The sequence below is a fragment of the Somniosus microcephalus genome, chromosome 23 (genome assembly GCF_052327205.1).
Source record: "Somniosus microcephalus isolate GS21.2 chromosome 23, FLI_Smic_1.0, whole genome shotgun sequence".
In the NCBI taxonomy this organism is placed as follows: domain Eukaryota; kingdom Metazoa; phylum Chordata; class Chondrichthyes; order Squaliformes; family Somniosidae; genus Somniosus; species Somniosus microcephalus.
Genome location: NC_141009.1, coordinates 887636 through 1031814, shown reverse-complemented (window position 1 = coordinate 1031814; position 144179 = coordinate 887636). Strand labels below are relative to the sequence as shown.

At 51.5% G+C, this 144179-nt stretch overlaps 1 protein-coding gene and 1 pseudogene across 4 annotated transcripts; both read right to left on the bottom strand.

Annotated features, from left to right (window-relative positions):
• Positions 1-11719: 11719 nt before the first annotated feature.
• LOC147101528 (protein spinster-like) lies at positions 11720-44593 on the bottom strand (annotated as a pseudogene). Its single transcript, XR_015073320.1, has 12 exons — positions 44283-44593; positions 39976-39990; positions 38541-38622; positions 36850-36856; positions 30415-30533; positions 27426-27573; positions 25952-26114; positions 24930-25155; positions 18851-19044; positions 15232-15316; positions 14135-14332; positions 11720-11883 (listed from the first exon to the last, which is right to left on the bottom strand). The product of XR_015073320.1 is annotated as a protein spinster-like (transcript).
• Positions 44594-51263: 6670 nt separating this feature from the next.
• wdr5 (WD repeat domain 5) lies at positions 51264-110339 on the bottom strand. 3 transcript variants are annotated; one of them, XM_085965190.1, is made up of 15 exons: positions 110015-110339; positions 101761-101969; positions 94330-94438; positions 93346-93419; positions 89187-89276; positions 82438-82527; positions 67952-68035; positions 66169-66224; positions 65135-65181; positions 64251-64326; positions 63315-63348; positions 57889-57963; positions 56849-56936; positions 52628-52740; positions 51264-52589 (listed from the first exon to the last, which is right to left on the bottom strand). In XM_085965190.1, exons 2-14 carry the CDS (start codon positions 101836-101838, stop codon positions 52676-52678), a joined length of 966 nt encoding a protein of 321 aa, XP_085821316.1. In that variant the 5' UTR covers positions 101839-101969; positions 110015-110339; the 3' UTR covers positions 51264-52589; positions 52628-52675. The 3 variants fall into 3 exon arrangements, with proteins under 3 accessions (XP_085821316.1, XP_085821314.1, XP_085821313.1); XM_085965188.1 differs by lacking the exon at positions 51264-52589 and adding an exon at positions 108975-109057 and having other exon boundaries at positions 52628-53384; positions 110015-110336; XM_085965187.1 differs by lacking the exon at positions 51264-52589 and having other exon boundaries at positions 52628-53384; positions 110015-110336.
• Between the last annotated feature and the right edge of the window lie 33840 nt (positions 110340-144179).

The window sequence follows — 144179 nt, the reverse complement described above, 5'->3', positions numbered from 1 at the left end:
CACGAGAGTGGGCTCTGTTATTTAGTCAATAAAAACCTTTAGTCACCTTCGTAACTCTTCGCCTTTTATTGGAGGAATTGATAGGTATATCAGTGTGTGTGTGTGTGAGTGTGTGGGGGTGTGAGTGTGTGGGGGTGTGAGTGTGTCTGTGTGTGTGTGTGTGAGTGTGTGTGTGAGTGTGTGTGTGTGTGAGTGTGTGGGGGGTGTGAGTGTGTGTGTGTGTGTGTGTGTGTGTGTGTGTGTGAGTGTGTGTGTGTGGGTGTGTGTGTGTGTGTGAGTGTGTGTGTGTGAGTGTATGTGAGTGTGTGTGCGTGTGAGTGTGTGTGTGTGTGTGTGTGTGAGTGTGTGTGTGTGTGAGTGTGTAGGGGTGTGTGAGTGTGTGAGTGTGTGTGTGTGTGTGAGTGTGTGTGTGTGTGAGTGTGTGTGTGTGGGTGTGTGTGAGTGTGTGTGTGTGTGAGTGTATGTGAGTGTGTGTGTGTGAGTGTGTGTGAGTGTGTGTGTGAGTGTGTGTGTGTGAGTGTGTGTGTGTGTGAGTGTGTGTGTGTGTGAATGTGTGTGAGTGTGTGTGTGTGTGAGTGTGAGTGTGTGTGAGTGTGTGTGTGTGTGTGAGTGTGTGTGTGTGTGTGTGTGTGAGAGTGTGTGTGTGAGTGTGAGTGTGTGTGAGAGTGTGTGTGTGAGTGTGAGTGTGTGTGAGTGTGTGAGTGTGTGTGTGAGCGTGTGTGTGTGTGAGCGTGTGTGCGTGTGAGTGTGTGTGTGTGTGTGTGTGTGTGTGTGTGTGAGTGTGAGTGTGTGTGTGTGTGTGTGTGAGTGTGAGTGTGAGTGTGTGGGTGTGTGCAGGAGTCTGCACCTTTCTAATTCACCCCTTCCTGCCCGACCACTTGCTCTTTGCCCCTGGCTCCGGCGCTCTGAAGAATGAATCCTCTTCCTACACAAGTACCAGATTTTGTGAATCGGCAGGAGAAAGAAGAGCGAGAGCGAGACCATTTCTTCATTTATTGACTGAATCTTACATTGTGGGATTCTGTACATTTTGAGAAATAGCATCAGAAACAGTCAGGAATAACCCTGAGCCGATAGCCAATCAGTGAGGCCCTCACTCCCTCCCTGCGGCTGTCCAATGGGTGCTGCCGACACGTATTCTAACCGTGGCCCTTTCACAGCTGTGGGCTCCAGAGTTTGAAGGTAGATCACAAAACACACCATGCAGTTACAACTCACACCTGGCACTCACTAACGGGTAAAATAATGGACGCAACTTCACCAACCGGCAGCACGGGTAACATACGGGGCAAATGGGCTGCTCGATCTATTTCATCAACAATCAACAGTTTTCTGTCAGCAACTGCATGAAAACCATATCTGACACAACTCTGCAGCTCCCTCTACACTGTCCCATCAAACACTCCCAGGGCAGGTACAGCACGGGTTAGATACAGAGTAAAGCTCCCTCTACACTGTCCCATCAAACACTCCCAGGGCAGGTACAGCACGGGTTAGATACAGAGTAAAGCACACTCTACGCTGTCCCATCAAACACTCCCAGGGCAGGTACAGCACGGGTTAGATACAGAGTAAAGCTCCCTCTACACTGTCCCATCAAACACTCCCAGGGCAGGTACAGCACGGGTTAGGTACAGAGTAAAGCTCCCTCTACACTGTCCCATCAAACACTCCCAGGGCAGGTACAGCACAGGTTAGATACAGAGTAAAGCTCCCTCTACACTGTCCCATCAAACACTCCCAGGGCAGGTACAGCACAGGTTAGATACAGAGTAAAGCTCCCTCTACACTGTCCCATCAAACACTCCCAGGGCAGGTACAGCACGGGTTAGATACAGAGTAAAGCTCCCTCTACACTGTCCCATCAAACACTCCCAGGGCAGGTACAGCACGGGGTTAGATACAGAGTAAAGCTCCCTCTACACTGTCCCATCAAACATTCCCAGGGCAGGTACAGCACAGGTTAGATACAGAGTAAAGCTCCCTCTGCACTGTCCCATCAAACACTCCCAGGGCAGGTACAGCACGGGTTAGATACAGAGTAAAGCTCCCTCTACACTGTCCCATCAAACACTCCCAGGACAGGTACAGCACGGGTTAGATACAGAGTAAAGTTCCCTCTACACTGTCCCATCAAACACTCCCAGGGCAGGTACAGCACGGATTATATACAGTGTAAAACTCTCTCTACACTGTCCCATCAAACACTCCCGGGGCAGGTACAGCATGGGTTAGATACAGAGTAAAGCTCCCTCTACACTGTCCCATCAAACACTCCCAGGGCAGGTACAGAACGGGTTAGATACAGAGTAAAGCTCCCTCTACACTGTCCCATCAAACACTCCCAGGACAGATACAGCACGGGTTAGATACAGAGTAAAGCTCCCTCTACACTGTCCCATCAAACACTCCCAGGGCAGGTGCAGCACAGGTTAGATACAGAGTAAAGCTCCCTCTACACTGTCCCATCAAACACTCCCAGGGCAGGTACAACACGGGTTAGATACAGAGTAAAGCTCCCTCTACACTGTCCCATCAAACACTCCCAGGACAGGTACAGCACGGGTTAGATACAGAGTAAAGCTCCCTCTACACTGTCCCATCAAACACTCCCAGGGCAGGTACAGCACGGGTTAGATACAGAGTAAAGCTCCCTCTACACTGTCCCATCAAACACTCCCAGGGCAGGTACAGCACAGGTTAGATACAGAGTAAAGCTCCCTCTACACTGTCCCATCAAACACTCCCAGGGCAGGTACAGCACGGGTTAGATACAGAGTAAAGCTCCCTCTACACTGTCCCATCAAACACTCCCAGGGCAGGTACAGCACGGGTTAGATACAGAGTAAAGCTCTCTCTACACTGTCCCATCGAACACTCCCAGGACAGGTACAGCACGGGTTAGATACAGAGTAAAGCTCCTTCTACACTGTCCCATCAAACACTCCCAGGGCAGGTACAACACGGGTTAGAAACAGAGTAAAGCTCCCTCTACACTGTCCCATCAAACACTCCCAGGGCAGGTACAGCACGGGTTAGATACAGAGTAAAGCTCCCTCTACACTGTCCCATCAAACACTCCCAGGGCAGGTACAGCACGGGTTAGATACAGAGTAAAGCTCCCTCTACACTGTCCCATCAAACACTCCCAGGGCAGGTACATGGGTTAGATACAGAGCAAATCTCCCATCAAACACTCCCAGGGCAGGTACAACACGGGTTAGAAACAGAGTAAAGCTCCCTCTACACTGTCCGATCAAACACTCCCAGGGCAGATACAGCACGGGTTAGATACAGAGTAAAGCTCCCTCTACACTGTCCCATCAAACACTCCCAGGGCAGGTACAGCACGGGTTAGATACAGAGTAAAGCACCCTCTACACTGTCCCATCAAACACTCCCAGGGCAGGTACAGCACGGGTTAGATACAGAGTAAAGCTCCATGGGGGGTCAGTACTGGTCAGTGTTGGTCAGTGGGTGGTCAGTGGGGGTCAGTGTTGGTCAGTGGGGGTCAGTGTTGGTCAGTGCGTGGTCAGTGGGGGTCAGTGTGGGGTCAGTGGGGGTCAGTGGGTGGTCAGTGGGGGTCAGTGTTGGTCATTGGGGTCAGTGGGGGTCAGTGTTGGTCAGTGGGGGTCAGTGGGGTCAGTGTTGGTCAGTGGGGTCACTGGGGGTCAGTGTTGGTCAGTGGGTGGTCAGTGGGGGTCAGTGGGTGGTCAGTGGGGGTCAGTGTTGGTCAGTGGGTGGTCAGTGGGGGTCAGTGTTGGTCAGTGTTGGTCAGTGGGGGTCAGTGGGGGTCAGTGTTGGTCAGTGGGGGTCAGTGGGGGTCAGTGCGGGGTCAGTGTTGGTCAGTGAGGGTCAGTGTTGGTCAGTGGGTGGTCAGTGTTGGTCAGTGGGTGGTCAGTGGGGGTCAGTGTTGGTCAGTGGGTGGTCAGTGGGGGTCAGTGTTGGTCAGTGGGGGTCAGTGGGGGTCAGTGTTGGTCAGTGGGTGGTCAGTGGGGGTCAGTGGGTGGTCAGTGGGTGGTCAGTGTTGGTCAGTGGGTGGTCAGTGGGGGTCAGTGTTGGTCAGTGGGGGTCAGTGTTGGTCAGTGAGGGTCAGTGGGTGGTCAGTGGAGGTCAGTGTTGGTCAGTGGGGGTCAGTGTTGGTCAGTGAGGGTCAGTGGGTGGTCAGTGGAGGTCAGTGAGGGTCACTGGTAGTCAGTGGGAGTCAGTGTTGGTCAGTGGGTGGTCAGTGGGTGGTCAGTGGGGGTCAGTGGGGGTCAGTGAGGGTCAGTGGGGGTCAGTGTTGGTCAGTGTTGGTCAGTGGGGGTCAGTGGGGGTCAGTGTTGGTCAGTGAGGGTCAGTGTTGGTCAGTGGGTGGTCAGTGGGGGTCAGTGTTGGTCAGTGAGGGTCAGTGGGTGGTCAGTGTTGGTCAGTGTTGGTCAGTGAGGGTCAGTGGGTGGTCAGTGGAGGTCAGTGTTGTCTATCTCGGGGATTCCCACCTGGCTTAGCCACTGAAAGGCTGCCATTGTCCCGCGGTGACCCTCACAATCCCGGCCCCCCGCCCAGCCTCTGGCTCACACTGCTGGGCCGCCAATCTTCATCCGGGGGGTCATCGCGCCCTAAACCGGCCGCCCGTGTGACAGAAATCGGCCCCTGACCCATGACCACCCCCCCGTCACCCCGGCCCTTGACCCCCTGACCCCTGACACCCCTCCCCCCGGCCCCTGACCCCACCCCGCTGGCTGTGGTCAGTCGGTGAGGCCATACGTCCAGCGGCTGAAGCTGATGTCGAGCGGCCGCGGGCTCTCTGAACTCTGAACTCTGTCTCTCCGCGATCCTGTGAGCCACACAAGGTCGATCAGCTGCTGAGTCTGTCCCTGGATTGGTCCAACACACGCCGAGCAGCCACTCGCGACAGAAGCACCGAAACACGGTTAATATTTTAGACCGAGGCAGAAATGAAACTCAGAATCTGGGCAAGGTGACGAGGAACAATGAGCTTTTACTGAGAGGCTGGCTGTGTCACCCAGGAAATGCCAGAGACACAAAGACAGACAAGTGGGGGAAACCCCGGGGCTCAGACACTGCAGACTGAGACCCCCGGGGCACAGACACTGCAGACTGAGACCCCCGGGGCACAGACACTGCAGACAGAGACCCCCGGGGCACAGACACCGCAGACAGAGACCCCCGGGGCACAGACACCGCAGACAGAGACCCCCGGGGCTCAGACACTGCAGACAGAGACCCCCGGGGCACAGACACCGCAGACAGAGACCCCCGGGGCTCAGAGACTGCAGACAGAGACCCCCGGGGCACAGACACTGCAGACTGAGACCCCCGGGGCACAGACACTGCAGACAGAGACCCCCGGGGCTCAGACACTGCAGACAGAGACCCCCGGGGCTCAGACACTGCAGACAGAGACCCCCGGGGCTCAGACACCGCAGACAGAGACCCCCGGGGCTCAGACACCGCAGACAGAGACCCCCGGGGCTCAGACACTGCAGACTGAGACCCCCGGGGCACAGACACCGCAGACTGAGACCCCCGGGGCACAGACACTGCAGACAGAGATCCCCGGGGCACAGACACCGCAGACTGAGACCCTCGGGGCTCAGACACTGCAGACAGAGACCCCCGGGGCACAGACACCGCAGACTGAGACCCCCGGGGCACAGACACCGCAGACTGAGATCCCCGGGGCACAGACACCGCAGACTGAGACCCCCGGGGCTCAGACACCGCAGACTGAGATCCCCGGGGCACAGACACCGCAGACTGAGACCCCCGGGGCACAGACACTGCAGACAGAGACCCCCGGGGCTCAGACACTGCAGACTGAGACCCCCAGGGCACAGACACCGCAGACTGAGACCCCCGGGGCACAGACACTGCAGACAGAGACCCCCGGGACTCAGACACCGCAGACTGAGACCCCCGGGGCTCAGACACTGCAGACAGAGACCCCCGGGGCACAGACACTGCAGACAGAGACCCCCGGGGCACAAACACTGCAGACAGAGACCCCCGGGGCACAGACACCGCAGACAGAGACCCCCGGGGCACAGACACCGCAGACTGAGACCGCCGGGGCACAGACACTGCAGACAGAGACCCCCGGGGCACAGACACCGCAGACAGAGACCCCCGGGGCACAGACACTGCAGACAGAGACCCCCGGGGCTCAGACACTGCAGAGACCCCCGGGGCACAGACACTGCAGACAGAGACCCCCGGGGCTCAGACACCGCAGACTGAGACCCCCGGGGCTCAGACACTGCAGACAGAGACCCCCGGGGCACAGACACTGCAGACAGAGACCCCCGGGGCACAGACACTGCAGACAGAGACCCCCGGGACTCAGACACCGCAGACTGAGACCCCCGGGGCACAGACACTGCAGACAGAGACCCCCGGGGCTCAGACACCGCAGACTGAGACCCCCGGGGCTCAGACACTGCAGACAGAGACCCCCAGGGCACAGACACTGCAGACAGAGACCCCCGGGGCACAGACACTGCAGACAGAGACTCCCGGGACTCAGACACCGCAGACAGAGATCCCCGGGGCTCAGACACTGCAGACAGAGACCCCCGGGGCACAGACACTGCAGACAGAGACCCCCGGGACTCAGACACCACAGACTGAGACCCCCGGGGCTCAGACACTGCAGACAGAGACCCCCGGGGCACAGACACCGCAGACTGAGACCCCCGGGGCACAGACACCGCAGACTGAGACCCCCGGGGCTCAGACACCGCAGACAGAGACCCCCGGGGCTCAGACACTGCAGACAGAGACCCCCGGGGCACAGACACCGCAGACTGAGACCCCCGGGGCACAGACACCGCAGACAGAGACCCCCAGGGCACAGACACCGCAGACTGAGACCCCCGGGGCTCAGACACTGCAGACAGAGACCCCCGGGGCTCAGACACTGCAGACAGAGACCCCCGGGGCACAGACATTGCAGACTGAGATCCCCGGGGCACAGACACCGCAGACAGAGACCCCCGGGGCACAGACACTGCAGACTGAGACCCCCGGGGCTCAGACACCGCAGACAGAGACCCCCGGGGCACAGACACTGCAGACTGAGACCCCCGGGGCTCAGACACCGCAGACTGAGACCCCCGGGGCACAGACACCGCAGACAGAGACCCCCGGGGCACAGACACCGCAGACAGAGACCCCCGGGGCACAGACACTGCAGACAGAGACCCCCGGGACTCAGACACTGCAGACAGGAGACCCCCGGGGGCTCAGACACTGCAGACAGGAGACCCCCGGGGCTCAGACACTGCAGACAGAGACCCCCGGGGCACAGACACCGCAGACAGAGACCCCCGGGGCTCAGACACTGCAGACAGAGACCCCCGGGGCACAGACACTGCAGACACAGACCCCCGGGGCTCAGACACCGCAGACTGAGACCCCCGGGGCTCAGAGACTGCAGACAGAGACCCCCGGGGCACAGACACTGCAGACAGAGACCCCCGGGGCTCAGACACCGCAGACTGAGACCCCCGGGGCTCAGACACTGCAGACAGAGACCCCCGGGGCTCAGACACCGCAGACAGAGACCCCCGGGGCACAGACACTGCAGACTGCGACCCCCGGGGCACAGACACCGCAGACTGAGACCCCCGGGGCACAGACACTGCAGACAGAGACCTCCGGGGCACAGACACTGCAGACAGGAGACCCCCGGGGCTCAGACACTGCAGACAGAGACCCCCGGGACTCAGACACTGCAGACAGAGACCCCCGGGGCTCAGACACTGCAGACAGAGACCCCCGGGACTCAGACACCGCAGACTGAGACCCCCGGGGCTCAGACACTGCAGACAGAGACCCCCGGGGCACAGACACTGCAGACTGAGACCCCCGGGGCTCAGACACCGCAGACAGAGACCCCCGGGGCTCAGACACCGCAGACTGAGACCCCCGGGGCACAGACACTGCAGACAGGAGACCCCCGGGGCACAGACACTGCAGACAGAGACCCCCGGGGCACAGACACCGCAGACTGAGACCCCCGGGGCACAGACACTGCAGACTGAGATCCCCGGGGCACAGACACTGCAGACAGAGACCCCCGGGGCACAGACGCTGCAGACAGAGACCCCCGGGGCTCAGACACTGCAGACTGAGACCCCCGGGGCACAGACACTGCAGACAGAGACCCCCGGGGCTCAGACACTGCAGACTGAGACCCCCGGGGCACAGACACTGCAGACTGAGACCCCCGGGGCTCAGACACCGCAGACAGAGACCCCCGGGGCTCAGACACCGCAGACAGAGACCCCCGGGGCTCAGACACTGCAGACTGAGACCCCCGGGGCACAGACACCGCAGACAGGAGACCCCCGGGGCTCAGACACCGCAGACAGAGACCCCCGGGGCTCAGACACTGCAGACTGAGACCCCCGGGACACAGACACTGCAGACAGAGACCCCCGGGGCACAGACACTGCAGACAGTGACCCTCGGGGCTCAGACACTGCAGACAGAGACCCCCGGGGCACAGACACTGCAGACAGAGACCCCCGGGGCACAGACACTGCAGACAGGAGACCCCCGGGGCACAGACACTGCAGACTGAGACCCCCGGGGCACAGACACCACAGACAGAGACCTCGGGGCTCAGACACTGCAGACAGAGACCCCCGGGGCACAGACACTGCAGACAGGAGACCCCCGGGGCTCAGACACTGCAGACAGGAGACCCCCGGGGCTCAGACACTGCAGACAGGAGATCCCCGGGGCACAGACACTGCAGACAGGAGACCCCCGGGGCTCAGACACTGCAGACAGAGACCTCGGGGCTCAAACACCGCAGACAGAGACCCCCGGGGCTCAGACACCGCAGACAGGAGACCCCCGGGGCTCAGACACTGCAGACTGAGACCCCCGGGGCACAGACACCGCAGACAGAGACCTCGGGGCTCAGACACTGCAGACAGAGACCCCCGGGGCTCAGACACTGTAGACAGGAGACCCCCGGGGCACAGACACTGCAGACAGGAGACCCCCGGGGCTCAGACACCGCAGACAGAGACCTCGGGGCTCAGACACTGCAGACAGAGACCCCCGGGGCTCAGACACTGCAGACAGAGACCCCCGGGGCACAGACACTGCAGACAGAGACCTCGGGGCTCAGACACTGCAGACAGGAGACCCCCGGGGCTCAGACACTGCAGACAGGAGATCCCCGGGGCTCAGACACTGCAGACAGAGACCCCCGGGGCACAGACACTGCAGACAGGAGACCCCCGGGGCTCAGACACTGCAGACAGGAGACCCCCGGGGCTCAGACACTGCAGACAGGAGATCCCCGGGGCACAGACACTGCAGACAGGAGACCCCCAGGGCTCAGACACTGCAGACAGAGACCTCGGGGCTCAAACACCGCAGACAGAGACCCCCGGGGCTCAGACACCGCAGACAGGAGACCCCCGGGGCTCAGACACTGCAGACTGAGACCCCCGGGGCACAGACACTGCAGGCAGGAGACCCCCGGGGCACAGACACTGCAGACAGGAGACCCCCGGGGCTCAGACACTGCAGACAGAGACCTCGGGGCTCAAACACCGCAGACAGAGACCCCCGGGGCTCAGACACCGCAGACAGGAGACCCCCGGGGCTCAGACACTGCAGACAGAGACCCCCGGGGCACAGACACTGCAGACAGAGACCTCGGGGCTCAGACACTGCAGACAGAGACCCCCGGGGCACAGACACTGCAGACAGGAGACCTCGGGGCTCAGACACTGCAGACAGGAGACCCCCGGGGCTCAGACACCGCAGACAGAGACCTCGGGGCTCAAACACCGCAGACAGAGACCCCCGGGGCACAGACACTGCAGACAGAGACCCCCGGGGCACAGACACTGCAGACAGAGTCCCTCGGGGCTCAGACACTGCAGACAGAGACCCTCGGGGCTCAAACACCAGTAGTGGGGAAAATGCTAGAGTCCATTATAAAAGATGTAATAGCAGAGCACTTGGAAAACAGTGACAGGATCAGACAAAGTCAACATGGATTTACAAAAGGTAAATCGTGCTTGACTAATCTACTGGAATTTTTTGAGGGCTGGTAGAACAGATAAGGGAGAACCAGTGGATGTGGTGTATTTGGACTTTCAAAAGGCTTTCGATAAGGTCCCGCATAAGAGATTAGCGTGTAAAGTTAAGGCACATGGGATTGGGGGCAAGGTACTGACTTGGATAGAGAACTGGTTGGCAGACAGGAAGCAAAGAGTTGGAATAAACAGGTCTTTTTCTGAGTGGCAGGCAGTGACTAGTGGGGTACCGCAGGGATCGGTGCTAGGACCCCAGTTATTCACAATATATATTAATGATCTAGACGAGGGAACTAGATGTAATATCTCCAAGTTTGCAAAGGACACAAAGCTGGGTGGGCGTGTGTGCTGTGAGGAGGATGCAGAGAAACTCCAGTATGATTTGGACAGGTTGGGTGATTGGGCAGATGCATGGCAGATGCAGTATAATGTGGATAAATGTGAGGTTATCCACTTTGGTGGCAAAAACAGGAAGGCAGATTATTACCTGAACGGCAATAGATTGGGACAAGGGGAAGTGCAACGAGACCTGGGTGTCCTTGTGCACCAGTCACTGAAGGTAAGCATGCAGGTGCAGCAGGCGGTTAAGAAAGCAAATGGTACAAGGCGAGAGGATTCGACTACAGGAGCAAGGATGTCTTGCTGCAGTTGTACAGGGCCTTGGTGAGACCACACCTTGAGTATTGTGTGCAGTTTTGGTCGCCTTATCTGAGGTAGGATGTTCTTGCCATGGAGGGAGTGCAGCGAAGATTCACCAGGCTGATACCTGGGATGGCAGGAATGACGTATGAGGAGAGATTGGGTCGATTGGGCTTATACTCGCTGGAGTTTAGAAGAATGAGAGGGGATCTCATTGAAACTTATAAAATTCTAACAGGACTAGACAGACTAGATGCAGGAAGGATGTTCCCGATGGCCGGGGAGTCCAGAACCAGGGGTCACAGTCAAAGGATAAGGGGTAAGCCATTTAGGACAGAAATGAGGAGGAATTTCTTCACCCACAGAGTGGTGAACCTGTGGAATTCTCTACCACAGAAGGCAGTTGAGGCCAATTCATTAAATATATTCAAGAAGGAGTTGGATATATTTCTTAAGGGTAAAGGGATCAAGGGATATGGGGAGAAGGCAGGGACAGGGTACTGAATTTGGATGATCAGCCATGATCTCATTGAATGGCGGAGCAGGCTCGAGGGGCCGAATGGCCTACTCCTGCTCCTATCTTCTATGTTTCTGGACACTGCAGGCAGGAGACCCACCGCTGTTCCAGGAATGAGAGCCGTGTCTGAAACTCGCGAAGTTGGGACCAGAGGGGAGCCGAGAGATTCAGGGGTCCGAGTACAGAAATCACTAAAAGCTGGTGGACAGGAACAAAAAATAATCAAAAAGGCTGATGGAATGTTGGGCTTTTTCTGTCCATCATGTTCCTGTTTTGTACCGCACTCTCTGTTCGTCATGTCTGCTCCAAGTTTCAACCTTACTTTCATGTACAAATAATAAAACCATTTCCAAATCTTGCGTTAATGAATTTACATCTCCCTCAGTAACACTGCACTCTCGCTCTGCAGCACCTCAGTCCAAGCTGGCCGTGCGACAGGCTCCTTCCGCAGACCCCCACAGACAGGGTCTATCGGAGAGCGGACCCTCCCCAGGGGTCACTCCCGCTGAAGGTCTCAGCTGTCTTTCCAAGGCTCCCGCTCACTCGTTGATCCGTGGTCGGACAGACTCTCCGACCCCAGCAGTGGACGCGATTCCTCGTCGGAGACCAGCATCTGATCCCTGCGCAGCACACTGAGGGTCAGCAGGAAGAGCAGGGACGCTGAAACAAGAGACAGCCACTCAAAACCAACACAAGCAGCAACGCAGGGAGATGTGGAGAGTATTTGACAAAAAAGAACAGTGAAAGGGAGCATAACAACATCTTGCATCTGTATAGCACCTTTAACATAGTAAAACATCCCAAGGTGCTTCACAGGAGTGTTATCAGACAAAATTTGACTCTGAGCCACATAAGAGATATTAGGGCAGGCGGCCAAAAGCTCGGTCAAAGAGGTCGGTTTTAAGGAGTGTCTTAAAGGAGGAGAGAGAGGCGGAGAGGTTTAGGGAGGGAATTCCAGAGCTCGGGTCCCAGGCAGCTGAAGGCACGGCCGCCAATGGTGGCGCGATGGAAATCGGGGATGTGGAAGAGGCCAGAATTGGAGAAACGCAGAGATCTCGGGGAGTTGTGGGGCTGGAGGAGGTCACAGAGATAGGGAAGAATTACATCGGATATACGGCACAGAAACAGGCCATTCGGCCCAACCAGTCCATGCCGGTGTTTATGCTCCACTCGAGCCTCCTCCCGTCTTTCCTCATCTAACTCTATCAGCGTAACCCTCTATTCCCATCTCCCTCGTGTGCTTGTCCCGCCTCCCCTTAAATGTATCGATACTATTCGCTTCAACCACTCCCTGTGGTAGCGAGTTCCACATTCTCACCACTCTCTGGGTGAAGAAGTTTCTTCTGAATTCCCTATTGGATTTCTTGGTGACTATCTTATATTGACGGCCTCTAGTTTTGCTCTTCCCCACAAGTGGAAACATTCTCTCTGTATCCACTTTCATAATTTTAAAGACCTCGATTAGATGTAGGGCTGGAGGAGGTTTTGGAGATAGGTTGGGGCAGGCCCATGGGTGTAAATGATGGCCGAGAGGGGGATGGAGAGACCTGGGGCTTCAAACACATGGTGGCTGAAATTCCAAGAATCCTGTTCCGCTGGTGGAATGGAACCCCCATCAGTGCAGGAATAGCCGACAGACCCCGTCCCAAATACCGGCAATGTGGTCATTTAACCGATTGGCCCGGTCTGCTGCAGCCTGTAGGGGCACTGAGGAACACAGGAACAGGAGGAGGCCATTCAGCCCCTCGAGCCTGTTCTGCCATTCAATTCGATCATCCCTGATCTGTACCTTAACTCCATTTACCCGCCTTGGTTCCATAAGAGTCAACCACGATGGTGTGGGACTGGAGTCACCTATAGGCCCGGACCGGGTCAGGACGGCAGGTTTTCTTCCCTAAAGGACATCAGTGAACTCGACAATCCGACAGTTTCATGGTCACTTTTACTGATCCCAGCTTTTTATTTCCAAACAAATTAAAATTCTCAAACTGCCCACGGTGGGATTTAAACTCATGTTCTCTGGATTATTGGGCCAGCAACAGAACCACTGCACTCCCGAGCCCAGAAACTCCCCGGACACACATTCTCACCCTCCCTACTGCACTTTAAGGCGGGTCTCTAGATGGGGCAGGATCCAAGTAGAGTCAGTGGAGAGGAGGAGAGACGGAGAGGGGGAGGAGGGAGGGAGGGAGGAGGGGGAGGAGGGAGGGAGGAGGTGGGGAGAGGAGGAGGGAGTGGGAAGGGAGTGGGGTGGGAGCGAGTAGAGGAGGGAGGGAGAGGGGGAGGAGGAGGAGAAAGAAGGTGGGGAGCGGAGGAGGGAGTGGAGGAGGGAGTAGGGTGGGAGGGGGTAGAGGAGAGATGGAGAGGGGGAGGAGGGAGGGAGGGAGGAGGAGAGAGGATGGGGAGGGGGGAGTGGGGAGGGAGGAGGAGGGGGTGGAGGAGGTGGGGAGCGGAGTAGGGAGTGGGGGGGAGTGGGGGAGAGGGGGAGGAGGAGGTGGGGAGCGGAGGAGGGAGTGGGGAGGGAGTAGGAGGGGGAGGAGGAGGTGGGGAGTGGAGGAGGGAGTGCGGAGGGAGTAGGAGGGGTAGAGGAGGGAGGGAGAGGAGGAGTGGGGTAGAGGGAGGAGGAGAGGGGGAGGGGAGGAGGGAGTGGGGCGGGAGTAGGAGGGGATAGAGGAGGGAGGAAGAGGAGGAATGGGGTAGAGGGAGGAGGGGAGGGGGAGGGGAGGGGGGACTGGGTGGAGGAGGAGAGCAATTCTCAGAGGACGGAGATGTTTGTGGATTTCTACAATCAGTAGCCCCGTGGCCTGGGATCACGGGAGCTCCAAGATGGGCCATTGGTAATAACGGAACCTGACTGTAAATAAATGGATCTCGGAGCACGTTCCTGGAGCATTGTGAGGAGGTGACATACCAGCAATGTACAAGCCTGGGCACAGCACCAGCAGAGCGACCCGCAGACTCCACAGTTTGGTTAGCGGAGTAACCAGCAACGGTGCATTGCCCCCAACGTTGGAAATGATGAAGATGTAGACGGCCACGGCAGGAGTGCGAATCACCGGGGAGACAAGCTCAACAATGATGGTTAACGTGACGCCAATCCCCATTTCACCTGAGGGGCAAAGAGAGAGAGAAGGTCAATCACAGAAAAAACTAACCTCACCGGGCAAAGGCTCACATCAAGAATCTCACCACGAACAGAATCTCACCATAAACAGAGAATCTCACCACACACAGAATCTCACCATGAACAGAGAATCTCACCACACACAGAATCTCACCACACACAGAATCTCACCACGAACAGAGAATCTCACCACGGACAGAATCTCACCACGAACAGAATCTCACCACACACAGAATCTCACCACGAACAGAGAATCTCACCATGAACAGAATCTCACCACGAACAGAATCTCACCACACACAGAATCTCACCACGAACAGAATCTCACCATACACAGAATCTCACCACGAACAGAGAATCTCACCACAGACCGAATCTCACCACGAACAGAGCATCTCACCACGAACAGAATCTCACCACGAACAGAGAATCTCACCACAAACCGAATCTCACCACGAACAGAATCTCACCATGAACAGAATCTCACCACACACAGAATCTCACCACGAACAGAATCTCACCACACACAGAATCTCACCACGAACAGAGAATCTCACCACAGACCGAATCTCACCACGAACAGAGCATCTCACCACGAACAGAATCTCACCACGAACAGAGAATCTCACCACAAACCGAATCTCACCACGAACAGAATCTCACCATGAACAGAGAATCTCACCACAGACCAAATCTCACCACGAACAGAATCTCACCATGAACAGAGAATCTCACCACGCGCACGTGGCTCCCTGACCTTCACCCCGGACACACCGCCCCCTGATCCCCGCACCACATGTCTGACACGTTCATCCTATGTCTCTGTGGAAAGTTAATCTTGGTTGCAAACACGGGCAGCGAGTTAATACGGAGGGGGCACTCACCGAATATATTGGCGGGGATTAAGGAGAGGAAACAGTAGGGAGGATTCAGCCAGAGAGCCCCGGCCACGAATGGAGCAGCTGCCACCTGTGGGAAAGAGGCACCATGAGACACAGACACCCAGACCCAGACACCCTGACACCCAGACACAGACACCCAGACACAGACACCCAGACACAGACACCCAGACCCAGACACCCTGACACCCAGACACAGACACCCAGACACAGACACCCAGACACAGACACCCAGACACAGACACCCTGACACCCAGACACAGACACCCAGACACAGACACCCAGACACAGACACCCAGACACAGACACCCAGACACCCTGACACCCAGACACAGACACCCAGACACAGACACCCTGACACCCAGACACAGACACCCAGACACCCAGACACAGACACCCAGACACAGACACCCTGACACCCAGACACAGACACCCAGACACAGACACCCAGACACAGACACCCAGACACCCAGACCCAGACACCCAGACACAGACACCCAGACACAGACACCCAGGCACAGACACCCAGACACCCTGACACCCAGACACAGACACCCAGACAGACACCCTGACACACAGACACCCAGACACAGACACCCAGACACAGACACCCAGACACCCAGACACAGACACCCAGACACAGACACCCTGACACCCAGACACAGACACACAGACACCCAGACACAGACACCCAGACCCAGACACCCAGACCCAGACACCCAGACACAGACACCCAGACACAGACACCCAGACACCGACACCCAGACACAGACACCCAGACACAGACACCCAGACACAGACACCCTGAGACACAGACACCCAGACACAGACACCCAGACACAGACACCCTGACACAGACACAGACACCATGAGACACAGACACCCAGACATAGGCACTGACACCATGAGACATAGACACCCAGACACAGACACCCAGACACAGACACAGACACCCAGAGACACAGACACCCAGACACAGACACCCAGACACAGACACAGACACCATGAGACAGACACCCAGACACAGACACCTAGACACAGACACAGACACCCTGAGACACAGACACCCAGACACAGACACCCTGACACAGACACCCTGACACAGACACCCTGACACAGACACCCAGACACAGACACCCAGACACAGACACCGAGACACAGACACCCAGACACAGACACCCAGACACAGACACCATGAGACACAGACACCCAGACACAGACACCCTGAGACACAGACACCCTGACACAGACACCCAGACACAGACACCATGGGACAGACAGCAGCAGCGGGACCAGCGCTGAACCTTCTTCGCCCTGAACCACAGCCTCAAACTCACCAAGTAAACATAGACAAATCGCCGCTTGCTTTTAATCATTTCCCCATAAGCTCGCTCCTCTCCTGACAATACAGAGTCACATGGGGGAGGAGGATGGGGACAGGTTCCATTAAGCACCTCTCGCCTCCACCCCCTCACCCACCAGACGCCTACACAAGTTGGCCATTTATCATGTATTGGCTATTCAACCGTGGGAGGGCGAGGTCGGAGCCAAGCCCAATCCGTTCATCACCTGAGACCCCAACCCGGGCTATGGGGGTTTCTGGATCACTCCATCCCGCTAACAGTACTGCCCCTCCGACAGTGCGGCGCTCCCTCAGTACTGCCCCTCTGACAGTGTGGCGCTCCCTCAGTACTGCCCCTCCGAAGGTGCGGCGCTCCCCCAGTGCTGCCCCTTCGAGAGTGCGGCGCTCCCTCAGTACTGCCCCTCCGACAGTGCAGCACTCCCTCAGTACTGCCCCTCCGACAGTGCGGCGCTCCCTCAGTACTGCCCCTCCGACAGTGCAGTGCTCCCTCAGTACTGCCCCTCCGACAGCGCAGCACCCCCTCAGTACTGCCCCTCCGACAGTGCGGCACACCCTCAATACTGCCCCTCCGGCAGTGCGGCGCTCCATCAGTACTGTCCCTCCGACAGTGCGGGGCTCCCTCAGTACTGCCCCTCCAACAGTGCGGCACTCCCTCAGTACTGCCCCTCCGACAGTGCAGCGCTCCCTCAGTACTGCCCCTCCGACAGTGCGGCACTCCCTCAATACTGCCCCTCCGACAGTGCAGCGCTCCCCCAGTACTGCCCCTCTGACAGTGCAGCACTCCCTCCGTACTGCCCTTCCGACAGTGCGGCGCTCCCTCAGTACTGCCCCTCCAACAGTGTGGCACTCCCTCAGTACTGCCCCTCCGACAGTGCGGCACTCCCTCAGTACTGCCCCTCCGACAGTGCAGCGCTCCCTCAGTACTGCCCCTCCGACAGTGCAGTGCTCCCTCAGTACAGCCCCTCCGACAGTGCAGCACTCCCTCAGTACTGCCCTTCCGACAGTGCAGCGCTCCCTCAGTACTGCCCCTCCAACAGTGCAGCGCTCCCTCAGTACTGCCCCTCTGACAGTGCAACACTCCCTCAGTACTGCCCCTCCGACAGTGCAGCACTCCCTCAGTACTGCCCCTCTGACAGTGCAGCGCTCCCTCAGTACTGCCCCTCCGACAGTGCAGCACTCCCTCAGTACTGCCCCTCCGACAGTGCAGCGCTCCCTTACTACTGCCCCTCCGACAGTGCAGCACTCCCTCAGTACTGCCCCTCCAACAGTGCAGCACTGCCTCAGTACTGCCCTTCTGACATTGCGGCGCTCCCTCAGTACTGCCCCTCTGACAGTGTGGCACTCCCTCAGTACTGCCCCTCCGACAGTGCGGCACTCCCTCAGTACTGTCCCTCCGACAGGGCAGCGCTCCCTCAGTACTGTCCCTCCGACAGGGCAGCGCTCCCTCAGTACTGTCCCTCCGACAGTGCAGCACTCCCTCTGTACTGTCCCTCCAACAGGGCAGCGCTCCCTCAGTACTGTCCCTCCGACAGGGCAGCGCTCCCTCAGTACTGTCCCTCCGACAGAGCAGCGCTCCCTCAGTACTGTCCCTCCGACAGGGCAGCGCTCCCTCAGTACTGTCCCTCCGACAGGGCAGCGCTCCCTCAGTACTGTCCCTCCGACAGGGCAGCGCTCTCTCAGTACTGTCCCTCCGACAGGGCAGCGCTCCCTTAGTACTGTCCCTCCAACAGGGCAGCGCTCCCTCAGCACTGTCCCTCCGACAGGGCAGCGCTCCCTCAGTACTGTTCCTCCGACAGGGCAGCGCTCCCTCAGTACTGTCCCTCCGACAGGGCAGCACTCCCTCAGTACTGTCCCTCCGACAGTGCAGCACTCCCTCTGTACTGTCCCTCCGACAGGGCAGCGCTCCCTCAGTACTGCCCCTCCGACAGTGCGGCACTCCCTCAGTACTGCCCCTCCGACAGTGCGGCACTCCCTCAGTACTGCCCCTCCGACAGGGCAGTGTTCTGTCAGTACCGCACTGGGGAGTGTCGCCCTAGATTTTGTGTTCAAGTCTCTGGAGTGGGGCTGGAGTCCACCACCTTGTGACTCGGAGCCGAGAGTGCTGCTCATCGAGCCACAGCTGACAATGATATAACACACGGGCTGGCATTTAGTCAACTGAACTCTGTGCCGGAACTTTCTGTGGGTTGACAGCTGTAAGACTCGGGAAGCGAGTGAGATCGTGGTCACAGAACCACTCACCTGGCTGAAGACCAAGACCCAGACCCGTGCGTACAATCCGCACCTTTTCACCAAATGGTCCGAAATATACCCTCCAGAGACAGCTCCGAGACAGCCCCCGACCAGCGGTATCCACGACAACCAGCGGCCCACGTCCACACCGCTATAGTACAGATTGAAATACACCTGGGTGTTGTAGGCCCAAACATAGCCTCCTGAAATCAGCAAAACGCAGTCCGTCACTTCAATACCAAGTGTTGCTGAAACCAACACTGCCGCAGCTGTGAATGGCTGTTAGCAGCGCTCAGACTGACCCTCACATTTCCCTCAATTCATTCTCGGGATGTTCCCGGGATCTATTGCCCTGAACGGCTTCAGAGGGCAGTTAAGATTCAACCAGGTTGGTGTGGGACTGGAGTCACGTATAGGCCCGGACCGGGTAAGGACGGCAGGTTTCCTTCCCTGAAGGACATGAGTGAACTCGACAATCCGACAGTTTCATGGTCACTTTTACTCACACCAGCTTTTTATTTCCAGATTTTTAATTCAAACTCTCAAACGGGCCTCGGTGGGATTGGAACTCCCAATCTCTGGATTATTAGTCCAGTAACAGAACTCTACAATCCCGAGCCGAATGCAATGGGCTCAACTGCAACCCACGTGGACCAGTGGACAGTCTCCGCGTGGAATGTTTTGGGGAGCGCTCCACGTTCCTGGACCCCATCTCATCACCTCCCTCGATGCCACTGTGCACCCAGGCACCACAGACTGTCAGACTCTTCCTGCAAAAGGTTTTGTGTGGGGACATTGGATCACCAGCAGATGGAGACACCGCCCTGTGGGAAAGGCTGTGCGAGACAGTCCCAGCAAGCACCAAACAGCAAAAATAACAACACGTCAGAGTAAATAAAAAGTAATCTATCAAAGGTGCAAATGCTCAGTCAGGAAATGATCCAGGTGGGAGCACTTCCTCACATGGGAGTGTTTGATGGGACAGTGTAGAGGGAGCTTTACTCTGTATCTAACCCGTGCTGTACCTGCCCTGGGAGTGTTTGATGGGACAGTGTAGAGGGAGCTTTACTCTGCATCTAACCCGTGCTGTACCTGCCCTGGGAGTGTTTGATGGGATAGTGTAGAGGGAGCTTTACTCTGCATCTAACCCGTGCTGTACCTGCCCTGGGAGTGTTTGATGGGACAGTGTAGAGGGAGCTTTACTCTGTATCTAACCCGTGCTGTACCTGCCCTGGGAGTGTTTGATGGGACAGTGTAGAGGGAGCTTTACTCTGTATCTAACCCGTGCTGCACCTGCCCTGGGAGTGTTTGATGGGACAGTGTAGAGGGAGCTTTACTCTGTATCTAACCCGTGCTGTACCTGCCCTGGGAGTGTTTGATGGGACAGTGTAGAGGGAGCTTTACTCTGTATCTAACCTGTGCTGTACCTGCCCTGGGAGTGTTTGATGGGACAGTGTAGAGGGAGCTTTACTCTGTATCTAACCCGTGCTGTACCTGCCCTGGGAGTGTTTGATGGGACAGTGTAGAGGGGGCTTTACTCTGTATCTAACCCGTGCTGTACCTGCCCTGGGAGTGTTTGATGGGACAGTGTAGAGGGAGCTTTACTCTGTATCTAACCCGTGCTGCACCTGTCCTGGGAGTGTTTGATGGGACAGTGTAGAGGGAGCTTTACTCTGTATCTAACCTGTGCTGTACCTGCCCTGGGAGTGTTTGATGGGACAGTGTAGAGGGAGCTTTACTCTGTATCTAACCTGTGCTGTACCTGCCCTGGGAGTGTTTGATGGGACAGTGTAGAGGGAGCTTTACTCTGTATCTAACCGGTGCTGTACCTGCCCTGGGAGTGTTTGATGGGACAGTGTAGAGGGAGCTTTACTCTGTATCTAACCGGTGCTGTACCTGCCCTGGGAGTGTTTGATGGGACAGTGTAGAGGGAGCTTTGCTCTGTATCTAACCCGTGCTGTACCTGCCCTGGGAGTGTTTGATGGGACAGTGTAGAGGGAGCTTTACTCTGTATCTAACCCGTGCTGTACCTGCCCTCGGAGTGTTTGATGGGACAGTGTAGAGGGAGCTTTACTCTGTATCTAACCCGTGCTGTACCTGCCCTGGGAGTGTTTGATGGGACAGTGTAGAGGGAGCTTTACTCTGTATCTAACCCGTGCTGTACCTGCCCTCGGAGTGTTTGATGGGACAGTGTAGAGGGAGCTTTACTCTGTATCTAACCCGTGCTGTACCTGCCCTGGGAGTGTTTGTTGGGACAGTGTAGAGGGAGCTTTACTCTGTATCTAACCCCCTGTACCTGCCCTGGGAGTGTTTGATGGGACAGTGTAGAGGGAGCTTTACTCTGTATCTAACCCGTGCTGCACCTGCCCTGGGAGTGTTTGATGGGACAGTGTAGAGGGAGCTTTACTCTGTATCTAACCCGTGCTGTACCTGCCCTGGGAGTGTTTGATGGGACAGTGTAGAGGGAGCTTTACTCTGTATCTAACCTGTGCTGTACCTGCCCTGGGAGTGTTTGATGGGACAGTGTAGAGGGAGCTTTACTCTGTATCTAACCCGTGCTGTACCTGCCCTGGGAGTGTTTGATGGGACAGTGTAGAGGGGGCTTTACTCTGTATCTAACCCGTGCTGCACCTGCCCTGGGAGTGTTTGATGGGACAGTGTAGAGGGAGCTTTACTCTGTATCTAACCCGTGCTGTACCTGCCCTGGGAGTGTTTGATGGGACAGTGTAGAGGGAGCTTTACTCTGTATCTAACCTGTGCTGTACCTGCCCTGGGAGTGTTTGATGGGACAGTGTAGAGGGAGCTTTACTCTGTATCTAACCCGTGCTGTACCTGCCCTGGGAGTGTTTGATGGGACAGTGTAGAGGGGGCTTTACTCTGTATCTAACCCGTGCTGTACCTGCCCTGGGAGTGTTTGATGGGACAGTGTAGAGGGAGCTTTACTCTGTATCTAACCCGTGCTGCACCTGTCCTGGGAGTGTTTGATGGGACAGTGTAGAGGGAGCTTTACTCTGTATCTAACCTGTGCTGTACCTGCCCTGGGAGTGTTTGATGGGACAGTGTAGAGGGAGCTTTACTCTGTATCTAACCTGTGCTGTACCTGCCCTGGGAGTGTTTGATGGGACAGTGTAGAGGGAGCTTTACTCTGTATCTAACCGGTGCTGTACCTGCCCTGGGAGTGTTTGATGGGACAGTGTAGAGGGAGCTTTACTCTGTATCTAACCGGTGCTGTACCTGCCCTGGGAGTGTTTGATGGGACAGTGTAGAGGGAGCTTTGCTCTGTATCTAACCCGTGCTGTACCTGCCCTTGGAGTGTTTGATGGGACAGTGTAGAGGGAGCTTTACTCTGTATCTAACCCGTTCTGTACCTGCCCTGGGAGTGTTTGATGGGACAGTGTAGAGGGAGCTTTACTCTGTATCTAACCCCGTGCTGTACCTGCCCTGGGACTGTGATGGGACAGTGTAGAGGGAGCTTTACTCTGTATCTAACCCGTGCTGTACCTGCCCTGGGAGTGTTTGATGGGACAGTGTAGAGGGAGCTTTACTCTGTATCTAACCCGTGCTGTACCTGCCCTGGGAGTGTTTGATGGGGACAGTGTAGAGAGAGCTTTACTCTGTATCTAACCCGTGCTGTACCTGCCCTGGGAGTGTTTGATGGGCCAGTGTAGAGGGAGCTTTACTCTGTATCTAACCCGTACTGTACCTGCCCTGGGAGTGTTTGATGGGATAGTGTAGAGGGAGCTTTACTCTGTATCTAACCCGTGCTGTACCTGCCCTGGGAGTGTTTGATGGGACAGTGTAGAGGGAGCTTTACTCTGTATCTAACCTGTGCTGTACTTGCCCTGGGAGTGTTTGATGGGACAGTGTAGAGGGAGCTTTACTCTGTATCTAACCCGTGCTGTACCTGCCCTGGGAGTGTTTGATGGGACAGTGTAGAGGGAGCTTTACTCTGTATCTAACCTGTGCTGTACTTGCCCTGGGAGTGTTTGATGGGACAGTGTAGAGGGAGCTTTACTCTGTATCTAACCGGTGCTGTACTTGCCCTGGGAGTGTTTGATGGGACAGTGTAGAGGGAGCTTTACTCTGTATCTAACCCGTGCTGTACCTGCCCTGGGAGTGTTTGATGGGACAGTGTAGAGGGAGCTTTACTCTGTATCTAACCCGTGCTGTACCTGCCCTGGGAGTGTTTGTTGGGACAGTGTAGAGGAAGCTTTACTCTGTATCTAACCTGTGCTGTACCTGCCCTGGGAGTGTTTGATGGGACAGTGTAGAGGGAGCTTTACTCTGTATCTAACCTGTGCTGTACCTGCCCTGGGAGTGTTTGATGGGACAGTGTAGAGGGAGCTTTACTCTGTATCTAACCGGTGCTGTACCTGCCCTGGGAGTGTTTGATGGGACAGTGTAGAGGGAGCTTTGCTCTGTATCTAACCCGTGCTGTACCTGCCCTAGGAGTGTTTGATGGGACAGTGTAGAGGGAGCTTTACTCTGTATCTAACCCGTTCTGTACCTGCCCTGGGAGTGTTTGATGGGACAGTGTAGAGGGAGCTTTACTCTGTATCTAACCCCGTGCTGTACCTGCCCTGGGACTGTGATGGGACAGTGTAGAGGGAGCTTTACTCTGTATCTAACCCGTGCTGTACCTGCCCTGGGAGTGTTTGATGGGACAGTGTAGAGGGAGCTTTACTCTGTATCTAACCCGTGCTGTACCTGCCCTGGGAGTGTTTGATGGGGACAGTGTAGAGAGAGCTTTACTCTGTATCTAACCCGTGCTGTACCTGCCCTGGGAGTGTTTGATGGGACAGTGTAGAGGGAGCTTTACTCTGTATCTAACCTGTGCTGTACTTGCCCTGGGAGTGTTTGATGGGACAGTGCAGAGGGAGCTGTACTCTGTATCTAACCCGTGCTGTACCTGCCCTGGGAGTGTTTGATGGGACAGTGTAGAGGGAGCTTTACTCTGTATCTAACCCCGTGCTGTACCTGCCCTGGGAGTGTTTGATGGGGCAGTGTAGATGGAGCTTTTCTCTGTATCTAACCCGTGCTGTACCTGCCCTGGGAGTGTTTGATGGGACAGTGTAGAGGGAGCTTTACTCTGTATCTGACCCGTGCTGTACCTGCCCTGGGAGTGTTTGATGGGACAGTGTAGAGGGAGCTTTACTCTGTATCTAACCCGTGCTGTACCTGCCCTGGGAGTGTTTGATGGGGACAGTGTAGAGGGAGCTTTACTCTGTATCTAACCCGTGCTGTACCTGCCCTGGGAGTGTTTGATGGGACAGTGTACAGGGAGCTTTACTCTGTATCTAACCCGTGCTGTACCTGCCCTGGGAGTGTTTGATGGGACAGTGTAGAGGGAGCTTTACTCTGTATCTAACCCATGCTGTACCTGCCCTGGGAGTGTTTGATGGGACAGTGTAGAGGGAGCTTTACTCTGTATCTAACCCGTGCTGTACTTGCCCTGGGAGTGAGGGGGCAGTGTAGAGGGAGCTTTACTCTGTATCTAACCCGTGCTATACCTGGCCTGGGCGTGTTTGATGGGACAGTGAGGGGGAGTGTGGGATTAGACTGGGTGGGATATTAAAGGGTACGGGGAGTGAGCAGGAGAGTGGGATTAGGCTGGCTGGGATATTAAAGGGTATGGGGAGCGAGGGGGGAGAGTGGGATTAGACTGGCTGTGAGATTAAAGGGTGCGGGGAGTGAGTGGGAGAGTGGTATTAGACTGGGTGGGATATTAAAGGGTACGGGGAGAGAGGGTGAGAGTGGGATTAGACTGGGTGGGATATTAAAGGGTACGGGGAGAGAGGGTGAGAGTGGGATTAGACTGGGTGGGATATTAAAGGGTACGGGGAGTGATGGGGAGAGTGGGATTAGACTGGGTGGGATATTGAAGGGTGTGGGGAGTGAGGGGGAGAGTGGGATTAGACTGGGTGGGATACTGAAGGGTGTGGGGAGTGAGGGGGAGAGTGGGATTAGACTGGGGGTGTGCTGAAGAATTCTATGGCTCCAGTTTACCTCAAGGTGTTTGGGATGTTTCTGGGATGTGATAAGTCGTTGTACAATTGCAGGTCTGTGTCTTTCTTTCCCATTTACTTACCGGCGTTCCTGATGGACCCAGCGATACAGAGGAGCAGGAGTGAGGGTCTGATGAATGGTCGCAGGCCCCGCAACACTTTCTGTCCAAGGCTGAGCCTGTGGGTTACGGCGCTTTTCGGATCTTCATCGCTTTGCTTCCCCCGCGGAGTTTCGCGAACGGTCAGCAGCAGGACGGCGCTCACGATGAACCCTGGGATAGCGCTGAGGAAGAAGGCCCATCTCCAGCCCTGAGGCAAGCACAGAGTCAGAAAATCACAGGCTTTCGCCCCCCTTAATCTGCCTGCTCACATACAATCAGAAAATGCCACAGTCACCTGGACTATTCGCCCGTCCTCCCCTCACTGTTGCTGCTTCTTGTTCCTATTTTATTTTTTCCCTTCCTCTCAGTAGTGACCTTTGCACCTCACACCATCCCTCGCTTGGACAAGTGATGACCCCACTGGTGCAGCAATGACCACTTTGGCCTCGGACATTGTCTCTCTGAATCCAGGCTCTGGACTACCTCAGTGTCCCCCCTGCTCAATGGGGTATCCAACCTCAGGACGTTCCAAAGCACTTTACAGCCAATGAAGTACGTTAGAAGTGTGGTCACTGGTGTAATGTAGGAAACGCGGCAGCCAATTTGCGCACAGAAAGCTCCCACAAACAGCAATGAGATAATGACCAGATAATCGTTTTTTAGTGATGTTGGTTGAGGGATAAATATTGTCCTGGACACCGGGAAGAACGCCCCTGCTCTTCTTCCAATAGTGCCCGTGGGATCTTTACATCCACTTGAGAGCAGACGGGGCCTCGGTTTAATGTCTAGGGAGACAATCCCAGGAGCTTGTTTTATCCATTTGCTGGTCATTTCGGATATTCGTGCCTTAATCTTTCTGCGCTTGACTCACAAGGAGACGCCATTTGAGGGAGGGGCACCTGAGACGACGGAATAGTTCAGCAGGAGGGGCTGGTGGGGTTTGCAGTGGGGTTTGCGGTCGGGAGGGGGGGCGGGGGTCCTACAGGACTTGAGCTGAAGCTTACCTGCCCCAGGATGTTGGCCCTGGTAATGTAGTTCCCGACAGCGTAGGAGAGGCTGTAGCCAGCGTAGATCCCCCAGTTATAGAAGCCCATGGCTGAGCCACGGACAACCTTGGGGAAATAGTCCATGATCAGACTGACTGCGAACGGTGTGCACCCGGCCTCGCTGTGAAACAGGACACAAGACGTGTAAACCAACAGCAAAACTCTTACCGGCCACAATTTCAGAGAATCTTACAGAACAGAAGGAGGCCATTCGGCCCATCGTACCTGTGCTGGCTCTTTGGTCGAGCTCTCCCATTAGTCCCACTCCCCCTGCTCTCTCCCCAGAGCCCTGTGAATTTAACTCCTTCAAATATTTATCCAATTCCCTTTTGAAAGTTACTATTGAATCTGCTTCCACCGCCCTTTCAGGCAGCGTGTTCCAGATCACAACAACTCGCTGCGGAAAAAAATTCTCCTCATCTCCCCTCTGGTTCTTTTGCCGATTATCTTCAATCTGTGTCCTCTGGTTACCGACCCTCCTGCCACTGGGAACAGTTTCTCCTTATTTATTCGATCAAAACCCATCAAATCTCCTCTTAACCTTCCCTGTTCTAAGGAGAAAAATCCCAGCTTCTCCAGTCTCTGCACATCACTGAAGTCTGTCATCCCTGGCACCATTCTAGTAAATCTCCTCTGCACCCTCTCCAAGGCCCTGGGGTCAGAACCAAACCCAATGCTGTTCCCATCTGACATCCACACGCGTACTGTCCCGCACGACATCGGGCGAGAGTCCAGGCTGAGCTTTCTTCTCCCTAACTCGGGGACATGTAACACTCCAACTGCTGAGGCCAGCTAATCCAGCACAGGCCAGGTCCCATTCCCTGCTCCGCACGCAACTCATCCCGCTTTCCAAACCCAATGACCCATTCACCACACCCAACACTTGTTACACCCAACTCAATGTAGTCTGCAGCCCCCCACCCAACTCCCCCGTACCCTCACACCCAACTCCCCCGCACCCACCCACCCAACTCCCCCCACCCACTTCCCCCCACACCCCCACTCAACTACCCCCCCCAACTCCCCCCTCACCCTCCACCCAACTCCCCCCGCCCAACTCCCCCACCCCCCGATTTTCTTTCGTCCTTACACAAGGTACAAACACTGAACACGGTTAAATTCCAGTCCCCTGTTTCTACATGTGGTGCAGGAGAGGTTCGGATAAACTCCTGGCCTCGGCTCCTAGCTGTATTCCCCTGGGACACGGAGCTGAGCTGGTACCTTGAGCGGGACTCACCCAATGTGTGGGGAATCATTGTCCCTTTGCACCTCATTCCAAACACCACATCTCAACAAAGTAACGAGGGTTGTGTGGTGGGGAAACGGCAGAAGGTTGGTGATCATTGACCGGGGCCCAGGAACCGCAATCACCGGGACAGGGACTGGCAAACAGTCGGTGAGGGTAAAGCAAGACGGAGGGTGCGGACATCACCTGATCCCTTGCCCAAAGCGCAGTAACACCAGGTGCCAGTAACGCTTGGTGAATCCCATCAGCAGCGTCATGAGGCTCCAGAGAAAGAGGCTGGCAGACAGGAAATTCTTCCGATTGACAGAATCAGCCACGAATCCAATAAAAACCCCTGAGGCAAAATAAAACACAGAAAGCTGGCATTAACACGCTGCACCAGGACCTGGCGGGGGCGAAGGTCTGACTCCAACACCACAACTCCTACAGACACACTGAGCTTAACTCGGGCTGTGTGGCACCAGGCGAGACAGACGAGCGAGCGGGGCCCAGGCCCAATCCCTGCTCCGTGCTGACTGAGCCACATCATTGGTCGGGCCCAAAGTTGCCCTCAGTGCCTGTAGGATCGAGAGGGCCAATTCAGTCAGGGTTCCGGTTCCTGTTCCTGATCGCTCAGTGACAACTAGAAACTCTGTGTTGGGTGAGGACAGGATAGGCTGGAATGCACCCTTGATTCTTAGAGTCAGAGAATCTCACAGCACAGGAGGCCATTCGGCCCATCGTGCCTGTGCCGGCTCTTTGGTCGAGCTCTCCAATTAGTCCCACTCCCCCTGCTCTTTCCCCATAGCCCAGCATAGTTCTCTTTTTCAAGTATTTATCCAATTCCCTTTTGAAAGTTACTATTGAATCTGCTTCCACCGCCCTTTCAGGCAGCGCGTTCCAGATCACAACAACTCGCTGTAAAAACATGTTTCCTCATCTCCCCTCTGGTTCTTTTGCTGATTATCTTCAATCTGTGTCCTCTGGTTACCGACCCTCCTGCCACTGGAAACAGTTTTTCCTTATTTAATCTATTAAAACCCCTCGTGATTTTGAACACCTCAATCAAATCTCCCCTTAACCTTCTCTGCTCTAAGGAGAACAACCCCAGCTTCTCCAGTCTATCCACGTCACTGAAGTCTCTCATCCCTGGGACCATTCTAGTAAATCTCTTCTGCACCCTCTCCAAGGCCTGGACATCCTTCCTAAAGTGTGGTGACCAGAACTGGACACAATACTCTAGTTGTGGCCTAACCAGTGCTTTATAAAGGTTCAGCATAACTTCGCTACTTTTGTACTCAATACCTCTATTTATGAAGCCCAAGATCCCATATGCTTTGTTAACCACTCTCTCAATATGTCCTGCCACCTTCAGGGACCTATGCACATTAACTCCCAGGTCCCTCTGTCCCTGCACACTCTTTAAAACTGTGCCATTAAGTGTATATTGCCTTTCCCTGTTCCTTCTGCCAAAATGCATCACCTCACACTTCTCTGTATTAAATTCCATCTGCCACTTGTCTGCCCATTCTGCTGGCCTTTCTATGTCCTGTTGCAGTCGATTGGTATCATCCTCACTGTTTGCCACACCCCCAAGTTTGGTGTCATTGGCAAATTTAGAAATTCTACTCTGTATTCCAATATCCAGGTCATTTATATACTGTATATCAAAAAAAGCAGTGGCCCCAGCACTGACCCTTGGGGAACACCACTGTCTACCATCCTCCAGTCTGAAAAACAGCCATTTACCACAACTCGCTGTTTTCTGTCCTTAAGCCAATTCCTTATCCAAGCTGCCACTGACCCACCTATTCCATGAGCCTCAATTTTGTTAACCAGCCTTCTATGTGGTACTTTGTCAAACGCCTTCCGAAAATCCATGTAGACAACATCCATTGCATTCCCTTCATCAATCCTCTCTGTTACTTCATCAAAAAATTCAATTAGATTAGTCAAACACGATCTGCCTTTTAAAAATCCGTGTTGGCTCGCCTTAATTAGCTTAAACCTCTCCAAGTGCCCATTAATTTTTTCCTTGATTATTGTTTCTAAAACTTTTCCCACCATTGATGTTAAACTGACCGGCCTGTAGTTACAGGAAACCTTTTGGTATCCGGCACTGACGGGACCGGCGTGTTGCCGGTTGATCAAAAATTCCAGATGACGGACAGGGTTATCTACTGAGGCTATTTTTAACAAAAAAAAATAAAAAATCAAGAAATGTGCAGTATACAGTAATTGGGTACTCACCTACAGAATGTTGTGTTAAATGGATGGTGGGAGATGCTTGATTAAGTACAGTACTGCCAGTTGAGGGTAATGCAATGCAATGACGACCAGCAGCGTGGGAGACACACAGTACCCCTGTAAAATGGCGGATCAGGAGAGACTACCGGCAGTGTGGGAGACACACAGTACCCCTGTAAAATGGCGGATCAGGAGAGACTACCGGCAGCGCGGGAGAGTCAGACTCCTGTTATTGAAGTGTTCCGATTTCCGACAGCGCCAAGAAGCCGAGTAGTGGCAGTTTGGGGAACTACCCCCACTGACTAACTCGGTCACCGCGGGAGACTCGCCCTCGGACTCGGCAACATTGCCGGTTATTGAGGTGTTGTTTTCGGAGTGAGAATTTTGCCGGTTAATAGAGAATTTCGGATATTTAGGTGCCGTTTAAATGAGAGTTTCCTTACTAGGATTGTCCTGACACCCTTTCTTGAACAATGGTGTCACATTTGTTATCTTCTATGTTCTTAATCCCCCCACAGTGGGAATCCCCCTCAGCGTGAGAACCTACTTTACGTCATACAATGCTGCTGAATCACAAAGATTTAAAAAATGAGAAAACACTTAAAGTAATAAAAGAACATCACAGCCAAGTCCAAGTCTGCCCTCGATGTGCACACACACTTCCCCACAGGAGCAGGAGCCCTGGCTGGATTCCCCCTGCCTAACCTGGGGTAGTGAGGACACCTGTAGCACCTCACCTACTGCCCAGGACTGGGAGCTACTGGCTGTGTGTGGCTCAGTACCGCCACCAGGTGGTGCATTTACTTCCTGAGCCAGAAGGTGAGCTGCTGTTTTTAGGATTAACACAGTCATGGTACAGCAGCAAAGGCCTGTTCAAACGGCACCTGTTGGAGCAATGCAGTGTTTCGGTGAGATAGGTTAGACAACATTGCTCAATTGAGCCACTGACCTGTGAAGGTGTAAATGAGGATGAAGACAGGACCGGCCATGATCTGATACTCCCATCCGGTTCCATCATAGTCCCACTGACAATATCCAGTCTCGTTCTCATTCAGGAGGGACAGGCAGCTGGGAATCAACACCAGGTTTCATTATAAAAAGAGTAAAACTCACAGAATTCGCAGCCTCTCCGACGACTCTCTGTTTCATTCGCTTCAATTTAACTTTCTTCCTCTCCACGACGCTCCCTGCATCCGAACAACATTCCGTGAGTGGCAGCTGAGTTTATAAACTTCACCCTTCGTCGGTCCAGCCCCATTCACACTCTGCGGTCATTAACTGAATTTCATCTGCCACTGTCCTGCCCTTTTTATTTTACTCTTTTCCCTGAGCTTCCTCTCAGGAAATAGCTGCCAAAAAAACCTGCAAGTAATATAAGAGCTAATAGTAAAAGGTTTTATACATATATTAAGAGTAAGAGAGTGACTAAGGGAGATGTGGGCCGTTAAAGACAGGCGCAGGTGATACTGTAATGGACAACATGGTAGTGGCAGATTTATTAAACAAGTACTTTGTATCTTTTCAGTCGAGGAAGAGGATAAAATACCAAGTGATATAAACAGGTGATATAAAGGAAATTAAAAATAAATCAAGGGGAGCAACTTACTGGATTCAATATTAGTTTCAAAATGATAATGGAGAAAATAATGGGACTTAGGATACATAAATCTCCGGGACCTGATGGTTTCCACCCCAGGGTATTAAAAGAAGTAGGTGAGGAAATTATAGAAGTATTCGTTATTGGCAGGGGTAGTCTGGCATAGGCCAGCATTTTGAGTTGTGAAAACATGGAGTCAAAAGATAGGGACACACACTCGCACACTCTCACACAGGCACACTCACACAGACAGACACACTGACACTCACACACTCGCACAGGCACACTCACACAGACAGACACACTGACACACACTCAGAAACACACACTCGCACAGGCACACTCACACAGACAGACACACTGACACACACTCACACACTCGCACAGGCACACTCACACAGACAGACACACTGACACACACTCGCACAGGCACACTCACACAGACAGACACACTGACACACACTCACACACTCGCACAGGCACACTCACACAGACTGACACACACTCAGAAACACACACTTGCACAGGCACACTCACACAGACAGACACACTGACACACACTCACACACTCACACAGGCACACTCACACAGACAGACACACTGACACACACTCACACACTCGCACAGGCACACTCACACAGACAGACACACTGACACACACTCACACACTCGCACAGGCACACTCACACAGACAGACACACTGACACACACTCAGAAACACACACTCACACAGGCACACTCACAGAGACAGACACACTGACACACACTCAGAAACACACACTTGCACTGGCACACTCACAGAGACAGACACACTGACACACACTCAGAAACACACACTCGCACTGGCACACTCACACAGACAGACACACTGACACACACTCAGAAACACACACTCGCACTGGCACACTCACACAGACAGACACACTGACACACACTCAGAAACACACACTCACACACTCGCACAGGCACACACACACTGACACACACTCAGAAACACACACTCAGAAACACACACTCACACAGGCACACACGCACACTGTCAGGTCTAGAAAGCAGCGAGGCGAAGTTTTGACCAGGCTCTGAAGGAGATTGCAGGAGGATAGTTAGGAATTATTTTGTTTCAGTCAAGCACCCTGACCTGCTGATGTGGGAAACTGTGACGTGTTCATTATTTTGTACTATTACAGAAAAACAAATTGTATTGATCAAACTAAGTGAGTCCGATCATAACTGCATGTCCACTGGCTATGAATAAAGCAGTTTAATGATTCGTATCTGGACTTACCTTATCGAGCGTTTCACAGTCAATCTTTGAAAGGGCTGAAGAAGCAAACGTGCAAAAGACACAAATATCCAGTTGAGATCACAGGGAGGTCCTGTTGCTACACCCTGGGTTATGTTCACACATAGTTAGATATGGGGCAGCGTGGCTGCAACCCTCAGACCACTTATCAGAGTGAGCAGCACTGTGCTACCCGAGGGAAGGTGTACGGCTAGAATCAGAGAATGGTTACAGCACAGAAGGAGGCCATTCGGTCCGTAAAGCCCGTGCCGGCTCTCTGCAAGAACACTTCAGTTAGTCCCACTCCCCCGCCCTTTCCCCGTAGCCCTGCAAAAAAAATTTCTTCAGGTACTTATCCAATTCCCTTTTGAAAGCCACGATTGAATCTGCCTCCGCCACCCTCTCAGGCAGCGCATTCCAGATCCTAACCACTCGCTGCGTAAAAAAGGTTTCCCTCATGTCGCCTTTGGTTCTTCTGCCAATCACCTTAAATCTGTGTCCTCTGGTTCTCGACCCTTCTGCCAATGGTAACAGTTTCTATCTACTCTGTCTAGACCCCTCATGATTTTGAACACCTCTATCAAATCTCCTCTCAACCTTCTCTGCTCTAAGGAGAACAACCCCAGCTTCTCCAGTCTATCCACGTAACTGAAGTCCCTCATCCCTGGAACCATTCTCGTAAATCTTTTCTGCCCCCTCTCTAAGGCCTTCACATCCTTCCTAAAGTGCGGTGCCCAGAATTGGACACAATACTCCAGGTGAGGCCGAACCAGTGTTTTATAAAGGTTCATCATAACTTCCTTGCTTTGTACTCTATGCCTCTATTTATGAAGCCCAGGATCCCGTATGCTTTAGTAACCTCTTTCTCAACCTGCCCTGCCACCTTCAATGATTTGTTAACATATACCCCCAGGTCTCTCTGTTCATGCACCCCCTTTAGGATTGTACCCTTTAGTTTATATTGTCTCTCCTCATTCTTCCACCAAAATGTATCACTTCACACTTTTCTGCGTTAAATTTCATCTGCCACGTGTCCACCCATTCCACCAGCCTGTCTATATCCTCTTGAAGTCTATCACTATCCTCCCCACTGTTCACTATACTTCCAAGTTTTGTGGCATCTGCAAATTTTGAAATTGTGCCCTGTATACCCAAGTCTAAGTCATTAGCTGCGCGGGGCGAGCGGTGAGCTCCTGCCTGGAACCAGCGCTCGTTGGCTCAGGAGAAGGAGGAGGAGGAGGCGGCGGCGGCGCAGGCCCGCAGGCCCGCAAGGATGATGGCGGCCATGACGGTCCGATGCTGAGATCGCTCTCCCTGTTTCGGGCGGCCAGCTCTCGCCGCTCGCTCCCGCAACCGGAGCGAGGTGCTCGGCGAGTCGGGCAGAGGCAGCGCAGCGCGATGAGCAGCAGCAGCAGCCAAGCCGACCCGCTGGAGCACATCGGCCGGCAGCTCCTCGGCGGGAAGGAATTCCGACTGGGAGGAGGGGAGCCGAGCATGGCGGCCAGAGGCCGACCCGCGAAGAGAGAGAAGTAGGCCCCGGGCCGTGGAGTGTGGAGCCGGCGACGGTGAAGAGGAGGCTGAATTGGAGCATTCACATCCCGACGATGTGTTCGGCGAGTCGGGCAGAGGAGCGCAGCGCAACGAGCAGCAGCAGCAGACTCACGACACGCTGCAGCACGTCGGCTGGCAGCTCCATTTTGGGTAACTCGCAGTCCGGATGGGAGGAGGGGAGCCGGGCATGGTGGCCAGAGCGGGAGAAGCAGGCCACCACACGTGGAGCCGGCAACAGTGAGGAGGAGGCCGCGGTGACGAGGAGGACGGAGCGGCTGAGGGACATCGTGCTCCCACTGCCACGGGAAGCCATTGTATTGACTCTGAACGCGGCGCTGTATGTATAGCTGACGCGTCCCCACGGGGAACAAGCATTCCATTGTACTTGTTACATATGGCAAATAAATCTAATCTGAATCTGATCTGAATCTTAATATATATCCAGAAAAGCAGTGGTCCTAGTACCGACCCCTGGGGAACACCACTGTATACCTTCCTCCAGTCTGATAAACAACCGTTCCCCACTACTCTCTGTTTCCTGTCACTTAACCAGTTCCATATCCATGCAGCCACTGTTCCATGAACAACAAGCCTATTATGTGGCATTTTATCAAACGCTTTTTGGAAGTCCATGTACACCACATCAACCGCACTGCCCTCATCAACCCGCTCTGTTACCTCATCAAAAAATTCAATCAAGTTGGTGTAGTAATTAAGATTAACCATTTTTATATAACTATAGTATGTGAAACTGTGTGCTAAAATCCTAAAAAGTCTGTATAAAATGGCGACTGGCTGAGACCAAAGCAGGACGGGAAATTATGCCAACCTGACTAAAAACCTCTGTTTTAAATGACTGAAGTAATGTTATGGAAAAGAGAGAAGAGCTCGAGAGAGATTGGAATTGGAGCCTTCATTTTAGAAACTGCAGAATAGACAAACTGTTTAGAAAACACCTCAAGGATGTGCTGTAAAGTGAAATTCTTAGATAAGGGTATTTTGTTATGCACAGATAAAGGCCTAGTGGAACTAATGAGGTCATAAGATGATTGGCAAGGAGAGGAGGGACATTTACCAGGTGTTAGAAAAGCTAATTACTGCCACGTAGGCAAAATGGGAGAAAAAGGGTATAAAAATACAGATATTGAACACCGAAAGCAGCATGAAGCTCGAGAATAAGAAGCTTCAGTCAACAGAACACAGCAAGAGAATAAAGAGACCACACCACAGTCACTCGGAAGGAACGCCGGGGTTCGATGAACAGACTGCAACTAAAACCTGTTTTACTGATACACAATATACCTGTACCCAGAGTGGTTTGTATAGTCACGGACAAATTATTCTAAAGAGCTTTTAAAAGCTACAGGCTACATTTGTTACCTTGCAATCTGCAATCTGCGGGAACCGTTCTAGAATCTATGGAATTTTGGAAAATGACAACCAATGCATCCACTATCTCTATAGCCAACTCTTTCAAAACCCTAGGATGTAGGCCATCAGGTCCAGGGGATTTATTGGCTTTCAGTCCCATTAATTTCTCCAGTACTACTTTTTTACTAATACTGATATCTTTCAATTCCTCATTCTCGCTAGACGCTTGGTTCTCCACTATATCCGGGAAGTTTTTTGCGTCTTCTTCCATGAAGGCAGACACATTTACCTTAATTTTATTGAGTCCCTGTCCCCGATTCAATATTAGTTTCCTTGGGATTTCTGGCATGCTATCCTCTTCCTCCACTGTAAATACTGACACAAAGTAATTATTCAACATGTCCGCCATTTCCTCATCATTGACAATATCACCACTTTCAGTTTTTAAGGGGCCAACATTGCTCCTGACCACCCTCTTTTTCCAAATGTAACTAAAAATTCTTTGTATTGATTTTGATATCCCTTACAAATTTCTTTCATACTCCCTTTTTGTAGATCTTACTATCTGTTTTGTCACCCTTTGCTGTTTTTTTTATTCGTTCATGGATGTGGGTGTCGCTGGCAAGGCCGGCATTTATTGCCCATCCCTAGTTGCCCTCGAGAAGGTGGTGGTGAGCCGCCTTCTTGAACCGCTGCAGTCCGTGTGGTGAAGGTACTCCCACAGTGCTGTTTGGGAGGGAGTTCCAGGATTTTGACCCAGCGACAATGAACCCTAACCCTAATCCTAAATGCAATGTTCTTTGTATCTTTCCCATTCGCCAGGATCTGTGCTATTTTTTGTATTTTTGTATGCTTTTTCTTTTAGTTTTGTGCTGTCCCTTACCTCTTTAGTCGTCCATGGCTGGGGGGGTTTGGTAAGTAGGGCTCTTGCCCCTCAGAGGTATAAACTGGTTCTGTATCACATTAAATTATTTTTTGAACATCTCCCACTGATCGTCTGTTGTTTTACCCATTACACAGTACTCTAGGAGTGGTCTCACCAAAGCCCTGTACAATTGTAGCAAGACTTCCTCACTCTTATACTCCAACCCCCTTGCAATAAAGGCTAACATACCATTTGCCTTCATAATTGCTTGCTGTACCAGTTTGTTAACTTTCCGTGTTTCATGTTCAAGGACATCCAAATTCGCTGAATACCAACATTTACTAGTCTTTCATCTTTTAAAAAATATTCTGCTTTTCTATTCTTCCTACCAAAGTGGATAATTTCAAACTTCCCATAATTATACTCTATCTGCCACCTTCTTGCCTAATCACTTAACCTGCCTTTATCCCTTTGCAGCCTCTTTAAGTCCTCCTCACAGCTTACTTTCCCACCTAACTTTGTATCATCAGCAAACTTAGATACATTACATTCGGTCCCCTCATCTAAGTCACTGATATAGATTGTGAATAGCTGAGGCCCAAGCACTGACCCTTGCGGTATCCCACTAGTTACAGCCTGCCAACCCGAAAATGACCGTTTATTCTTACTCTCTGTTTTCTGTCCGTTAACCAATCCTCAATCCATGCTAATATATTACCCCCAATCTTATGATCCCTAATCTTGTGTAACAGCCTCTTGTGTGGCACCTTATCGAATGCCTTCTGAAAATCCAAATATACTACATCCACTGGTTCCCCCTTATCTACCCTACTACTTACATACTGAAAAAACTCTATCAGATTTGTCAAACACGATTTCCCTTTCATAAAACTATGTTGACTCTGCCTAATCATATTATGGTTTTCCAAGTGCCCTGTTTCCACTTCTTTAACAATGGATTCCAGGATTTTCCCGACGACTGATGTCATGCTAACTGGCCTGCAGTTCCCTATTTTCTCTCTCCCTCCTTTCTTGAATAGCAGGGTTACATTTGCAACCTTCCAATCCGTGGGGACCGTTCCAGAATCTATGGAATTTTGGAAGATCAAAACCAATGCATCCACTATCTCTGTAGCCAGCTCTTTAAGAACCCTAGGATGTAGGCCGTCAGGTCCAGGGCATTTGTCACTTTTTAGTCCCATTAATTTCTCCAGTACGATTTCTTTACTAATAATAATTACTTTAAGTCCCTGGCTCTCATTAGACCCTTGGTTCCCCATTATTTCTTGTATGTATTCAAATCCGACTCCAGAGACTTGAGCACAAAATCCAAGCTGACACTGCAGTGCCGTACTGAGGGAGCGCCGCACTGTCGGAGGGGCGGTACTGAGGGAGCGCCGCACTGTCGGAGGGACGTACTGAGGGAGCGCTGCACTGTCGGAGGGACAGTACTGAGGGAGCGCTGCACTGTCGGAGGGGCAGTACTGAGGGAGCGCCGCACTGTCGGAGGGGCAGTACTGAGGGAGTGCCGCACTGTCGGAGGGGCAGTACTGAGGGAGCGCCGCACTGTCGGAGGGGCAGTACTGAGGGAGCGCCGCACTGTCGGAGGGGCAGTACTGAGGGAGCGCCGCACTGTCGGAGGGGCAGTACTGAGGGAGCGCTGCACTGTCGGAGGGGCAGTACTGAGGGAGCGCCGCACTGTCGGAGGGGCAGTACTGAGGGAGCGCCGCACTGTCGGAGGGACAGTACTGAGGGAGCGCTGCACTGTCGGAGGGGCAGTACTGAGGGAGTGCTGCACTGTCGGAGGAGCAGTACTGAGGGAGTGCTGCACTGTCGGAGGGGCAGTACTGAGGGAGCGCTGCACTGTCGGAGGGGCAGTACTGAGGGAGCGCTGCACTGTCAGAGGGGCAGTACTGAGGGAGCGCCGCACTGTCGGAGGGGCAGTACTGAGGGAGCGCTGCACTGTCGGAGGGGCAGTACTGAGGGAGCGCTGCACTGTCGGAGGGGCAGTACTGAGGGACTGCTGCACTGTCGGAGGGACAGTACTGAGGGAGCGCCGCACTGTCGGAGGGGCAGTACTGAGGGAGCGCTGCACTGTTGGAGGAGCAGTACTGAGGGAGCGCCGCACTGTCGGAGGGGCAGTACTGAGGGAGTGCTGCACTGTCGGAGGGACAGTACTGAGGGAGTGCCGCACTGTCAGAGGGGCAGTACTGAGGGAGCGCCGCACTGTCGGAGGGAGAGTACTAATGCCGCCATTAGCGCCCTGCTAAATTTCGCGGGAGGCGTGGCCAGTGGCGCTAAACCCACTAAATGCCCTCTTTGGGCATTAACTGGTGGCGCAGCCCACCGAATTTCTAGGCCCAAGTCTTTATTTCTTTTTCCTTCTGGCTGGTACTGAATCCCAGACACTCATTCCATGGTCACTGGCGTTTCAGGCTCCAGACACACGGAATCAAACAGCACCCGCCACATTCACTGGCTCAGACTCAGGCTCAAACCACCTGGGGATTTCCACTTTCTATTTAAGTCGGTTGAAAATCCCCATTAAAATAATCTTTCTATTATTACAAATCGTGCCTCTTGCTGGAGTAAACTGCTTCCTTTTTTCTCCAGCCTATTCATTCTGCACCTGCCGTGAACTTTGCTATTCTCGTGCAGCGACTGTGTCTGGACCCACCCCCGGGCCCCGCTTTATATCTGACCCCAGGTCGGTCACCGCCACTGACCATCACCATGAATGACCATCACCGCCACTGACCGTCACCGCGAATGACCGTCACTACCACTGACCGTCACCACCACTGACCATCACCGCGAATGACCATCACTGCCACTGACCATCACCGTGAATGACCATCACCGCCACTGATAGTCACCGCGAATGACCGTCACTACCACTGATCGTCACCGCCACTGACCGTCACTGACCATCACCACCACTGACCGTCACTGCGAATGACCGTCACTACCACTGACTGTCACCGCCACTGACCGTCACCGAGACTGACCGTCACCGCGAATGACCGTCACCGCCACTGACCGTCACCGCCACTGTCCGTCACCGAGACTGGCCCTCACCGCGACTGACCATCACCGAGACTGACCGCCACTGACCGTCACCGCGACTGACCGTCACCACGACTGGCCGTCACCGAGACTGACCATCACCACCACTGACCATCACCGCGAATGACTGTCACTGCCACTGACCGTCACCGCCACTGACCGTCACCGCCACTGACCATCACCGCAAATGACCGTCACTGCCACTGACCGTCACCACAAATGACTGTCACCGCCACTGACCGTCACCGCAAATGACCGTCACTGCCACTGACCGTCACCACAAATGACTGTCACCGCCACTGACCGTCACCGCCACTGACTGTCACCACCACTGACCATCACTGCCACTGACCGTCACCACCACTGACTGTCACCAAGACTGACCGTCACTGCCACTGACCATTACCATCACTGACCATCACCATCACTGACCATCACCGCCCCTGACCATCACCGCCACTGACCATCACCGAGACTGACCATCACCGAGACTGACCATCACCGTGACTGACCATCACAGTGACTGACCATCACCGCCACTGACCATCACCGCCACTAACCATCACTGAGACTGACCATCACCGTGACTGACCATCACAGTGACTGATCATCACCGCCACTGACCATCACCGCCACTAACCATCACTGAGACTGACTATCACCGTGACTGACCATCACCGTGAGACCATCACCACCACTGACCATCACCGCCACTGACCATCACCAACACCGACCATCACCGTGACTGACCATCACACTGACTGACCATCACCGCCACTGACCATAACTGCCACTGACCATCACCGCCACTGACCATCACTGCCACTGACCATCACCACCACTGACCATCACCGTGACTGACCATCACCGTGACTGACCATCACCGTGACTGACCATCACCATCACTGACCATCTCCGTGACTGACCATCACCACTCTGGATTACCAACTCTCGCCGACTCACTCCAGCGCTGCTCAAACCTCATTCACCTCCAGGCTTGACCTTTCCCTCCCAGGCCTCACCAAACTCCAATATGTCCAGAATTACCCCCACCCCAGATGTTGCTGACAGCTGGATCTCCTCCAGCTCATTTCCATCAGTCCCGGAGTTGCCAACTCTGGTTGGAGACTTCCTGGAGGCTTGATCATGTGACATCCATTCACATCCCTCACCCCGGCCCCATTCCCCCTCAACTCGACCCCCATTCCCCCTCACCCTGACCCCCATTCCCCCTCACCCTGACCCCCATTCCCCATCACCCCGACCCCCATTTCCCATCTCCCTGACATCCATACCCCATCACCTGACCCCCATTCCCCCTCACCCTGACCCCCATTCCCCCTCACCCTGACCCCCATTCCCCATCACCCCGACCCCATTCCCCATCACCCCGACCCCCATTCCCCATCACCCCGACCCCCATTCCCCCTCACCCCGACCCCCATTCCCCCTCACCCCCATCCCTCAGTTGCCCCATTCCCGGGGTTATTGCCCCATTCCCGGGGTTATTGCCCCATTCCCGGTGTTAATACCCCATTCCCGGGGCTATTGCCCCATTCCCGGGGTTATTGCCCCATTCCCGGTGTTAATGCCCCATTCCCAGTGGTTATTACCCCATTCCCGGGGTTATTGCCCCATTCCTGGGGTTAATGCCCCATTCCCGGTGTTTATGCCCCATTCCCGGGGTTATTGCCCCATTCCCGGTGGTTATTACCCCATTCCCGGGGTTATTGCCCCATTCCCGGGGGTTATTGCCCCATTCCCTGATTAATGTCCCATTCCCGGGGGTTAATGCCCCATTCCCGGGGTTACTGCCCCATTCCCGGGGGTTAATGCCCCATTCCCGGGGTTAATTCCCCATTCCCGGGGTTATTGCCCCATTCCCGGGGTTATTGCCCCATTCCCGGTGTTAATACCCCATTCCCGGGGCTATTGCCCCATTCCCGGGGTTATTGCCCCATTCCCGGTGTTAATGCCCCATTCCCGGTGGTTATTACCCCATTCCCGGGGTTATTGCCCCATTCCTGGGGTTAATGCCCCATTCCCGGTGTTTATGCCCCATTCCCGGGGTTATTGCCCCATTCCCGGTGGTTATTGCCCCATTCCCGGGGTTATTGCCCCATTCCCAGGGGTTATTGCCCCATTCCCTGATTAATGTCCCATTCCCGGGGGTTAATGCCCCATTCCCGGGATAACTGCCCCATTCCCGGGGGTTATTGCCCCATTCCCGGGGTTAATGCCCCATTCCCGGGTTTAATGCCCCATTCCCAGGGTTAATGCCCCATACCTGGGGTTATTGCCCCATTCCCGGGGTTAATGCCACATTCCCGGGGGTTATTGCCCCATTCCCGGGGGTTATTGCCCCATTCCCGGGGTTAATGCCCCATTCCCGGGGGTTATTGCCCCATTCCCAGGGATATTGCCCCATTCCCGGGGTTAATGCACCATTCCCGGGGTTATTGCCCCATTCCCAGTGGTTAGTGCCCCATCCCCGGGGTTATTGCCCCATTCCCGGGGTTATTGCCCCATTCCCAGGGTTAATGCACCATTCCCGGTGTTATTGCCCCATTCCTGGGGTTATTGCCCCATTCCTGGAGTTATTGCCCCATTCCCAGTGTTATTGCCGCATTCCCGGGGTTAATGCCCCATTCCTAGTGTCATTGCCCCATTCCCAGGGTTATTGCCCAATTCCCGGGGTTAATTCCCCATTCCCGGGGTTATTGCCCCATTCCTGGGGTTATTGCCCCATTCCCGGGGTTAATGCCCCATTCCTGGGGTTATTGCCCCATTCCCGGGGTTATTGCCCCATTCCTGGGGGTTATTGCCCCATTCCCGAGTTATTGGCCCATTCCCGGGGTTATTGCCCCATTCCCAGGGTTATTGCCCCATTCCCGGGGGTTATTGCCCCATTCCCGGGGTTATTGCCCCATTCCCGGGGTTGTTGCCCCATTCCTGGGGTTAATGCCCCATTCCCGGGGTTATTGCCCCATTCCCGGGGGTTATTGCCCCATTCCCGAGTTATTGGCCCATTCCCGGGGTTATTGCCCCATACCCAGGGTTATTGCCCCATTCCCGGGGGTTATTGCCCCATTCCCGGGGTTATTGCCCCATTCCCGGGGTTAGTGCCCCATTCCCGGGGTTGTTGCCCCATTCCTGGGGTTAATGCCCCATTCCCGGGGTTGTTGCCCCATTCCTGGGGTTAATGCCCCATTCCCGGGGTTATTACCCCATTCCCGGGGTTATTGCCCCATTCCCGGGACCCCATTCCCGGGGTTAATGCCCCATTCCCGGGGGGTTAATGCCCCATTCCCGGGGTTAATGCCCCATTCCCGGGGTTATTGCCCCATTCCCAGGGTTAATGCCCCATTCCTGGGGCCCCATTCCCGGGGCCCCATTCCCGGGGTCCCATTCCCGGGGTCCCATTCCTGGGGTTATTGCCCCATTCCCAGGGTTAATGCCCCATTCCCGGGGCCCCATTCCCGGGGTTAATGCCCCATTCCCGGGGTTAATGCCCCATTCCCGGGGTTATTGCCCCATTCCTGGGGTTATTGCCCCATTCCTGGGGTTAATGCCCTATTCCTGGGGTTATTGCCCCATTCCCGGGGTTAATGCCCCATTCCCAGGGTTAATGCTCCATTCCCGGGGTTAATGCCCCATTCCCAGGGTTATTGCCCCATTCCCGGTGTTAAAGCCCCATTCCCAGTGGTTATTGCCCCATTCCCGGGGTTATTGCCCCATTCCCGGTGTTAATGCCCCACTCCTGGGGTTATTGCCCCATTTCCGGTGGTTATTGCCCCATTCCCAGGGTTATTGCCCCATTCCCGGGGGTTATTTCCCCATTCCCGGTGTTAATGCCCCATTCCCGGTGGTTATTGCCCCATTCCCGGGGTTATTGCCCCATTCCCGGTGTTAATGCTCAATTCCCGGGGTTACTGCCCCATTCCCGGGGGTTATTGCCCCATTCCCGGGGTTAATGCCCCATTCCCGGGGTTAATGCCCCATTCCCAGGGTTAATGCCCCATACCTGGGGTTATTGCCCCATTCCCGGGGTTAATGCCCCATTCCCGGGGGTTATTGCCCCATTCCCGGGGTTATTGCCCCATTCCCGGGGTTAATGCCCCATTCCCGGGGTTATTGCCCCATTCCCAGTGGTTAATGCCCCATCCCCGGGGTTATTGCCCCATTCCCGGGGTTATTGCCCCATTCCCGGGGTTAATGCACCATTCCTGGTGTTATTGCCCCATTCCCGGGGTTATTACCCCATTCCTGTGGGTTATTGCCCCATTCCCAGGGTTATTGCCCCATTCCCGGGGTTAATGCCCCATTCCCGGGGTTACCCTCCCATTCCCAGGGTTAATGCCCCATTCCCGGGGTTAATGCCCTTTTCCCGGGGATATTGCCCCATCCCCGGGGTTATTGCCCCATTCCCGGGGTTATTGCCCCATTCCCGGGGTTAATGCACCATTCCTGGTGTTATTGCCCCATTCCCGGGGTTATTGCCCCATTCCCGGGGTTATTGCCCCATTCCCGGGGTTAGTGCCCCATTCCCGGTGTTAGTGCCCCATTCCCGGGGTTATTGCCCCATTCCCGGGGTTAATGCCACATTCCCGGGGTTATTGCCCCATTCCCGGGGTTATTGCCCCATTCCCGGGGTTATTGCCCCATTCCCGGGGTTAATGCCCCATTCCTGTGGGTTATTGCCCCATTCCCAGGGTTATTGCCCCATTCCCGGGGTTATTGCCCCATTCCCGGGGTTGTTGCCCCATTCCCGGGGTTATTGCCCCATTCCCGGGGTTAATGCCCCATTCCCGGGACCCCATTCCCAGGGTTATTGCCCCATTCCCAGGGTTATTGCCCCATTCCCGGGGTTATTGCCCCATTCCCGGGGTTATTGCCCCATTCCCGGGGTTGTTGCCCCATTCCCGGTGTTAGTGCCCCATTCCCGGGGTTAATGCCACATTCCCGGGGTTATTGCCCCATTCCCGGGACCCCATTCCCAGGGTTATTGCCGTATTCCCGGGGCCCCATTCCCGGGGTTAAAGCCCCATTCCCGGGGGGTTAATGCCCCATTCCCCCCCCGTGAGCTGACCTGTGCCGGGAGCTGGTATTTCGACACTCCGCCCCACTCCGGCCCGCACTCGCCGTCGGGAGGCAGCTCCTTTCCCCGATCTGGAGGTCCCGGGCCAGGGGCTGGATGACGATGGCCAGGAGGTAGCGGTGCAGCTGGTTGAGGAGGTAAGTGAGCAAGAGGCAGCACAGCACGTAGACCGGGTAGGCACCGGCCCGGCACAAGCCCGGAGCCCGCATCGCCTCGCCTGGAGCCGGAGACCGCCTCGCCTCGCCTCGGCTCCCCAACACCGGCACAACAAGACTCGCAACTCTCGGTGTCGTTTCCCCAAAGTGATAACAGCTGCCAGTGCCGTCAAACGGTGATCCAAACACCGAGGCTTCAGAGCAGTTTCACTTCCTTTATTTTTAGAACCAAATACAGAAACTCCAGAAATAAGAGTCACAGAGAGAGAGACCCCCAGAGAGAGAGTCACAGAGAGAGAGAGAGAGAGAGAGAGAGAGACCCCCAGAGAGAGAGAGAGTCACAGAGAGAGAGAGAGAGAGACCCCCAGAGAGAGAGTCACAGAGACCCCCAGAGAGACAGACAGAGAGACAGTCACAGAGACCCCCAGAGAGAGAGACAGAGAGAGAGACCCCCAGAGAGAGAGAGTCACAGAGACCCCCAGAGAGACAGACAGAGAGACAGTCACAGAGACCCCCAGAGAGAGAGACAGAGAGAGAGAGTCACAGAGACCCCCAGAGAGACAGACAGAGAGAGAGAGTCACAGAGACCCCCAGAGAGAGAGACAGAGAGAGAGAGTCACAGAGACCCCCAGAGAGAGAGACAGAGAGAGAGAGTCACAGAGACCCCCAGAGAGAGTCACAGAGACCTGGCTGTGAATGAACTGAAAGAGAAAGCAAGAAGGGCTTTCTATGCCATCAAAAAATCAATCCAAATAGAAATCCCAATTAGCATTTGGCTCAAAATTTTCAAATCAGTAATTGAACCAATTGCACTCTATGGCAGTGAGGTCTGGGGACCACTAACTCAACAAGAATTTGCAAAATGGGACAAACACCCAATTGAGATCCTACATGCAGAATTCTGTAAAAGTATCCTCCGGACTCAAAGGAAAACAGTAAACAACGCATGCAGGGCGGAACTAGGCCAATACCCATTAATAATCACTATCCAAAAAAGAGCCACCAAATTTTGGAATCACCTACAAATGAGCAATCCCCAATGCTATCACTACGACGCCCTGAAATGCCAAGAGCTGACCATAAAGAAGAATACCCTCAGTCAACTAGTCCTGGGACTCAGTGAAGTAACTACTAACACTACTAACAATAACCAGCCCCAGGACAGTGACAGGGTAACACAAAGAATTCGACCCAACACAATCGTCGCTAAGCAAAAGGAAAAATACCTGTCATATTGGGCAGAAACAACAAAAACCCAAAGCAAACTCAATTGCTACTTGGCCCTAAACAGACAATACAACATAGCTGATTACCTGACCATGGTAAAGGATAACAAACTGAGAAGAACCTTGACAAGGTACAGACTTAGCGAACATAGCCTAGCAATCGAAAAAGGCAGACACAGGCAGACCAGGCTGCCAAGAGAAGACAGGATATGCTCTCACTGCAGTCAGGGAGTAGTGGAGACAGAGATGCACTTCCTCACAGCCTGTGGAAAATATCAGGGCATCAGGGAGAATTTCTACCAAAAATTCTCACAAATATGCCCTGAATTCAGAAATCTGACTGACAACCAAAAACTCCCATTCCTACTGGGGGAGGAGAGAAGCTGTGTAACACTGGCGGCGCACTATGTTACAGCTTGCCATGAACAGAGGGACAACCAGTAAACTAAGAAAAGAATATATATAAACAATGCGAAAATATATTTATACACTCAGGGATATACCTGTTTATACACTGTATGAATGGAACCGCGTTTATGTGGTAAACCATAAATGTATTTTGATGCTTTGGCAACATAAGATGTACCTTATCATGCCAATAAAGCGATTTGAATTTGAATTTGAGTCACAGAGACCCCCAGAGAGACAGAGAGAGAGACAGAGAGACCCCCAGAGAGACAGTCACAGAGACCCCCAGAGAGACAGAGTCACAGAGACCCCCAGAGAGAGAGACAGAGAGACCCCCAGAGAGACAGTCACAGAGACCCCCAGAGAGACAGAGTCACAGAGACCCCCAGAGAGACAGTCACAGAGACCCCCAGAGAGACAGAGTCACAGAGACCCCCAGAGAGAGAGACAGAGAGACCCCCAGAGAGACAGTCACAGAGACCCCCAGAGAGACAGTCACAGAGACCCCCAGAGAGAGACAGTCACAGAGACCCCCAGAGAGACAGAGAGACCCCCAGAGAGAGAGTCACAGGTAGACCCCCAGAGAGACAGAGAGACCCCCAGAGAGACAGAGAGACCCCCAGAGAGAGACAGTCACAGAGACCCCCAGAGAGACAGAGAGAGAGACAGAGAGACCCCCAGAGAGACAGTCACAGAGACCCCCAGAGAGACAGAGTCACAGAGACCCCCAGAGAGACAGTCACAGAGACCCCCAGAGAGACAGAGAGACCCCCAGAGAGAGACAGTCACAGAGACCCCCAGAGAGAGACAGAGAGTCACAGAGACCCCCAGAGAGAGACAGAGTCACAGAGACCCCCAGAGAGAGAGAGACAGAGTCACAGAGACCCCCAGAGAGAGACAGAGAGTCACAGAGACCCCCAGAGAGACAGAGAGACCCCCAGAGAGAGTCACAGAGACCCCCAGAGAGAGACAGAGAGTCACAGAGACCCCCAGAGAGAGAGACAGAGAGACCCCCAGAGAGAGTCACAGAGACCCCCAGAGAGACAGAGAGACCCCCAGAGAGACAGTCACAGAGACCCCCAGAGAGAGACAGAGTCACAGAGACCCCCAGAGAGAGACAGAGAGTCACAGAGACCCCCAGAGAGAGAGACAGAGAGACCCCCAGAGAGAGTCACAGAGACCCCCAGAGAGAGACAGAGAGTCACAGAGACCCCCAGAGAGAGAGACAGAGAGACCCCCAGAGAGTCACAGAGACCCCCAGAGAGACAGAGAGACCCCCAGAGAGAGACAGTCACAGAGACCCCCAGAGAGAGACAGAGTCACAGAGACCCCCAGAGAGAGAGAGAGTCACAGAGACCCCCAGAGAGAGAGACAGAGACCCCAGAGAGTCACAGAGACCCCCAGAGAGAGACAGAGAGACCCCCAGAGTCAGAGACCCCCAGAGAGAGACCCCCAGAGTCAGAGACCCCCAGAGATAGTCACAGAGAGACCCCCAGAGTCACAGAGACCCCCAGATAGTCACAGAGAGACGCCCAGAGAGACAGAGACCCCCCAGAGAGAGACAGAGAGTCACAGAGATCCCCAGAGCGTCACAGAGACAGAGAGAGAGAGAGAGAGAGAGAGACACAGAGAGAGACAGAGAGTCAGAGACCCCCAGAGAGTGTCACAGAGACAGAGAGACCCCCAGAGAGTCATACATAAGAGAGTCATAGAGTGAGTCATAGAGTTATACAGCACAGAAAGAGGCCCTTCGGCCCATCGTCTCCATGCCGGCCATCAAGCCCTGTCTATTCTAATCCCATTTTCCAGCACTTGGTCCGTAGCCTTGTATGCTATGGGATTTCAAGTGCTCATCTAAATGCTTCTTGAATGTTGTGAGGGTTCCTGCCTCTACCACCCTTTCAGGCAGTGAGTTCCAGATTCCAGCCGCCCTCTGGGTGAAAAAGTTTTTCCTCAAATCCCCTCTAAACCTCCTGCCCCTTATCTTGAAACTATGCCCCCTGGTTATTGACCCCTCTACTAAGGGGAAAAGTTCCTTTCTATCTACCCTATCTGTGCCCCTCATAATTTTGTACACCTCAATCAGGTCCCCCCTCAGCCTTCTTTGCTCTAAGGAAAACAACCCTAGCCTGTCCAGTCTCTCTTCATAGCTGAAACGCTCCAGCCCAGGTAACATCCTGGTGAATCTCCTCTGCACCCTCTCCAATGCAATCACATCCTTCCTATAGTGTGGCGACCAGAACTACACACAGTATTCCAGCTGTGGCCTAACTAGCGTTTTGTACAGCTCCATCATAACCTCCCTGCTCTTATATTCAATGCCTCGGCTAATGAAGGCAAGTATCCCATATGGCTTTTTAACCACCTTATCTACCTGTCCTGCTGCCTTCAGGGATCAATGTACATACACACCAAGATCCCTCTGATCCTCCCTAGGATCCTATCATTCATTGTGTATTCCCTTGACTTGCTAGTCCTCCCAAAATGCATCACCTCACACTTTTCAGGGTTAAATTCCATTTGCCACTGTTCTGCCCATCTAACCATCCCATCTATATCGTCCTGCAGCCTGAGGCTTCCCTCCTCGCTATTTACCACTCCACCAATTTTCGTGTCATCTGCGAACTTACTGATCATACCTCCTACATTCATATCTAAATCATTATTAATGTACACTAGAAACAGCAAAGGACCCAGCACCGATCCCTACGGTACACCACTAGACACAGGCTTCCAGTCACAAAAACAACCTTCGACCATCACCCTTTGCCTCCTGCCACTAAGCCAATTTTGGGTCCAATATGCCAAATTGCCCTGGATCCCATGGGCTCTTACCTTCTTGACCAGTCTCCCATGCGGGACTTTGTCAAACGCCTTACTGAAGTCCATGTAGACTACATCAACTGAACTACCCTCATCCACACACCTAGTCACCCCCTTGAAAAATTCATCAAATTGGTTAGACATGATCTCCCCCTGACAAAGCTATGCTGACTATCCTTGATTAATCCTTGCCTCTCCAAGTGGAGACTAATTCTGTCCCTCAGAATTTTTTCCAATAATTTCCCTACCACTGATGTTAGGCTCACTGGCCTGTAATTCCCTGGTTTATCCCTACTACCCTTCTTGAATAATGGTACTACGTTAGCTGTCCTCCAGTCCTCTGGCACCTCCCCTGTGGCCAGAGAGGTTCTGAAAATTTGTGTCAGAGCCCCTGCAATCTCCATCCTTGCCTCACACAGCAGCCTGGGATACATCTCGTCTGGGCCTGGGGATTTATCCACTTTTAAGCCCGCTAAAACCGCTAGTACCTCCTCCCTCTCAATACTAATTTGTTTAAGTAGATCACAATCCCCCTGCCTGATTTCTATGCCTACATCGTCCTTCTCCAAAGTGAACACAGATGCAAAATATTCATTTAAAACCTCACCCACATCTTCTGGCTCTACACAGATTGCCACTTTGGTCCCTAATGGGCCCTACTCTTTCCCTGGTTATCCTCTTGCCCTTAATATACTTATAAAACACCTTGGGATTTTCCTTTATTTTGCCTGCCAGTGTTTTTTCATGCCCCCTCTTCGCTCTCCTAATTTCTTTTTTTAAGTACCCCCCTGCACTTTCTATACTCCTCTAGGGCTTCCACTGTTTTTAGTCCTTTGTATCTGCCAAAAGTCTCCTTTTTCCTAATCCATTCTTGCATATCCCTTGACATCCAGGCTTCCCTGGACTTGTTGATCCCACCCTTGACCTTTACGAGAACATGTTGGCATTGTACTTTCTCTATTTCCTTTCTGAAAGACTCCCATTGCTCCGATGCGGATTTTCCTACAAGTAGCTGATCCCAGTCGACTTTGGCCAGATCCTGCCTTATCATATTAAAATTGGCCTTCCCCCCCAATTTAGAACCTTTATTTCCGGTCCCTCTTTGTCCTTTTCCATGACTACCTTAAATCTCACCGAATTATGGTCACCGTCAACAAAATGCTCTCCGACTGACACTTCTACCACTTGCCCGGGTACATTCTCTAGAATTTGGTCCAGTACCGCTACCTCTCTTGTGGGACTTTCTACATGCTGGCTCAAAAAAGCTCTCCTGGATGCACTTTAAGAATTCCGCACCCTCTAAGCCATTGATGAAGCAGCTGAAGAGGGTTGGGTCTGGGACATTGCCCTGAGGAACTCCTGCAGCGATGTCCTGGGGCTGAGATTATTGGCCAGCAACCACCTTCCTTTGTGCTAGGTATGACTGCAGCCAATGGAAAGTTTTCCTGCCGCTGAGGCCCATTGACTCCCAATTTTACCAGGGCTCCTTGATGCCACACGTGGTCGAATGCTGCCTTGATGTTAACGGCAGTCACTCTCACCTCACCTCTGGAATTCACATTGCATCTGTGTTTGCGCCAAGGATGTAATGGAGTCTGTAGCAGAGGGGTCCGGGCGCAACCCAAACTGGGTGGGGAATCAGCTCTGGCTCCTGATCACTATCTAGTCACTCCTCACATGAGGATATGATCAAGCTTACCTCGGATACCCACATGGTCAATTATACATGAAACACACTGTCCAGGCTTGCACACGAATAATGGGGAGGTATCAGAGAATGATCAGTGTCTGTGGAACCCCTACCCCAGTGAGAGTCAGTGTCTGTGGAACCCGTACCCCAGTGAGAGTCAGTGTCTGTGGACCCCGTACCCCAGTGAGAGTCAGTGTCTGTGGACCCCGTACCCCAGTGAGAGTCAGTGTCTGTGGAACCTGTACCCCAGTGAAAGTCAGTGTCTGTGGAACCCGTACCCGTTAATGACAGACCTGTACCCACCAGTACTGTACCCGTTATACAGCAACAGACCTGTACCCACCAGTACTGTACCCCAGTGTTATACAGCGACAGACCTGTACCCACCAGTACTGTACCCGTTACAGCGACAGACCTGTACCCACCAGTACTGTACCCGTTATACAGCGACAGACCTGTACCCACCAGTACTGTACCCCAGTTCAAAATGCTCTGTGCAGACAATATGTGGGTTTTGATAGTAACTTGAGCCGTTCTTGGAGTTTGGCTCTATTATGTAATGTCCTGTGTATTCAACAGAAATTGATTGCAGCCTGAAATCGGTTTCCAGTTGACGTATCACGTCCCGCCACCCCTCCTGCCAGCAAAAAATACAGAGACACGGGGTTTTTATTCTGTTCAAACCTCTTGTATTAACAGGGAATTGAGGGGGAAATGACACCAAAACCTCAGACAGCTGAAAGGTCTGACTCCAGGAGAGATCATCACAACTATTACACTGTTCACAGGTAATGGGAAGTATTTCCTCAGTGTCTATTTATTACACAGTACTGTCAGCAACTCAAACTAACTGAAATACTAAAAGATACTGGCTCCACAGTCACGAGGCGCTGTACAAAGCATGTTCAGGGAAAGAGGTCAGCACTTGACATCAAAGGAAAAGGGTTGGGAAAACAACATTTCAGCACGATTTCAATCTCCCAATTTACTCCCGATATCTTCCTGTGTACAAACTCCCTCAACTGTCACCAATTGGGAAGCTGCGATAAATCTCGCCCAATGGCTTGGCCCATGTCCTCGTCGAATTGGATGGACCAGCAAGAGCCAGGTCCCACCCTGGTCTATGACGCCGGCTGATTTCAAACGGTCCTTTCAGTGGAACCCGTGCCCCACTGTCCACGACTTAAAGCTTCAGGGGCACGGAGATCAATCACAGCCACGACTCACCGACGATCAGCCAACAGAGCAGTGGGTGAACCTGGGACCTGCTGTTACTGTCCCACAGCGAGAGCTGCACCTACCCACCCAACCATCCATGGATTGGAATGCTCAAATTAGCCCGTCACTGAATTAAAAATGCAAAGACCTCTCCCTTCCTGCACGCCTCCGGGAGCACAGCTTTGCTGACGCGATCCAATCACAATTATTCCCGTACACTTCGAAAACGGGGCTCGGAGCAGAATGTCCAGCACCATAGGTCTGACCCCTGGTGACACCGGTCACTGTAACAGCAACCCCCTCACCCGCCCCCATGAAACCAATCACACGGGAGGTGGAGACAGAGCCACGAGGTCACGTGCCCAAGGTTACAAGGATTAATCATCACCTGGGACACAGCCAAGAGATCTGGCGAGATCGGAGGTGCTACCACTGGCGGTTTAGGTCCACTCGTTAGCGCAGCGTCTCCCCTCCCCCAGGAACATGCACTGTGCAGCCCACCAGCTGACCGTCTATCGATACTGTATAAAGGGGGCAGCAATGAGACCAACACGCCCTCCGGGCAGCTCAGTTTTGCTTTGAGTAGGGACCCTCGATAGTAACCAGTCTGTAGCACCGACTCCCGAAACAGCTCCCCCACAGGCCCAGGATGGCAGGGAGCGCTGCTGATAATGCTGCGAGGGCTGAATACTGTTGGGAGAGATCTGTACACAAGCAGCAGCGAGGGTACGATTACCAGACTGAATCTGTCCGCACGGCACACTCGATCTTAGCCTGGGCGGCCATGGCAGGACTGTCCACTCGATCTTAGCCTGGGCGGCCATGGCAGGACTGTCGAAGGTCCCAGGGGTCAGTGGCAGTTACCGGTCAGTACAGCTGGTCAGTAACCTGGAGCCACTGGGGGAAGGGGCAGGGAGGGGGGCATCTGGAGACAAAGAGACACAAAAAAAAGGAATTTAAAAGACAAAAGATGGTTGACTGACTAATTTAAACTCGCAGCCAACTATCAACACCAAGTTTACAAAAACACTCCACTACCAACAACTAACCCTGCTTTTAAAAAAATGAGAGTTTTCACAAGAATCGAGATGGGGAAAAACCACAAGTGATTTGGTCACTTAAAAAGAAACTTTTAGTCAGATGTGTGCGCGCGTGAGCATGTGTGTTGGTGTGTGCACGAGTATGTCAGTGTGCGAGCGTGTGCGCGTCAGTCTGCGAGTGTGCGTGTGTCTGCGAGTGTGTGCGTGAGTGTGAGTGCGTGAGTGTTTTAAGCGTACAATAATTTGCTAAGTGTTATGAATCCGCAGTAAAAACGGGATTTGTTCCGATGCTCCCACTGGGTCTGTAATCCGGTGTCACCGGTTCGGGCAGGGTCCGCACAGTCTCAGACGTCAGGAGTTCGAGGGGCCTGTCCCGGTGTCGGGGAGGCTGGGACAGGGCACAGTTCTCAAAGCGGAGACGCTGCTCTCTAACAGTCACTCCTCCACAGTTTGATTGTCTTGTCGTTCTCCAGTGCTGCCGACGCGATGATGTTTTCTGTTGGGTGACAGGCTGTGGAGATCACAACGTCTGCAACAGAACAGGCAGAGAGTTGATGATACAAACCCTGGCACAGGGAGAGAGAAACCCTCCAATCACGACCCCCTGCACTGAGTCCAAACAGACTAATGGGCAGAGATCAGGGACACAGAACTGCTCCAAATTCATCATTAAACCGCTGCTCTCATTCAGAGGTCACAGGGCAGCTGGTGCAGGATGTCTGCTGCAGTCAGGGACTGTGGTTTGACAATATCAGCTGCTTCACCTGAGAGAGGACAACACTGTCCAGAACATGGGCATAACCGTAGAATTCGCGCTAGGCCGTTCTGGGATGATGCCAGGAAGCACCTCTTTACACGAGAGGCTGAATGGCCTCCTTCTGTTACTCATACTTCCGGGAGTGGACTGCAAAGCCCAAGAGAATTAAGCAAAATTGTAACAAGCTCTGACTAAAATTATACACAGTGCAACTGAGAGCAGTAAAGTAGCACAGCCTGTGAGAGATCCAGTTAATGGGAGAGACAATGTACAAGATCCAGAAACCTCCACAGCACCGATAATGCAGCAAAAGAACGATATGCATTTATAGGCACCTTATAACATCCTCGGGATGTCGCAAAGCGCTTCACATTCAATGAAGTGCTTTTGAAGTGTAATGAGTTATTCTGCAGGGAGGTTCAGCAGCAAAGCTTTCAAACAAGCCCCGGACTTTGGAACACTCTCTCTAAATCCCACTTCCCCATTACATCGCCCGCACTTTCTAAACCTCCACAAGATCCTCTTTAACTTTCCCCCTCCCTTCAGTCACCTCCCCAACATCTGATTTTATTCCTTCCCTACACCATGGCAGGATGTGGCTAGTGGTGTCCCCCAGGGATCTGCACGGGGCGGGGTCTCAGATTTTCACAAAAAGACTTGCATTTCTAAAGGACCACCGGGCGTCCCAAAGAGCTGTACAGCCAATGGAGTACTGTATGAAGTGTAGTCACTGTTGTAATGTGGGAAACACGGCAGCCAATTTGTGCACAGCAAGCTCCCACAAACAGCAATGTGAAAATGACCAGAGAATAGGTTTCAGTGATGTTGATTGAGGGATAAATGTTGGCCAGGATACCAGGGAGAACTCCCCTGCTCTTCTTCAAAATAGTGTCGCGGGATCTTTTACGTCCACCTGGGAGAGCAGACAGGCCTCGGATTAACGTTTCATCTGAAAGACGGCACCTCAGACAGTGCAGCACTCCCTCAGTACTGCACTGGAGTGTTGGCCTGGATTTGTGTGCTCAAGTCTCTGGAGTGGGGCTTCAGCCCACGACCTTCCGACTCAGAGGCAAAGGTGCTGCCCAGTGAGCCCCGGTTATACTTCGCAATGACTTGGATGAAGGAATAGAGCCGAATATCCAAGTTTGCTGACAACACTAAGTTAGGTGGCACAGTGAATAGTGGAGATGGGAGCAGAAAGTTGCAAAGCGACATTCAGTGAGTGGGCAAAACTGCCCGATGGAGTTCAATGTGGGGAAGTGTGAGGTCACTCACTTTGGACCCAAGAATTTTCTAAATGGTGAGAAGCTGGGAACTGTGGGGGAGCAGAAAGATTTAAGGGTCCAAGTACAAAATCAGTAAAAGCTGGTACAAAAAATAATTTAAAAGACCAATGGAATGTTGGAAATAACAACAGAAAACGCTGGAAAAACTCAGCAGGCCAGGCAACGCCGGGGAGAGAGAAACCGAGTCAACGTTTCAGCTCCAAGACCCTTCGGCAGAACGGAATGTTGGGCTTTATCTCGAGGGCTGGATTACAAAGGGGAGGAATTGATGCTTCAGTTGTACGGAGCTCTGGTCAGACCCCACCCGGAGCGACTGCGCTCAGTCCTGGGCCCCGCCCTTCAGGAAGGATATATCGGCCTCGGAGGGGGGGGCAGCGCAGATTCACCAGAATGATACCGGGGCTGAAAGGGTTAAATTCCGAGGACAGGTTGCACAGACTGGGCTTGTATTCCCTGGAGTTTAGAAGATTAAGGGGTGATCTAATCGAGGTGTTTAAGATGATTAAAGGAGTTGATGGGGTCGAAAGAGAGAAACTATTTCCTCTGGTGGGGGGAGTCCAGAACAAGGGGGCAGAACCTTAAAATTAGAGCCAGGCCGTTCAGGGGTGATGTCAGGAAGCACTTCTTCACACAAAGGGTGGTGGGAATCTGGAACTCACTCCCCCAGAAAGCTGTTGAGGCTGGGGGTCAATTGGAAATTTCAAAACTGGTTGTTGGATTTTTGTTGGGCGAGGGTATTAAGGGTTACGGAACCAAGGTGGGGAGATGGGGTTAAGATACAGATCAGCCCTGATCTAACTGAATGGTGGAACAGGCTCGAGGGGCTGAATGGCCTCTTCCTGTTCCCGTGTAATAGGCTCGAGGGGCTGAATGGCCTCCTCCTGTTCCTGTGTAATAGGCTCGAGGGGTTGAATGGCCTCCTCCTGTTCCCGTGTAATAGGCTCGAGGGGCTGAATGGCCTCTTCCTGTTCCCGTGTAATAGGCTCGAGGGGCTGAATGGCCTCCTCCTGTTCCCGTGTAATAGGCTCGAGGGGCTGAATGGCCTCCTCCTGTTCCCGTGTAATAGGCTCGAGGGGCTGAATGGCCTCCTCCTGTTCCCGTGTAACAGGCTCGAGGGGCTGAATGGCCTCCTCCTGTTCCTGTGTAACAGGCTCGAGGGGCTGAATGGCCTCCTCCTGTTCCAGTGTAACAGGCTCAAGGGGCTGAATGGCCTCCTCCTGTTCCTGTGTAACAGGCTCGAGGGGCTGAATGGCCTCCTCCTGTTCCTACGTTCCTTCATCTGTAAAGCTGAGGGTTTGAAGTTTTATTTGGTGCAGTTGGTAACACTTGCGCCTCTGAGCCAGAAAGTAAAGGTTGAAGCCACATTCCACACTTCAAAAGTACTTCATTGAATGTGGGGAGTGTTCGTGTTGTAGCCCTAACGTGCGCGATCCTGAGCGCTGTGTAGAGGCCTAACATGCGTGACCCCGAGCGCTGTGTACAGCCCTAACGTGCCCGATTCCCAAGCGCTGTGTACAGGCCTAACGTGCGCGATCCCGAGCGCTGTGTACAGGCCTAACGTGCGCGACCCCGAGCGCTGTGTACAGGCCTAACGTGCCCGATTCCCGAGCGCTGTGTACAGCCCTAACGTGCCCGATTCCCGAGCGCTGTGTACAGGCCTAACGTGCGCGACCCTGAGCGCTGTGTACAGCCCTAACGTGCCCGATTCCCGAGCGCTGTGTACAGGCCTAACGTGCGCGACCCCGAGTGCTGTGTACAGCCCTAACGTGCGCGATCCTGAGCGCTGTGTACAAGCCTAGCGTGCGCGATCCCGAGTGCTATGTACAGGCCTAACGTGTGCAATTCCGAGCGCTGTGTACAGACCTGATGTGCTCGATCCCGAGCGCTGTGTACAGGCCTAACGTGCGCGATCCCGAGCGCTGTTTACAGGCAGGGGCCTCGGCCGCTCACCTGTGTGTCCCTGTAATTTCTGCACGATCTCCTTTGTCTGGAGGTTCCAAATGTACACAAAGTTGTCCTCAGACCCCGAGACGATCCACTTCAAAAAGGAAAATCACAATTGTTCATCACAAAAAGCAAACACAGAATTATACAGAATTTACAGCACAGAAATAGGACATCCGGCCCGTGCCGGTGTTTATACTTCACACGAGTCTCCTCCCACCCTCTTCATCTCACCCCATCAGCTTCTATTCCTTTCTTCCCCATGTGTTTATCTAGATTCCCCATAAATGTATCTCTGCTATTCACCTCAACCACTCCCTGTGGGGGCGAGTTCCACATTCTCACCACTCTCTGGGTAAAGAAGTTCCTCCTGAATTCCCGACTGGATTTATTAGTGACTCTCTTATATTTATGGCCCCCAGTTCTGGTCTCCCCCACAAGTGGAAACACCTTCGCTATACCTACCCTATCAAACCCCTTCCATAATTTTAAAGATCTCGATCAGGTCACCCCTCAGTCTTCTCTTTTCTAGAAAAAAGAGCCCCAGCCCGTTCAATCTTTCCTGATAGTTATAACCTCTCAGTTCTGCTATCATCTTTGTAAATATTTCTCCAGTGCCTCGATATCCATTTTGTAATATGGAGACCTGAATTGTCCACGGTTAAGTGTGGTTAAATCCACACAGATGGACTTGCAACCTAAAATCTCTTACTCAGATCACGTGACAGTGTTGAGCGAGATGAAGACCAGACCCCCCAGCCCTGGTCCGTGCCGAGTGAGGGCGTGGGCTGGGCGACAATGGCCCTCAGGGTTCCTGCCCCTCATCGCTGTCCAGTGACCCCTGCTGCAAAATGACAGGGTGGGCCCAATGCAATACCCTCCACAGTTCAATAGCTCTCCAAGGCTCACGCAGAAAGAACGCCGACTTGGGGAGAGGCACCTTGAGGGAGGCTGTGACCCAAGGATCCCAGCCAACAGCTTCAGGACAGGAGAGACAGATGGGGAACCCCATTACACTGCAGTCCTGCAATAAAAGCTGGACTTACCTTGCCACCAGTAACAGAGAAGTTGGCGAATATGCAGTACTTCTCGTTCTTGTGCCCTGTGTAGGTCTTTAAACACTGTAACACACAAAGTGAGCATCAGCATGGCTTCTCAGCCATACAGTGATGGACATGATCCACAAACAACGTCGGCTGAAGCCCTCAGGGCAACACAGGCAAATGAACAACTACTGTGTGTACGACGGTGTAGGTGAAATGTTTAAATATGAAATCTCTCACCAAGTCTGACTCCGGTAATGCTGCGCCAATGTTCCCCCCAAGCTGCGTGGCCGTGCATCCACTGGGAATTTCCACGCAGGCCACTCACCAGCTGTTCCGCTGGAAAAGATACCGCGGCCATGCAGCAAATTTAAAGGGACTGCGCACCAAAAATAAAAATTAGAGGGAACATTGTCCTGCGCCTGTTTGACACAGGATGTCTCGCAGGGAGGTGCCGGCAGTCACTCACACGCCTGTTTGGTGCTGGGGCAGGAATGGAAGCTCTGACTGCCTTAGACTCGAGGAAGGAGCGGCGCACAGGAGGGGTTACATTTTCAAACTGCATTTAAAGGAAATGGGTAAGTGGCTCCTCCCTGTGGCCCATTCACTGAATGAATCCTCAGAATCTTACAGCACAGAAGGAGGCCATTCTGCCCATCGTGCCTGTACTGGCTCTTTGAAAGAGCTCTCCAATTAGTCCCACTCCTCCGCTAGAACAAGTATGTGACTGAATGTTGGATGGGATGTAGGCCAGGCTCTGCTATGATTCGCTCATTCCATGCTGAGACTCTAACTAGGCTCAAACATGAAGAACGCCCACCTGAGTCACGTACTAGAGGGCACCCGTACCCCAGTGAGAGTCAGTGTGTGTGGAACCCGTACCCCAGTGAGAGTCAGTGTGTGTGGAACCCGTACCCCAGTGAGAGTCAGTGTGTGTGGAACCCGTACCCCAGTGAGAGTCAGTGTGTGTGGAACCCGTACCCCAGTGAAAGTCAGTGTCTGTGGAACCCGTACCCCAGTGAGAGTCAGTGTGTATGGAACCTAATTAGTGGGGGGGAGGTTTTAAGAGAGCGAAAAATAAAAATGACAGCGGAGAAGGCAATAGAGCAAGGTAGCAGTGGGGGAATTAAAAACCAGAACGTGTCAGGAAGGGACAGAATGTATAATGGTAAAGTAGTAAAGGGGGTAAAAGCAGGAATAAATTGTCAGAAAACATATTTGAAAGTTCTTTATCTGAATGCACGCAGCATTCATAACAAAATAGACGAGTTGACGGTACAAATAACTACACATGGGTATGATCTGGTGGCCATTACGGAAACATGGCTGCAAGATGATCATGACTGGGAATTAAACATACAAGGGTATTTGACAATTAGGAAGGACAGACAGGAAGGAAACGGAGGTGGGGTTGCTATGTTAATCAAGGATGGAATCACTGCAATAGTCAGAAATGATATTGGGTCAAAGGATCAGGATAGTGAAACAGTTTGGGTGGAGATAAGGAATAAGGGGAAAAAGTCACCAGTGGGTGTAGTCTATAGGCCTCCTAACAGTTGCAACTCTGTTGGTCGGTGTATAAATCAGGAAATAGTTGGGGCTTGTAATAAGGGAACAGCTATAATCATGGGGGATTTTAACTTTCATATTGACTGGACTAATCAAATTGGGCATGGCAGCCTTGAGGAAGAGTTCATAGAGTGTATTAGGGACGGGTTCCTTGAGCAGTATGTTACTGAACCAACCAGGGGGCAGGCAATCTTAGATCTGGTCCTGTGTAATGAGACAGGATTAATAAAAAATGTCCTAGTAAAGGATCCCCTTGGGATGAGTGACCATAATATGGTTGAATTCCAAATTCAGTTTGACGGTGAGAGAGTTGGATCTCAAACCAGCGTACCGAGCTTAAATAAAGGAGACTATGAAGGTATGAGAGTAGAATTGACTAAAGTGGACTGGGAAAACAGATTAAAGTGTAAGACGGTACAAGAGCAGTGGTCTACATTCAAGGAGATATTTCACATCTTTCAAGATAAATATATTCCACTGAGGAAAAAGGGGAGTAAAAGAAAAGACAGTCATCTGTGGCTTAGTAAAGTAATAAAGGATAGTATCCGACTGAAAACAAGGGCATATAAAGTAGCCAAATCTAGTGGGAGGATAGCAGATTGGGAAGCATTTAAAAGCCAGCAAACAATAACAAAGATTAATTAAGAAAGGGAAGATAGATTATGAAAGTAAACTAGCAGAAAATATAAAAACAGATAGCAAGAGGTTCTACAGCTACATAAAAAGAAAAAGGGTGGCTAAAGTGAACGTTGGTCCCTTAGAGGATGGGACCGGGAAACTAGTGGTGGGGAACATAAAGATGGCAAAGACGCTGAACAAATATTTTGTATCAGTCTTTACAGTAGAGGACACTAAAAATATCCCAACACTGGACAAACAGGGGGCAATGGGGGGGGGGGAGGAGCTAAAGACGATTAAAATCACTAAGGAGATGGTACTCGGTAAAATAATGGGACTTAAGGCGGATAAATCCCCCGGACCTGATGGCCTACATCCTAGGGTCTTGAGAGAAGGGGCGGTAGGGATTGTGGATGCATTGGTGATTATTTTCCAAAACTACCTGGACTCAGGAAAGGTCCCGGCAGATTGGAAAACTGCTAATGTAACACCCTTATTTAAGAAGGGAAGTAGACAAAAAGCCGGAAACTACAGACCAGTTAGCCTAACATCTGTGGTTGGCAAAATGTTGGAGTCCATTATTAAGGAAACAGTAACAGAGCATTTGGATAAACATAATTTAATAGGACAGAGTCAGCATGGTTTCATGAAGGGGAAGTCATGTTTGACAAATTTGCTCGAATTCTTTGAGGACGTAACATACAGGGTGGATAAAGGGGAACCAGTGGATGTAGTGTATTTGGACTTCCAAAAGGCATTTGACAAGGTTCCACACAAAAGATTACCGATCAAGATAAAAAATCACGGGATTGGGGGTAATATACTGGCATGGGTGGAAGATTGGCTCTCTAACAGAAAACAAAGAGTTGGGATAAATGGTTCGTTCTCGGGCTGGCAATCAGTAACCAGTGGTGTTCCGCAGGGGTCAGTGCTGGGACCCCAACTCTTTACAATCTATATTAACGATTTGGGGGAAGTGACCGAGTGCAACATATCCAAGTTTGCCGACGATACAAAGATGGGAGGGAAAGCAGTGAGTGAGGAGGACATAAAAAACCTGCAAAAGAACATAGACAGGCTAAGTGAGTGGGCAGAGATTTGGCAGATGCAATATAATGTTGGAAAGTGTGAGGTTATGCACTTTGGCAGAAAAAATCAAGAGCAAGTTATTATCTAAATGGAGAGAAACTGCAAAATGCTACAGTACAAAGGGATCTGGGGGTCTTGGTGCATGAAACACAAAAAGTTAGTATGCAGGTGCAGCAGGCGATCAGGAAGGCCAATGGAATCTTGGCTTTTATTGCAAGGGGGATGGAGTATAAAAACAGGAAAGTCTTGCTGCAGTTATACAGGGTATTGGTGAGGCCACACCTGGAATACTGCGTGCAGTTTTGGTTTCCATATTTAAGAAAAGATATACTTGCTCTCGAGGCGGTTCAGAGAAGGTGCACTCGGTTGATTCCGGAGATGAGGGGGTTGACGTATGAGGAAAGGTTGAGTAGGTTGGGACTCTACTCATTGGAGTTCAGAAGAATGAGAGGCGATCTTATCGAAACATATAAGATTGTGAGGGGGCTTGATCGGGTGGATGCGGTGAGGATGTTTCCACTGATGGGTGAGACTAGAACTAGGTGGCATAATCTTATAATAAGGGGCTGCCCTTTCAAAACTGAGATGAGGAGAAACTTCTTCACTCAGAGGGTGGTAAATCTATGGAATTTGCTACCCCAGAGAGCTGTGGAAGCTGCAACATTAAATAAATTTAAAATGGAGATAGACAGTTTCCTAGCAGATAAGGGAATTAGGGGTTACGGGGAGAGGGCAGGGAAGTGGACGTGAGTCTAGATTCGGATCAGCCATGATCCTATTGAATGGCGGAGCAGGCCCGAGGGGCCGTATGGCCTACTCCTGCTCCTACTTCTTATGTTCTTATGTTCTAATGTAACCCGTACCCCAGTGAGTCAGTGTCTGTGGAACCCGTACCCCAGTGAGTCAGTGTCTGTGGAACCCGTACCCCAGTGAGAGTCAGTGTCTGTGGAACCCGTACCCCAGTGAGAGTCAGTGTCTGTGGAACCCGTACCCCAGTGAGAGTCAGTGTCTGTGGAACCCGTACCCCAGTGAGAGTCAGTGTCTGTGGAACCCGTACCCCAGTGAGAGTCAGTGTCTGTGGAACCCGTACCCCAGTGAGAGTCAGTGTCTGTGGAACCCGTACCCCAGTGAGAGTCAGTGTCTGTGAAACCCGTACCCCAGTGAGAGTCAGTGTCTGTGGAACCCGTACCCCAGTGAGAGTCAGTGTCTGTGGAACCCGTACCCCAGTGAGAGTCAGTGTCTGTGAAACCCGTACCCCAGTGAGAGTCAGTGTCTGTGGAACCCGTACCCCAGTGAGAGTCAGTGTCTGTGGAACCCGTACCCCAGTGAGAGTCAGTGTCTGTGGAACCCGTACCCCAGTGAGAGTCAGTGTCTGTGGAACCCGTACCCCAGTGAGAGTCAGTGTCTGTGGAACCCGTACCCCAGTGAGAGTCAGTGTCTGTGGAACCCGTACCCCAGTGAGAGTCTGTGTCTGTGGAACCCGTACCCCAGTGAGAGTCAGTGTCTGTGGAACCCGTACCCCAGTGAGAGTCAGTGTCTGTGGAACCCGTACCCCGGTGAGAGTCAGTGTCTGTGGAACCCGTACCCCAGTGAGAGTCAGTGTCTGTTGAACGCGTACCCCGGTGAGAGTCAGTGTCTGTGGAACCCGTACCCCAGTGAGAGTCAGTGTCTGTGGAACCCGTACCCCGGTGAGAGTCAGTGTCTGTGGAACCCGTACCCCGGTGAGAGTCAGTGTCTGTGGAACCCGTACCCCAGTGAGAGTCAGTGTCTGTGGAACCCGTACCCCGGTGAGAGTCAGTGTCTGTGGAACCCGTACCCCAGTGAGAGTCAGTGTCTGTTGAACCCGTACCCCAGTGAGGGTCGGTGTGTGTGGAACCCGTACCCCAGTGAGAGTCAGTGTGTGTGGAACCCGTACCCCAGTGAGAGTCAGTGCCTGTGGAACCCGTACCCCAGTGAGAGTCAGTGTCTGTGGAACCCGTACCCCAGTGAGAGTCAGTGTCTGTGGAACCCGTACCCCAGTGAGAGTCAGTGTCTGTTGAACCCGTACCCCAGTGAGGGTCGGTGTGTGTGGAACCCGTACCCCAGTGAGAGTCAGTGCCTGTGGAACCCGTACCCCAGTGAGACACAGTGTCTGGGGAACTTGCTATACGTACCTTTCCTTTACTGTAGTCCCAAAGTTTCAGAGTGCTGGAAAAGACAGAAATATTTATTTTAGAAAATAAATTTCAAGAATGTTACAAGTAGGGCCATGATCCAAATTCCAGGTTATAGCCATTCCCCGCAGCCCCCCAGCTCATTCTCTCCCCACCCCCTCCCAGCTCGTCCACCCTCCACTACCCCCCAGGCATGGGGTCTCCCGATACAGTGTGCTGCCAGGCCGAGGGGCCCCTTTCACCCCCCCAAACCACACTGCAGAATTCCCGCGTGGGGCCAGGGTCAATGTTACTGGGTGCTGGGGTTAATCATGGGGAGGGGACGAGGGGAACGCGCTGGGGGGAGGGGGGATGAGGGGGACGCGCTGGGGGGAGGGGGGGGGACGAGGGGGACGCGCTGGGGGGGAGGGGGGGACGCGCTGGGGGGGAGTGGGGGGACGAGGGGGATGCGCTGGGGGGAGGCGCTGGCGGGAGGGGGGGACGAGGGGGACGCGCTGGGGGGAGGGGGGGGGACGAGGGGGACGCGCTGGGGGGGAGGGGGGGACGCGCGGGGGGGGAGTGGGGGGACGAAGGGGATGCGCTGGGGGGAGGCGCTGGCGGGAGGGGGGGACGAGGGGGACGCGCTGGGGGGAGGAGGGGGGGAGGGGGACGTGCTGGGGGGTCGAGGGGGACGCGCTGAGAGGGGGAGGGTAGGCGCTGCTCTCTTGACCTCCCGCGCAGACGGCTCGCTAGCTTTTCAATTGGAAAAGCCACGCAGGCTCTGTATTTTGAATGGGCCGCACCCAAAACAATTAACGGGAACATTGTTGCTGGGCGAGGGGGTCGGGTTGCACACCCGCTGTGATCAGGCGGAGCTTTGTGTTGGGACACACCAGGGCCCAGGGCCGCTCCGCAGCCTGCAGCCAGCGAGCAGGTGTGCGGCAGGAGCCTCCTTACTTGTCAAGTGTTGCTGCCAGAATGTATTTCCCGTTCGGGGAGAATTTCACGAAGGACACGGGAGGATTATCATCGTCTGTGGAGAGAAACACATCGTTAGTGCGGAGCCGACACTGCACAGAGAGCTGAACTGGACCATAAGCAGCCCCCAGGGAACATGAACAAACAGCAATGTTCGGCACTGTGCATACTGATGGAATCAGCCTAGCCCCCGGCTTGTGGCTGTCCCACCCGGTTTGGATCTCAATCCCGCAGACCAGAAAGTTTCCAGACATCTCTGCTCGATCCCTCCCGATCTCAGCCAGAGCAGGATTCCTGCTCCTGATCACTGTCCAGTGACCCTGGGTTAGAGAGAGGGGAAATCAGCCCTGGTTCCTGCTCCTGATCACTGTCCAGTGACCCCTGGGTTAGAGAGAGGGGAAATCAGCCAGGGTTCCTGCTCCTGATCACTGCCCAGTGACCCCTGGGTTAGAGAGAGGGGAAATCAGCCAGTGTTCCTGCTCCTGATCACTGCCCAGTGACCCCTGGGTTAGAGAGGGAAATCAGCCCGGGTTCCTGCTCCTGATCACTGCCCAGTGACCCCTGGGTTAGAGAGAGGGGAAATCAGCCCGGGTCCTGATCATTGCTGGAAAATGTGTGGACAGGATCAGGCAAAGCTACGATGCCTGCCCCAGGTGAATAGCTTGCCAACACTCACTAATTAGGCTCACTTGTAACGACTGGCCGTGAGGGGGAGATACCAGGGAGAGGGAGACAGCCAGCTGTTAGGCTGCGCCAGCATTTTATATTTTGGTTTACCGAGCAGGGCCGGACTCACCCACCCACCCCCCCCACCCCGCCGCCCCTGCCCCCCAGTCCATGCCCAGGCTCTCGGGATCACTTACCGATCAGTGTTTTAAGGCATTGCCCCGACGCAGTGTCCCAGATTCGGCTGCAAAAACAGAGAAAGAAGCTGTTTAAAAAGGATCTGTGCCCAAAACAGCATTCCTCCTTCAGATAGCAACCAACATGGCGTGTAGCCCCAACACATTCTGCTTCTGGCCAGTTAACAAGGCTCGAACAGGGAAGAGGGACTTCAGTGATGTGGAGAGACTGGAGAAGCTGGGATTGTTCTCCTTAGAGCAGAGAAGGTTATGGGGAAATTTGATCGAGGGGTTTTGATCGAGTAAATAAGGAGAAACTGTTTCCAGTGGCAGGAGGGTCGGTAACCAGAGGACACAGATTTAAGGTGATTGGCAAAAGAACCAGAGGGGAGATGAGGAGAATGTTTTTCCGCAGCGAGTTGTTGTGATCTGGAACGCGCTGCCTGAAAGGGAAGCAGATTCAATAGTAACTTTCAAAAGGGAATTGGATAAATACTTGAAAAGCAGAAATTGGCCAGGCTCTGGGGAAAGAGCAGGGGGAGTGGGACTAATTGGAGAGCTCCTTCACAGAGCCGGCACAGGCACGATGGGCCGAATGGCCTCCTTCTGTGCTGTAAGATTCTATGATTTTTTGCTAAAATTCTTTTAAATTAGAAAGTTGGGTGTTCTGCATTACACACAAGGTACAATCGGAGGCTTCAATACTGAGACTCAGAACTAAAGAAGCTCCCCAACCGGGCACAGCACGCTGTCTTGTTTATACAGTCGATTCAGAATTACAGCAACAGATCTTCAAACACCTGCTGGTGGTGCTAGAGAGCTCCCTCCACCCATTGTGGTGGTATTATTCCTAGACTACAACAGTGACTACACTTCAAAAGTACTCCATTGGCTGTAAAGCGCTTTGTGACGTCCCGAGGTTAAGAAATGCGATGTATAAACGCAAGTTCGTTCTTTCCTCCTTTATTGTGGCCCAGGTTCCAGTCACTTCAGTGCGTCTTAACTTGCGAGTGAGAAAAATATGGAGCAGGCAAAATTGACAAAGTAACACTTACCACAGCCCATCGTAACTACTGGAGACAATGAGGGATCCATCTCGGTTAAAATGTACCTGGGAGGATGAATTCAACACACGTCCAGTCATATAAATAGCCAAGGCAGCAACTCATCGCAACACGAACTTCCACAAGGTGGCAGCATTTCACACCAATTCCCTCCGACAATGACCAGTTTGTTATAAAATAATCCCATGCACGAGAGGCTATAAAAAGATAACTGCAACAGTTTTACAAATAGGGGCATAGACTCCAAGGGTGAAGTTACGATGAATTTGTACAAAACATCGGCTGGTCCACAGTTAGAGACAGTGTGCAGTTTAGGCGCCCATTATTGAAAGGAGATTAAAGCCAGAGAGAGCGGACGGTGTGGATTCACCAGGTGGTGCCAGGGATGGGAGACTATGAGGAGAATTGAGATTCTGTGACTATTCCCACTGCGGCAGAGAAGGCTAAGAGCAGATATAATACAAGTTATTCACATTATGTGAAGGGCTGCGATAGGGCGAATGGGGAAAGACTATTCCCTCTGGTTGGGGTGTCTGTGAGGAGGATCAGAGTGTGGAGGGGGGTTGGGAGAAATGTCTTTACACAGAGGGTTGCTGGAGCACGGAGTCCTTTACCGCAGGCAGAGACCATCGCATCTTTAAAGGAAAAACTGGATAAATATTTGATGTAGAGGAAGGTGCAGAGCTAATGGAAGAGCGTGGGGCAATGGGATTAGTTTGGGATTGACACAGGGCTATTAGTTTGGGATTGACACAGGGCTATTAGTTTGGGATTGACACAGGGCTATTAGTTTGGGATTGACACGGCGATTAGTTTGAGATTGACACAGGGCTATTAGTTTGGGATTGGCACAGGGCTATTAGTTTGGGATTGACACAGGGCTATTAGTTTGGGATTGGCACAGGGCTATTAGTTTGGGATTGACACAGGGCTATTAGTTTGGGATTGACACAGGGCTATTAGTTTGGGATTGATACAGGGCTATTAGTTTGGGATTGGCACAGGGCTATTAGTTTGGGATTGACACAGGGCTATTAGTTTGGGATTGACACAGGGCTATTAGTTTGGGATTGACACAGGGCTATTAGTTTGGGATTGACACAGGGCTATTAGTTTGGGATTGACACAGGGCTATTAGTTTGGGATTGACACAGGGCTATTAGTTTGGGATTGACACAGGGCTATTAGTTTGGGATTGACACAGGGCTATTAGTTTGGGATTGACACAGGGCTATTAGTTTGGGACTGATACAGGGCTATTAGTTTGGGATTGACACAGGGCTATTAGTTTGGGATTGACACAGGGCTATTAGTTTGGGATTGACACAGGGCTATTAGTTTGGGATTGACACAGGGCTATTAGTTTGGGATTGACACAGGGCTATTAGTTTGGGATTGACACAGGGCTATTAGTTTGGGATTGACACAGGGCTATTAGTTTGGGATTGACACAGGGCTATTAGTTTGGGATTGACACAGGGCTATTAGTTTGGGATTGACACAGGGCTATTAGTTTGGGATTGACACAGGGCTATTAGTTTGGGATTGACACAGGGCTATTAGTTTGGGACTGATACAGGGCTATTAGTTTGGGACTGATACAGGGCTGTGGCCTTCTTCAGCACTGCAAGCGTCTCTGGTTTGAAGTACTATTTGATACACAAAGTGTTGACACAGCCTCGGGAGCGGTGTACCGCACAAACCAAAAGCCCAAACATTTCCCAGCCTCTGCTTCCTCCGCAGGAGACACGGGCAGCCAGGTACCAACACTTACGGCAGATACAGGGTCAGAATGTGCTGGCAGGGTCTTCAGGCACTTCCCAGTTTTCACATCCCAGATCCTTACACTCTCATCGAACTGTTAGAAACAAAAAAGTCAGATCTAAAATCAACCAAGGTTTGCAAACTGAGCATCACAGAGGCCTGCACTCTCCGCAGTGCAGCTGCACAGAGAGACACAATATCTACAACTAGCGGTTATAGACCACCTCAACACAGGAAAACTGCTTGGGCGACTCGGGAGCTGTAACCGGGTGAGAGGAGGAGGAAAAAATCATAAAAAAGGACAGAGAAAAATTAACAAACTCCTTCAAATTCTTTTTCACCCTAATCTGAAAACTAACCGCTTCTTTAAAAAGCAAAGTGTGTTTATTCTACAACGCTACCCTGGGCTTAACTATTGTCTGTACCCAGACCAACAGGAACAAGCGTGCTTCAGTACCAAGTGTCAGCTGTGGCTCAGTGGGCAGCACTCTCGCCTTAGACAGAAGGTCGTGGGTTCAAGCCCCACTCCAGAGACTTGAGCACAAAATCCAAGCCGACATTCCCAGTGCAGTACTGAGGGAGCGCCACACTGTAAGAGGTGCCGTTCTTCAGATGTGACTTTAAACCGAGGCCCCGTCTGCCCCTCACAGGTGGATGTAAAAGATCCCACGGCCAATGTTCGAAGAGCAGGGCTGGAGGAGGTTAGAGAGATAGGGTGGGGCGAGGCCATGGAGGGATTTGAAAGCAAGGATGAGAATTATAAAATTGAGGCACTGCCAGACCAGGAGCCAATTTAGGTCAACGAGCAATGGGGGTGATGGGTGAACGGGACTGGGTGTGAGTTAGGACACGGGGCAGTGAGCACAGGGGGTGATGGGTGAACGGGACTGGGTGAGAGTTAGGACACGGGGCAGTGAGCACAGGGGGTGATTGGTGAACGGGACTGGGTGTGAGTTAGGACACGGGGCAGTGAGCACAGGGGTGATGGGTGAACGGGACGGGGTGATGGGTGAACGGGACTGGGTGAGAGTTAGGACACGGGGCAGTGAGCACAGGGGGTGATGGGTGAACGGGACTGGGTGTGAGTTAGGACACAGGGCAGTGAGCACAGGGGGTGATGGGTGAACGGGACTGGGTGCGAATTAGGACACGGGGCAGTGAGCACAGGGGGTGATGGGTGAACGGGACTGGGTGTGAGTTAGGACACGGGGCAGTGAGCACAGGGGGTGATGGGTGAACGGGACTGGGTGTGAGTTAGGACACGGGGCAGTGAGCACAGGGGGTGATGGGTGAACGGGACTGGGTGTGAGTTAGGACACGGGGCAGTGAGCACAGGGGGTGATGGGTGAACGGGGCTGGGTGCGAGTTAGGACACGGGGCAGTGAGCACAGGGGTGATGGGTGAACGGGACTGGGTGTGAGTTAGGACACGGGGCAGTGAGCACAGGGGGTGATGGGTGAACGGGACTGGGTGTGAGTTAGGACACGGGGCAGTGAGCACAGGGGGTGATGAGTGAACGGGACTTGGTGCGAGTTAGGACACGGGGCAGTTAGCAAAGGGGGTGATGGGTGAACGGGACTGGGTGTGAGTTAGGACACGGGGCAGTGAGCACAGGGGGTGATGGGTGAACGGGACTGGGTGTGAGTTAGGACACGGGGCAGTGAGCACAGGGGGTGATGGGTGAACGGGACTGGGTGTGAGTTAGGACACGGGGCAGTGAGCACAGGGGGTGATGGGTGAACGGGACTGGGTGTGAGTTAGGACACGGGGCAGTGAGCACGGGGTGATGGGTGAACGGGACTGGGTGCGAGTTAGGACACGAGGCAGTGAGCACAGGGGGTGATGGGTGAACAGGACTGGGTGTGAGTTAGGACACGGGGCAGTGAGCACAGGGGGTGATGGGTGAACGGGACTGGGCGTGAGTTAGGACACGGGGCAGTGAGCACAGGGGTGATGGGTGAACGGGACTGGGTGTGAGTTAGGACACGGGGCAGTGAGCACAGGGGGTGATGGGTGAACGGGACTGGGCGTGAGTTAGGACACGGGGCAGTGAGCACAGGGGGTGATGGGTGAACGGGACTTGGTGTGAGTTAGGACACGGGGCAGTGAGCACAGGGGGTGATGGGTGAACGGGACTGGGTGTGAGTTAGGACACGGGGCAGTGAGCACAGGGGGTGATGGGTCAACGGGACTGGGTGCGAGTTAGGACACGGGACAGTGAGCACAGGGGGTGATGGGTGAACGGGACTGGGTGTGAGTTAGGACACGGGGCAGTGAGCACAGGGGGTGATGGGTGAACGGGACTGGGTGTGAGTTAGGACACGGGGCAGTGAGCACAGGGGGTGATTGGTGAACGGGACTGGGTGTGAGTTAGGACACGGGGCAGTGAGCACAGGGGGTGATGGGTGAACGGGACTGGGTGTGAGTTAGGACACGGGGCAGTGAGCACAGGGGGTGATGGGTGAACGGGACTGGGTGAGAGTTAGGACACGGGGCAGTGAGCACAGGGGGTGATGGGTAAACGGGCCAGACAAAGCGAATACACACGCTGAAGATGGGCTGCTGAATTTTTAGTGTTTTTAGTGTTTAAAGTGGGGAAAAAAAGGTTCATTTCAAGTTTAAAAAGGTTTTAAAGTTAAATTTAGTTCTAGTTAAGTTAGTTTAGTTTTGTTTAGTTAAGTTTAAGTTTAGTTTAGTCTAGATTAAGTAAGGAAGGAAAAGACCACCAAAGAGACCACCAAAGGAAAAAAAAAAAAACCAGAGGAAATTAGGAAAAAAAAGCCAAAGAAAAAAAAGAAATAAGGGAAAAAGAATATACAAACCAAAGAACAGCGGCCGCACGGGGCCACAGCAGCAGCAGAAGCGAGGTGACTCGGCCGCATCGGGAACCGAGGCGCGGTGACTCAGCGAAGGCCGCACGGAGACGCAGCGGCAGCCGGAGCGAGGAGACTCGGGGAGGCCGCTTCGGGAAACGAGGCGAATCGGGGAGGCCGCACGGAGACGCAGCGGCAGCCGGAACGAGGTGACTCGGGGAGCCCGAGCGGCGAACGAGACACGGCCCGATCGGCGGCCGCAGTCCAGCACCCGAGCGACGACCGCAGTCCAGCACCCGAGCGACGGCCGCAGTCCAGCACCCGAGCGACGACCGCAGTCCAGCACCCGAGCGACGGCCGCAGTCCAGCACCCGAGCGACGACCGCAGTCCAGCACCCGAACGGCGAACGAGGCACAGCCCGAGCGGCGGCTGGGATAGAAAGCCCGGGAAAGGCCCAAGGAGCCAGGCCCAGAGACCTCTGAGGAGAAGGGGAGCAACCAGAAGGCTTCCAGAAGCAAACCAAGACTGTGAGTACAGGGCCCAGGGAGGGAGACTGAAGCCAGGGAAAGGCCCGAGGAGCCAGGCCGAGACAGAGGCACAGAGACCTCTGAGGGGGAGGGGAACAGCCCGAAGGCACCGGGAAACAGCGGCTCACAGACCCAGACCTGAGAAGGGTGAACCCAGAAACCGAGGCCCAGGGACCACGGGGTCGGAGAGGGGGACCGGGAAAGTTCGCGAACAGGGAGAGGGAAACACCAAACCCGGGGCCCCAGAAAAGCTTATTCTAAGATCAACAATACTTTACCAAAAATGAGCGAATCAGAAGATCCACAACAGCCCCGCTTCCAGATTCCCGCCAACACCGCAAAAAAAGCTATAAAAGCGATCAAGCATGAGCAGATGAGAGAAAAACCAGAAACACTTTTTGCTGACTGTTACAACAATGGGACAAAAAGTAACCTCATTTTCTACTCCGATCAGCCAGCGGCTTGGATCACAGCAATAAAATCACACTATACCAATGTTAAGCTAGAAAATACCGCAAATGGGTCCATAATGAAAATTAACACACCAGGAGACAGTTCAACCACGACGGTCAACGCGGACAATACCGGAACAATATTAGTGCAAGGCAACCTCGACAAATTTGCAACGGCCTTCAGGACACTGAAAAGATTAACTAAGGGGGGGAAGGAACAGCCCCAGAGTGGCCCGCACTCCCCCCAACATTGACAACTTACCAGGAGAAAATCTGCCTGGTCAGGAGGTGAACGAGCCACACAGTTCAAACCAGACACTAACCCCGGGGAACCACAGCCACACGATACAACTGACAAACCCCAGCATAACTACCAGGGAGGAAGCCACACATAGTCCCCCTACCATTCCCAGCTCACCAAGAGAAGAGCAGCATAGCCAGGAAGTGAGTGAGCCCTCCAGGGCCGACCAGACACATACCCCGGGATCACACAGCCAGATACAACCAAAAGATAAATTTAATCAATTAGAGATAGAGATGGTTAAACTTAGAGAGGAGTTCCTCAAAATGAATGACGATCAAAATCAGGAGAGGGAGAGACACAAGAGAGAGCTGAAGCTACTTGAGAACCAGGTGAATCTACTTCGGAATCAGGTGAAAGAGCTGCAGGAAAAAGAAGAGCGCCATAGAGGAGAGATAACACCATTAGACCAGCAACCAGAGGCTAGAGATAAGACAAGACAGAGCCGGACGGAACAGCTGCACTCCCACACGGAACAAAAGCAACAGACACACAATACAAGGGGTGCCACACAGACCGACCAGCATACTGATTCGCAATCTTCCCCCACCACCGTGGAACCACAAGCGAGCCGCTCACAAGAGGTACGCACACACCAGACACCCCAGCCCAGCACACACACTATGAGTCCAAGCGAAAGCCACCAGACAGTAAACACAAACAAGGCTGACGTTGTAATACTCATAGACTCAAATGGGAAATTTCTATGGGAGGAAAAGCTATTCCCTAGAAGTAGAAAAGATCTGGTGCCCAACAACAAACAGAGCCATGGGATGGCTGACCAAAGCCAGATTAGGCTCCCCCCAACACATAATAATACACACGGGCACAAATGACCTAAAGACCCAACAGAAAGAAGTAGCAACATCGCTCAGAGCAATGATTAGGAAGGCAAGCAGTACATTTCCAAACACTAGAATCACTGTTTCCACAATATTGCCGAGAACAGACTTCAACAACAACACAATTCATGAGATAAATGCCAGCATAGCAACAGAATGCGAATCAAACCACAACGTACACCTGGCCCAACACCCCACCCTCGATGAGGAATGTCTTTACGACCACGTCCACATCCAAAGGCAAAGAATATCGATCTTTGCTAAAGCCCTGAAGGACGTCGCTTTTAACCGGGTCCATACCCAGACTCCAAGAGGACCCCCCCCCGACCACCAGAGATCAGCGGGGTACATATCAGGAACACTACAAGGACCACCAACACACCAACCGAGACCAGAGAGGATCCCCATGCAAAACAACAATATCAGACCTGCACCACTCCTGTCCCACAGGGGAATAGGACCGCTCCCAGCCAGACAGAGGGAGAGATGCACAGGACGTACGCAATACCTCAGACAGAAACAATCCATTAAGAGACAATAAGCAGATGTGCAGCAGCATCTACTTCCGCCTTATGGATCAAGGACTAATTAATAGAAAGCACTGTAACCAAATTGTATTAACTTTTATAGACAACTGAAGTGATCTTTTTTTTCCCCCACACTTAGACACAACAAACACGTACCACTCTTTAACCTATCATAGTAAAAGATCAAACTTAACATGAAATCCTTATATATTTCGACCTGGAATATCCAAGGTCTACGCTCTTCACTGCGAGAAGTGAAAAGTAGGACCCCAGAGTTCATAGATGAAACTAAAGACCTAGATATTATCATTTTACAGGAAACTTGGTATAAAGGAAAAGGACACACTGGCTGTCCCCAAGGGTACACTGAGCTGGTGGTCCCCTCCAATAAATTACCAAGTGTAACCCAAGGCAGAGACTCCGGAGGCATACTGATCTGGTTTAAAACAGAACTTAAGAATTACATCAAATTTATAAAAAAGGGCGAAAACCATATGTGGCTCAAACTTGAGAGGGAGATTATCTCAAACACCCAAGATGTTTACATTTGCGCACTTTATATCCCCCCAATCGATTCCCCGTACTTTAAAGAGGACACCTTCTCCAACATGGAGGGGGAAATTATCCAATACCAGGCCCAGGGGAACGTGTTGATCTGTGGGGACCTCAATTCAAGAACGGGCGAAGAACCAGACTTCACCAATAATCAGGGAAACAATTACGTTTTCAGGAATAACCACTTTGACATCCCTTCCCTTCCATACAGGCATAACTGCGACAAGCAGTCAAATACCAACGGAAAACAGCTACTACAGCTCTGTCGAAACCTGGGTCTGTACATTGTCAATGGTAGGTTCGTAGGAGACCTCCTAGGAAGATCGACCTATTGCTCACCTCTTGGCTGCAGCACAGTAGACTATATGATTACAGACTTAGACCCATCCTCTTTCAGAGCATTCACAGTCAAACCACAAACAACACTGTCAGATCACAGTCAAATTACTATGTTCCTCAAAAAGACAGAAACAAACAACATAGAAACACAACCCAGTAAACTGTACAACACCAAAAAATCGTACAGATGGGCCAAAAACGACACGGAAAAATACCAGAAAACAATTAGCAATGCATCAACTCAAGCTCTCTTAGACACCTTTCTGGATAACATATACACTCACAATAAAGAAGGCGTAAACCGGGCAGTTAGTAAACTAAACAATATTTTTGATAATTTGGCAACAAATGCAAACTTGAAAGCTCGCAAGAACAAACCCAAAACAAAAAACTATGAAAAATGGTTTGACCGAGATTGCCATAACATGAGGAAAAAACTTAGAAAAATATCAAACCAAAAACAGACATCCAGAAAACGAGGAACTACGCCTTACTTATTGTCAGACACTAACACAATACAGAAACACACTCAGAACCAAAAAAGAGCAATATATTAAGAATACACTCAGCTCCATGGAGGAATCCATTGATTCCAACTGTTTCTGGGAAAACTTGAAAACACTACACAAAAAACACGACGACGATTTGGCCATTCAAAATGGGGACACATGGGTAAACCACTTTGAAAAATTATACCAGAAAAACACACTAAGACCAGAGCAACACCAAATATGCAAAAAACTGGAAAAGCTAGAAATGGCCATAAAAGATAACCAAAACCCGCTAGACGCCATAATAACAGAAAAAGAACTTCTTGAAAAACTCAAGGACCTGCGACCAGGAAAAGCCTGCGGGACAGACGGCATACTAAACGAGATGATTAAACACACAGACAACAAAATGAAACTGGCTATCCTAAAACTCTTCAACTTGGTTCTGAGTGTCGGTTATTTCCCTGATATCTGGAACAAAGGACTCATAACGCCCATATACAAAAGTGGGGACAAAATCGACCCAAACAACGATCGAGGCATCTGTGTAAACAGTAACCTGGGGAAGGTATTCTGTAGCATCATAAACAAAAGACTTATAAACTTCCTTGAGGAGCACAATGGCTTGAGTAAAAGCCGAATTGGATTCCTGCCAAACTATAGAACATCCGATCATATCTTCACCCTACAGACCCTAATTGACAAACACGTTCACCATAACAAAAGCAAAATCTACGCATGCTTTGTAGATTTCCAGAAGGCTTTCGACTCCATCTGGCATGACGGTTTATTCCTAAAACTTATCGAAAGCGGGGTAGGAGGGAAAACATATGATGTAATTAAATCAATGTATACAAACAACAAATGTGCAGTTAAAATTGGAGACAAACAAACAAAATACTTCCCACAGGGGCGGGGGGTGACGCAGGGCTCGCCAATCTCACCGACACTCTTTAATATTTACATTAATGGATTGGCAAAACTACTTGAACAATCTACAGCACCCGGCCTCACCCTATATGAATCCAAGGTTAAATTCCTCCTCTATGCAGACGACCTGGTTCTGCTGTCACCAACTAAAGAGGGGCTACAGCAGAACCTGGACCTGCTGGAGTCGTACTGCCAGACTTGGGGCCCTGACAATAAATCCCCAAAAAACCAAAGTCCTTGTGTTCCAGCAAAGATCCAAACATCAGGGACCCAAAATAAATTTCACAGTAGGAACAACCAAAATTGAACAAACCACTAACTACACATACTTGGGCTTAAAAATCAGTTCTACGGGAAACTTCAAACTGGCTGTGAATGAACTGAAAGAGAAAGCAAGAAGGGCTTTCTATGCCATCAAAAAATCAATCCAAATAGAAATCCCAATTAGCATTTGGCTCAAAATTTTCAAATCAGTAATTGAACCAATTGTGCTCTATGGCAGTGAGGTCTGGGGACCGCTAACACAACAAGAATTTGCAAAATGGGACAAACACCCAATTGAGATCCTACATGCAGAATTCTGTAAAAGTATCCTCCGGACTCAAAGGAAAACAGTAAACAATGCATGCAGGGCGGAACTAGGCCAATATCCATTAATAATCACTATCCAAAAAAGAGCCACCAAATTTTGGAATCACCTACAAATGAGCAACCCCCAATGCTATCACTACGACGCCCTGAAATGCCAAGAGCTGACCATAAAGAAGAATACCCTCAGTCAACTAGTCCTGGGACTCAGTGAAGTAACTACTAACAATACTAACAATAACCAGCCCCAGGACAGTGACAGGGTAACACAAAGAATTCGACCCAACACAATCGTCGCTAAGCAAAAGGAAAAATATCTGACATATTGGGCAGAAACAACAAAAACCCAAAGCAAACTCAATTGCTACTTGGCCCTAAACAGACAATACAACATAGCTGATTACCTGACCATGGTAAAGGATAACAAACTGAGAAGAACCTTGACAAGGTACAGACTTAGCGAACATAGCCTAGCAATCGAAAAAGGCAGACACAGGCAGCCAAGAGAAGACAGCATATGCTCTCACTGCAGCCAGGGAGTAGTGGAGACAGAGATGCACTTCCTCACAGCCTGTGGAAAATATCAGGGCATCAGGGAGAATTTCTACCAAAAATTCTCACAAATATGCCCTGAATTCAGAAATCTGAATGATAACCATAAACTCCCATTCCTACTGGGAGAGGAGAGAAGCTGTGTAACACTGGCGGCACACTATGTTACAGCTTGCCATGAACAGAGGGACAACCAGTAAACTAAGAAAAGAATATATATAAACAATGCGAATGTATATTTATACACTCAGGGATATACCTGTTTATACACTGTATGAATAGAACTGCGTTTATGTGCTAAACCATAAATGTATTTTGATGCTTTGGCAACATAAGATGTAACTTATCATGCCAATAAAGCGATTTGAATTGTGAATTGTGAATTGGGTGTGAGTTAGGACACGGGGCAGTGAGCACAGGGGGTGATGGGTGAACGGGACTTGGTGCGAGTTAGGACACGGGGCAGTTAGCACAGGGGGTGATGGGTGAACGGGACTGGGTGTGAGTTAGGACACGGGGCAGTGAGCACAGGGGGTGATGGGTGAACGGGACTGGGTGTGAGTTACGACACGGGGCAGTGAGCACAGGGGGTGATGGGTGAACGGGACTGGGTGTGAGTTAGGACACGGGGCAGTGAGCACAGGGGGTGATGGGTGAACGGGACTGGGTGTGAGTTAGGACACGGGGCAGTGAGCACGGGGGGTGATGGGTGAACGGGACTGGGTGTGAGTTAGGACACGGGGCAGTGAGCACAGGGGGTGATGGATGAACGGGACTGGGTGTGAGTTAGAACACGGGGCAGTGAGCACGGGGTGATGGGTGAACGGGACTGGGTGAGAGTTAGGACACGGGGCAGTGAGCACAGGGGGTGATGGGTGAACGGGACTGGGTGAGAGTTAGGACACGGGGCAGTGAGCACAGGGGTGATGGGTGAACGGGACTGGGTGTGAGTTAGGACACGGGGCAGTGAGCACAGGGGGTGATGGGTGAACGGGGCTGGGTGTGAGTTAGGACACGGGGCAGCGAGCACAGGGGGTGATGGGTGAACGGGACTGGGTGTGAGTTAGGACACGGGGCAGTGAGCACAGGGGGTGATGGGTGAACGGGACTGGGTGTGAGTTAGGACACGGGGCAGTGAGCACAGGGGGTGATGGGTGAACGGGACTGGGTGTGAGTTAGGACACGGGGCAGTGAGCACAGGGGGTGATGGGTGAACGGGACTGGGTGTGAGTTAGGACACGGGGCAGTGAGCACAGGGGGTGATGGGTGAACGGGACTGGGTGTGAGTTAGGACACGGGGCAGTGAGCACAGGGGGTGATGGGTGAACGGGACTGGGTGTGAGTTAGGACACGGGGCAGTGAGCACAGGGGGTGATGGGTGAACGGGACTGGGTGTGAGTTAGGACACGGGGCAGTGAGCACAGGGGGTGATGGGTGAACGGGACTGGGTGTGAGTTAGGACACGGGGCAGTAGAGTTTTGGATGAGCTCAAGTTTGAGAATCTTTAGAACCCGCACCCCAGCGAGTCAGTGTCTGTGGAACCCGTACCCCAGCGAGAGTCAGTGCCCACGGACTTGAGCGGGAGCAGAGGCAGCGGGAGCGAGTAAATGTGGGTCCCTTAGAGGCTGAGACAGGAGAAATTATAATGGGGAATAAGGAAATGGCAGAGAAATTAAATACTTTGTGTCTGTCTTCACGGAAGATGCAAAAAACCTCCCGGAAATAGTGGAGAACCAAGGGTCTAGTACAAACGAGGAACTGAAAGAAATTAGTATTAGTAAAAAAATAACACTGGAGAAATTAATGAGAGTGAAAGCCGATAAATCCCCTGGACCTGATAGCCTCCATCCTAGGGTTTTGAAAGAGGTGGCTATAGAGATAGTGGATTTCTTGGTTGTCATTTAACAAAATTCCATAGATTCTCGAACGGTTCCCGCGGATTGGAAGGTGGCAAATGTAACCTCACTATTTAAGAAAGGAGGGAGAGAAAATGGGGAACTACAGACCAGTTAGCCTGACATCAACAGTAGGGAAAACGCTAGAATCTATTATTAAGGACGTGGTAACAGGGCACTTAGAAAATAACAGGATTGGGCCGAGTCAACACGGATTTATGAAAGGGAAATCGTGTTTGACAAATCTGTTAAGAGTTTTTTGAGGTTGTAACTAGCAGAATAGATAAGGGGGGACCAGTGGATGTGGTGTATTTGGATTTTCAGAAGGCATTCGATAAGGTGCCACACAAGATGTTATTAAACAAAATTAGGGCTCATGGGATTGGGGGTAATATACTAGCATGGATTGAGGATTGGTTAACGGACAGAAAACAGAGAGTAGGAATAAACGGGTCATTTTCGGGTTGGCAGGCTGTAACTAGTGGGGTACCACAAGGATCAGTGCTCGGGCCTCAGCTATTCACAATCTACATCAATGATTTGGATGAGGGGACCAAATGTAATATATCCAAGTTTGCTGATGATACAAAGCTGGGTGGGAATGTAAGTTGTGAGGAGGATGCAAGGAGTCTTCAAGGGGATATAGACAGGCTAAGTGAATGGGCAAGCACATGGCAAATGGAATATAATGAGGGGAAGTCTGAAATTATCCACTTTGGTAGGTAGAAAAGCAGAATATTTTATAAAAGATGAAAGACTAGTAAATGTTGGTATTCAGAGAATGTGGGTATAAGAGTAAAGACGTCTTACTGCAATTATATAGGGCCCTGGTGAGACCACACCTGGAGTTTTGTGTACAGTTTTGGTCTCCTTACCTAAGGAAGGATATACTTGCCATAGAGGGAGTGCAACGAAGGTTCACCAGACTGGTTCCTGGGATGGGGGGATTGTCCTATGAGGACAGATTGAGGAGACTAGGCCTATAGTCTCTAGAGTTTAGAAGAATGAGAGGTAATCTCATTGAAACATACAAAATTCTTACAGGGCTCGACAGGGTAGATGCAGGGAGGCTGTTTCCCTTGGCTGGGGAGTCTAGAACCAGGGGTCACAGTCTCAGAATAAGGGGTCGGACATTTAGGACTGAGATGAGGAGAAATGTCTTCACTCAGAGGGTGGTGAATCTTTGGAATTCTCTACCCCAGAGGGCTGTGGAGGCTCAGTCGTTGAGTATATTCAAGACAGAGATCGATAGATTTTTGAATATTAAAGGAATCAATAGATATGGGGATAGTGCAGGAAAGTGGACATGAGGTAGAAGATCAGCCATGATCTTACTGAATGGCGGAGCAAGCTCAATGGGCCAAATGGCCTACTCCTGCTCTGATTTCCTCTGTTCTTATGAACCCATACCCCAGTGAGAGTCAATGGCCATGGAACCCATACCCCAGTGAGAGTCAATGGCCATGGAACCTGTACCCCAGTGAGAGTCAATGGCCATGGAACCCGTACCCCAGTGAGAGTCAATGGCCATGGAACCCATACCCCAGTGAGAGTCAATGGCCATGGAACCCATACCCCAGTGAGAGTCAATGGCCATGGAACCCATACCCCAGTGAGAGTCAATGGCCATGGAACCCGTACCCCAGTGAGAGTCAATGGCCATGGAACCCGTACCCCAGTGAGAGTCAATGGCCATGGAACCCGTACCCCAGTGAGAGTCAATGGCCATGGAACCCGTACCCCAGTGAGAGTCAATGGCCATGGAACCCGTACCCCAGTGAGAGTCAATGGCCATGGAACCCGTACCCCAGTGAGAGTCAATGGCCATGGAACCCGTACCCCAGTGAGAGTCAATGGCCATGGAACCCGTACCCCAGTGAGAGTCAATGGCCATGGAACCCGTACCCCAGTGAGAGTCAATGGCCATGGAACCCGTACCCCAGTGAGAGTCAATGGCCATGGAACCCGTACCCCAGTGAGAGTCAATGGCCATGGAACCCGTACCCCAGTGAGAGTCAATGGCCATGGAACCCGTACCCCAGTGAGAGTCAATGGCCATGGAACCCGTACCCCAGTGAGAGTCAATGGCCATGGAACCCGTACCCCAGTGAGAGTCAATGGTCATGGAACCCGTACCCCAGTGAGAGTCAATGGCCATGGAACCCATACCCCAGTGAGAGTCAATGGCCATGGAACCCATACCCCAGTGAGAGTCAATGGCCATGGAACCCATACCCCAGTGAGAGTCAATGGCCATGGAACCCATACCCCAGTGAGAGTCAATGGCCATGGAACCCATACCCCAGTGAGAGTCAATGGCCATGGAACCCATACCCCAGTGAGAGTCAATGGCCATGGAACCCGTAAGAACATAAGAAATAGGAGCAGGAGTAGGCCATACGGCCCCTCGGGCCTTCTCCGCCATTCAATAGGATCATGGCTGATCTGAATCTAGACTAACGTCCACTTCCCTGCCCTCTCCCCTTAACCCCTAATTCCCTTATCTGCTAGGAAAATGTCTATCTCCATTTTAAATTTATTTAATGTTGCAGCTTCCACAGCTCTCTGGGGTAGCAAATTCCATAGATTTACTACCCTCTGAGTGAAGAAGTTTCTCCTCATCTCACTTTTGAAAGGGCAGCCCCTTATTCTAAGATTATGCCCCCTAGTTCTAGTCTCACCCATCAGTGGAAACATCCTCCCCGCATCCACCCGATGAAGCCCCCTCACAATCTTATATGTTTCGATAAGATCGCCTCTCATTCTTCTGAACTCCAATGAGTAGAGGCCCAACCTACTCAACCTTTCCTCATACGTCAACCCCCTCATCTCTGGAATCAACCGAGTGAACCTTCTCTGAACCGCCTCGAGAGCAAGTATATCTTTTCTTAAATATGGAAACCAAAACTGCACGCAGTATTCCAGGTGTGGCCTCACCAGTACCCTGTATAACTGCAGCAAGACTTCCCTGTTTTTATACTCCATCCCCCTTGCAATAAAAGCCAAGATTCCATTGGCCTTCCTGATCACCTGCTGCACCTGCATACTAACTTTTTGTGTTTCATGCACCAGGACCCCCAGATCCCTTTGTACTGTAGCACTTTGCAGTTTCTCTCCATTTAGATAATAACTTGCTCTTTGATTTTTACTGCCAAAGTGCATAACCTCACACTTTCCAACATTATATTGCATCTGCCAAATCTCTGCCCACTCACTTAGCCTGTCTATGTCCTTTTGCAGGTTTTTTATGTCCTCCTCACTCACTGCTTTCCCTCCCATCTTTGTATCGTCGGCAAACTTGAATATGTTGCACTCGGTCCCTTCCTCCAAATCGTTAATATAGATTGTAAAGAGTTGGGGTCCCAGCACTGACCCCTGCGGAACACCACTAGTTACTGATTGCCAGCCGGATAACGAACCATTTCTCCCAACTCTTTGTTTTCTGTTAGTGAGAGTCAGTGGCCATGGAACCCATACCCCAGTGAGAGTCAGCGGCCATGGAACCCATACCCCAGTGAGAGTCAGTGGCCATGGAACCCATACCCCAGTGAGAGTCAGCACCTTTTGGGGCGGGGGAGAATTTGAACAAAAGACTACATGTTCAACACTGGATCAATGCCCGCAGGTATGCAGTTCAACACTCAAGACAGCAAAGGATTCCCGGCCTCGAAGCAGCAACTCACCGAACCCGAAACGATCAGATTAGACTGCGGGTTGAAGTTACAGCAGAAAACGTAGTTACTGTGACCTTTCAGCGTCTTCAAGCATTTGCCCTGAAATCACAAACACAGCCAGAGCTCAATACAGTAGGGAGAATGGAAGACACACATTTCACAATCTCAGGACGTCTCGAAGCACTTCACAGCCAATTAAATAATTCTGAATTGTAGTCATTGTTGCAATGTAGGAAACGCGGCAGTCGATTTGCGCACAGCAAGCTCCCAAAAACAACAATGTGAGAATGACTAGATCATCTGTTTTAGTGATGTTGGTTGAGGGATGAATATTGGCCCCAGGACACTGGGGCGAACTCCTCTGCTCTTCTTTTACTTCCATCTGAGAGGGCAGACGGGGCCTCGGTTTAACGTCTCATCCAAAGACAGCACCTCCGACAGTGCAGCCCTCCCTCAGTACTGCGCTCCCTCAGTACTGCCCCTCCGACAGTGCGGCGCTCCCTCAGTACTGCCCCTCCGACAGTGCGGCGCTCCCTCAGTACTGCCCCTCTGACAGTGCAGCGCTCCCTCAGTACTGCCCCTCCGACAGTGCGGCGCTCCCTCAGTACTGACCCTCTGACAGTGCAGCGCTCCCTCAGTACTGCCCCTCTGACAGTGCAGCGCTCCCTCAGTACTGCCCCTCCGACAGTGCAGCGCTCCCTCAGTACTGCCCCTCTGACAGTGCAGCGCTCCCTCAGTACTGCCCCTCTGACAGTGCAGCGCTCCCTCAGTACTGCCCCTCCGACAGTGCAGCGCTCCCTCAGTACTGCCCCTCCGACAGTGCGGCGCTCCCTCAGTACTGCCCCTCTGACAGTGCAGCGCTCCCTCAGTACTGCCCCTCCGACAGTGCGGCGCTCCCTCAGTACTGCCCCTCTGACAGTGCAGCGCTCCCTCAGTACTGCCCCTCTGACAGTGCAGCGCTCCCTCAGTACTGCCCCTCCGACAGTGCGGCGCTCCCTCAGTACTGCCCCTCCGACAGTGCAGCGCTCCCTCAGTACTGCCCCTCTGACAGTGCAGCGCTCCCTCAGTACTGCCCCTCCGACAGTGCAGCGCTCCCTCAGTACTGCCCCTCTGACAGTGCAGCGCTCCCTCAGTACTGCCCCTCTGACAGTGCGGCGCTCCCTCAGTACTGCCCCTCCGACAGTGCAGCGCTCCCTCAGTACTGCCCCTCTGACAGTGCGGCGCTCCCTCAGTACTGCCCCTCCGACAGTGCAGCGCTCCCTCAGTACTGCCCCTCCGACAGTGCAGCCCTCCCTCAGTACTGCGCTCCCTCAGTACTGCCCCTCTGACAGTGCAGCGCTCCCTCAGTACTGCCCCTCTGACAGTGCAGCGCTCCCTCAGTACTGCCCCTCCGACAGTGCAGCGCTCCCTCAGTACTGCACCTGGAATGTCGGTCTGGATTATGGGATGAAGCCTCTGGAGTGGGACTTGAGTCCACGACCTTCTGACTCAGAGGTGAGAGTGCAACCCACTGAGCCATAGGTGACACCAAAGGGAGGGGGGTAGGTAGGGGAGGATCCTGTCTGACAATGGGAGAACAAACAGTCGGCCGAGCCAGCCTCGGTTCTTTCTCTATGTCCTGAAGGAGCAGCTGGGATCTGTGGTTGAACCCCTCATGGCCTCGGCATGGCACATTTCCAGGATCAGTCCCGTTACAGCAACCTGCATTTATATAGCGCCTTTAACACAGGAGATCGTCCTGAAGGCGCTTCACAGGAGCGTTATCAGACAATTGGCCTCCATGGCCTCGTCCCTCCCTATCGCTGTAACCTCCTCCAGCCTGACACCCCTCCCCATCTCTGTAGCCTCCGCCAGGCCTATAACCACCCCCACCCCACCCCTGCCCGAGATCTCGGCGCTCCTCCAATTCTGGCCTCTTGTGCATCCCCGATTCCCATCACCCGGCTGTTGGCTGCCGTACCTTCAGCTGCCTAGGCCCTAAATAGCCAGTGAAAGGAAGAGATAGTCAGACAGGTGACGAAAACCTTGGTCAAAAGAGGTGGGCTTTAGGGAGTGTCCCTAGGAGGGAAGAGACACATCCAGTTTTCTAACCAATCAGCAGGGGTGACTCATTTGGCTGTAAACAAACAAACAGTATAAAAAGACCAGTCCTAGTGCGAGCAAGCACTGAGTGCAAGTCAGCAGAGAGTGCTGTGAGTTTGGGTAAGTGGGGTGTTAGGTGCTCTTTTCAAACTTTAACTCTGCGGGTTGTAGTTAATAAGGCTTTTCTGGTGCAGAGTGACTGTTGGTAAACCATTTAACTGGGGTAATTAGAGGGACTGATTTAATTTAAATCCAATGAATTAAAGGGGATACTAGCATCTAAAATCGGGCAGAGGGTGTCCATAACTAACAATAAAAAAATTAATTAATTACATAGAATGGAGCAGGTGATGTGTTACTGTTGAGAGATGTGGGAGCCAGTGGACCCCATTGAGGCTCACGGTGATTACGTCTGTGACAAGTGTCTGCTGCTACAGGAACTCCAGCTCCATGTTGATGAGCTGGAGTCTGAGCTTCAGACACTGCAACACATCAGGGAGGGGGAGAAGTACCTGGACTCTGTATCAGGAGGTGGTCACACCTATGAAGTTAATTAATTCAGATGTAGCCCATGGTCAGGGACAGGATGGTGTGACTACGAGTGAGGCAGGTACGGGGATCCAGGAGGTAGAGCTGGAGGAGCTGCAGCCCTTGCTCTTGTCCAACAGGTTCAAGGTTCTTACTCCCTGTGGGGACAGGAGCAGGGACTGCAGGGAGTATGAGCAACCTGGCCACAGCACCGTGGGACGGGGGGCCATTCAAGAGGGGGGAGTAAATAGAAATGTTGTCGTGGTGGGGGATAGTATTATTAGGGGGATAGATAGAGTTCTCTGCAGCTGAGAGCGAGAGTCCCGAAGGCTGTGTTGCCTACCAGGGTTAAGGACATCTCCTCTGGGCTGGAAAGAAACTTGCAGTGGGAGGGGGTGGATCCAGTTGTTGTGGTCCATGTTGCTACAAACAACGTAGATAGGACAAGGAAGCCGGTTCTGTTAAAGGAGTATGAGCAGCTAGGGGTCAAATTAAAAAACAGAACCTCAAGGGTAATAATCTCTGGATTATTACCTGAGCCACGAGCGAATTTGGCTAGGACAAATAAAATTAGAGAGTTAAATGCGTGGCTCAAAGACTGGTGTGGGAGAAATGGGTTTTGCTTCCTGGGACACTGGCACCAGTACTGGGGCAGGAGGGAGCTGTTCCATTGGGACGGGCTTCACTTGGCCAGTGCTGGGACTAGAGTCTTGGCGGATCATATAACTAGGGCTGTAGAGAGGGCTTTAAACTAACTAGTGGGGGGGGAGGTTCCTAGAGAGCAAATAATAAAAATGACAACAGAGAAGGTCATAGACTTAGGTAGCAGTGGGGAAATTAAAAACCAGAGCGTGTCAGGAAGGGGCAGAAGGTATGGAGTAAAAGGTAAAGTAATAAAAAGGGCAAAAGCAGGAACTAAGTGTCACAAAACATATTTGAAAGTTCTCTATCTGAATGCACGTAGCATTCGTAACAAAATAGACGAGTTAATGGCACAAATAACTACATATGGGTATGATCTTGTGGCCATTACAGAAACATGGCTGCAGGGTGACAATGCCTGGGAATTAAACATACCAGGTTATTTAACGATCAGGAAGGACAGGCAGGAAGGGGAGGTGGGGTGGCTATGTTAATAAAGGAAGGAATCACTGTAATACAGAGAAATGATATTGGGTCAAAAGATCAGGATAATGAAACAGTTTGGGTGGAGGTAAGGAATAATAAGGGGAAAAAAACACGAGTGGGCGTAGTCTATAGGCCTCCGAACAGTTGCAACTCTGTTGGATGGAGTATCAATCAGGAAATAGTTGAGGCTTGTAATAAGGGAACATCTATAATTATGGGGGATTTTAACTATCATATTAATTGGACAAATCAAATTGGGCAGGGCTGCCTTGAGGATGAGTTCATTGAGTGTATTAGGGATGGGTTTCTTGAGCAGTATGTAACTGAACCGACCAGGGGGCAAGCAACCTTAGATCTGGTCCTGTGTAACGAGACAGGATTAATTAAAAATGTCCGAGTAAAGGATCCCCTTGGAATGAGTGACCATAACATGGTTGAATTCCATATTCAATTAGAGGGCGAGAAGGTTGGATCTCAAACAAGCGTGCTAAGCTTGAATAAAGGAGACTATGAAGGTATGAGAGCGGAATTGAGTAGAGTGGATTGGGAAAATAGATTAAAAGGTAAGACGATACATGATCAGTGGTGTACATTTAAGGAGTTATTTTACAACTTCCAAAAAATATATATTCCACTGAGAAGAAAAGGGTGTAAAAGAAAAGACAGCCATCCGTGGCTAAGTAAAGAAATTAAGGATAGTATTCGACTAAAAACAAGGGCATATAAGGTAGCCAAATCTAGTGGGAGGATAGAGGATTGGAAAACTTTAAAAGACAGCAAAAAATAACAAAAAGATTGATTAAGAAAGGGAAGATAGATTATGAAAGTAAATTAGCAAAAAATATAAAAACAGATCGTAAGAGCTTTTATAGTTACATAAAAAGAAAAAGGGTGGCTAAAGTAAATGTTGGTCCCTTAGAGGATGAGACCGGGAAATTAATGGTGGGAAATATGGAGATGGCAAAAACACTGAATGAATATTTTGTATCAGTCTTTACAGTAGAGGACACTAAGAATATCCCAACACTGGACAAACAGGGGGCTAAAGGGGGGGAGGAGCTAAACACGATCAAAATCACTAAGGAAGTGGTACTCGGTAAAATAATGGGACTCAAGGCAGATAAATCACCTGGACCGGATGGCTTACATCCTAGGGTCTTGAGGGAAGTGGCGGTAGGGATTGTGGATGCATTAGTAGTAATTTTCCAAAACTCCCTGGACTCAGCAAAGGTCCCGGCTGACTGGAAAACTGCTAATGTAACACCCTTATTTAAAAAGGGCATTAGACAGAAGGCTGGAAACTATAGACCGGTTAGCCTAACATCTGTGGTAGGTAAAATTTTGGAGTCCATTATTAAGGAGACAGTAACAGGACATTTGGATAATCATCATTTAATAGGACAAAGTCAGCATGGTTTTATGAAGGGGAAGTCATGTTTGACAAATTTGCGGGAGTTCTTTGAGGAAGTAACATATAGGGTGGATAAAGGGGAACCAGTGGACATAGTGTATTTAGACTTCCAAAAGGCATTTGACAAGGTGCCACACAAAAGATTATTGCTTAAGATAATAAATCACGGGATTGGGGGTAATATTCTGGCATGGATAGAGGATTGGCTATCTAACAGAAGGCAGAGAGTTGGGATAAATGGTTCATTCTCAGACTGGCAATCAGTAACTAGTGGTGTTCCGCAGGGGTCAGTGCTGGGTCCCCAACTCTTTACAATCTATATTAACGATTTGGAGGAGGGGACCGAGTGTAACGTATCAAAGTTTGCAGATGATACTAAGATGGGAGGGAAAGTAGTGAGTGAGGAGGACATAAAAAACCTGCAAGGGGACATAGACAGGCTAAGTAAGTGGGCAGAGATTTGGCAGATGGAATACAATACTGGAAAGTGTGAGGTTATGCACTTTGGCAGGAAAAACCGTAGAGCAAGTTATTATCTTAATGGCAAGAAACTGGAAAGTACTGAAGTACAAAGGGATCTGGGGGTCCTGGTGCACGAAACTCAAAAGGTTAGTATGCAGGTGCAGCAAGTGATTAAGAAGGCCAATGGAATGTTGGCTTTCATTGCTAGGGGGATAGAATATAAAAATAGGGAGGTATTGCTTCAGTTGTACAAGGGTATTGGTGAGACCGCACCTGGAATACTGCATACAGTTTTGGTGTCCATACTTAAGAAAAGACATACTTGCTCTCGAGTCAGTACAAAGAAGGTTCACTCGGTTAATCCCGGGGATGAGGGGATGGACATATGAGGAGAGGTTGAGTAGATTGGGACTCTACTCATTGGAGTTCAGAAGAATGAAAGGCGATCTTATTGAAACATATAAGATTGTGAAGGGGTTGGATCGGGTGAATGCGGGGAGGGTGTTCCCGATGATGGGTGAAACTAGAACTAGGGGGCATAGTCTTAGAATAAGGGGCTGCTCTTTCAAAACTGAGATGAGGAGGAACTACTTCACTCAGAGGGTGGTAGGTCCATGGAATATGCTGCCCCCAAAAAGCTGTAGAAGCTACATCATTACATAAATTTAAAACAGAAATAGACAGTTTCCTCGAAGAAAAGGGAATTAAGGGTTACGGGGAGCGGGCAGGAATTCGGACATCAGTCTAGGTTCGGATCGGTCATGGCCCTGTGGGTAGCGGAGCGGGCCCAGGGGCCGTGTAGCCTGATCCTGCTCCTATTTCGTGTGTCTAATTCTGTTAGATTCAGGAGATGGTTCTGTGATAGTAGATTGGCGGTTAGGATCAGATCAGCCATGATCTTATTGAATGGCGGAGCAGGCTCGAGGGGCCGATTGGCCTACTCCTGCTCCTACTTCTTATGTTCTTATGTTCCTCAGTTATTCAGTCATTGAATGAATTACGAGTCCATTCACTGGTCAGTTTACCTGACTCGGCCCTGGGCAAAGTGTGAAGCCTGACTTCCAGCTGGCTACGCCTCCCCTCCCCGCCTCGTACCCAAGCTGCTGGTAACTCACTCCCTACACTGATCAACACTGACTGTTCTTACCGAGTTCACGTCCCATATTTTAAGGGTTTTGTCGTCTGAAGCAGACACCAGCAGGTTTGAATCTGTGGACCAGGCAACGTCCGAGATTCCCTATTTCAAAACAAAATTGCGATCATTTAAATCTCTGCAGTTTACACATTTAAAAATGATAGGACTCCACATGCCAAGTGCAGTGCGCATGAGGAAACAACCAGCTTTATACACTCCCAAAACTCTGCCGCACACTTCACAACTAACGAGGTACATCTGCTGCTATGTGGACAAACGGCAGCCATATTGAGCACAGCAAGATTCACAGACAGCAAAGAGGAGAAATACTTAGATCATCTGGTGGGGGAGGGATTGAACCAACTTTGCCAGGGGTGGGGGACCAGAACGAAGCAGAGAGGAGAAACAAGGTGCAGAGGGGACTGGGAGAGACAAACAGCACTAGAGTAAAGAATAGTTCAGAAATTGGAGGGATCAGACAGGGGGCAAATGCGAGGCAGGCTAAGATGTGTTTGGAGTGCATGTGCGTAAACGCACAGAACGTGGTAAGTAATGTTGGTGAGCTGCAGGCACAAGTCGCCACATGGGACTACGATATAGTAGCAATAACAGAGAGAGACCAGGCTCAAAGTATGGGAGGATTGGGAACTGAATTATTCCTGGCCACAAGGTATTCAGGAAAGATAGGGAATGAAAAACAGGAGCGGGGGTAGCAGTATTGATCAATGGTACTGTTACAGCACTGGAGAGGGTTGATGTGCTTCAGGGGTCAAAGACAGAGAGTCTATTTGGTTAGAATTAAGGAATAGAGGAGCTATTACACTCCCGGGTGCATACCACAGGCCACCAAATAGTGGGAAGGAGATAGAGGAGCTATTACACTCCCGGGTGCATACCACAGGCCACCAAATAGTGGGAAGGAGATAGAGGAGCTGTTACACTCCCGGGTGCATACCACAGGCCACCAAATAGTGGGAAGGAGATAGAGGAGCAAATCTGTGGCAAATTACAGAAGGATGCAAGAACTACAGAGTCGTGATAATGGGGGACTTCAATTATCCTAATATAGACTGGGATAGTAACAGGGCAAAGAGGATGAGGAATTCCTGAAATGTGTACAAGAGAATTTTCTTGATCAGTGTGTTTCCAGCCCAACAAGGAAGGAAGCAATGCTGGGTCTCGTTCTGGGGAATGAAGTGGGGCAAGTTTCAGTGGGGGAGTGTTTGGGAAATAATGATCACAATATCAGGCTTAGAATAGTTATGGAAAAGGACAAGGAACAATTAAATGTAAAAATACTTAACTGGAAGAGGGCTAATTTCAGGGAGCTGAAGAGGGATCTGGCCCAGGTGGATCGGAATCAACGACTGGTGGGTAAAACCGTAACTGAACAATGGGAGGCCTTCAAAGAGGAGATGGTTCGGGTACAGAGTCGGCACATTCCCAGGAGGGGGAAAGGAATGGCATCCAAAGCTAGAGCTCCCTGGATGACTAAAGATATAGGGGGTAAAATGAGACAGAAAACAGAGGCTTTTGACAAATGTAAGGTTCCTAATACGGTGGAGAACCAAGCTGAATATAGAAAGAGATCGAAAAAAGGGAGTAAGAGGGGCAGAGAGAATGAGAATAGATTAGCGGGAAACATAAAAAGGAACCCAAAAGTCTTTCATAAGCATATAAGGAAGGGTGGGACCGATTAGGGACCAAAATGGAGGTCTTCTTGTGGAGGCAGTGGGCATGGCTGAGGAACTAAATGAGTACTTTGTAAATATCTTCACTGGAGAAGAGGATGCTGCCAATGCAGCAGTAAAGGAGGAGGTAGGAGCGATACTGGATAGGATATAATAGATAAAGAGGTACTTAGAATGGTTGGCAGTCCTCAAAGGTCGAAAAGTCACCCAGTCTAGATGGGATGTATCCCAGGTTGCTGAGGGAAGGGTTGAAATTGTGGAGGTTCTGGCCACAATCTTCCAATCCTCCTTAGATATGGGAGTGGTGCCAGAGGACTGGAGGACTGCAAATGTTACACCCCTGTTCAAAAAAAGGGAGAGGGATAAACCTGGCAACAACAGGCCAGTCCGCCTAATGTCGGTGGTGGGGAAACAGACAATAATCACTTCACACTTCTCTGCAATAAATTTCATCTGCCATGTGTCGGCCCATTTCACCAGTCTGTCTCTGCCCTCCTGAAATCTGTTGCTATCCTCCTCGTTGTTTACTACATTTGAGTTTTGTGTCCTCTGCAAACTTTAAAACAATAAAGACAATAATCTGAGACAAAATTAATTGGCATTTGGAAAAGTATAGGCTAATAAATGAAAGACAGCACGGATTTGTTAACGGCAAATCGTGTCTGACGAACTTGTTTGAGTTGTTTGATGAAGTAATGGAGAGGGCTGGTGAGGGGAGTGCGGTTGATATTGTGTATATGGACTTTCAAAAGGTGTTTGATAATAAAGTACCATATAATAGACTTGTTAGCAAATTTAAAGTCCATGGGATTAAAGGGACACCGACAGCATGGATACAAAATTGTCTAAGGGACAGAAAGCAGAGATTGTGGTGAACGGTTGTTTTTCAGACTGGAGGGAGGTATACAGTGGAGTCCCCCTGGGGTCGGTATTAGCACCACTGCTCTTTTTAAAATATATTAATGACCTGGACTTGGGTATACAGGGAATCATTTTAAAGTTTGCAGAGGACACAAAACTCAAATGTAGTAAACAACGAGGAGGATAGCAAGACTGGTGAAATGGGCCGACACATGGCAGATGAAATTTATTGCAGAGAAGTGCGAAGTGATTCATCTTGGAAGGAAAAATGAGGAGAGGCAATGTAACTAAATGATACAATTTTAAAAGGGGTGCAGGGAGACCTGGGGGTTCACATACAGAAATCTTTCAAGGTGGCAGGACAAGTTGAGAAAGCTGCTAAAAAAGCATACGAGATCCTTGACTTTATTAATACAGGCATAGAATACAAGAGCAAGGAAGTTATGCTAAACCTTTATAAAACACTGGTTCGGCCCCAGCTGAAGTATTGTGTCCCACTCAGGGCACCACACTTTAGGAAGGATGGCCAGGCCTTGGCGAGGGCGCAGAGAAGATTTACTAGAAATGGTTCCAGGGATGAGGGACTTCAGTTATGTGGAGAGACTGGAGAAGCTGGAGTTGTTCTCCTTAGAGCAGAGACAGTTAAGAGGAAATTTAATAGCAGTCCTGAAAATTATGATAGAGTAGATAGGGAAAAACGGTTTCCATTAGCAGGGGGGTCGGTAACCAGAGAAAACAGATTTAAGGTGATTGGCAAACAAAGCCGGGGGAGAATTTTTTTACAGCGAGTTGTTGTGATCTGGAATGCGCTGCCTGAAAGGGCGGTGGAAGCAGAGTCAATAATAACTTCCAAAAGGGAATTGGATAAATACTTAAAAAAGGAAAAATGTGCAGGGCTCTGGGGAAAGGGATTAATTGGATAGCTCTTTCAAAGAGCCGGCATAGGCACAATGGGTCAAATGGCCTCGTATGATTCGATCATGTACGATTCTATTATATGATCTGTTTTAGGATAAATGTTGGCTAGGACACCAGGGAGAGCCCTTCTTCCACTAGTACCATAGGCTCTTTTACATCCACCTGAGGGGCAGACGGGGCCTCGGTTTAACCTCCTGCCAACAGGGCTCTCCCTCAGCACTGTAACCGGTCAGCACAGATGCCGTGTTGAAATCCTGGAGTGGGAAGTGAACGCCACATCGTTCTGACCTGGCGGCGAGAGGGCTATCGGCTGAGCCAAGCTGACACAGGCAACACCTGGACAGTGAATGCACACAGCCCCAGTATGTACAGTAGGACAGAGCCACGAGCACTGGGGATTTACGCTATTCAAAGCCCTGCCAATTTTCTTCTGGTGGCCTTCCTTGCAGGCCCCCATCTGCTGATTGGTGCGGGGGTACAGGTTCAGTCGGCACGGGGGGGGGGGGGGGCGGGGGGGGACTTGCCTGAACGCAGGTTCACTGACCCATCAGGCTGGGAGGCTTGTTGCTGACGTCGTGCGACAGCGACTGATAAGATGCATCATTGTGGATTTATTGAATGAATTATCTCAGTAACAGCCACTGACACCGGGCGGGCTACAGGGAGCAGAGAATGGCTGTGTTTGTATTTCCCACACTCACCAGTTTGTGTCCTGATATGGTCTTCTCAAACTTGCCATCATAAGCGCCCCATATTTTAATCAACTTATCAGCAGCTGTGGAGTAAGACACAAAACAGTTTCAGCTTCCAGACAGAGAAACCTCACCCCCCACAGGCCCAGCAAGCTGCTCTGCTCGTTCAGTCCACCTCTGTAGGAAAGCTTAGAGTAGCTGGACTCAGCACGTGCCCGTGATTCCCCCTCACAGAGCCGCACCGACTGCTTGGCTGCCTATAGAGGCAAGGTGGCAACACGCCGAGAGTCGGCAAATCTGCCTCCCGGCCGCCTCCGTGTGGCTGACTCAGGAACTGATGGCAAGCTCCCTCCCTCCCTCTCTCTCTCCAGGGCTCAGCCGTGGATCAGCGCCTCAAAGACCAGAGGGTCACGGCTTCCAGCGTGGCCGGGCACAGCCACGAGGCACTACAATTGGCCTCAGTGTTAGGGAGAGAGGGGGAGATACAACAAATAACCAGCGACGGCTCCAGCCCTGACCACACTCCAGTAACTACTATATAAGTTGGACACAGTCAAGAACCAACTTGGCTAGGATGCCTCATGCAGGCGATCAGCCTGCTGACATTCACTGTCTCAGCTCATGAAGAGCGGCTGAGGTGTTGGAGTTAAGGCTCTACTCCCGAGGTCAAGCTCTACTCCAGCCAGTGTCACTGGATTCTGGAGCAGGCACCCCGCCTGGCTGTACCCCGTCCTAACCCAGGGGCATGGCAGACAAACATCGCCACCCTCCCCCCTGCCCCAGCCCCCAGCACACCGGCTGGAATCAGCTAACTCACCGCAAACTGGGGCTTCAACTTGGGAGCTACCAGGCCAGCGCAGCTCGGCCCCCGCACCGGGCAGGGCATTTAACCACTGATCACTAGGACTCATTGATTAATGTGAAAACATTCGATTTTCAGCAATCACCGACTACAGTTATCAGGTGAACCAATAATGCAACAGGTTTACTCACAGGAACTTGCCAGCCACTCGCCATTTGGACTGAACTTCACCGAGGACACGGCCTTCGTGTGTCCGGCCAGCGTGAATTTCAAGGTGTAGTTTGGTTTCACCGCAGAAGGCTGTTATTCAAACACACAGGAGAGATTTTATTTAAAACAACCAGTCTCCATCTACACCAGGTGAAACTGTGATCGCAAAAACAAGAAACAAGCTCACTCCGTCCTGACGTCCCCAGAGCAGGTGAGGTGTGCAGGTACCATTCCAACACGTGGCGAACCTGCAGTCACCGCCCAGGCCCAATAATCACCATGGGGCAACGACTTCAAATATGATAGACAACCACCACCACAAAATAAATCATTACACCAGCTCTCTTGTAGTTTCTGCTGCAAATGCAGTTGTTTGTCTCTCTGTTGTGATTTAACACACTAGCTGCAGAATCTCTGCTGTGTAAATGGTCTCGTGTTGAAATTTCCCATCAGATTGTCATCAACCTCGGCCGACAGTGCCTCCACCGAGCGCCAATCCCGGCCGACAGTGCCTGCACCGAGCGCCAATCCCGGCCGACAGTGCCTGCACCGAGCGCCAATCCCGGCCGGCCTGTGCCTGCACCGAGAGCCAATCCCGGCCGGCCTGTGCCTGCACCGAGCGCCAATCCCGGCCCACGTGTGCCTGCACCGAGCGCCAATCCCGGCCGACCTGTGCCGGCACCGAGCGCCAACCCCGGCCGACCTGTGCCCGCACCGAGCGCCAACCCCGGCCGACCTGTGCCGGCACCGAGCGCCAATCCCGGCCGACCTGTGCCCGCACCGAGCGCCAATCCCGGCCGACCTGTGCCCGCACCGAGCGCCAATCCCGGCCGACCTGTGCCCGCACCGAGCGCCAATCCCGGCCGACGGTGCCCGCACCGAGCGCCAATCCCGGCCGACGGTGCCCGCACCGAGCGCCAATCCCGGCCGACGGTGCCCGCACCGAGCGCCAATCCCGGCCGACGGTGCCCGCACCGAGCGCCAATCCCGGCCGACGGTGCCCGCACCGAGCGCCAATCCCGGCCGACGGTGCCGGCACCGAGCGCCAATCCCGGCCGACCTGTGCCCGCACCGAGCGCCAATCCCGGCCGACCTGTGCCCGCACCGAGCGCCAATCCCGGCCGACCTGTGCCCGCACCGAGCGCCAATCCCGGCCGACGGTGCCCGCACCGAGCGCCAATCCCGGCCGACGGTGCCCGCACCGAGCGCCAATCCCGGCCGACGGTGCCCGCACCGAGCGCCAATCCCGGCCGACGGTGCCCGCACCGAGCGCCAATCCCGGCCGACGGTGCCCGCACCGAGCGCCAATCCCGGCCGACGGTGCCCGCACCGAGCGCCAATCCCGGCCGACGGTGCCCGCACCGAGCGCCAATCCCGGCCGACGGTGCCCGCACCGAGCGCCAATCCCGGCCGACGGTGCCCGCACCGAGCGCCAATCCCGGCCGACGGTGCCCGCACCGAGCGCCAATCCCGGCCGACGGTGCCCGCACCGAGCGCCAATCCCGGCCGACGGTGCCCGCACCGAGCGCCAATCCCGGCCGACGGTGCCCGCACCGAGCGCCAATCCCGGCCGACGGTGCCCGCACCGAGCGCCATTCCCGGCCGACGGTGCCCGCACCGAGCGCCAATCCCGCTCGGCCTGTGCCTGCACCGAGTGCTAATCCCGCTTGACCTGTGCCTCCACCGAGTGCCAATCCCGGTCGACCTGTGCCTCCACCGAGTGCCAATCTCGGTCGACCTGTGCCTCCACCGAGTGCCAATCTTGGCCGACAAAGCCTGCACAGAGTGCCAATCTCGGGTGAAGTGTGCCTGCACCGATTGCCAATCTCGGGTGAAGTGTGCCTGCACCGATTGCCAATCTCGGGTGAAGTGTGCCTGCACCGATTGCCAATCTCGGGTGAAGTGTGCCTGCACCGATTGCCAATCTCGGGTGAAGTGTGCCTGCACCGATTGCCAATCTCGGGTGAAGTGTGCCTGCACCGATTGCCAATCTCGGGTGAAGTGTGCCTGCACCGATTGCCAATCTCGGGTGAAGTGTGCCTGCACTGATTGCCAATCTCGGGTTAATTGCAGATTTCCGCCCTGCGGTGACAAGTTACAAGTACCAACTTTGGGAACTTTCATTTATTTCAAAAAGTAAAACTTTCCTCTAGTTTATAAATTCAGAGCAGGAGGTGCTATCGCCTGTTTCCTACTCTGAGTAAACCTGCCAGCTGCTCAATTGTTACCATCGCACTCAGTCACAGAACTCTCTCACAGGTAGGCTTCTCTCCATTGGGGCTGTGTCTGTGGTTTCAGTACCAGAGTGACAGCTTGTGTAGCTGTCGACACAGAGTGTGCTATTGCTCAGGACGAGGAGTAAACTCCACCTCCACACACCATTTCGCTCTCACTTTTTGTGCCTTTCCTTGCTTACCTGTTGCCCTCCCCCCCACCCACAGCTGCCCATTTCCTCTCCCTCGACAAGTTAAAATTAGAGCCCGTTTCCAAATAATGGAGGTATATTTTATCCATACTACTCAGCAACAGCGAAACAGCTCTTTAATGAATGCTACAGAGCAACCTCGTCCTCACTGAGCAGGAGCGGAAATCCTGCCTCCATCAGTATAAAAGTGACTTTCACTGCCAAGAGGTGGCAGCACTGCACCACTGTTAAGATGTACGTAGCCCTGTGCAACTTGTTGGGCCCCGACACACTTAATGAAGTCAATGATAACTATCTTACTCCCTGACACAATAATGCAGATGGAACATCTCAGCACTGGCCCACTCACACCAAAGAGACTTTCAAAGCCTGTGTTTTAAATCAAGAGGAACAAACAGCTGCAAGTTCACACTCTGTGGTCTGGACGGCAGTGTCTCTGTTCAATGGGAAACACATTTAATGCAGTCAGTAATCATGTAAACTTAAGGGTGAGGAGGCGCTGTAGCACAGTGAGGGAGCAGGAGAGACACAAAGCTGTACACAATCGACATTCTATTCACCCCAGGTCCGGGGGGGGGGAGACACAGAGTTGATAAACAACATACACTTACACAGCGCCTTTCATGACTTCAGGATGTCCCAAAGCGCTTTATAGCCAGCGCCGTTTATTTGAAGTGTAGTCACTGTTGTAATGTAGTAAACGTGGCAGCCAATTTGCGCACAGCAAGATCCAACAACCAGCACTGTGATAGTGACCAGATAATCACCAGAGAATCTGATTGAGTGATGTTGATTTGAGGGATAAATATTGGCCAGGACACTGGGAATAACTCCCATTTTCTTTTTCAAAATTGTGCCATGGGATCTTTTACATCCACCTGAAAGGGCAGACAGGGCCACAGTTTAATGTCTCAGCTGAAGGACGGCACCTCCGACAGTGCGGCGCTCCCTCAGTACTGCCCCTCCGACAGTGCGGCGCTCCCTCAGTACTGCCCCTCCGACAGTGCGGCGCTCCCTCAGTACTGCCCCTCCGACAGTGCGGCGCTCCATCTGTACTGCCCCTCTGACAGTGCGGCGCTCCATCTGTACTGCCCCTCCGACAGTGCGGCGCTCCCTCAGTACTGCCCCTCCGACAGTGCGGCGCTCCATCTGTACTGCCCCTCTGACAGTGCGGCGCTCCCTCAGTACTGCCCCTCCGACAGTGCGGCGCTCCCTCAGTACTGCCCCTCCGACAGTGCGGCGCTCCCTCAGTACTGCCCCTCCGACAGTGCGGCGCTCCCTCAGTACTGCCCCTCCGACAGTGCGGCGCTCCCTCAGTACTGCCCCTCTGACAGTGCGGGGCTCCCTCAGTATTGCCCATCCGACAGTGCGGTGCTCCCTCAGTACTGCCCCTCCGACAGTGCGGCGCTCCTTCAGTACTGCCCCTCCGACAGTGCGGCGCTCCCTCAGTACTGCCCCTCCGACAGTGCGGCGCTCCCTCAGTACTGCCCCTCCGACAGTGCGGCGCTCCCTCAGTACTGCCCCTCCTACAGTGCGGCGCTCCCTCAGTACTGCCCCTCCGACAGTGCAGCGCTCCCTCAGTACTACCCCTCCGACAGTGCGGCGATCCCTCAGTACTGCCCCTCCGACAGTGCGGCGCTCCCTCAGTACTGCCCCTCCGACAGTGCGGCGCTCCCTCAGTACTGCCCCTCCAACATTGCGGCGCTCCCTCAGTACTGCCCCTCCGACAGTGCGGCGCTCCCTCAGTACTGCCCCTCCAACAGTGCGGCGCTCCCTCAGTACTGCCCCTCCGACAGTGCAGCACTCCCTCAGTACTGCCCCTCCGACAGTGCGGTGCTCCCTCAGTACTACCCCTCCGACAGTGCGGCGCTCCCTCAGTACTACCCCTCCGACAGTGCGCTGTCCCTCAGTACTGCCCCTCCGACAGTGCGGTGTTCCCTCAGTACTGTCCCTTGGACAGTGAGGCGCTCGCTCAGTACTGCCCCTCCGACAGTGCGGCGCTCCCTCAGTACTGCCCCTCCGACAGTGCGGCGCTCGCTCAGTACTGCCCCTCCGACAGTGCAGCGCTCACTCAGCAATAGAATGCCGCCCCCTCAGCAAATAGATGTAAACAGATATGATATAATTGGGATTAGAGAGACATGGCTCCAGGGTGACCAAGGCTAGGAATTCAACATCCAGGAGTATTCAATATTCAGGAAAGACAGGCAAAAAGGAAAAGGAGGTGGGGTAGCATTGCTGGTTAAAGTGATTAACACAACAGTAAGGAAGGATATTAGCTCTGATGATGTGGAATCTGTATGGGTAGAGCTGAGAAATACCATGGGGCAGAAAACATTAGTGGGAGTTGTATACAGACCCCCAAACAGTAATGCGGAGGTTGGGGATGGCATTAAACAGGAAGTTAGAGAAGTGTGCAATAAGGGCACAGCAGTTATCATGGGTGACTTTAATCTATATATAGATTGGGCTAACCAAATTAGTAACAATACCATGGAGGAGGAATTCCTAGAGTGTATACGTGATGGTTTCCTGGACCAATATGTCAAGGAACCAACTTGAGATCAGGCCATCTTAGGCTGGGTATTATGTAATGAGAAAGGATTAATTAGCAATCTTGTTGTACGAGGCCCCTTGGGTCGGAGCGATCATAATATGATAGAATTCTTCATTAAGATGGAGAGTGAAGTATTTGACTCAGAGACTAGGGTCCTGAATTTAAATAAAGGAAACTACAATGGTATGAGGCGCGAGTTGGCTAGGATGGATTGGGGAACGTTACTTAAAGGGTTGACGGTGGATAGGCAATGGCAAACATTTAAAGAGCACATGGATGAACTACAGAATTTGTTCATCCATGTTTGGCATAAAAATAAAACAAAAAAGGTGACTCAACCATGGCTAACAAGGGAAATTAGGGATAGCATAAGATCCAAGGAGAGGACATATAAATTGGGCAGAAAAAGCAGCAAACCTGAGGATTGGGAGTAGTTTAAGATTCAGCAAAGGAGGACAAAGGGATTAATTAAGAGGGGGAAAATACAACATGAGAGTAAGCTTGCAGGGAACATAAAAACTGACTGTAAAAGCTTCTATAGATATGTGAAAAGAAAAAGATTGGTGAAGTCAAGCGTAGGTCCCTTGCCGTCAGAATCAGGGGAATTTATAATGGGGAACAAAGAAATGGCAGACCAATTAAATACATACTTTGGTTCTGTCTTCACAAAGGAGGACACAAATAACCTCCCAGAGATGTTGGGGAACATAGGGTCTAATGAGAGGGTGGAACTGAAAGAAATCAGTATTTGTAGGGAAATGGTGTTGGGGAAATTGACGGGATTGAAGGCGGATAAATCCCCAGGGCCTGATAATCTACATCCTAGGGTACTTAAGGAAGTGGCCCTAGAAATAGTAGATGCATTGCTGGTCATCTTCCAGAACTCGATAGACTCTGGAATAGTTCCCATGGATTGGAGGGTAGCTAATGTAACCCCACTATTTAAAAAAGGTGGTAGAGAGAAAACGGGAAATTATAGACCGGTAAGCCTGACATCGGTAGTGGGGAAAATGCTAGAGTCCATTATAAAAGATGTAATAGCAGAGCACTTGGAAAACAGTGACAGGATCGGACAAAGTCAACATGGATTTACATAAGGTAAATCATGCTTGACTAATCTACTGGAATTTTTTGAGGATGTAACTGGTAGAGTAGATAAGGGAGAACCAGTGGATGTGATGTATTTGGACTTTCAGAAGGCTTTCGATAAGGTCCCGCATAAGAGATTAGCGTGCAAAGTTAAAGCACATGGAATTGGGGGTAAGGTACTGACTTGGATAGAGAACTGGTTGGCAGACAGGAAGCAAAGAGTTGGAATAAACAGGTCTTTTTCCGAGTGACAGGCAGTGACTAGTGGGGTACCGCAGGGATCGGTGCTAGGACCCCAGCTATTCACAATATATATTAATGATCTAGACGAGGGAACTAGATGTAATATCTCCAAGTTTGCAAAGGACACAAAGCTGGGTGGGCGTGTGTGCTGTGAGGAGGATGCCGAGAAACTCCAGTACGATTTGGACAGGTTGGGTGATTGGGCAGATGCATGACAGATGCAGTATAATGTGGATAAATGCGAGGTTATCCACTTTGGTGGCAAAAACAGGAGGACAGATTATTATCTGAACAGCAATAGATTGGGAAAAGGGAAAGTGCAATGAGACCTGGGTGTCCTTGTGCACCAGTCGCTGAAGGTAAGCATGCAGGTGCAGCAGGCGGTTAAGAAGGCAAATGGTATGTCGGCCTTCGTAGCAAGAGGGTTCGAGTACAGGAGCAAGGATGGCTTGCTGCAGTTGTACAGGGCCTTGGTGAGACCACACCTTGAGTATTGTGTGCAGTTTAGGTCGCCTTATCTGAGGAAGGATGTTCTTGCCATGGAGGGAGTGCAGCGAAGATTCACCAGACTGATACCTGGGATGGCAGGAATGATGTATGAGGAGAGATTGGGTCGATTGGACTTATAATCGCTGGAGTTTAGAAGAATGAGAGGGGATCGCATTGAAACTTATAAAATTCTAACAGGACTAGACATTCTAGATGCAGGAAGGATGTTCCCGATGGCGGGGGAGTCCAGAGCCAGGGGTCACAGTCTAAGGATAAGGAGTAAGCCATTTAGGACAGAGATGAGGAGGAATTTCTTCACCCAGAGAGTGGTGAACCTGTGGAATTCTCTACCACAGAAGGCAGTTGAGGCCAATTCATTAAATATATTCAAGAAGGAGTTAGATATATTTCTTAAGGCTAAAGGGATCAAGGGATATGGGGGAAAGCAGGGACAGGGTACTGAATTTGGATGATCAGCCATGATCTCACTGAATGGCGGAGCAGACTCGAGGGGCCGAATGGCCTACTCCTGCTCCTATCTTCTATATTTCTGTTTCTAACCTGTGCCTGGTGTGTGAGCTTCTGCAATGAATATGTTTGTTTACTCGCCTTGTTTTGATTGGAGGAGGAAGGTGCCGATTGTGTTTTTGTGCACTCCGACTCGGATTTTTTGTCTTCTGTCGCCATCGTTGCCGACCTTGCGAGCCTGGCAGAGTTCCGGTGTTTCAATGGATGAGGGCACGGCTTGTGCCCAAACCCCGGCTAAATACAACCACCAATCCCAGGTACAGCTGGTGTGGGCAGAGTCTCTGTAAAAACTGGACAAAATGTAGAAAACTGTCAGTCAGAAACACAGCTCAAATCCACATGGACAAACGATGAAACATCGCGATCTCAGAGCTGAAGGCTGCAATCACTCAATGAATTCCTGGACAGACAGATAGGGAAGAGCTTCAGATTACCAGCATTAAAGAAATTCTATTCACATATGTCTCTGAAAAACATCAGGTTACAGCACAAAACAAATCACAGATAACAGGCATAAATGGAACCGCCAGGCTTGTCCTCACTGCACGAGGACGCGGGGAGAGCCGGCGTCGTGCCGGCGCGGAGAGAGCCGGCGCCGTGCGGGCGCGGAGAGAGCCGGCGCCGTGCGGGCGCGGAGAGCGCCGGCGCCGTGCGGGCGCGGAGAGAGCCGGTGCTGTGCGGGCGCGGAGAGAGCCTCCTCGTGGACGCGGGGGAGAGTCGGTGTCGTGTGGGCGCAGGGAGAGCCGCCGCCGCGTGGGCATGGACAGTAGCGTTGCGGTGTGCAACTCCTGCTGCTGCCCTTTTTATATCGTCGAGAGAGATACACGGGCTGGCAATGAGGTAAAGAATCGGCCCACATCACAGGAGGCCCTACTGCAGGGTGTGCGAGTCAGCCAAGAGCACTGCACGGCTGCCCAACAGGGCCTGCAGAGCACGGTGTGTTCTTGGGGTTTTGTTCCACCCGGTCTCAATGCAGCCGTTGCACCTCAGGATGGTTTAACCGTGCCCCGACAGTGCCCCACATTGTGCCCCAAAGCTTCATCTTTGACCCCTTCACAATTTAGGCTTTTTCCCCCCTGGATATTCTCACTGGTTTCGCATCACCAATCAGTCCCGTATGTGGACCTTGCGTCCCCTATGATCCAGAGTGCACCCTTCTACTGCCCAATATCTAAGTAAACGATTGCGATTGTACCGGAGAGCCCTTACTCTGTACCCTGGATACGGGAAGGCAGCACATTCTCCTCTCGCTATAGAAGGCAGCATTCTATCAGGGCAAAGCCCAGCTTTAGACCATCCTTCGGGTTTATTTACATGAAATACTTGAATGAACAGCACACAGTTTTCACAATGAGCACAATCAATTTCCCTACAGTCCTCAGTTATGAACATTGGCTCCCTCCCTCTATCAAAACTACTCAAGCTAATCTGGTGCAGACTTTCCCACATTCCCACTGATGTGGGATCAGATGGCTCCCCAAAGTCTGCCTCAGCTAAGCCCTCACTCTCTGAATGGAACAGAGTGACACTCTACCCCGTCCACTGACTGATGCAAGAAGTCATCTCCTCACAATGGCTAGCATGGTTTGAGATTGTACATAAAACTCACGACAGCTAATCCACGCTTCAAAGTTACTAACGCTGAGAACAGTCCCAGGCTGCTGGCTTCTGCTGAGGGGAAAGGCTGTTGCCTCCAGCATTGCAGAATGATTAAAACTTTAAAAGTTCAGCTCAAGCAACACAGGCAAAATCCAAATAGCTACAGGCCCGCTCTGCTCATCAGCCACAGCTTCCTCGGGGCTCTGCCTGCAGGTGTATATTGGTAAACCCATCAGCAACTGATCAAAGCCCCATCAATCGCCCCGACTTCTTGCTCCAGCCGCAACCCGGTGATGTATAATCTCACCAACCTGTTCAGCTAAACTTCCACACTCACAACCAGTCAATTATCAAGAATGCCTCATTCTAGCTCCAGCACACTTGCCCCCTCGCTGCCAGCCCCCCCTCCGCCGAGACCCCTGCATCGCCTCCAGAAGCCATTCTCCAATTGTTTTCCTCGCCAGGATATCCTGCTCCCACCCTTCAGCTTGACTCAGCCGCCCCACTCCCGGACTCCACATCTAATCTGGGCCGACGCTCCGGTGCAGCACTGAGGGAGTGCTGCGTTGTCACGGATGCCGTCCTTTGGATGAGGCGTTAGCCAGTGGTCCCACCTGCCACTTTCAGCGCTTCAGGTGGATGCGAAAGACCCCGTAGCTCGATTTGAAGAGAGCATGGAATTCTCCCGGTCGCGGCCAACATTGCTCCCAACTAACGGCAGCAAAAGCAGATTAACGGTAACTGGCCGTTCCTCTCAATCTTGGTGTGGGATCTTGCTGTGCACAAAATGGCTGCTGCGTTTATCCACATAGCAGCCACAGCACGTCAAAGTAACTGATTACCCGGAGTGCACCGAGACATATCTGAGCAATGGGATAAGGCTTTGCATAAACGCAACTTTCTTTAGTAATCTTGTTATTCCAGAATGTCACCCAAATTAACTGGAATAAAACAGGAACGGCTCACCAACAACAGCCCCGACCCTCCTCCCTCCCACAGCCCCCAAACAGAACTGCTCACCAACAACAGCCCCGACCCGCCTCCCTCCCACAGCCCCCAAACAGAACGGCTCACCAACAACAGCCCCGGCCCTCCTCCCTCCCACAGCCCCCAAACAGAACGGCAAACCAACAGCCCCAACCCTCCTCCCTCCCACAGCCCCCAAACAGAATGGCAAACCAACAGCCCCGGCCCTCCTCACTCCCACAGCCCCCAAACAGAACGGCTCACCAACAACAGCCCCGACCCTCCTCCCTCCCACAGCCCCCAAACAGAACTGCTCACCAACAACAGCCCCGACCCGCCTCCCTCCCACAGCCCCCAAACAGAACGGCAAACCAACAGCCCCGGCCCTCCTCCCTCCCACAGCCCCCCAAACAGAACGGCAAACCAACAACAGCCCCGACCCTCCTCCCTCCCACAGCCCCCAAACAGAACGGCAAACCAACAGCCCCAACCCTCCTCCCTCCCACAGCCCCCAAACAGAATGGCAAACCAACAGCCCCGGCCCTCCTCACTCCCACAGCCCCCAAACAGAACGGCTCACCAACAACAGCCCCGACCCTCCTCCCTCCCACAGCCCCCAAACAGAACTGCTCACCAACAACAGCCCCGACCCGCCTCCCTCCCACAGCCCCCAAACAGAACGGCTCACCAACAACAGCCCCGACCCTCCTCCCTCCCACAGCCCCCGAACAGAACGGCAAACCAACAGCCCCAACCCTCCTCCCTCCCACAGCCCCCAAACAGAACGGCAAACCAACAGCCCCGGCCCTCCTCCCTCCCACAGCCCCCAACAGAACGGCTCACCAACAACAGCCCCGACCCTCCTCCCTCCCACAGCCCCCAAACAGAACGGCAAACCAACAGCCCCAACCCTCCTCCCTCCCACAGCCCCCAAACAGAACGGCAAACCAACAGCCCCGGCCCTCCTCACTCCCACAGCTCCCAAACAGAACGGCTCACCAACAACAGCCCCGACCCTCCTCCCTCCCACAGCCCCCAAACAGAACGGCAAACCAACAGCCCCGACCCTCCTCACTCCAACAGCCCCCAAACAGAACGGCTCACCAACAATAGCCCCGACCCTCCTCCCTCCCACAGCCCCCAAACAGAACAGCTCACCAACAACAGCCCCGACCCTCCTCCCTCCCACAGCCCCCAAACAGAACAGCTCACCAACAACAGCCCCGACCCTCCTCCCTCCCACAGCCCCCAAACAGAACGGCTCACCAACAACAGCCCCGACCCGCCTCCCTCCCACAGCCCCCAAACAGAACTGCTCACCAACAACAGCCCCGACCCGCCTCCCTCCCACAGCCCCCAAACAGAACGGCTCACCAACAATAGCCCCGACCCTCCTCCCTCCCACACCCTCCAAACAGAACAGCTCACCAACAACAGCCCCGACCCTCCTCCCTCCCACAGCCCCCAAACAGAACTGCTCACCAACAACAGCCCCGACCCTCCTCCCTCCCACAGCCCCCAAACAGAACTGCTCACCAACAGCAGCCCCGGCCCTCCTCCCTCCCACAGCCCCCAAACAGAACGGCACACCAACAACAGCCCTGACCCTCCTCCCTCCCACAGCCCCCAAACAAAACTGCTCACCAACAACAGCCCCGACCCTCCTCACTCCCACAGCCCCCAAACAGAACTGCTCACCAACAGCCCCGACCCTCCTCCCTCCCACAGCCCCCAAACAAATCTGAATTTCCTGACCCTCTTTTTCAAATCACTCCATGCCGCCTCTTTCCAAATTTCCAGCACAATTTCCTTTCATATAACACCTGGAACACAGCAGGACACGCCAAGGTGCCTCACAGCCTGGGCAGGGTGTAGGGGAGGTGACTGAACACACGGCCATCGATGGTGGAGTGTGGACAAAACGCACAGTCAAGTGGACAGAGTGCGTGCAAGGCGGTGATGGGCATGTGTCGACAATTTAGAGTCAATGCGGAAAAGGACGGTGAGTTAACGGAGGTCGGCAAGGTCAGGGGTGGGAGGTGAGCCGCACTGAGCGCTCGCCGGGAGACTGGCATTTACACAGGTGGAGCTCACACACGGCCAGGCATTCTTTAATGCAAAAAGTGCCACACAAATGTAAATCCGTTCGTGTTTCAGGACCAGTACACAACAGGAAAACCAAGCCAATACCATTCATTTGGGTTAACTGTAAATAACGAGGGATCAGTCAGCGATAGACACTCGACAGGGGGAAAAAACAATTTCAGTGAAATATAGAGGGAGTTAGCCCAGAGAAACTAGAAAAATGTCAAATAAGACAGCAAATAAATAATAGGAAATGTTTAAGTCGATGGTAGGGTACAGACACAAGTTATTTCCACACGTTAAGGAGCTGCGAGAGCGGAAACTAACCGGATGAGCGAAACAATTAGACTTCAAAGAGGCATTAGACGGAGCACAGGCTAACAGCACAAAAGGAAATCAAGTCAAGAATGAAGAATAAAGAGGGAAAATAAAGATTAGAAAGCTTAAGATTGGGTGTGAAGACCAGCAAGGAAAAAATAGCATATTTTATAAACATAAAAAGACGACTAGCAAGAGAGAGCAGAGGTGATTAGAGGTGGAAAAATAATCTCTCAGAGGTTGAAGGAAGGACAGATACTAAATGAGGACTTTGCCCCGGTTTTCACAGGAGTGGGGTCGTGGGAGTGAAAGGATACACAGGGAGTGGTTAGAGAGGGTAACATGGAGCTGATAAAACGGGCTTGGAACCCTGCTGGCTGCATCCTGGGAAGCTGAGGGAAGTCAGCGAGGAAGTAGCAGAGGTTCTGACCACAATCTTTGAAACATCCTTTGTTAGGGAGGTTGTGCCAGAGGACTGGAGGGTTGATCATGTGACACCTCTGTTCAGAAAGGGAGAAACCATCGCACAGTCAGTTTAATGTCAGTGGCAGGATAACTTCTCGAGACCAGAATACGTGATAAAATTGAAACTCATTTAGAAAGATGCATTTTAATTAGGGACAGCCAGCACGGATTTATAAAAGGCAAGTTGTGTCTGACAAATTTAATAAGAGTTCTTTAAGAAAATAGGGTGTATTTATAAAGGAAATGCAGTGGATGTTGTTTATATGGATTTTCAAAAGGCATTTGAGAAGGTGCTACATAGAAGGCCTGTTGATAAAATGAAGACACGTTTTATGAAAGGGAGCGTGGCAGTGTGGATAGGAAGTTTGTTAAAGGACAAAACGGAGAGTAGTGATTAATGGATGTTTGTCAGACTGGAGGGACATGAACAGTAACGTCCCCCAGGGGTCAGTGTGGAGACCTGGGGATCAGGCAGGAAAGTGGAGTTGAGGTCGAAGATCAGCCATGATCTTATTGAATGGTGGAGCAGGCTCGAGGGGCCGTGTGGCCTGCTCCTGCTCCATTTTTTATGACTGTTGCTCTTCTCAATATAGAGAAATGATCCGGACTTGGATCTTGGGCCACACCATCAAAGTTTGCAGCTAACACAACAACATGGAGAGTGGTTAACCATGAAGAGGACTAGAAGCAACTTCAAGAGGGCATAATCCTGCAGACGCTGAAAACCTGAAATATAAACAGCACTGAGCAGGTCAAACAGTGTCTATAGAGAGAGGGGGAAGGCTGGTCTTCGTGTTTCAGGCCCATGACCGTAGACAGGCAGTGTCTATGGAGAGGGAAGGCTGGTCTTCGTGTTTCAGGCCCATGACCGTAGACAGGCAGTGTCTGCGGAGAGAGGGAAGGCTGGTCTTCGTGTTTCAGGCCCATGACCGTAGACAGGCAGTGTCTGCGGAGAGAGGGAAGGCTGGTCTTCGTGTTTCAGGCCCACGACCGTAGACAGGCAGTGTCTGCGGAGAGGGGGAAGGCTGGTCTTCATGTTTCAGGCCCATGACCGTAGACAGGATTGCCGACTTTATTCAAGAGGACAGAGGCAGGTGGGTAGGTGTCAGATAAAATTTAATACAGTAGCGAGAATTGTAGAGTGACATTTTGGGAGGAAGAATGAGGAGGAAACATGCAGAAACTGGTTAAAACTTTAACAGGAGCCGAGCAGCGGAAAGTCTGAAGGGTTCAGAGGCACAAATCTTTGACACAAAGAGGGAGTGTGAAACCTGTGCAAATCATTGGTGAGGCCACAGTTAGAATAGTGTGTTCAGTTTTGGGCTCCTCATGTTAGGAAGGATGCCAAGGCCATGGAGAGGGTGCAGGAGAGATTCACTGACGATCCCAGGGTTGACAGGCTTTAGTTAGAAGAGATCAGAGAAACTGGGGCTCTTTGATTAGAAGTTTAAGAGATCTAAAAGAGGTGTTCAAAAATCTGAGAGGTTCCACTACGATAAATTAAGAAAAACTATTTCCACTGGTCCGTAATTAGCCTGCAGAAATGTAAGATCATCAAGAAAGTAGGGAGAGATCAGCAGATTGTGTTCGGACGTGGTATATCCGACCAGGAACAGGGAGCAGAAGCCACAATAACTTTTAAAAGGGAAGTGAGTAAATATTTTAAAAGAATAATTTTAAAAAGGTCTGGGGAAAGGGACAAAGTGGATAGCTCCCTCAGAGCCAGAGCCAGCGCTGGGCCGAACAGCCTCCTTCCATGCTGTACGATTCCATGATTCTGTTCTACGCTGCCTGGTCCTGATCACTATCCTGGAGGAATGCTGGTGTGTGTGGATGTGGACGGTGTAGCCCGCTATGCTCACCGCCTAGGCTGGTGCTTGAAGAATGGCGATATAGACGAAGTATCGGGAGCCCCGAGGAACCAAACAGCAGCAAAAGTCTGCGTCTTCAGGAGAGGAGATAAAAGGGGGGAAAAAAACATCTTATTCCATCTGAAAACCTGCCCTCCCACAAACCCACTTGTTGCGAGACCATACTGGGCCAGCTCAGTTTGCAGATGCTGGTGTTCTGATACAAACACTGAACACTTACAGGCTGAAACTCCTGCGACAGCTGTGCCCTCCCGACAGATCAACCTTAGCCCCCTCTTGTACAGAAACACCCACATTCCTGCCTGGAACACACGGACCCCAATCCCAAATGGAAGCACAATGCTGCTCAGAAATGATACAGCTGCAGAAATTCTTTAACTATGTCGGATGATTCTTACGGTGGAGAATGATAAACACCAGACTGGCAGATTCCAATGCTGTCCCTCCCAACCTGTGCCTGAGGACTTCTGAAGCGCCCTATTATACTCCCCTTCCCCACCTCTGGCCCGGCTACAGCTCCCCGGGCACTGGGCAGCCCGCGAGGACCCAACACCCAGTCAACAGCGCGGGCTATTTAACCAGGGGTGTTGGGTCCTCGCGGGCTGCAGTGGAATCTGCCAGTCTGGTGTTTCTCGGTCCAGCCGCAATTCATGGCGGCATCGAGAGTCCCCCGGACCACGAGTGGGGCCCGGAGAGGGACCACGAGTGGGGCCCGGAGAGGGACCACGAGTGGGGCCCGGAGAGGGACCACAACCCGCCCCCAAACCATCCCTAAACCCCCCCCCCCACAAACCACCCCAAACCATCCCCAAACCCCGCTCCCAAGCAACCCCAGGGGCACTGAGGCCAATGGCGCTCCCCCACCCCACAGCACGGGCAGAGATCCGCACCCTGTGCCGGGCCGGGGCTCCACAGGAGCCTTTACACCGGGCTGCAACCCCGGGGCACTCTCGCCCGCTGGGACCCGGGTAATGGATCTCCGGGGCGGAGGCCCTGGACACGGGCTGAGCCCCGCTCCCCGCCGCGCTTACCTGGTGCTGGGCCTGGCGCCGCCGCTCTCCCCGGGCCTGGGCCTCGCTCTCTCCCCGGACACCTCGCTCGGTCTCCCTGGGCCTCGCTCTCTCCCCGGGCCTGGGCCTCTGGCTCGGTCTCCTCCGGGCCTGGGCCTCTCGCTCGGTCTCCCCGGGCCTGGGTCTCTCGCTCGGTCTCCCCGGGCCTGGGTCTCTCGCTCGGTCTCCCTGGGCCTCGCTCTCTCCCCGCGGGTTGCTGTGGCGGGAGCGCCGAGCCGCCAAACCCGGGCCCGGCCAGCGACAACGAGCCGAAGCGGCCAAGAGCAGCCCCGCGGCCGGAGCCTCCCGCCACAGCGCCCCCCGCGGCCGGAGCCTCCTGCCACAGCGCCCCCCGCGGCCAGACAGGGCCAGAGCTGGAGCGCACTGACTGACTGAGCGCTGGAAGCAGATTCAATGTGAGACAGAAACAGGCCATTCGGCCCGACTGCTCCTCATTGAAACTTATAAAATTCTAACAGGACTAGACAGACTAGATGCAGGAAGGATGTTCCCGATGGTCGGGGAGTCCAGAACCAGGGGTCACAGTCTAAGGATAAGGGGTAAGCCATTTAGGACAGAGATGAGGAGGAATTTCTTCACCCAGAGAGTGGTGAACCTGTGGAATTCTCTACCACACAAGGCAGTGGAGGCCAATTCATTAAATATATTCAAGAAGGAGTTAGATATATTTCTTAAGGCTAAAGGGATCAAGGGATGTGGGGAGAAGGCAGGGACAGGGTACTGAATTTGGATGATCAGCCATGATCTCATTAAATGGCAGAGCAGGCTCGAGGGGCCGAATGGCCGACTCCTGCTCCTATCTTCTATGTTTCTATGTGTCAGTGTTTATGCTCCACACCAGCCTCCTCTCACCCTATCAACATATCCTTCTATTCCTTTCTCCCTCAAGCACTTGTCTAGCTTCCCCTTAATTGCGTCTATGATATTTGCCTCAGCAGTGACTAAACTCCAAAAGTACTTCATCGGCTGTAAAGTGATGAGACGTCAATATTAACCTTCAAAAGGGGAATTGGATAAATACTTGAAAAGGAAAAATTTGCAGTGCTTTGGGGAAAGAGGCCATTCGGCCCGACTAATTGGAGTGGGACTAATTGGAGAGCTCGTTCAAAGAGCCGGCACAGGCATGATGGGCCGAATGACCTCCTTCTGTGCTGTATCATTCTATGATCATCTGAGAAAGGGTCTCTACCCCAACCATTAACCTGCCTTTGTTCTTTACAGATGTTGACCCACCTGCCAAGGTGAAAAGCTAGGAATAATGCAGGTCAAAATAGATTCAGGGGTCCATGTGCACAGGTCCTAAAATGTAATGGTCAGGTAGAAAAAATAATCAAAAAGGCTAATGGAATGTTAGCCTTTATAACTAGAGGGCTAGAATATAAAGGGGGAAGTTATGCTGCAGCTATTACAAAGCCCTGGTTAGACCACACCTGGAGCACTGTGAGCAGTTCTGGGCACCACACCTTAGGAAGGATATATTGGCCTTGGAGGGAGTGCAGCGTAGGTTTACCAGAATGATACCAGGGCTCCAAGGGTTAGATTATGAGGAGAGATTACATAAATCAGACTTGTATTCCCTGGAATTTAGAAGATTAAGGGGTGGTTTGATTGAAGTTTTTAGGAATTTGAAAGGATTTGATGGGGTAGAGAGAAAGAAACTATTTCCTCTGGTGGGGGGAGTCCAGAACAAGGGGGCAGAACCTTAAAATTAGAGCCAGGCCGTTCAGGGGTGATGTCAGGAAGCAATTCTTCACACAAAGGGTGGTGGGAATCTGGAACTCTCCCCCAAAAAGCTGTTGAGGCTGGGGGACAATTGAAAATTTCAGAACTGAGATTGACAGATTTTTGTTGGGTAAGGGTATTAAGGGTTACAGAACCAAGGCGAGGAGATGGAGATAAGATACAGATCAGCCATGATTGAATTGAATGGCAGAACAGACTTGAGGGGCTGAATGGCCTCCTCCTATTCCTGTGATCTTGTTTGATCGGCGTCTTTTCATAAACGTGTATTTTACAGTGTTTTTCAATGAGGAATTGAAAGATTAAGATGAAATATATTAGTCTGTTTGCTCAGTGTCTGTACAATGACTGAGGTCTCTGCTCCTGATTTTATGCTTTTATTTCCTGGACTGCAGGCGGAGGGACAGCTGTCTCCATTCACTCTGTCACTGCCGGGAAATTCTACTCAAAATGCCTCCTCTCAAGTTCCCTGTGCAAAACAGTTTTCAAACAAAACAAAGGAACTAGAGTCTAGTGCTGAGTTAATGAGGCTCTGGAGTGTGTAATCATTTGTCCCTTTAGAAGGTGTAGGATTATGTGACATGCACAGGCCTTCATTTGAAGAACTAGCCAGTTACACAAACACTTAACGAGCATCATAAGAGCTGCTCTGCAATGATCGTGACTGACAGGCCGTGAGCTTATCCTGGTCATTCAATAGAAGGGCGCGAAGGGACAGTCCAGGTTAAGCAGGCACCACTACCCACAGGTCAAGAGATGTTGATTAAATAACAATATTTAAATACAACAGGGCTAATTACAGAGGAACAGAAGGAGGCCATTCAGCCCCTCGAGCCTGTTCCATTTTAATTATGGAGAGATTAAAGGAGGAAGATCTGGTCCAGGCACATGGAAGTTTCGCAGTTACACTCCTACACCCCGCAACCTCTCCCGTAGACACAGGGCAGTGGGAGCCAACTCCATTAGAAACAGGCATCCTGGCCGCTTCAAGGAGTGACTGACAGTGCAGTCCTGTCGATACCTGCAGCAGAGCAGAACAGAACGGTCGCCCTCCCGCAAAGGCTCGGGACCCACTCCTTTGCTGATCTGTGCAATGATTCGGGCATTTTCCTACATTGAAGGTGCTATTGAAATATTTTAATGCCAGTTGTTGTTGATTTCCCGCAGATAAATAGCAAAATTACAAATTTCTGGTTGAATGAAATTGAACCACTGAAACACACGGAGAATAACTGTGGACCCAAGAAAGGTGGATCAGAGTATTTTCTAAATGGCGAGAAGCTGGGAACTAGAGTTATAGAGTCATACAGCACAGAAAGAGGCCCTTCGGCCCATCATGTCTGCGCCGGCCATCAAGCCCTGTCGATTGTAATCCCACTTTCCAGCACTTGGTCCGTAGCCTTGTATGCTATGGCGTTTCAAGTGCTCATCTAAATGCTTCTTGACTGTGGGGGAGCCGAGAGATTTAGGGGTCCGAGTACAGAAATCACTAAAAGCTGGTGGACAGGAACAAAAAAACATTTAAACAGCTAACGGAATGTTGGCCTTTACCTCGAGGGCTGGATTACAAAGGGGAGGAATTGATGCTTCAGGTGTACGGAGCTCTGGTCAGACCCCACCCGGAGCGACTGCGCTCAGTTCTGGGCCCCGCCCCTCGGGAATTTATACAAAGCTCTGGTCAGACCCCACCCGGAGCGACTGCGCTCAGTTCTGGGCCCCGCCCCTCGGGAATTTATACAAAGCTCTGGTCAGACCCCACCCGGAGCGACTGCGCTCAGTTCTGGGCCCCGCCCCTCGGGAATTTATACAAAGCTCTGGTCAGACCCCACCCGGAGTAACTGCACTCAGTTCTGGGCCCCGCCCCTCGGGAATTTATACAAAGCTCTGGTCAGACCCCACCCGGAGTGACTGCGCTCAGTTCTGGGCCCCGCCCCTCGGGAATTTATACAAAGCTCTGGTCAGACCCCACCCGGAGTGACTGGGTTCAGTTCTGGGCCCCGCCCCTCGGGAATTTATATAAAGCTCTGGTCAGATCCCACCCGGAGTAACTGGGTTCAGTTCTGGGCCCCGCCCCTCAGGAATTTATACAAAGCTCTGGTCAGACCCCACCCGGAGTGACTGCGCTCAGTTCTGGGCCCCGCCCCTCGGGAATTTATAGAAAGCTCTGGTCAGACCCCACCCGGAGTAACTGTGTTCAGTTCTGGGCCCCGCCCCTCGGGAATTTATATAAAGCTCTGGTCAGACCCCACCCGGAGTAACTGGGTTCAGTTCCAGGCCCCGCCCCTCAGGAATTTATAGAAAGCTCTGGTCAGACCCCACCCGGAGTAACTGGGTTCAGTTCTGGGCCCCGCCCCTCAGGAATTTATACAAAGCTCTGGTCAGACCCCACCCGGAGTAACTGTGTTCAGTTCTGGGCCCCGCCCCTCGGGAATTTATACAAAGCTCTGGTCAGACCCCACCCGGAGTGACTGCGCTCAGTTCTGGGCCCCGCCCCTCGGGAATTTATACAAAGCTCTGGTCAGACCCCACCCGGAGTAACTGTGTTCAGTTCTGGGCCCCGCCCCTCGGGAATTTATACAAAGCTCTGGTCAGACCCCACCCGGAGTGACTGCGCTCAGTTCTGGGCCCCGCCCCTCGGGAATTTATACAAAGCTCTGGTCAGACCCCACCCGGAGCGACTGTGTTCAGTTCTGGGCCCCGCCCCTCGGGAAGGATGTATTGGTCTTGGAGGGGGGGCAGCGTAGATTCACCAGAACGATACCGGGGCTAAAAGGGTTAAATTCCGAGGACAGGTTGCACAGACTGGGCTTGTATTCCCTCGGTTTAGAAGATTAAGGGGTGATCTAATCGAGGTGTTTAAGATGATTAAAGGAGTTGATGGGGTCGAGAGAGAGAAACTATTCCCTCTGGTGGGGGCAGTCCAGAACAAGGGGGCAGAACCTTAAAATTAGAGCCAGGCCGTTCAGGGGTGATGTCAGGAAGCACTTCTTCACACAAAGGGGGGTGGGAAATCTGGAACTCTCTCCCCCAGAAAGCTGTTGAGGCTGGGGGTCAATAGAAAATTTCAAAACTGAGATTGATAGATTTTTGTTCGATAAGGGTATTAAGGGTTACGGAACCAATGCAGGGAGACAGAGTTAAGATACAGATCAGCCGTGATCTAATTGAATGGCAGAACCAGCTCAAGGGGCTGAATGGCCTCCTCCGTTTCCTGTAAGTTTGCAGTGCAGTTGTGGGTTATAATCTCACCGCTAGACTGAGCTTCTTCCCCTTGTCTTCCTTGACCAACAGGACCTTTACCCAGGGCCATGAAGGAAGCTGATGCTTTCCATGGTGTTGAATACACCGTGTTAAAATGACAGGAGCGTAATCGAATGTAGCGCATAATTTATTTGCGTATAATGGCAAGAGGAGTGCTTGTGTTTAATAGCCCTTTCCAAAATGGCCAACGTTGGTGGCTGGTGTGGGGCAGTGGAGGGAAGGCTGCTGGCCAGAGGCACGAGTGGACAGGGGTCTGAGTCCCGACCCCACCAGGACCAGCAGGCCCAGGGGAGAAGAAGCAGGCAGGAAGGACAGAGGTAAGTGCCCCGAGAAGGTGGTGATGGGCCATCCCTTTGAACCGTTGCAGTCCGTGTGGTGACGGTGCTCCCACAGTGCTGTTACTGAGCTCTGTATTAAGTCCGTGTGTAATTGAGACACGGACTGCAGGAGTTGGTTATAACAGGTCTTTACTGAGTGGAGACAAACTGGAGCTACTATGCAAAAGTTACTACACAGGCTTAGGTGGTCACTACTGGTACTGCAGTATACAGGGGCTGCAGAATATAGTTCCTTCTGCAAAGTACATACACGACAATTCCTCCCCTTTTAGCTAAACAGTACATAACATTCGATTAATAATTAAATAACATATTTACAATTACAGTTGCTAGATACATTAGCTGAAGTTAAGCAATTATAAGTTCAGTCTTTGAGGAGGCTTCCTGATTCTGTCTGGATAACGCCTCTTTGGGGTATCAGGTTCTTCTGGCAAAGTTGATTCGGGATCAACGTCGTTGTTTGGTTCGTCTGCTTCCAATATCACCGATTCTGAGGTAGATGCAATTGATACTTCGGTTTCATCACCAGGTGTATCGGATTGTGGTGTGGAATTGACGTTTTCCAGTGACTCTAGAATCTGGTCAGCATGGCGTCTTACAATGCTCTCTCCAACGTCCACGGTATACATTAGAGGTCCTTGCTGTGTACAGATCGTTCCTGGCTGCCATTTCTCTGTGCGGTAGTCCCGGGCCAAAACTGGTTGACCTATCTTAAAACTCCTGGTCGCCTTTCATTCATATTCTGAAACTGCCTGTTCTCCACATCTCTTCGGACGTTTGGCTTAACCAAATCCAAGCGGCATCGTAGTCTTCGATTGAAGAACATCATGGCTGGAGTTTGGTTGGTAACCGCATGTGTCGCATTTCGGTCGGCAAACAAGAAGTTATCCACCTTGTGTTGTAGGGGTATGTCTTCATTACACATTGCCTTGATAGCCTTCTTGAATGTTTGAACGAACCTCTCAGCCAATCCATTGGTGGCTGGATGATATGGGGTGGATGTGTAATGCTTAATACCATTGTTCTTTAAGAACCTCTGGAACTCTTCAGACACAAACTGTGGTCCATTGTCGGAGCAAATCTGTTCAGGCAGCCCATTTCTGGCGAATATGGTTCATAAGACTGTGATAGTTTTTTCTGTGGTGGTTGAGGACATTTTTATTACCTCTGGCCACTTTGAATGTGCATCCACCGCAATTAAAAACATCGAGTCCATAAATGGACCAGCAAAATCAATGTGCACCCTTTGCCATGGAGATGAGGGCCACTCCCATGGATGGAGAGGGGCTTGTGGTGGGGCGTTTTGGACCTTCTGGCATCCTGTACAGCTCTTGGTCATCTCTTCGATTTCTCTATCGATTCCTGGCCACCACACAAACGCTCTGGCTAAGTTCTTCATTTTTACCCCTCCCAGATGACCCTCATGAAGCTCATTGAGCATTCTATCCTTCAATTTGGGTGGAATTAGTACTCTGGATCCACACATCAAGGTTCCTCTGCACACTGACAGCTGTTCTCTTCTCGGCGAGAATGCTGGCAACAGTGGTTCGCCATGTGCTGGCCATCCCTTCACCGTTAAATCATAGACCCAGGAGAGTGTCGGGTCATTTCGTGTTTCCTTTTCTATGTTTGCATTCGTCACAGGGAGACATTCGACTATGGTCGAGTGGAATATCTCCACTGGATCCACTGCAGGTGCTTCTTCCACCGTCGGCAACGGTAGGCGCGACAATCCATCAGCATTCCCATGCTGTTTAGTTCCTTTGTACTCGATGTCATATTGGTGTGCCCCTAGGAAAAGGGACCACCTCTGTAGCCGTTGTGCTGTCATTATCGGGACGCCCTTCTGAGGATTAAAAATGGAGACAAGAGGTTGATGATCAGTTAGTAGAGTAAATTTCTGACCGTGCAGGTAGTGATTGAACTTCTTCACCCTCCACACCAGGCTGAGGGCCTCTCTGTCAATCTGGGCGTAGTTATGCTCGGCTGAAGTTAACGAGCGTGACGCAAAAGCTATCGGCCTCTCTGAACCATCAAGGAATTTATGTGACAGTACCGCTCCAATGCCGTAGGGAGACGCATCACATGCCAGTCTTATCGGTAGTGATGGGTTGTAGTGAGCCAATACTTCTCTTGAAGTGATTAGGTCTTTACTCTTCTGAAAGGCCCGCTTACATTCATTGCTCCATTTCCATGCTACTCCAGTTTGTAGTAGGGCGTTCAGTGGGTGCAGAATTGTGGACAAATTCGGCAAAAACTTATGGTAGTAATTCACTAATCCGAGGAATGACCTCAGTTGCGACACATTTTCAGGCGCTGGAGCCTTAACTACCGCTTCAATTTTGTCAGGGGACTTATGTAACCCCTCTTCATCAATCACGTGGCCACAATACGATATCTGTTTCTTAAAAAACTCACACTTGGGGCGATTGGCTCGTAGCCTATGTTCTCTTAGTCTAGTGAGCACCTGCTCTAGGTTGGCAAGGTGTTCACTGTCATCTTCACCTGTCACTAGGATGTCGTCCAAGTAACACTGAGTCCCCGGAATCCCTTGCAGGACTTGTTCCATCGCTCTTTGCCATATCGCCGGAGCTGATGCTACTCCGAATACCAGTCGATTATACTGGTAAAGACCTTTGTGAGTGTTTATCGTGAGATACTTCCTAGAGGATTCTTCAACCTCCATCTGCAAATATGCTTGTGCTAGGTCAATTTTTGTAAAACGCTTCCCTCCAGATAGTGAGGCGAAAATATCTTCTATCCTCGGGAGAGGATATTGTACTGTGTGAAGGACTGGGTTCACCGTCGCCTTGAAGTCCTCACAGATGAGAACCTTCCTTGGCTCCTCAAACTTATTGTTTAGCGTTTTCTTCATGACAGGAACGATGGGTGTCGCCCACTCACTCCAGTCTACCTTAGATAACACGCCTGCATTCTCCAGATTCTCCAGCTCTGCCTCGACGGCTGGGCAAATTGCATATGGTACCGGTCTTGCTTTGAAAAACTTGGGAATTGCATTCTCTTCTATTTTTATCGAGGCGGTTATGCCTTTAAGAGTTCCCAGTTGTTGTTGAAATACCTCTTTGGCGTTAGCTAAGATTTTTGACAATCGTCCAGGTGTGACGTCGTCATCCTTTTTACCAGCCACCGTCAGTGCCTGAATGGAGTGCCAGTCTAAACTTATCTTTCTGATCCATTCACGTCCCAATAACGGTGGTCCACCATCTTGCAGTATGTACAGATACAATTTCTGTACTTCCTTGCCGTTGTATTCGACAGGCACCCTTATTTTCCCTCTGGGGTATACTTTTTGCCCCGTATACGTCTTCAAGACAATGGATGTGTCTTTCAAGGGTATGTGTGAGAATAGCCGCTCGTAATCTCGTCGATTCATGACGGTCAGGGCTGATCCTGTATCCAATTCCATTTTGACTTGGGACCCTGCTATCGTGAGGGTGACCCAAATGGTTCGGTGATCCTCTTTTGCGATTACGTTGTGAAGTTTGAGACAGCTTAGTCTCTTGTTCCCGGATTCACTATCGCTCATCTGGTCTTCGGAACTACTGTCCGTCATCTTTTGTACTTTCCTGTACTGTTCCTTAGTAGCCTTTTTGTTGTCGTTAGTCTTCTTCCCAGACCTGCAAACTCGTGCAATGTGTCCCATCTTTCCGCATTGCCTGCATATTTTGTCCTTGGACCAGCAGTCCTTCTGGTCATGGGTTGTTCTGCCGCAGCGATAACATTTTTCAAATCCCCGTGTCATTTCGTGGGTGCCGTATTCCTGTGGCTTTTGCTGTATTTCCACAGCTCCCCTTGCTGCTGCTTCGTACGATACTGCCACGCTGAAAGCCTTATCTAGCGTCAGCTCGTTCTCTGAGAGTAACCTCTTCTGGGTTCCTTCACTCAGGAGTCCACAGACAAATTTGTCCCGTCGGGTATCTGCCAGTCCTGCTCCGAACTGGCAGTGCTTTGATAGCTTGCATAGTTCCGTAAGGTAATCAGCATTGCTCTCATCTTTATGCTGATTTCTCCTGTGGAATTTAAATCTTTCTGCTATCAGCAGCGGTGTAGGATTTAGGTGTTCCTGTAGGATATCAACAATTTCGTTAAAACTCTTCGCCATCGGTTTGGCTGGAGTAATCAGGTTCCGCAATAGGCCGTACGTTCTAGCGCCCATTAAGTTTAGTAGTACCGATGCCTTTTTCTCATCGGCTACTTTGTTTGCCTTGCAATATACTTCGACTCTTTCCACATACGTGGTCCAGTCTTCTATTGCATTATCGAAGGCAGTGATATTGCTAGTCTTCGGCATCTTGGAAATCTAAGATGGCGCCTCCCGCGCTTTGCCTTCTTCCCCGATTTAACAAAATGGCGCCTCCCGCGCTTTCTGTCTTCCCCGCTGCTGCTAGCGCTGTTGCTGGCGTTTTATGCCTTGATGGCGACGCCCTATGGTCTTCGCGCACTTCCCCCCGCGCTGCTGCTAACGCCGCTCTCCGCGGTTCCCGTGGCAAACTGCAACTCCTCGCTGCTTTCTGCGCTTCTAATTTCTTTTATTTCCCCGTCGTCGGAGCAACCCTGCGGGACACTTTCCTCCCTCTTCTCGGGTCTGTACGCTGCCCGGCTTCGTAGCACCGGCCGCGCCCTGTGTGCTCCACCCTCTCTCTCTCTCTCCTCTTCCCGACAACGCTGCTCGGCCCCGTTGAAAAGCCACCCGATCGAGCTCTAGCCCGCCGCAGCCCAGGAAGGATCAGTGTACTTTAGCTGGAACACCATCGACAGGATAACCAAACCCCGCTCTCGACAGCCTCTCCTGCAAATCTTCAACTCCGATGAATCAGAGGCGGTTGCCCACGGTCAACGCCCGTTTCTTCTGTTTGTTTTATTTATTTTTTTCTTTCTTCCTTCTGGCCTCGACCTCTGACAACTTCGCTTCAGGGATGGATCCCCATGAGGTGGTGCAGACTGTAGGCAAGTTCGGATCTGCTCGTCGCCAGTGTTATGTCCGTGTGTAATTGAGACACGGACTGCAGGAGTTGGTTATAACAGGTCTTTACTGAGTGGAGACAAACTGGAACTACTATGCAAAAGTTACTACACAGGCTTATATACAGGGGCGGTCACTACTGGTACTGCAGTATACAGGGGCTGCAGAATATAGTTCCTTCTGCAAAATACATACACTACACTCTGTAGCGATGCAAGACTTTAATTGATGGACAGCTGACACTCCAGAGGGACTCACCCTCTTGGAGAGTCCCTGAAAGTTTTACAGGGGGTTGTATTTTGGCAGACAAACAGCTGAATAATGAATGAGTGCCGGTGAGGAATGAGGGAGTATTGAGTTTGCTGTCACACATTAAAGGGTCATTGCTGTGGTCACTGTGTGCAGTAACATTGTAAACACAAAATAATTATTCGGTCCATCTAGAAAGACCCTATTGCAGTATTCAGTTGTGTCTTAAACAATACCAGGATTTTCGACTGTACCCCTCTATCCGGAGTCCAGTCTCTCTGTCATAACTTTTACCTTTTACTAGTTTGAATCTGTCCCCACGCCTACTCTTATTAATTTAAAGTAATATTCCAGGTAAAATTTTTCCATTTGCTTGAATATCTGATGTCCTTTGATAAAATCACCGCTCAGACACATCCCTTCCCAGTGAACAGCCCGGGTCTCTAACTCAGACCCTGACCCTGGGGATCAGATTCTGCTCTGCCTCCCGCACTTCAACATCTCCCTTGTGTCTGTGACCAGAAATTAACACAGTGCTCAAGGAGGGTCTGACCAGAACTGGACACAGTGCTCAAGGAGGGTCTGACCAGAACTGGACACAGTGCTCAAGGTGGGTCTGACCAGAACTGGACACAGTGCTCAAGGTGGGTCTGACCGGAACTGGACACAGTGCTCAAGGAGGGTCTGACCAGAACTGGACACAGTGCTCAAGGTGGGACTGACCAGAACTGGACACAGTGCTCAAGGTGGGTCTGACCAGAACTGGACACAGTGCTCAAGGTGGGTCTGACCGGAACTGGACACAGTGCTCAAGGAGGGTCTGACCAGAACTGGACACAGTGCTCAAGGTGGGTCTGACCAGAACTGGACACAGTGCTCAAGGTGGGTCTGACCAGAACTGGACACAGTGCACAAGGTGGCTCTGACCAGAACTGGGCACAGTGCTCAAGGTGGGTCTGACCAGAACTGGACACAGTGCTCAAGGTGGGTCTGACCAGAACTGGACACAGTGCTCAAGGTGGGTCTGACCAGAACTGGACACAGTGCTCAAGGTGGGTCTGACCAGAACTGGACCCAGTGCTCAAGGTGGGTCTGACCAGAACTGGACACAGTGCTCAAGGTGGGTCTGACCAGAACTGGACACAGTGCTCATGGTGGGTCTGACCAGAACTGGACACAGTGCTCAAGGTGGGTCTGACCAGAACTGGGCACAGTGCTCAAGGTGGGTCTGACCAGAACTGGACACAGTGCTCAAGGTGGGTCTGACCAGAACTGGACACAGTGCTCAAGGTGGGTCTGACCAGAACTGGACACAGTGCTCAAGGTGGGTCTGACCAGAACTGGACCCAGTGCTCAAGGTGGGTCTGACCAGAACTGGACACAGTGCTCAAGGTGGGTCTGACCAGAACTGGACACAGTGCTCATGGTGGGTCTGACCAGAACTGGACACAGTGCTCAAGGTGGGTCTGACCAGAACTGGGCACAGTGCTCAAGGTGGGTCTGACCAGAACTGGACACAGTGCTCAAGGTGGGTCTGACCAGAACTGGACACAGTGCTCATGGTGGGTCTGACCAGAACTGGACACAGTGCTCAAGGTGGGTCTGACCAGAACTGGACACAGTGCTCAAGGTGGGTCTGACCAGAACTGGACACCGTGCTCTAAGTGTGGTATAACCAAGGTTTGATACAGGTTTAGCATAACTTCCCTACTTTTCAATTCTATCCCTCTAGAAATAAACCCTAGTGCTTGGTTTGCTTTTTTTAATGGAAACATCCAGCAGGTCGGGCAGCATCGTGGCGAGAGAGTTAACATTTCAGGTCGAGTTCTGACGAAGGACCATCGACTTGAAACGTTAACTCTGTTTCTCTCTCCACGATGCTGCCTGACCTGCTGAGTGTTTTCAGCATTTTCTGTTGTTGTTTCAGATTTCCAGCATCCGCAGTATTTTGCTATTGCTTTTTTAAACGGCCTTGCTAACCTGTGTCGCTACTTTTAGTGATTTGTGTATTTGTACCCCGAGATCCCTTTGTTCCTCTACCCCACCTAGACTCGCACCCTCCAAGTGATAAGTGACCTCCTTATTCTTCCTTCCAAAATGTAATACCTCACATTTATCTGTGTTGAACTTCATTTGCCAATTATATGCCCATTCTGCAAGTTTATTAATGGCCTCCTGTAACTTGTTGCAGTCCTCCAGTATTGACTATCCCCCCCAATTTGGTGCCATTGGCAAATTTAGAAATTATGTTTTTGATTCCAAAGTCTAAATCGTTAATGTAAATTGTGAACAACAGTGGTCCCACCTTCTGCCACTGTGAATAGCTACCCATTACCCTTGTTACCTCTTCAAAAATGCAATGAGGTTGGTCAAGTAAGACTTTCCCTTCTGAAATCCATGCTGACTATTCATTATTATATTTTTGATTTCGAGATGTTCTTCTATTTTGTCCTTAAGTAGGGATTCCATTATTTTTCCTACCACCGATGTTAAGCTGACTGGTCTATAATTCCCTGGACATGTTCTATCCCCCTTCTTGAATACAAGTATTAAGTTAGCTATCTGCCAGTCTTCTGGCACTACACCTTTTTCTAACGAATTATTAAGTATGTGTAGTAATGCCTCTGCTAACTCTGCCCTAGATTCTTTTAAAATGCGTGGATGCAATCCATCCGGACATGGGGTTTCATCCTCTTTGAGTTTGATTAGTTTATTTACTATATCCCCTCTTTTTATTTTAAATGTACTTATCTCATTACTAATCTCATCATCCAATGTCATGTCCACCTGTTCTATCTCCCTGGTAAATACTGAAGCAAAATAATTATTTAATATTTCTGCCATCTTTCTATCGTTACCTTTGGTATTATCCTTAATGGCCCTATTCCCATCCCAACCTTCCTTTTTTATTGATTTGCCTGTAAAATATTTTATTACTTTGTTTTATGTTCCTTGATAATTCAATTCCATAGTTCCTCTTTGCCTTCCTGATTTTTTACTTCTCTCCTAACCTCTTTGTATTCTCCCTTATCATGCACTCCCCTGCTGTCTATGTACTTAATGTGTGCCTCTTTCCTTACCCTCAATTGTTCCCTTATGGCTTTATTCATCCATAGAGTCTCATTAGTGTTTAGTTTGTTCTTTTCTTTTAGCGGAATATATTGTTCCTGCACTCTGTTGAACCCCATTTTAAATGTTTCCCATTGCTGTTCTACATCGTTGTTTGCCAGTATTGTTACCCATTTTATTTTCCCAAGTTCTATTCTCAGCTCCTCAAAATCAAAATTTCTACAATCTATTAATCTGGTTTTCGTCATACTTATGTCCTTCTCAATTATCATCTTAAAGCGTATTATATTATGGTCACTATTGCCTAGATGTTCCCCTACCTTTTACTTCTCTTTTCTCCTCTGGTTCCTTCCCCATTACTAGATCCAATAGCCCAATAGCAAATCCTCCCTTGTTGGGCTTTTTACATATTGGGTTAGAAAGGAGTCCTGTACACATTGTAGGAGCTCCATTCCTTTATCCACTTTACCTACCTCTTCTGTCCAATTAATATCAGGGTAGTTGAAATCCCCCATAATTATTATTCAATGTTTTTTTACTTATTTCCCTAATTTGTCCTCCACCTCCCTTCCACTATTAGGTGGTCTGTAGACTACGCCTATTAGTGTGATTGATCCTTTATTATCTTTTATTTCTATCCATATGGATTCTATTTTTGTCTTGCTGATAGCTGTGTCACTTTTTTCTACTGTCATTATGTTATCCCTAATAGGTACAGCTACTCCACCTCTGTAAGGTATGTACCTTTAAGGGGGAGAACTACTTTTTACAGCTCATGTATACTGTAGTACCAGCAGTGACCACACCTGTATATAACGTTGAGTAGTAATCTGTACAGTTCAGTTGCAGTCTGAGCCACGTTGAGTAAACACCGTTTGTACCGTTCTCCGCAGTCTGTGTCTGATTATACACGGACATAACAGCAGCGACGAGGCAGATTCGAACCTACCTGCAACTCTGCATCACCTCCCACGGATTCGCTCCTGGAAAACAGTGGAAGAAGGTCGAGTCCAGAAGCACGGGCATCGACCACGGGCAACCGCCCAGTCATCCAGTGGAGATTTGAGCATTGCAGGGGAGGCTGTCGAGAGCCAGGCTTGGCTTTCCAGTCATGGTGGTCCAGCGAAACGGGCTGGCAACAGGTACTGCGCAGACCCTTCCCGGACAGCGACGGGCTAGAGCCCGACCGAGCGGCACAGAAAAAGGCCGAGCAGCGTCGACGGGGGAGAGAGAGAGGGCAGAGCGCACAGGGCACAGCCGGTGTTCAGGACTGAGCAGCATCAACGGGGGAGAGAGACGAGAGAGAGCAGAGCGCAGCCGGTGTTCAAGGGCCGAGCAGCGTCAACGGGGGAGAGAGGCGCGCAGGAAAACGTGAGGCGCTGCCATTGCTACGAGGACCGCAGAGAGCGGCGTTGGCAGCAGCGCAGGAGCAGCGCGTGAAACCCACAGGGCGTCGCCATTTGCCACGAGGACCGCCGAGAGCGGCGTTGGCAGCAGCGCGGGAGACGCCATTTTAAGCTGCAGCGGGGAAGAAAGGAAAGCGCGGGAGACGCCATTTTTAAGCCAGTCTAACCACACCCAAAAATGCCGAAGAGTGGCAGTATCACAGCGTTCGACAATGAAGTCGAAGATCGGACGACATATGTCGAACGCATAGAAGTATACTGCAAGGCGAATGAAGTACCAGATGACAAGAAAGCGCTGGTATTGTTGAATTCAATGGGTGCAAAAATGTATGGCTTACTACGAAACCTAGTAACCCCAGAGAAGCCAGTAGAAAAGGATTTTGAAAACATAGTGTCAATCCTACAGGACCACTTAAACCCCACACCGCTGCTGATAGCAGAAAGATTTAAGTTTCACAAAAGGAACCAGCATAAAGATGAAAGTAATGCTGAGTATTTAACGGAACTGCGCAAGCTATCGAAACACTGCCAGTTTGGAACGGGACTAGCAGATACTTTAAGGGACAAGTTTGTGTGTGGGCTTCAAAGTGAAGGAACCCAGAAATGGCTTTTATCTGAAAAGGACCTTACGCTGGAAAAGGCTTTCAGCATTGCAGTGTCACACGAAGCAGCAGCACGGGGCACCGCAGAGATAAAGCAGAGACCGCAAGAATATGGCACAAACGAAATGTCATATGGAACAGAGAAGTGCTATCGCTGCGGCAGAACAACACACGACCAGAATGATTGCTGGTTCAAAGACAAAGTGTGTGTGGTAAACCACTGTTTGTATACTGTTTGCATTCCACTGTGTACATGCCTGGACATGCCTCGGCTGACTCCTCCCACAAGTCCTAGTATAAAGGTGGCTGCTCCCCAGCCCTTTGTATTTCTGGACCGGTCGACCACTCGAGGCAGACCTCCATTCTTTTGTTAATAAAAGCCTTTAGTTACTCTTCTAACTCTCAGTCTTTTATGAGTAATTGATAGCGCATCAATTTTATTAACAAAATTTTTATAATGGAAAAGATCCTCACACCAGCATGCCTGGACTTAAATCATCGGGAGGCGGACTCATCCACCAAGTTTACTCACTGGCTTAAGTGTTTCGAAAAATTCCTGACCGCCTCCGAAGCAATCAAATCGGAAGAGGACAAACTGGATGTCCTGACCTCCAAAGTGAACCACCGAGTGTACTCGGTCATCCAAGACGCGACCTCATACGCGGATGCTATCAAGCTCCTCAAGGACCAGTACACGCGCCCAGTGAACAAAGTGTACGCCAGGCACCTTCTGGGGAGTCGTAAACAACAACCTGGGGAATCGACCATGGAATATCTTCAGGCACTGTCCGTGCTTGGCCGGGCCTGTGGGTGTAAGGATGTAAAGGCCGCCGTGTACACAGAGGAACTTATCCGGGACGCTTTTGTAGCGGGCCACAGATCCAATTACACCCGACAGCGACTGTTGGAGCAGAGTGACCTCAACCTCAACAAGGCCTCTGAACTCGCACTATCATTGGATGCAGCCTACCAGGGCATGGATGCCTACTCCTCTGCACCGTGGACGCCGCGGGGAACGACAGCCTGGGACACGGTAGGACCGCCTCATAGCGCCGTGCCACCCCAGCCACACCCCAACTACCGCAGCAGTGTCCCAAGGCCAGACAGCAGTGCCCCAAGGCCAGAAATGCTACTTCTGTGGCCAGGCAAAACACCCCAGAGCGCGCTGCCCGGCGAAAAACGCGATCTGCTCGGGCTGCGGGAAGAAGGGACACTACGCTAGCGTCTGCAGGGCCAAAGCCACCCCGAACCCCAGCAGCGCCGCGTGTGGGCCATGCGGGCCGCCATCTTGGGCCTCCTCGGCCATGTGCGAATCACCGGTACAGCAGCCATTTTGGACGCCTCCAGCCACATGGGGATCATGGACGCCGCCATCTTGGACGACAGCCGGGACGCAGCAGGCCCCCGACACCGCCTCATCTGATACCCGCAGCGACACACCGACCCCTACGCTGGTATCCGTTACACTGGACCAAGCGAGACCGCACCAACTGGCCAGTTCCACAATGGACATTAAGGTAAATGGTCACGATACAATCTGCCTTTTTGACTCTGGGAGCACGGAGAGCTTCATCCACCCTGACACGGTGCGCCGTTGCTCTCTCCCAGTCCTGCCTGCGCACCAGCGGATTTCTATGGCCTCCGAGTCCCAGTCAGCGGACATTGGCGGCTACTGCGTGGTGACACTCATAGTAGACGGGACTGTGTACGATAATTTTAAACTTCTGGTCCTGCCCGACCTCTGCGCTGCCGTTCTACTGGGGTTAGATTTTCAGTGCCACCTTAAAAGTGTTACGATGGCGTACGGTGGACCCCTCCCCCCACTCACAGTCCGCAGCCAGCAGCTTCCAAATTGCCCGCCGCGCACCAGGTGCAACCTCTCCACACTCCGAGTCACCCCCCCCCACTGTTTGCTAACCTCACCCCCGACTGTAAGCCCATCGCCACAAAGAGCAGACGATACAGCGCCGGGGACAGGGTTTTCATTAAAACCGAAGTGGAGCGGCTCCTGAAGGAAGGGATTATTGAGGGCAGCACCAGCCCCTGGCGAGCCCAGGTTGTGGTCGTTAAGACCGGCGAGAAGCAGCGCCTGGTCATCGACTACAGCCAGACAATAAATCGCTACACCCTACTGGACGCTTACCCACTCCCCCGCATAGCTGATATGGTCAATCAGATCGCGCAGTACCGCGTCTTCTCGACCATTGACCTGAAATCAGCATACCACCAGCTCCCTATCTGCCCTGAGGACCGCCAGTATACTGCCTTTGAGGCAAACGGCCGCCTCTATCACTTCCTTAGGGTTCCCTTTGGCGTCACCAACGGGGCCTCCGTCTTCCAAAGGGAGATGGACCGGATGGTAGATCAAAATGCGTTGCAGGCCACTTTCCCATACCTGGACAATGTGACCATCTGCGGCCGTGACTTGCAGGACCATGACGCAAACCTCGAAAAATTCCTCCGCACCGCCCAACTCCTGAACCTGACATATAACAAGGAGAAGTGCATATTCCGCACAAACCGCCTCGCCATCCTTGGCTGTGTTGTGGAACACGGAGTCATCGGTCCCGACCCCGACCGGATGCGTCCCCTTATGGAACTCCCACTGCCCCACTGCCTCAAGGCCCTGAAGAGGTGCCTAGGGTTTTTCTCCTATTACGCCCAGTGGGTCCCCTACTATGCGGACAAGGCCCGTCCGCTGATCAAGTCCACCTCTTTTCCCTTGACGGCAGAGGCCCGCTTAGCCTTCCACCGTATCAAGGAGGACATCGCCAAAGCCACCATGCACGCAGTGGACGAATCCATCCCCTTCCAGGTGGAAAGCGACGCGTCCGACTTTGCCCTGGCCGCTACCCTCAATCAGGCGGGGAGACCCGTGGCCTTCTTTTCACGAACCCTCCAGGGCCCGGAGACCAGACACTCCGCTGTTGAGAAGGAGGCCCAGGCTATTGTGGAGGCTGTGCGTCATTGGAGGCACTACCTGGCCGGAAAACGATTTACCCTGCTCACTGACCAGCGTTCAGTCGCTTTCATGTTTAACAACAAGCAGAGGGGCAAAATCAAAAATGACAAGATCTTGAGGTGGAGAATCGAACTTTCCACCTACAATTACGAGATCTTGTACCGGCCCGGGAAGCTCAACGAACCCCCGGATGCTCTATCGCGTGGCACCTGCGCCAGCGCGCAGATCGATAGACTGCGGGCCCTCCACAATGACCTCTGCCACCCGGGGGTCACCAGGTTCTTCCACTTCGTCAAGGCCCGCAACCTACCTTACTCCATTGAGGAGGTCAGGACCATGACCGGGAACTGCCAAGTCTGCGCTGAGTGCAAACCGCACTTTTATAAACCAGACAGGGCCCACCTGATAAAAGCCACTCGCCCCTTCGAGCGCCTGAGCGTCGATTTTAAAGGGCCTCTCCCCTCCTCCGACTGCAACGTGTACTTCCTCAATATTATTGATGAGTACTCCCGTTTCCCGTTCGCCATCCCCTGCCCGGACATGACCAGTGCCACGGTCATTAAATGCCTAAATGACCTCTTCACCCTGTTCGGTTTCCCCAGCTATATCCATAGCGACCGGGGCTCATCGTTTATGAGCGACGAACTCCGTCAGTACCTGCTAACTAGGGGTATTGCCACAAGCAGGACCACTAGTTACAAACCCCGGGGGAACGGACAGGTGGAAAGAGAAAATGCGACAGTTTGGAAGGCCGCCCTGCTAGCCTTAAAGTCTAGGGGCCTTCCAACCTCCCGCTGGCAGGATGTGCTACCCGATGCGCTCCACTCTATTCGGTCACTGCTCTGCACTGCCACTAACGCCACCCCTCATGAGAAAATGTTTGTCTTCCCAAGGAAGTCCACATCGGGGACATCGCTACCGCCATGGCTGACGTCCCCAGGGCCGGTCCTACTGAGAAGACACGTGAGGACCCATAAAACGGACCCCCTGGTCGAGAGGGTCGACCTCCTCCACGCCAACCCCCAGTACGCTTACATTGCGTACCCGGACGGGCGGGAGGACACAGTCTCCATAAGAGACCTTGCACCCTCGGGGGCTGCAGTAACCCACTACCCACTACCACCCCCCCCCACGATCCGATATCCAGCCCCAGCAGACGGCAGGCCTGGGTCCCGCGACCCGCTCAACATCTACGAGGACGACACGCCAGCGCCACAGCCTACGCGGGACTTGATGCCGGAAGCTTCACTACCCCCGCCGTCGCCACGCCGATCACAGCGGCAGACAAGACCTCCGGAGAGACTCCAATACACTAACTTTTAATACACTTCACCCCGCCGGACTCAATTTTAAACAAGGGGTGAATGTGGTAAACCACTGTTTGTATACTGTTTGCATTCCATTGTGTACATGCCTGGACATGCCTCGGCTGACTCCTCCCACAAGTCCTAGTATAAAGGTGGCTGCTCCCCAGCCCTTTGTATTTCTGGACCGGTCGACCACTCGAGGCAGACCTCCATTCTTTTGTTAATAAAAGCCTTTAGTTACTCTTCTAACTCTCAGTCTTTTATGAGTAATTGATAGCGCATCAGTGTGCAGACAGTGTGGAAAAGTAGGACACATACCACGAGTCTGCAGGTCGGGAAAGAAAACCAGCAATAAGAAACCGACCAAAGGAAAGTACAAGAAGGTACATAAGATAACGGAGAATAGTTCAGATGAACAAAAGAGTGATAACGACTCCGAAAGCAGGGAACTGAGTTGTCTGAAACTACATAATGTGATCACAACAGAGGATCACCGAACCATTTGGGTCACTCTCAAGATAGCAGGAGTCCAGGTAAAGATGGAATTGGACACAGGATCAGCCCTAACAGTCATAAACCGACGGGACTACGAGTGGCTATTCTCACACATACCCTTGAGAGACACAAAAATTATTTTGAAGATGTACACGGGGCAAAAAGTCTACCCCAAAGGAAAAATAAGGGTGACCGTTATATATAACGGTAAGGAAACACCAAAACTAGACCTGTATGTATTGCAAGATGGAGGACCACCATTACTGGGACGTGAATGGATCCGGAAAATACAACTGGATTGACATTCCATACAGGCACTGACTGTGGCTGACAAAAAGGATGACGACGTCACACCTGGGCGACTGTCAAAGATCCTAACTGACGCGAAAGAAGTGTTCCAGTAAGGACTCGGAACACTAAAAGGCATGACAGCGACGATTAAAATTGAAGAAAACGCAAGTCCAAAATTTTTTAAGGCCAGACCGGTACCTTATGCGATCCGCCCAGCCGTCGAAGCAGAGCTGGAGAGTCTGGAACGTTCAGGTGTACTGTCCAAGGTAGACTGGAGCGAGTGGGCTACACCCATCGTCCCTGTGATGAAAAAGTCGTTGAGCAGCACGCCTGGGGAACCAAGGAAGGTTCGCATCTGTGGGGACTTTAAGGTAACAGTGAACCCGGTCTTTCACACCATACAATATCCACTTCCGCGGATTGAAGATATTTTCGCCTCGCTATCTGGAGGGAAACGCTTCACTAAGATTGATCTGGCCCAGGCGTATCTGCAAATGGAGGTAGAAGAAGCATCAAAAGAATACCTCACAATCAACACCCATAAAGGTCTCTACCAATACAACTGGCTGGTATTCGGGGTAGCATCAGCTCCGGCTATTTGGCAGAGGGCAATGGAACAAGTCCTGCAAGGGATCCCAGGGACCCAGTGTTATTTGGACGACATCCTGGTCATGGGCGAAAATGACAGTGATCACCTTGCCAACCTGGAGCAGGTGCTCACTAGATTGCAGGAATATGGGCTCCGAGCTAACCGCCCCAAATGTGAGTTTTTTAGAAAACAGATCTCGTATTGTGGCCACGTTATCGATAAAGAGGGGTTACATAAGTCCCCAGAGAAGATTGAGGCTGTAGTCAAGGCTCCAGCACCGGAAAATGTGTCACAACTGCGGTCGTTCCTCGGGCTGGTAAACTACTACCATAAGTTCTTGCCAAATTTGTCTACAATACTACACCCACTGAACACCCTACTGCAAACTGGGGTGCCATGGAAGTGGAGTGACGAATGTAGACGAGCTTTCTAGAAGAGCAAAACACTAATCACATCGAAAGAGGTATTGGCCCATTACAACCCAGCATTACCAATTCGGTTGGCATGTGATGCGTCACCCTACGGCATTGGAGCGGTGCTGTCGCACAAATTCTCGGACGGCTCAGAGAGGCCAATAGCCTTTGCGTCACGATCACTAACCTCAGCCGAGCGTAACTACGCCCAGATTGACAGGGAGGCCCTCAGCCTAGTGTGGGGAGTGAAAAAGTTCAATCACTATCTGCACGGACAGAAATTCACCTTGCTGACTGATCACCAGCCTCTTGTCTCCATTTTTAATCCAAAAAAGGGCGTTCCGGTGATGACTGCACAACGACTACAAAGATGGTCACTTTTTCTAGGGGCGCACCACTATGAGATTGAATATAAGGGCACGAAACAGCATGGAAATGCTGATGGGCTATCACGCCTGCCACTGCCTACTGCGGAGGAAGCACCAGCAGTGGATCCTGTCGAAATATTCCATTCAACTATAGTTGAATACCTACCGGTAACTAACGCTTGTATCGAAAAGGAAACCCGAAATGACCCGACACTGTCTCGGGTATATGATTTGACGGTGAAGGGATGGCCAGCATATGGCGACTCACTGTTGCCAGCATTCTCGACAAGGAGAGAACAGCTGTCAGTGTGCCGGGGGACCTTGATGTGTGGATCCCGAGTGGTAATTCCACCCAAGTTAAGGGATAGAGTGCTCAATGAGCTTCATGAGGGTCATCTGGGAGGGGTAAAAATGAAAAGCCTAGCCAGGGCTTATGTGTGGTGGCCGGGAATCGATAAACAAATCGAGGACCTGACCAAGAGCTGCTCAGGATGCCAGAAAGTCCAAAATGCACCACCACAGGCCCCTCTACACCCATGGGAGTGACCCTCATCTCCATGGCAACGGGTGCATATTGATTTGCTGCTCCATTCATGGACTCAATGTTTTTAATAGCCGTGGATGCGCACTCGAAATGGCCTGAGGTCATCAAAATGTCCTCCACCACCACGGAGAAAACTATTGCAGTCCTACGGACCATTTTTGCCAGGAATGGCTTGCCAGAACAGATTTGCTCCGACAACGGACCACAGTTTATGTCCAAAGAGTTCCAGAGGTTCTTGAAAAAGAATGGGGTAAGGCATTACACATCCGCCCCGTATCATCCAGCCACAAATGGATTGGCTGAGAGGTTCGTACAAACCTTTAAGAAGGCAATAAAGGCTATGTACAATGACAACATTCCGCTGCAGCACAAGGTGGACAATTTACTGTTCGCCTACCGGAATGCGACACATGCAGTCACCAACCAGGCCCCAGCCATGATGTTCTTTAACCGAAGGTTAAGATCTCGCCTGGATTTGCTCAGACCAAACGTACGAAGAGATGTTGAGAGTAAGCAATTCCAGCACATCCATGAGAAGCCAACAAGGAACTTCAATGTAGGGCAACCAGTCTTGGCCCGCGACTACCGAACAGAAAAATGGCAGCCAGGAACGATATGCACACGGCAGGGCCCACTAATGTACACAGTGGACGTTGGGGAGAGCATCGTGAGATGCCATGCTGACCAGATCCTAGAGTCACAGGAACAAGTCAACCCCATGCCTCGCCCATACGTACCTGGTGATGAACCCGACGTACAGGTAGCATCTACCCCAGAAACAGTAGCATCGGAAGCTGATGAACCAACCGACGACAGGGAGCCAGAATCGCCTCCGCACCAAGAGCAAGACACTCGTGAAAGGCGCTATCCAGAAAGGATCAGGAAGCCTCCCCAAAGACTGAATTTATAAATAGACTATTTTCAGCTAATGTTGCATGTTAAAAGTGTTAATTGTAATTAGTTTGATATTTAATTGTTAAATGAGTGTTATGGTACTGTTAATCTAAAAGGGGAGGAATTGTAAGGTATGTACCTTTAAGGGGGAAAACTACTTTTTACAGCTCATGTATACTGTAGTACCGGCAGTGACCACACCTGTATATAACACTGAGTAGTAATCTGTGCAGTCAGTTGCAGTCTGAGCCACGTTGAGTAAACACCGTTTGTACCGTTCTCCGCAGTCTGTGTCTGATTATACACGGACATAACAACCTCCCCTTTTTCCCTCTCTATCTTTTCTAAATATGTTATACCCTGCAATGTTTAATTCCCAGTCCTGATTTTTCTGTAGCAATGTCTCAGTAATCCTTACTATGTCTGGTTCCTCACAACGCATAATTGCCTCCAGCTCCCGTTTTATTACGGACACTGTGTGCATTGCTGTACAGACAGTTTAACTCATTTTTAATAGGATTTCCTCTCACTTTATGTTTAACCATCTTTTTAGACTCCTGTTCTATAACTCTATTTATTCCCTTGCCATCACTGTCCTCCCTTACTTTACTCTTTCCTATGCTCTCTTTTCCTGTTGTGTTTATATTTAGGCTGGTTACATTTCTTGTAGATCCCTCCCCCCATCTTACTAGTTTAAAGCCTTTGCCACCTCCCTATTTACCCTTTCCGCTAGGACACGGGTCCCATCCCGGTTCAAGTGGAGCCCGTTCCATCGGCTCAGCTCTTTCCTGTCCCAGTACTGGTGCCAGTGTCCCAGGAAAAGGAACCCCTCTTTCCCACACCAGCCCTTTAGCTTTATCCTTCACACCATTTGTGGAGTTTGTGGGTTGGTTGTGATTCCTTCCTGTGTGTAGCACTTTATATTTGTCTGCATTATATTCCATCTGCCCATGCTCTGACCACTTACATATCCAGTTGTACAGGGCCTTGGTGAGACCACACCTTGAGGATTGTGTGCAGTTTTGGTCGCCTTATCTGAGGAAGGATGTTCTTGCCATGGAGGGAGTGCAGCGAAGATTCACTAGATTCTATGGCAGGAATGACGTATGAGGAGAGATTGGGTCGATTAGGCTTATATTCGCTAGAGTTTAGAAGAATGAGAGGGGATCTCATTGAAACTAATAAAATTCTAACAGGACTAGACAGACTAGATGCAGGAAGGATGTTCCCGATGGCGGGGGAGTCCAGAACCAGGGGTCACAGTCTAAGGATAAGGGGTAAGCCATTTAGGACAGAGATGAGGAGGAATTTCTTCACCCAGAGAGTGGTGAACCTGTGGAATTCTCTACCACAGAAGACAGTTGAGGCCAATTCATTAAATATATTCAAGAAGGAGTTGGATATATTTCTTAAGGCTAAGGGGATCAAGGGATATGGGGAGAAAGCAGGGACAGGGTACTGAGTTTGGATGATCAGCCATGATCGCATTGAATGGCAGAGCAGGCTCGAGGGGCCGAATGGCCTACTCCTATCTTCTATGTTTCTATGTTTCCAACGCGACTCACTCGGCCATTTCTGATCTCACTGCCCCTCCGAGTTTGTGTCATTGGATATTTGATCAAATTGCACGGAGTTTCTGAATCCAGGTCATTTATAGTGATCAGAAACAACAATGGCCCCAGCACCAAGTCCTGGGGCTCCTGAATCAGCACATCAACAATTCCTTGCATTTATATAGCTCCTTTAACATCATAAAACATCCCAAGGTGCTTCAGAGGCGCCTTTAATAAGTACTCGTAGTTTTCTATCTTTTACGACGTTCTCACCCATTCACAAGGTTTATCCCAGAACTCCACAGATTTGAGTTTCACTCATGTGGAACCTAGTGCCTTTTTTTTGAATGAACAATGTCACGAGGAACACAGGAGCAGGAGGAGGCCATTCAGCCCCTTCAGCCTGTGCCACCATTCAGTGAGATCAGGGCTGATCTGTATCTTAACTCCATCTCCCCGCCTTGGTTCCCTAACCCTTAATACCCTCGCCCAACAAAAATCTACCCATCTCAGTTTTGAAATTTTCAACTGACCCCCAGAATTTACAGCTTTCTGGGGGAGAGAGTTCCAGATTTCCACCACCCTTTGTGTGAAGAAGTGCTTCCTAACATCACCCCTGAACGGCCTGGCTCTAATTTTAAGGTTCTGCCCCCTTGTTCTGGACTCCCCCCACCAGAGGAAATAGTTTCTCTCTCTCGACCCCATCAACTCCTTCAATCATCTTAAACACCTCGATTAGATCACCCCTTAATCTTCTAAACTGGAGGGAATACAAGCCCAGTCTGTGCAACCTGTCCTCGGAATTTAACCCTTTTAGCCCCGGTATCGTTCTGGTGAATCTGCGCTGCCCCCCCCTCCAAGGCCGATATATCCTCCTGAGGGGCGGGGCCCTGAACTGAACACAGTTACACCGGGTGGGGTCTAACTAGAGATTTATATAAATTCTAACATAACTTCCACCCCTTTGTATTCCAGCCCCCTCGAGATAAAGCCTTTTATTTTAATTCCATTAGCCTTTTGGATTTTTTTTGTACCTGTCCACCAGCTTTTAGTGATTTCTGTACTTGGCCCCCTAAATCTCTCGGCTCCCCCACAGTTCATAAGAACATGAGAACATAAGTAGTAAGAGCAGGAGTTGGCCTTACGGCCCTTCGAGCCTGCTCCGCCATTCAATAAGATCATGGCTGATCATCAACCTCAACTCCACCTTCCCGCCCGATCCCTTGATTCCCCATGAGTCCAAAAATCTATCGATCTCAGCCTTGAATATACTCAACGACTGAGCATCCACAGCCCTCTGGGACAGAGAATTCCAAAGATTCACCACCCTCTGAGTGAAGAAATTCCTCCTCATCTCAGTCTTAAATGGCCGACCCCTTATCCTGAGACTATGCCCCGAGTTCTAGACTCTCCAGCCAGGGGAAACATCCTCTCAGCATCTACCCTGTCAATCCCTCTTCAGAATCTTGTATGTTTCAATGAGATCACCTCTCATTCTTCTAAACTCCAGAGAGTATCGGCCCATTCTACACAATCTCTCCTCATAGGACAGCCCTCTCATCCCAGGAATCAATCTAGTGAACCTTCGTTGCACCGCCTCCAAGGCAAGTATATCCTTCCTTCGATAAGGAGACCAAAACTGTGCCCAGTACTCCAGGTGTGGTCTCACCAAGGCCCTGTACAATTGTAGCAAGACTTCCTCACTCTTATACTCCAACCCCCTTGCAATAAAGGCCAACATGCCATTTGCCTCCCTTATTGCTTGCTGTACCTGTATGCTAGCTTTCTGTGTTTCTTGCACGAGGACACCCAAATCTCTCTGAACACCAACATTTGAAAGTTTCTCACCATTTAAAAAATATTCTGTTTTTCTATTCTTCCTACCAAAGTGAATAACCTCACATTTCCCCACATTATACTCCATCTGCCACCTTACTGCCCACTCACTTAGTCTATCTATATCCCGTTGCAGACTCTGTGTTCTCCTCACAGCTTACTGTCCCACCTAGCTTTGTATCGTCAGCAAACTAGGGTCAAGGGAGCAGGAAGTGGGTCTCATGGACAAGATGAGCGTGGAGAGGTCGTGAGGGGAGATCAGGTAGAAACTGGAGAAAGATGTGAATTCAGGGCTAGGGCAGGGGGGAGCCTTAGAGGAGGTTTGGCCCGGTGAGCTAGGGGAAGGAAGGGAAGTGGCAGAGGCAGCTGAACAGATGGTCTCAATCTTAGAGACAAAGAAGTCAATGAGGTCCTCACACTTCTTGTCGGAGGTGAGGGTAGAGGAGACAGAGGAGAGGGGTTTAAGATGACGGTTAGCAGTGGAGAATAGGAGCCGGGGTTTATCATTGCATTCCAGAATGATCCTGGAATAGTGAGCAGTTTTGGTAGACGAGAGCAGGACCCAATAGTGCTTTATGTGGTCCAGCCAGATCTGGCGGTGAATGGCTAAACCAGTTGTCCGCCATATCCGTTCAAGTCTGCATCCCTTGGACTTGAGGGAGTGAAGATAAGGACCGTACCAGGGGAAACGGCCAGGGTGAGAGAGAGTAATTGTTTTAGTCGGGACTAGGCCATCAAAGGTGGTGCTGAGGGTGTGGTTGAGCAGATCGGTAGCTGCAGAAATGTCATGGTGAATGGAGGGCCAGAGGCTGGACAGTTGGGATTTCCTAAGTGCAGTTGTAAGAGAGTTGGGAGAGAGTTTTTTCCAGGGGTGGACACAGAAGGAAGTAGAGTTGGCGGGGGGGGGGGGGGGGGCGAGGAGAGCGATATGAGAAAGTGGTCAGAAATGGCCTTATCTGCAATTGACACGATGGGAGTAGTGAGGCCACGAGAGATGGCAAGGTCGAGCGGGTGGCTGTGAATATGGGTTGGGGAGTTTACATGGAGGGAGAGATTAAAGGAGGATAGGAGGCTAGTGAACTCAGAGGAGAGAGAGCATGGTGAATTGAGATGGAGGTTGAAATCACCGAGGATGAGAAGTCATTCGGTGCAGGGGCTGAGGGAGGAGAACAGTGACGATATCTCAGTAATAACATTTTTATGGTACTTGGGTGGGCGGTAGAGAAATGAGAGGTGAGAGGGGTGGAATAAGGTGAGATGCTCAAAGGAGGAGAAAGTGCCGGAGGAATAGAGGAACAGACCAAGGTGTGATTTGGTGATGAGAGCCACACTGCCACCACGGCGGTCTGAGGCAGGTATAGCCGGGCGGGGAGGCTTCATTCGTCACCCCTCAACCAAGTTTCCATCAGGGCCATGATGTCGATGCAGTCATCCACGATAATCACATGGATGGCAAGGGCCTTGTTCACTAGTGAACGGACATTCTGGAGGGAGATGCGGAGAGGGTCGGTGATGGCTGCCCCACTGCCAGCGTCCACAGTGTCAGCGTTGGCGGGGGGGGGAATGAGTTGGACGGGAAGATTAGCCGCCAGTGGGCACGCTCGGCGGGAAGGTCGGCGAGAGAGGATGGGACAGTTAGGGTTGCTGCTCGTGAGGAGGCAGCGACGAGTGCCTCGATGGGCCCTTCGTAGGATTGCAAGAGAGGCACAGAGGGAAGCTGTAGGCTTATCTAAGAGGGAGTCGAGCCTGGGACGGCAGCAGGAGAGGAGGAAGGTCGAAGAGTAATGAAAGATTGGGGAAGGGATTTGGGAGGGCAGAGTATCCGAGAGAGGAGAGATGAAAGGAGGGATGACGACAGGAGAGAGCGGTCAGGGAGGGACAGAGAGAAAAGTGAAAGGGCGGAGAAAAAAGTGGCAAAAGAAATGAACGGCTCGGGTCCGGAGCGGCAGTCAAAGTGCACAGGGGAAAAGCTCAGGTTACATCGGCCTGGTTACGTAGTAATTAATGGGAGAGACATTCCCATAGCAGGGAAGAGGTTGAATAGGTTAATTTAATCAAAAAATGAAATAAAATAACGAACATTGAAATGTTGTGCAGCTTCGGAGAAAGAAGTGGCCCAAAACTCCCTGCTCAGGACCTCGACTTCTTGAAAGAAAAAAGTAAAGTGCCGATCACAAGCTGCGTTTCTGATTGGCTGGATGCAAGAGCTAATTGTTCCAGAAATTCCCCCGTCGAACATTCACTTCTGATGAATCGTCCCCCTCCCCTCCCCCAGAGATACCCCCAAATAACTAGCAATGATAATGAGCTGCTCACTCTTTGTAGTTTCACAAGCTTTAGTATTCAGGCCTGTCAGTCATGTGAGGAAGTGCCAAAACTAACTTTTGCAAAGTATATCTATCTACACATAACCTGCGCAGAGAATCTCTGAGTATCTGTTACACAAAATGGAGAATTACAAGTAGGAAAACTGGAGAAAAGATGTAAAACAGGGCTCCCAATGCCCAGTAAGTTCTGTCCAATGAGTCACGGAGCCATACAGATCCAAATCCCATTCCTGGCCTTTACTGATCTCAATCAGGGCTGCAGTGGGATCTAGGCATTCCTGAGCTAGCGACTCCCACTCAAAACTGCAGCTGAGAGAAAATCTGCATTTGTATAGTGCCTTTCACGTCCTCACGACGTCCAAAAGCACTTCAACGCCATTGAAGTACTTCTGAAGTGTAATCATATGCAGGTTAGGTTGATTGGCTATGATAAATTGACCCTTAGTGTTAGGGGGATTAAATACGCGGGGATAGGGTGGGATATGTGTTGGTGCAGGGGTTACGGGGATCGGGTGGGATATGTGTCGGTGCAGGCTCGATGGGCCAAAATGGCCTCTATCTGCACTGTGGGGTTTCTGTGATTCTGTGATATGACAGCAAGCTCCCACAAACTGCAATATGATAATGGCCAGATAATCGGTTTTTAGTAATGTTGGTTGAGGGATAAATATTGACCAGGATACCAGGGAGAACGCCCCTGCCCCTGCTCTTCTTCGAATAATGTTGCGAAATCTTTTACAGACGGGGCCTCGATTTAACGCCTCATCCAAAAGACAGCACCTCCGACAGTGCAGCGGTCCCTCAGTACTGCCCCTCTGACAGTGCAGCACTCCGTCAGGACTGCCCCTCCAACAGTGCAGCACTCCCTCAGTACTGCCCCTCCGACAGTGCAGCGGTCCCTCAGTACTGCCCCCCGACAGTGCGGCGCTCCCTCAGTACTGCCCCTCTGACAGTGTGTGGTGTATGTACCTTTAAGAGCCCCTGTGTACTGTAATACCAGTAGTGACCACTCGGGTATATAAGCCTGTATAGTGTCTTGTATCTTTTAGTTCACCTCCAGACTTTGTTCAGTAAACACCTGTTAAACCAACTCCTGCATTCCGTGTCTCCATTAACACATGGATACAACAGTGGCGACGAATTGGAAATGGACTTACCTGCAATTCGGCAGCACCTCAAGGAGATCGATTCCTCAGACGAAGGTCGAAGAAAAAAAAAGAAAAAAAAACAAAAAAACTGTGGTTTCACCAGCTAGCCGGGCTGGTGGCAGGTACTGCACTAATCCTTCCTGGTCGGCGGGCTGGGGCTCGATCGGGTGGCTCTGCAGCGGGGCCGAGCAGCGAGTCGGAAGGTGGAGGCAAACAGAGATGGAGGGTGGAGCACTCGGGAGACGGCCGGCGCTGCAAAGCAGGTCGGCGTTCGGACCAAGCAGAGGGAGGGAAAAGTCCCAGAGAGTCCGGCGGGAACGAGTCTCCAACTATTAAAAATATCTGTGTAAATAAAAAGCGCGGAGAACAGCGTTGTCAGCAGCGGCAGCGGCGGGAAAGCGCAGGAGGCGCCATTTTTTTTCTCGGTAGGGAAGAAAGGAAAGCGCGGGAGGCGCCATTTTTGATTTTCAGGATGCCGAAGACTGGCAATATTACTGCTTTCGATAGTGATATAGAGGATTGGACCACATATGTGGAAAGAGCGGAGGTATATTGCACAGCGAATTAAGTAGAGGATGATAAAAAGGCATCGGTACTTCTAAATCTGATGGGCGCAAGGACATATGGGCTGTTACGAAACTTAATCACTCCAGCCAAACCGATGGACAAGATGTTGATACCTTACAGGAGCACTTAAACCCAACACCGCTGCTGATAGCGGAACAATTCAAATTCTTCAGGAGGAATCAGCACAAGAATGAAAGTAACGCTGATTACCTCACCGAATTAAGAAAGCTGTCAAAGCACTGCCAATTCGGGGCAGGACTGGCAGATTCTCTACGAGACAAATTCGTCTGCGGTCTCCTAAGTGAAGGAACACAGAAAAGGCTACTTTCTGAGAAAGATTTGACACTGGACAAGGCTTTCAGTGTGGCTGTATCATACGAAGCAGCAGCAAGAGGAGCTGCAGAGATACAGCAAAAGCCACAGGACTTCGGCACCCATGAAATGACACGGGGTTTCGAGAGATGTTATCGCTGCGGCAGATCCACCCATGACCAGAGGGACTGCTGGTTCAAGGACAAAGCATGCAGGCAATGCGGAAAGATGGGACACATTGCACGTGTATGCCGATCTGGAAACAAAAAATCCACTGACAGAAAAAAAATCAATAAGGAAAAGTACAGAAAGGTACAAATGATGACGGACAGTAGCTCCGAAAACCAGAAGAGCGATAGCGACTCCGGAAACAAGAGACTAAGCTGTCTCAAATTACATAATGTAATTGCCAAAGAAGATTACCAGACCATTTGGGTTACCCTCACATTAGCGGGGTCCCCAGTTAAAATGGAGCTAGATACAGGATCAGCTCTGACCGTCATAAGTCGACGGGATTATGAGCGGCTATTTCCACATATACCTTTGAAAGACACATCCATTATCTTGAAGACATATACTGGACAGAAAGTATACCCCAGAGGGAAAATAAGGGTGCCTGTTGTATACAACGGCAAGGAAATACAGAAGTTGTATTTATACGTTCTGCAAGATGGTGGTCCACCACTGTTGGGACGTGAATGGATCAGGAAGATACGTTTAGACTGGCACTCCATTCAGACACTGACGGTGACCAGTAAGAAAAAAAATGATGATGACGTCATACCTGAACGATTAAAAGACATCTTGGCCAACGCCAAAGAAGTGTTTCAACAGGAACTAGGAACCTTGAAAGGCGTCACCGCCTCAATAAAAGTGGAAGATGCGGCAATTCCCAAGTTTTTAAAGGCAAGGCCGGTGCCATACGCAATTCGTCCAGCAGTCGAGGCAGAGCTGGAGAATTTGGAAAAGGCAGGTGTGTTATCCAAGGTAGATTGGTTCCTAGAGAGCAAATAATAAAAATGACAACAGAGAAGGTCATAGGCTTAGGTAGCAGTGGGGAAATTAAAAACCAGAGCATGTCAGGAAGGGGCAGAAGGTATGGAGTAAAAGGTAAAGTAATAAAAAGGGCAAAAGCAGGAACTAAGTGTCACAAAACACATTTGAAAGTTCTCTATCTGAATGCACGTAACATTCGTAACAAAATAGACGAGTTAATGGCACAAATAGCGACATATGGGTATGATCTTGTGGCCATTACAGAAACATGGCTGCAGGGTGACAATGCCTGGGAATTAAACATACCAGGTTATTTAACGATCAGGAAGGACAGGCAGGAAGGAAGGGGAGGTGGGGTGGCTATGTTAATAAAGGAAGGAATCACTGTAATACAGAGAAATGATATTGGGTCAAAAGATCAGGATAATGAAACAGTTTGGGTGGAGATAAGGAATAATAAGGGGAAAAAAACACTAGTGGGCGTAGTCTATAGGCCTCCGAACAGTTGCAACTCGGTTGGACGGAGTATCAATCAGGAAATAGTTGAGGCTTGTAATAAGGGAACATCTATAATTATGGGGGATTTTAACTATCATATTAATTGGACAAATCAAATTGGGCAGGGCTGCCTTGAGGATGAGTTCATTGAGTGTATTAGGGATGGGTTTCTTGAGCAGTATGTAACTGAACCGACCAGGGGGCAAGCAACCTTAGATCTGGTCCTGTGTAACGAGACAGGATTAATTAAAAATGTCCTAGTAAAGGATCCCCTTGGAATGAGTGCCCATAACATGGTTGAATTCCATATTCAATTAGAGGGTGAGGAGGTTGGATCTCAAACAAGCGTGCTAAGCTTGAATAAAGGAGACTATGAAGGTATGAGAGCGGAATTGAGTAAAGTGGATTGGGAAATAGATTAAAGGGTAAGACGATACATGATCAGTGGTGTACATTTAAGGAGTTATTTTACAACTTCCAAAACAAATATATTCCACTGAGAAGAAAAGGGTGTAAAAGAAAAGACAGCCATCCGTGGCTAAGTAAAGAAATTAAGGATAGTATTCGACTAAAAACGAGGGCATATAAGGTAGCCAAATTTAGTGGGAGGATAGAGGATTGGGAAAACTTTAAAAGACAGCAAAAAATAACAAAAAGATTGATTAAGAAAGGGAAGATAGATTATGAAAGTAAATTAGCAAAAAATATAAAAACAGATAGTAAGAGTTTTTATAGTTATATAAAAAGAAAAAGGGTGGCTAAAGTAAATGTTGGTCCCTTAGAGGATGAGACCGGGAAATTAATGGTGGGAAATATGGAGATGGCAAAAACACTGAATGAATATTTTGTATCAGTCTTTACAGTAGAGGACACTAAGAATATCCCAACACTGGACAAGCAGGGGGCTATGGGGGGGAGGAGCGAAACACGATCAAAATCACTAAGGAAGTGGTACTCGGTAATATAATGGGACTCAAGGCGGATAAATCACCTGGACCTGATGGCTTATATCCTAGGGTCTTGAGGGAAGTGGCGGTAGGGATTGTGGATGCATTGGTAATAATCTTCCAAAACTCCCTGGACTCAGCAAAGGTCCCGGCAGACTGGAAAACTGCTAATGTAACACCCTTATTTAAAAAGGGCAGTAGACAGAAGGCTGGAAACTATAGACCGGTTAGCCTAACATCTGTGGTAGGTAAAATTTTGGAGTCCATTATTAAGGAGACAGTAACAGGACATTTGGATAATCATAATTTAATAAGACAAAGTCAGCATGGTTTTATGAAGGGGAAGTCATGTTTGACAAATTTGCTGGAGTTCTTTGAGGAAGTAAATGGTTCATTCTCAGACTGGCAATCAGTAACCAGTGGTGTTCCG

Coding starts and splice junctions, on each gene's coding strand:
- wdr5 (XM_085965188.1), bottom strand. CDS start 101,838: ATGGCGACAGAAGACAAAAAATCCGAGTCGGAGTGCACAAAAACACAA. Junction 93,420..94,329: donor CGAGTGGCTGGCAAGTTCCT/GTGAGTAAACCT, acceptor CTTACTCCACAG/CTGCTGATAAGTTGATTAAA. Junction 89,277..93,345: donor CCATATCAGGACACAAACTG/GTGAGTGTGGGA, acceptor GTTTTGAAATAG/GGAATCTCGGACGTTGCCTG.